The sequence below is a fragment of the Pleurodeles waltl genome, chromosome 7 (genome assembly GCF_031143425.1).
Source record: "Pleurodeles waltl isolate 20211129_DDA chromosome 7, aPleWal1.hap1.20221129, whole genome shotgun sequence".
NCBI classification, from domain to species: domain Eukaryota; kingdom Metazoa; phylum Chordata; class Amphibia; order Caudata; family Salamandridae; genus Pleurodeles; species Pleurodeles waltl.
In genome coordinates, this window is record NC_090446.1 from 81,908,283 (window position 1) to 82,014,479 (window position 106,197).

The 106,197-nt window shown below is 44.5% G+C and overlaps 1 protein-coding gene across 6 annotated transcripts; it reads left to right on the top strand.

The window, feature by feature from the left end:
- Nucleotides 1-6,487: 6,487 nt before the first annotated feature.
- PEX5 (peroxisomal biogenesis factor 5) lies at nucleotides 6,488-102,837 on the top strand. 6 transcript variants are annotated; one of them, XM_069243035.1, is made up of 16 exons: nucleotides 6,488-6,584; nucleotides 18,797-18,978; nucleotides 43,198-43,233; nucleotides 58,460-58,592; nucleotides 59,139-59,270; nucleotides 67,891-67,993; nucleotides 73,092-73,182; nucleotides 73,533-73,655; nucleotides 73,937-74,026; nucleotides 76,616-76,735; nucleotides 77,899-78,042; nucleotides 78,454-78,524; nucleotides 83,675-83,875; nucleotides 84,618-84,783; nucleotides 98,777-98,934; nucleotides 99,989-102,837. In XM_069243035.1, the coding sequence occupies exons 2-16, from the start codon at nucleotides 18,835-18,837 to the stop codon at nucleotides 100,188-100,190; spliced, it is 1,914 nt and encodes a 637-aa protein (XP_069099136.1). In that variant the 5' UTR covers nucleotides 6,488-6,584; nucleotides 18,797-18,834; the 3' UTR covers nucleotides 100,191-102,837. The 6 variants fall into 6 exon arrangements, with proteins under 6 accessions (XP_069099136.1, XP_069099139.1, XP_069099141.1 ...); XM_069243036.1 differs by having other exon boundaries at nucleotides 6,489-6,829; XM_069243037.1 differs by lacking the exon at nucleotides 6,488-6,584 and adding an exon at nucleotides 6,919-6,937 and having other exon boundaries at nucleotides 99,989-100,338.
- Nucleotides 102,838-106,197: the final 3,360 nt, after the last annotated feature.

A 106,197-nucleotide genomic window follows, 5' to 3' on the forward strand; every position in this document is an offset into this window, starting at 1 on the left:
AATGCAGATGAGCAGTGCAAAATCAAACTCACCATTTCCAGCCACAGCTGTGTGGTTTTGAAATCCCCTGTGATGTCAGCTTCAGAACCTGGGTCCTTGAGTGTGTTGCAGAAGATGTGGTCCCCAACCCAGCAGCTTCAGAAAGAAGTGACACCAAAATAAATGTTCAGCATGATTTAAAAGTGAACATGCAAAAATAACCAGATATTACTAGTTATGCTGGGAATGTATTACACACCAACTGCACATGCTAAAAAAGCGGCAACATCTGCTACTGCCCTTTCACAAGGAGTTTGTCATTGGGCACAATTTAAAAATTAAAAGTTTACAACACTATATGGCACACTTATCTGTCGGATGGATGATAGTGGGTCTGACTGCTGTAGCCAGGATGTCTCCCAAACCCCTGAATGGTGTTGTCTGGATCACAGAGTAGGTCCTGACAGCCGCTGTAACGTGCCATACATATCCATATTTCAATTCAAAGGATGATGGAAATCATTTTACCTGTATATATAATAGGTATAGACCAGTGATACTCAAAGTACAACGGGGGACCGCAAGCAGCCCTCCTGACATTTACATGTGGCCCCTGGTCAACAGCAACACTGGGCTGCTGTTAACTTATCATGGCACTAACATTAAAAAGATGTTAAATAACCAGGAAAACCTGTATTTGAAGGTACATTTAAGTTAAAGAATGGAAGTAACTGGGATGACTTGCATCACTTAACTTTTGAAATCCCTTCAATTGCAAAGACATCTTGCAGCATATGTGCAAAAGTATGACAAAGTATCTTCAATATTCTAACAGAGAATTTCATTAACATGCAGAACTGATTCATGTTAGTACATCAGATTATGTCTGTGCATTACAGGGTGGTTTTTAAAAGGAATGGTTTTCAGAGATGAATTTGGTAACATTCATTGTTCAACTCCCACTCGCCCTAACAACAATGACAACAAGAGGTAAATCAGTTGTAATGTGCACTCTTTGGGTGGCAGGTGTTCTCATTATACATAAACAATATAATAGTTTATTATATTGAACACTGGAGAAAGTTTTGTACAGCACACATCCTGAAGCCATGTATGTCAGTATGTAAGTATAATGACAGAGTAGGGAAAGTGAAATAAAACAATTGCCTAGGATCACATAATTTTGTTAAGTGGAGAAAGTGGGATGAATCACAGATTTTCAGGTTTCATGTTGTGCAGTTCGGCCACCAGATGCATATGCTTCACTTCACCTACACCCACCTTACTGCCAACCTCCTCGACCCCTCAAAAACCAATCACCACCCTGCTGGCATCAGTGTGGGCCTCGGCCACATCACTGACCATACATTTTTGTCCCTGGAAAAAAGTTTGTGAGTATCCATGGTATAGACTTTCAACCCAGTTGTGGCTACTCCTTTTTAGAAGTGACAATATAGGCAGTTTGGTACATACTGTATTAATTTAACATAAATGTAGAGCCACCCTTTCATTAGCCAACATGTTATGAAGTAGTGTACTCTTATGAGCCATATCTGAGCTTTTAGAGTTTATTGACAACTGAGAAATTAGACACGCACCACATCCTGTTGACATTTCATCAGTTTATCAGCATGAAATTTATGGGAAGTCACTAATAATTGTACTTACCAGGGTCTACCACCCACTCAGTGTGTGGTGCCTGACCAGATGTCACACAGGTCCGTGGAGTAGAGATTGCTGTGGGCTGTGTTTTTCTGGCCAACGTCACGGGGCCTAAAACAATTTGAGTGTATTTAGCTTACATTCAAGTTGACACATGCAATGTACCACATTTCCTATTTCAGTTCACATGTTTGGGACTATTGATGTATTCTATGTAAAATATCTATGGACTGTCTGATCACAATGCAGTAGATGGAACCCTCTCCAGGCCAAGTTTACATACCAGTTGGTGGTGGTGGAATGTGTTGATGTGCCCCATGATGATGCCTCCCTGCAAACGCAGGGGGACCTCTGCTTCAGTGTGTGATCCTACTCTGGCTGTGTGTAGCAATGAAAATTAGACGTCAACAGACAATACCAGCAAATGATGATTATGTACAATTCATATATTTACATTTTCAAGACAACAGTGATGGTCACTAACTCAGGCACATTTTCTAGTGCCATTTGCCAGTGTAAAATGAAATCACCAACAGTTATTGGCCACTGTTAGTGAATGAGAAGTTGGATGTTACCATTTCCTTCACAAAGGATTCTGGGGCTTATAGTGCAATAGACAAAATGAGACACGAGAGTCTAACTCTAAAGTCGGTTGCAGTTTGGGCGGCCTGCCCCAATGCAGTAACTGCAGTTGCCAACTGCTGCTATAGGGCTGCCTTCTGTATTACACTAGTGAGGTAGAGTGGAAGGCCATGCAACTTCATGTAGTTTCCCACTACAAATTTGACAATCATTATTGCCTTCTTCTCTTTGTAGTTCCTCTCCCTCTTCAAAGGTAGCATGGTGATAGTTTTCAAGGCACAGAGCAGGCAGGCAGAGTGTCAGTGTGGAAAGACCAGAGCTTTGAATGTGTGTTGCTTTTTTGTAGTTTGTAGTTCAGCGTTGCAGGATGTATTAATTGTCTGCAGGTGTAGGTGTTTGAAAATACAATTACTCTGGCCCAAGAGCGGAGTCTCACTCTCCAAGTGTGGCGATTCCACCGCAAGCACGGAGATTCTGCCCTGAGTGCAAAAACTCTGCCCGAGCATAGACGTAAAGATACTACTCATAACTTACCTTTGTGAATACCATTAAAAGTCCTAAACTTAGACTTTTGGTATAAGTTTACCACTGTGAATTGGACCCATGGTTTTTAGAATACCAGGGCGGAGGAGGCTTGGGCTTGCCTTGCTGCAAATTTTATCCCTGCACCTAAAGCTACACTTCCCATTCACCTGAGACCCCCTGGAAGAGCAGGAATGATAAGCTTGATGATCCACAAGCAACACAGTTCATGCCCGTCGCACTGAGCCTTGACAGACATCCTCAGCCTATTTGGTGGGCATGAAGTAGCCCAACGTAGTGCCTGTTTTTCTTTCACTTGTTCTCCTCTTGCAAGAAATCGGCTGCTCTTTTCTGTACTAGCTTATCCTCAGAGGCTACAAACAGTAAGACTAATATGTACCAACATGGTTAGTAAATCCTGGTTGTATGTTTTTTGCTGTGCAGCTGATTACATGTACTCACACATTCTAATTGTGATTGCTGACTATGTCATGGTATTGGGAGTGTTCCATTTTGGAATGTAATTTGCTTGGAGGAGCACACTTGCTGGTTGCTGGGGTGGGGGGCTCTGGCTAAGCTGGGGGATTGTTTGATGTTGTACTCCTGTTGACTGCTAAAGACTTCTACACCGTGGCGCTGTGGCGCCTGCCATTTGATACACCTAAATATCTTGGAGGATGCAACACTTTTCTATATCTTGTGGAGAGCAAACTTTGACTATTCGACCCCCCAACACATCAAAGTCAAAGCATAACAAGCATTTGCGATGCAATAGGTCTCGCATTTGCTTGAGTTACAGCTATTGGCGTTGTAAATGCATACCTGGACTTTACTTGCCAGTGGTCCTTTCTGCCACATAATTCCAGTAGCCCTGTATCAACTTCAGAAGTATAAACAAGCCCAGAAAGTCGCCATGCCCTGCCCTCCCTCCCCGATGCTGCTGAATACGCTCTCCCTAAGGTACACGTGTGGGTTAAAAAAAAAAAAACTGAACAAATAAAAGGGAAGAGTGTGCAAACTCTTCTGCTTTAGTGAGTCATAGAAAGATAGATTTACAGCCCACCAGCACGTCATGAAAGCAGAACAAACAGTGAGATATTATTTACGCTACCATTTTAAAAAATGTTATTACGATATATTCAACTATGCAAATATAAAGCAAGAGGTAAAGAGTATCCTTAGATCAGCTCACATCATTGTGAGCACTGCACACACTACTGTTGAAGCTTTCTTGCGGTTCAAACAAAAAAACTGAAAAATAGGTGAAACTGACTTTTGTGCATTTATTTTTAAGGAACCCTGCCCCTTTATATACAACAAAGGAATGTGAAGAGCAATTTGACAGTTTGAAATTTCTGTTGCACGGAAAACTAAAGATGACTTTGTTCCGTTTTATTTCTTTGAAATGCTGTGTTTTATTAAAAAAATAGTAAAACCTGCATCTTTGAGAAAGAAATGACGTCACACAGGCACGGCACATGTTATATTAATCATCGACCAACTTTTAAGTAGATGAAAAAAATCGGTTACGTGTAATTTTTTTAAAAGCATGTTTCCTTGAGTTCTGCGCAATATGTAGAAATATTTGACCCATTGATGACCTCGGCTGTACTTGATTTGAATACAAAAGATAAAATGACGTGGAATGAAAGCAAGTCGATATGCCCGAATTTTAACGACCCTGCAGACCTCTGCATTAGCGTCTTGTGGGTGATGTCTAAATTAGATGGCAGTCTGGTAGGTGTGCACATGGGTGGTCTTAAGAGTGACCAGATGTGCTCTGCTAATGGCTGACAGCGAAGACTGCTGGAGGAGGCATGTGCGCCGGGTAAAAATGAGCTAGAATGAGGCACTGGAAAGAGCCATGGAGCATGAAGGAGAGAAACAAAAGAAAACAAATAATTAAATAAAAAATGGAGGTGGGCGAGCCGTGCGGTACGAAAGAAAGGCATGGCCGCCATGTGTAAATATAAAGTGCAGCGTGCCGTGCCGTCACAATGAAAGGAACTGGAATGCCTCAGAAACCTGGGAGAAAGAGTGGTGTAACAACTAGAGCTGATGACTTTGGAACTGAGGACCCGGGTTTGTATCATGGCGTCTGTTCAACATCACTTAATCTCCTGTGCCGCCAAAAAATGAATATGTCCTTGTGTAATGCAGCTGGTACTTACGTAAGGCCTGCAATACCTTCGGGTTGGGCTACCTTTGGTAAATAAACAAGTAATTAAATAAACAAGCGGGCCTCTGCCCTCCCTCTCACCAATGGGACTGGAGGCAGGCACATTCTGTAAAGAAAACCAAGCCAAGGAAGGGTGGGAGCCCACAAAGACCAAATGTGACCAAGATAGCCTGATTTACAGCCTTGTTTCTAGCTAAACTGAGAGCAAGAATGCTCTGCAAATGAAAAGAGAAGCTTAGCTGAAGACGAGCAGGAAACTAAGAAAGAAAAAGTCACCTAAAGACCAGATACAGAAGACAAAGCGTAATTATACAGTTGTTGGTTCCTGCTCCCAAACACAAAAAGGAGGAATTAACAGGCATGACTGACCAATAGCAAAGAAGGTTTTAAATAACACTGAAACGAGCAAATGAAACGGCTTTAAGCCCACATTAGGTATACTAAAGTACAAAAGATATACAAGAGGCCGTACGCTGGACCTAAAAACGAAGCCCTAGACATTTCATCAAACTCACAATAGTTTATGAGCTCTGCATGTCTGAAGGAAGAACCAATTATTGTTACAAAGATTGTAAATCTGTCCTTGAGTTGCAGAGATCCTAAAAATGGAGTTGGCCTACTTCAGTAGTCCATAAACACAACCATGATATACCCCACCAGGAACAACGATCCCAAGATTCTCAGGTTCTAAGAAATTGTCCCAACCAGTTCTAAGGCAAGATCAGAACATAAACAACTTTAGATATCATAGGGAACCTTCAACATGAGCCCGACACAGGCTGCGAGGCCACTCTCTTCTTCGCAAAGACAGCAAAACCACATACCCACGGCAAGGAATAAAAACATAAGAAAACACAATAAGCTGTCTGAGAGGGAATTTGGACGAGGGACAACTGTAGGAGGGAAGGACACAACATTATCAGGAGGTGTGACATGGAGACTGAAAACATTTCAAGCTGCTTTAAATTAGCCTGTTTACTAAGTAACCAAATGTCGCAGCAGCTCGCGGCGGATGAAGTTAATAATCGCAAGAAAGAAACGAGCTGTGAAATAGAAAAGGGACAAGTGTCCCCAACCTTTCCGTCGGAAATAAATAATAGCCATCTTGAAATTATGTTTTCACAACTTCTCACTAGAGATTCCCAACAACTTGGAGCCTGCAGAGATGCTCGCCGATCTTCTACAACAAGTGGAACTCTAGCAACATCCATATGTATATATTTAATTGGCAAATATAATTTGTCATTTGTGTTTCAAATAAAACACTTTATTAAAAAAATCGCATTGTTGGAAAATCGACAGTAAGAGGATGCTAGTATAATTTCAGCAAGTTGAAGTCTGTCCTTTTACAAATCTAGCTCTGATGCAAAAAAAATTATTACATTACAAAGCCATGTACGTGAAGTAATTAGATCAGTGTCATTTTCCATCCTCGCGCTTCCGGGTCAGCTTCACGAACAGAGAAGAAGGACGATCACGACTGGTCCAGTGGGCCGAAGCAATAGATACGTCCGCTCTGGCCACATTTTGTATCACTCTTTGTCGTTACGTTTCTTTCGGCCTTGTTTTCAGGGCGGGTTGCGCGTACTTTCACATCCCCAACTGGCAGTGCAGCAGCGGGGCTGCAGCGCCGAAGGAGGGAGCCGCACGCCCGGGGCAGGTATGGATCGGTACCCGTGACCCTGACCGTCCCGGCAGGGGCTGCAACGCTTGGCATATCCCAACTCCTCGCCTTTACTGCACGTTAAAACCCAGGGCAGAGGGGGCAGAGCCCTCAATAGGCCCAGAGGGTCAGCTGGACGGAGGGTCCAGAGTGCAGATTACGAAACACCGTTAGTCTGCGGGTGATGTGTCAGGGAGACCTGCCTGGACTTAGATCTCACACCACCCTGCACCACCGAGAGGGTACAGCGCTCTTGTAATTTTTCATTTTTCATTTTTATGTATTCTTAAAAATGTACTGGTGTCAGCAGGCAAGCTCGCTCTATAGTGCCTGGAAACTCTGCCAGGGAGGTAAGTGCATGTGGGTGAATCAGTGCATGTGACAACCGGCCTATTTTAAGCACTGCAAAAACAGATGTATGACGGAATGCAGAACAAATCAAACATTCACCGCCAGTCACAGATCTGGGTTTACTCCGTCAGTTCTTTTGCTACCCAGGCCATTCCAGTTTGAATCCGGCCACATGCCACTCAGACTTGACACTGCTCTCCTTGGGAACAGTCTAGCCCGAACTGCCAGGCCAGGTCCTCCCTAGTCCGGAAACAAGCATCCTGGAACAGGTTTCGGGGTGTCACCCTTCATCAGCCAGGCTAGCTTGAATCTGGTGGCAGAACAAGCATGGGACCCACATCTGAGCATACCCTTCACACTTACAGCGACAAATGCAAAAACAGCAGATGATGCACTTTAAAACACTGGGCTGAACCTATGACCCTTCCTGGCGCCTGTGCTACTTCTCTCCAGGGGTGCTCACTGAAGGACCTGAATGTGCGAGGGCCAGAGCATTAAGATGTCAACTTAAAAGGGCATATTAGTGCAATTCCTGTAGTGATGTCACTGTCTGGGCTCAGGCTTTTTGCACCGACATTACCATTTGACAGATCGTTGAAGCAGTGAGGTCACAGCCTGCTGCCAAGTATTTTCATGGAGGACTGTCTGACATCACCTCTCTGCAGTATGGTTTGTGGTCCATAGAGTGATGTTACTGTCTGACATCAAGTCTTTGATGCTATCATAGTCTGGTGTCGGGTCTCTGGAGTGATGTCACAACGTGACATCAGGTCTCTGGAGTGATGTCAACATGTGACACGAGGTTGCTGGAGTGATCCCACAGTCTAGTGTGAAGAAATCACACACTGAACACGTTTAATTGGGTAAGGCATGTTATACAGCGGTTTTGTGTTTCTGTATATCTATTACCCGTAGTGATGTGGAGAATAAACGTGATTCAAAGTGATTTAAGCCAAGATTAGAATTCATTGAGCAGTTATTAGTTTTAGAATTGTACAGCAATCAAACGAAAAGAAGAGTTCAAAGACAACTTAGAGTTATTATGGTAGTAAAGTATCATTACTTAATAATAAAGAGAGGACTAAGGCCCGATTTACAGTTTGCTCCATCGCTTCCGACTACTGTCTCTGCCAAATTGAAGGTCTTCCTGCCTCATTCAGAGTTGGGCGGACCTTCAGTATGTTAGCGACTGACATTACTCTGTCTCCTCTCTCGACATATGCATTCAACGGCCTGAAAGAGTAATAGCAGAGGTTTTGCCATTAGTCTTCCTGCCCTATGTAGAGTGGGCGGACAAATGGCAAGTAATCACTTTTTGTCACCGCCAGGGATAACTTGGTGGTAAGAGACAACAAAAACAGTTTAAAAAAGAAAATCTCATTTGGGGATTTTCTTTTTTACAATAAAAAATGTGAAAGTTTGCTGGGTGGTGCCATCATGTTGACGTAACCGCGTCAGTCTTTAAAGCATTTAAAGGAAGTGCTGTGATAGCGGTCCATGTAGATGCAAGAGATGTCTGCCTGGCTGACTGGGCTGGCAGACATCTCAAAACTACACAGGGGAGGGTACTCCCTGGTGACAATGGAGTACTTTAGTGCAGCGCCCTGATGAAGTAAATTCTCTTCAGCCAAACTCTATATCTGACCTTTTAACTGATAGGAGCAGAATGTAAAACATTAATTTGTAATTGTGTTTGATTTAGACTCATTATGAATTTCATTATTGTTTGAAAATTATAAGAGAGAGTAGAATAGTTGAAACCCCACATGAAATAGAAATGGTATATACTACACCAGAATGTTTTTTTTGTCATGTGTTAAACTTTAATGAAACTCTGATTTTGAATATTACAGCAAACAATATGAGGGGAACGTTTTCATGGAAAATAAGAAATTAAAGAATTTTACTTGAGAGATAACACAAATGAAGACCTGTAAAATAGACTATTCATGATTGTTGTTTAGTTACGAAGGGTTTTTATGTTACAAATATGAAGTGTCATTGGATCTGCTGCAAAAATCAAGTTCATGTTTGTTTGGTGGTTGATAAGAGTGGGGCATCGATGGTGGTATACAAATGAATTCAGAAATTAGGTTATTCATTTGGAACAGAGGACACCCTCACCACTTCAATAATCCAACTTTGGTAAGGTCAAAACATAGTGTTATGTTATACTTGTAGAGTGCACTAATCACCTTTTGGGGGCATTCCAGTGGTTTAACCGGTGAGTGGGTGAATGATATCAGTGGAGGTATTCAAAGAGCTAGGTCTTCAGCGTCTTGCTGACTCAAGAAGTGAGGAGGGGGCTCTGATGTGCTGGGGAGGTTGTTCCATGTTTTGGGTGTGATGTAGGGGAAGGAGCAACCTGATTTGTTTTGTGAATGCTGGGCGATGCAAGTGTAAATGGAGTAGAGCGTAGATGTCTGGTTGATTGGTGAAAGTGTATGGGATTGTTGAAGTATGTTGGTCCAGTGTTGTGTAGGACTTTGTATGTGTGAATAAGTAGTTTGAATTGGTGTTTGTGAATAGGGAGCAAGTGGAGTTCCTTGAGGTGTGGTGCAATGTGGTTGCGGCGTGGAGGTCCTAAATGAGTCTGGAATCTTTGTAGGAGTTGCTTGGATATTCTGGCTTAGAGTGCATTGCCGTTGTCAAGCCTGCTTGTGATGAGTGCTTGGGTGATGGTCGCTCTGGTGTTCTGTGGACGCCACTTGAAGCTCTTACATAGCATGCATAGGTCATAAAAGCAGGAAGTGCTCACTGCGTTGATTTGTGGTGTCATGCAGAGCTTGCCATATAGACTACTTTCCCGGTTTTTAGCATGGTCGGTGGATGCTGGAGTTGGTCCTAGCCCTGACGGCCACCAAGTCGAGTCCCAGGGTGAGGTCTTGTTACCTATTATCAGAAGTTTCGTCTTGTCAGAATTAAGCTTCAGGCAGTTTGTTCTCATCTGGTCTGCAGCCATGGTCACGTAGTTGGTGAAGTTGGTTCTGGAGTGTCCTCTGTCAGAGAGAGGATGAGTTGGATGTCATCGGCAAATGAGATGACGGATTTGCCTTGAGATCGGTTGATGTTTGCTCCCAGTTCACAGCTAATCCCTTTTAAACCCTTGTACACATGGCAGAAGGAGCAGCTACCCCTCAGAAATGTGCTTGGTAAGTTTAAGCAGTACCAATAACTCAGCACAATAAAATTCCTAAACCACTTTAGATAAATAGAGAACAATGTAATAAACAAAAAGACACTACAGTCATCAAATTAGGTTAAGGGTCACCAGAACTATGTAGTGCTAACTATTTAAGGCAAAAAAACATCTTGCAAACAGTTTGCAGTAGACCGGGATCTAGGCACTTCAGGCCCACCGCAGTGGAGCAGAGGTCAGATAAACCAAGCAAGTTGCCGCTGTCAAAGGTTTACCTGTCAGACTTAGGGCCTGATTACGAGTTTGGCAGTGGCGTTCTGACTGCCACATTACAATTCTTGTGGTCAGACTCCCAGGAGACCACCAGGATTAGTGATCCCGATGGGCTGGCGGCAGTGCAAGTCGTGGTCAGCCACAGAGGTGCCGAGTTCGGCTCCGTTGTGCTGATCACCACTCTCCTTTCTTCCAGTGTTTTCATGACAGGGTCCCCGCCGTGAAAATGATGGCAGAAAGGCAGAGTTGGGGGTCACAGCGGAGCCCCTGCAGTGCAGCCCCCCGTCAACACCCTCAGAATGCGACCTGTCTGCTGTGGCAGACAGTGCGCATTCCAAGGGTGCTGTGTACAGTGGCATTGGCCTCGGCTCTCTCTGAGAGCCGAGGCCAACTCCATCACACTGTTTCTACCAGTCAGCGTGACAGAAACGTCGTAAAATGACAGTGATAACACCGGCGGCTGCCTTCCCACTGCCGTTTTGGAGTTCAGGTGGTTCAACCGCAGAACTTGTAATCAGCCCCTTAGTCTCCAACTATTTGGAAAGCTTATTCTGGTCTGCCTTGCAGTCCCTTGCAGCTCAGGGCAGGATCTTGGGTCCCAGGTCTCTCCAGACCTGCTTCCAACAAGGTTTAATCTTCTTTAGTCAACTAGGCCCTCTTGAAGTCAGGAGTCCTTTTGTTTTACTGAAGCAAGTAAACAGGATGCTAACCACTTGCCCCCTTGAAGAGCATTTCCATTCCCTTGAATCCTTATGTGAGTCCTCCTCTTCCAGTAGGTGCCAAGAATTAAGATTCTTTTTCCAGCAGGGTCTTCTTTTTCAGATGTAGTCTTCCTAGGACCAGGAACGTTTGGAGGATGTTGTGGTGGTGGTGCCAGATGTATTGTGTACTAGCAAGTGATTTGCAGAATTCTACCATCCAGTCCTAATAATCCTCTACCTCATTTTAAAGCACTTCCTTTTTGCCTTTTCTGTAAAATTATCTAGGACCAGCTGCCAGCAGGCAGGCCTGACTTCTTTTTCTTGGTCGCCCCCATACCTGACAGGATCAAAACTGTTTTTCCCCTTCTACTGTAGCTAGAGCTCAGCTGTCTAGGAGGGGTCCTAAGATGAATCCAAGAGGCACTCCTTAGTATCTCCAAGTCAAAAGGGATAGTTCTAAAGCTGTCCTTTAGTGGTGTGCCAGTTATTTTGCCCACTGTCAGATAGCTTATCCCTGCAAATTTTCACCAGTTAACATATATTGTCCTTTACTAGGCCCAGGTGCAAGCCATTGTCCTCTGAGCCAGAGTTGGTACCTCTTCCAGATGTGTATTCTAGCTCTGGAAGTGTGATATATGGCAGGACTGGTTTTCCCTCCTACTGTGGCTGTCTAGGAGCGTCCTGGAAAATTGACCAGTAGAAGCACTCCCTGTCCACCCCCAAGTTGAAACAGAGTGTGCCAAAGCAGTCCTTTACTCTGCTAACTGTACATGTCCATTTGCTGATGGTCAATTCCTGCTAAGTGGTCATCAGTCAACACCCACTGGCTTTTCTTGGGTCCAAAGGGAAGCCATTATTCTCTCAATCAGTCGTCAGCTCTCCCAGCCAAAGATATATATTCCAGTTCTGGAGGTGTTATGAGTGGCAGAACCGGAAAGTTACTTTTCTCCTTAAATTAGCAAAATTCTGACTTTACCATCAAGTCAGTTTTAATAGCTAAACGGGAAATAACTTTGAAGCATTTTTCTAGCCTTTTTTTTTTTTAAATGGAGGCGTAAAATATAGATTTTAATCTCATCTAGGTGTTATAAAGTCTTGCCTGGCCTACTTAGTGAAAGTGGGGTTCAGTTACCTTTTGATAGAACACTAATTTCAATATGTAGTGTGCCCTATTCTAATATATTATCAACCTGCCTTGTGGGCCTACATGGCACACTGTAGGGGACAGTTTATGACTATATAACAAAAAGCTTTTCCTACATGGCAAATGTATTTTTCCCTGCCATCTGACTCTTCTGTGCATGTAAACTTCAGCCCAGCCAGAGAACAGTGGTGCTTCGGGCAGAAATCATTTTGTCATATATGTGGGCTGTATAAATAGACCCTGCAGCCCACATATAACCTTTATTGTCAATCCGAAAGAGTTTAAGCTGCTTTGGGGCTTTTAAGGAAGTTGAATAAGCCAAACAAGGAGTTGCATTATCAAGATTAGGGTTTGATGACGCAGTCTAATGACGGTTTTCGATTGATTGTAAGTGTAACAGGAGGTTTTTGATTAATGACAATTTTACGTTAGCTTTCTGAAGTGATCTTACTCTCAAGGCTCTCCAGGAACTTATCTTTCTCTCATGGCTTTATGAATACCTGAGAGGCTGTAGTTCAGAGTGTGAGTGAAACATTTGATTTATTGTATAATTGATTTTTCTAAAATCACAACGTCTGTGCTCTTTTTTAAAATACATTATGAAATGTTGAATGGATTTTGGCTTCAAATATTGCTTTGTATGTTTATGTTAATATGGAAACTGATTTTGATTGAGAAGCTCTCTCTTCTTGTAAGGAGATTTTACAGACCAAAACAGGCTGTACAAACTTTGGTCAGGTCACAGAGCGTTGAATATGGGACTCTGCTCCTCTCGCTGGACTGAGTAAACATGACTTGCACCCCCACCCCCCCTCCACGCACACTTTAAAGTTGTCTTTCATTCTGGGTGGATCATTTCTATCACCACAGCACAAAGGTTGTAAAATTATGAATTTCCTACTTCACACAGTAAACAATCCATATTAGTGAGGAATACATTACCCCCAGCTTTGGCAGCTCCGTTTTGGCATGTTGATTTGTAGTGAAAAAACATAATAGAATCAACAAGCATTTAGGGTGAGCCAGATTTGAGTGCGAGAGCTACTAAATAAAGCGTCGTCTGCAGTTTATAAGTTTGCAATAGAGTGAGATTGTTATTATAGTAGAAGGGTTATTTTGGCTAACATTATCATGGCCTGCTGGCCTTTGATCTGTTGTGGGATTAGAGAAAGCTATGTTTAGTGTGGTGATACAGAGAGCCTACGGTACACTGACTCGGGTTTGTGGCAACAGGATGGGTAGACTGATGCAAGTTTTGGGAACCTACTATCCGCGCATAATTTACTTAGTGAATTGTGTAAAATTAGTTATCAGAGTGGATCGTTGTCCCCGTTAGGTAGGTCATATGTGGGCAATTGAGGAGGTTAATTGTGCTATGAGATATATTGGGTTAAGTGTCAGCTGTGTTACCCGTTCAGTGTGAACGTTCAATGGAAAGTAGCCTTTCCAGTGGCTGTGAGCCGGTACGATATTTCTGGTACATAGTCAGCAGGAATGAGGTTCTTCTGGTTCAAGCAATTACAATATAGAGTTCATTGTTCAAACACAGGACCGTGCTAGGTTTAGGAGCAGTTTCACTGCGTGATACATGAGCAGTAATTACAGAATGAGATCAAGTTGTGTATCAAGTAGCATGTAATAGACCATTACAAGTTTTCTAGTAATTATTTCTAAATGTGTGTGGCAAGAATTCTTGAGCACATTGACGTGAGGTGGGATATGTGAGAGAGGCAGTAGCAGAAGTTATTGAAAGACCTTTGCTATTAGAAGAGGACCTAATACGGAAAGGGAGTAATCGCTTTTCAGCTTTTAATATGACAAGTTGATGTAAAAATTGAGTTTGTTAGAAAATTATGGGGAACGTGAGAGCCTTTCCTGAAGATAGACGGTCAGAGCAGGAACTTTCGATAGCCTTATGTGATCAACAAAAAAAAGTTTTCAGATTGCTACTGAGAGAGGTCCTTGGGCCACACAGTCAGTAGCACACACGTTGATTTATCTGAGTACATGATTTGATTGCGCCAAAGTTGTGTGATTCCACTGAAAGGAGGGCTCGTATTGCCCTTTTAGGCTTATGGAAACGTTTATACTCCATACAGCAGGACTGAGTTGGTTATTGTGGCTAGCCAGTGTCATGCCATGATCTTATAATAAAGGGAAAAACATTTTGTGTGTGTCACACACATGTACATTCACTGAAGAAACCAAAGGTTATATTTGGGTGAATTTGTCAGTGATAACATTAACATTTTGAACAAAAAAAAAAACACACACACACAATTTCACCAGTTATGGTTATGGTTAGCAGCGCTGACTATAATTTGCACCCCTGCCATGCACTGCTTATGACCTCACATATGACATCACTGATAACATGTTCATTGATATAACTGATTACATCATCCAAGTTTCTTTTTTGCGTATAGCTCTGTAAACGGGTATAGTATTAAAGCTATGAAACTAAGTACAAGCTACCTCAGAAGAATATGAGGCATTAATGCCATCACATAAACTACCTTCAGTGTAGAAAGAATGGGCTATCTGCCTCATTGACTCAATACCATGCACTTCATGGGTAGCCTAGTTCAGATAACGATCAACCACAGATATATAGGAAACCTTCATTGCATACAGTGTTCAGTGTGTATACAACTTTTCAGAGAAAGCCAAGTTCCTAAATATACTGGACGTCTGTTCCAAAATGAATGCCCTACTACAGACAGCTTTTATCTGTATCGAATCTCTGACAGTCACCGAACAGAAAGTTGGTACTCTAGACCGCAGTAACTCTGTGGAGAGAGCTCATGCTGTACCACACTGTTTGCATACAGTAAAACTCTCATGAGAAATACCTTACAGAGTATTAAAATGTGTCTGCTCAGGACAGTGTACACCCTATGCAATGCTTGGCAAGAAAGACACTGTTTGCTTAAAATAAGCAACGTCTACGGTGCTAAAGTTTATATTACATGCAGCCTTCATACTCTAGGGAAAACTTTACAGATACAAAGATGTAAAGATATGCCATCTTCAGAATGCAAAGCTTAATAACTGATGCACAACTTTTTCTGTGTTACATGGAAATTGTCATACTGAGACGATTCTTTCTAATAACTCAGCGCTGCTTACAACACTTAGTATGTTGCATGTAGAATTTTTGCCCTGTTGCAAACTTTTTCTGCCGAATCTAAAACTTTGTGTGGAACATGCTGAACACAAGTTGTCAACCCTCACCTGTAAGCATTTATAACGTGTTCAATACTTGTATACTGCTATGATGTATTAGGAGCACATGTGTTTTCTAAGCACACCCATTAGCTGGACACAGGCTGTACAAAATTAGGTAAAGAAGTACTATGGTAGTTACGCGCCACTATGTAAACCATACACAATGTCATAGGACATGTCAAATGATGTAAAATGCAAGATCATAAGCAGTGTGTTCTGGGGGCGACAGTTATAGTTAGTGCTGCTAACTGTAACAAGTGAATTTCTGTGGGTTTTTTTAACTTTAAAACTTTAATGTTATCACTGTCACATTCCCCTCTGGCTATGTGCGGGGGGGGACACGGCTGTTAGCTGCAAGGCCTGGCCAAACCCCCATATGCAGCCACCCCACGCTGCTTATGGCCTCTTGCACTGGGTCTCGTGAGCTCAACTGTGCAGATATACATTTCGTTTTTACCCTAAAGCACAATCTGCAGAGAAAGATCTAGTTTCTTGGTGAATTTGGTGTAATTCCGTTCAGCAGTTTTTGCTGTAGCCTTGTCTAAAGAAGTCTAAGCAAAATGCACGAGGATTCTGCATTTTGGGAACCCCGTTTTTTTTCTGCCCTTTTTGCCATGCAAACTAGTCAAAACGTAGCACCTTTTTGGAAAGTTTTGTGGAGATTCGTCAAACTGTGCCAAAGTTATTAGCTACACAAAAACGCTTTTCCTAGCGATCCTAACTATTACCGACCGTTACTAGGTAATGTATAAAATATTATATTACCCAGTAGTGGTTGCCACAGAATAGTTATAGTTAGGACCACATTCTCATTGGAAATTGTTTTTTTTCAGTTTGCTAATAACTTTGGTCCCTTTTGACATATCTTCACAAAACCTTGCCAAAAAAAACTTCATACACCCCAGCTCCTTCCTGAAATGTACTGGGGTAATCTATCAAGGCGGGGAGGGGGATAGGAGAGTGCAAAAAAGGGGTTTTCCCAAATTTTATTTTCCCCATGCAATTTGCTTAGGGAATTTTAGACAGGGCAACAGCCAAAACTGCTGAATGGACTTACACCAAAGTTGGCAGATAGCTATAGCTTTATCCCAAAAGTGTGCTTTTGTCATTTGGTGTGAATCTGTACAGTAGATTTTGAGTAATTAAGGTTTAAAATGTACAGATATCTGGACAGTTCGGTACGCAAGAGTCTCGTGAGATTGCTGTGAGCATGCTACTTCAAATAATGGAACCATCTGATTGACCACAAGAACCTTTTTTTCACTAAGCCATCTCATGAGCGCACTTGCTTTGATTGGTTGGCCTCAACACAAACAGCCATGTTGTGGCAGTCATTACAAGACTAAGGGGCTCGGTCCGCATGTCCTAAAAGTAAAAAAATAATAAAGGTATAAGGATGTAGGTTTGGAATAACCTGACCTTTGTGGGCGAGGCCTTGAGGGTCCCCCCGCCCAAGGGGTGCTCTTTGATAAAAATGTGTTTTAGGGGACCGGGAGCCATTTAAAGTCTCTCTGGAGCCAGCGTGACTCACTGTGTTCCTGACAGACACTTGCAGGAGCACAAGTGAATGCTCTGGCTCCCAAGAGACTCCTGCGAGAATTCCACAGGATCAAGAAAAAAAAAAAAGGCTGTGAGCAGCGGACTTTTGGCTACCCATTGCGGGTTATACGCATGCACAAGCGAAGACCGTGCACGACAAAAAGTTGGCCACCCTGAGGGGATTGTCCACAGGGCCTGTCCACAGACCAGTTACATTGGCAAACCCCATGTCCGGTACGGGCAAATGCTGTGTGCAGCGGCGGTGTGATATAGGTACATATGATAATAAAATTTTACCTAATGTTCAAAAAAGCCTTAGAAACGCACTGAAAAAAATCACAGGTTAAAGTGATGTTATAGTTGGGGATAGTAGTAATATCTTACTTTACATAAAAAAAAAAAAAAAACTATAGAAATTCACTGCACCAAAGCTTACGCTTAACAACAGTAGGATGCTTGATATAGTAAGTCTGAGGGGGTTATGGTGATAAGCAAATGATAAAGGCCTTATTCATGTATATGATAAGTATGACAAAGGCAGTAGGCATGATGTATTTATATCAAACATTTTTGTTACTCCCAGTAGGTCTTTAGGAATGGATTGTTTATGCACTGTTTTAAAGCTGCAGGTAGTTATGTTACTTGAAATCTCAGAGATTACCTTTGTAGGCAAGTATTTTGGTGTTGATTACCCCTTTGACATGTACTAGGGGTAGAACCAATAGTTCTTGCTAAAATGTCTTCAATAGGCCTGCATCCTATAACTAAAAACATTTGAAAATACATAACTATTTTTTTTTTTTTACAAAGGGCTGTTTTGTGGGCGTCTTCTGTCATTGGTACGTAATGACTGTCATCTACACTCTGCTTCGTTCTGTTATATTGCACAGCATGGGGTAGTGGGTCCGTGTAAGCAGTGGCATTTGCTTGATCACTTGTGCACATCCACCTGAAAATGAGTACTCTCCATGGCCAAGCCTGGTGGACCAGTCTTTTAGAATTCCATTTTCTCCTCTTAAAGGTCCCTGTTTTATTTCCTTTTCCTGTTGTGTAATTTTTTGAGAGTATTACAGCTCCCATGACAGTGCTAATGGGCCATTTACTCTGCAGCACGCTACATCCTGCACAGCCATGCCGCTAAAGAAGGTGACTATCATGGAATGGGACTGTCTGTAGTGTATGATAGTTATACCATTCCAAGATGGCGAATTTGTTAGTTCTAAATGTGACAGGAATGCTGACATTCAAAATCATTTGTACACTATGTACAATATCATTACAAGACGACCGTCCACTGCTTTGTTTAATTTAATTTGTTAATGCAGACAGACATCCACCATAGTAAGCTTGCAGCATTTCTTTTTTTTTCTACATTTTCATTTTTTAAATATATCTTTCATATGTTGAATTTGTGCCTGCTTGTTTTATTGTGGTTATGTAAGTGTTAGGCGAGAATGATGCACTGGGATTGATAAGAGAAGTGAAGATGCATGTGTAAACGCATTGAATGCATGAACTCTTCACTGGCAGAAGATGCACTTTCATTCTTAAACCAGACCTAGTGGCATTGCCAGTGTGTGGTTTTTGGGAATGTCTGTTTGGTATCTGGTACATGGACAAGAGGGTAAGTCTTCTTAACCTTCTTTAGAGAAGATCGATCGAGATGTAAAATTTATCATCATACATGAAGCGTCATAGAAACTCCAGGTCTCCATCTTTACCTTTGCTTGCTCAGCATTGCATTCCCATCATGATGGGCATGATTTGTTTTTTATTCTGACTTTGAGTCTGTGGTTTATCTGAATTACCACCACCATCTCTATTCCCTTTACAGTGCTGGAGACCCTGCTGTGATTTTCTGTGGCCGCTGCCATGGCAATGCGGGACCTGGTGGAGGGCGAGTGTGGTGGAACCAACCCGCTTATGAGGCTAACCAACCACTTCACGCAGGACAAGGCTCTGCGGCAGGAGGGGATCAGGCAGCCAGTCTGGCCCCCAGGCACAGGGGCAGAAGCAGTAAGTACTACAAGCTATTGATGTTTTCTGTTGGTCTTGATCAAACAGTTATGTTCTCCTCATGTTGGGGCTTGTCGTTAGGATTGTAGGTCAGTGTGACATAATGGTAATGCTGGGTGCTACTATTATTCCCACCCTGTTGATCAGCTTGCCTGCTTCAATTATTTAACAAACGAGCTGTGTGGTGCACATCTGTAGCTGACTCGTCCCTTTAATGTGTGCCAGTCTTAACGTGAAACATCAGTTGGGAACAGTTTTGCATTCCCTCTAGCTTATTCTCTCTAACATTACCCCCATCTGTCAGGACCAAGTGAGTTAACTTCTGGCAAAATGCAGTCTCTCCCCATTATAACCTCATCAGCAGTAACTTGCCATTTATTTTAAAAAAATGTAATTTTATGATTTCATGTAGGAAGGGCTTAGCTTCAAAGAGTAACTCAGTGTTTTACACAGTACATTCTCATAGCCGGAGCATCTGAATCCTAAAGTTCACTACGGGGACATTGTGGTGTGCGCACCCCGTTGAAGGCGGATTTCAGAAACCAGGATGTGATGGGAGGGAGGATGGAAACATAATTGTGACGTTGCTTTATAGCCCACGGTTAAGTTTGTTTTCGTTTCACTACAAACATTTACGTTGCAGTGTACATACATCACAGTTTCAGCCCAGGAGACTGTGCCGTGCATTACAATTTTTTAAGTACAGATATCCAGATTAAAACCTAGATGTTCCAAGTCCAAGATCACGACCTTCGTTCCTACATCAATAAACTGAATAATAGTGACTCAGTTTTATACACAGCTTTACAAAAATACAAAAACTAAAGTTCGAAGACCTAATGGGCACAATACCAATGCTTAGAGTGGGCTTTGGGTCCGCCCATTGCTTATTACGTTTTTGCTTTCTTGTCTGTCCCATGTGCTCACTTTTTGTTCTCTGGCTTTCCTTTCTCTTCTTGAGTATATCCCGCCCTTAGAGCACAGCGTCTTTACCATCTTATTGGTTGGATGACTTGTATCCTTCCACAGCTCACAGCAGGGAACTGTGTTCTGAGCAGTCGGTGGGAGTGCATGTTTTTCATTGCTTTCTTCTCAATGTGCTGCTTCTACCTCACGTCCCAGCCAACCTGGAGTCTGCAACCCCCCCCCCCCCACCAGTTGGTAAACCACAGCTTCTGATGGATACAACTACCTGTGGATTCCTCACCTGATGAATACTCCCATGGCGCCAGCATTTGACGGAAATCTTCTTACTAGTCTCTGCACGTCGACGAGGACGTCACTCTAGCCCACGCGACGCCGTCTGACGTCATACAGGCAATAAGAAGTCCTCGCCGACGTGCCGATGACAGTTCCCTTTTTTCCGTGCATTCGAAACGGTTATCTTCGAGGGAGTTACTGTTACCTTCGTGGTTACAGTGTATTGTCTGCTGCGTAGTCTTCTCTGCGGTAACAATGTCTCAGAGGAAGTCGGGTTTCAAGCCCTGTCGAGAGTGTGGGGGCAAGATGTCAGTTACAGATCCTCACTCCGACTGTCTATGGTGTTTGAGCTCCGACCACGACGTCTCGACTTGCGATTCATGTCAACACATGAATCCGAAGGCCCTCAAAGAGCGCGAGGCCAAGTTATTCATGGCAAAGTCAAAGAAGAAGGAGAAACATCATAAGAAGTCTTCTTCGCCAAGGTCTCACCGGCGTCATCGAGACTCCCGGCGCCGTAGAGACTCACGACGTCACTCCAGCAAGGAGTCTCATTCGAGGTCACCTTCGGCTCGGCGTCGGAGGACTTGGGAGGTCAGCCCCACGGTCACGCCGCATCCATCGACGCCGTTGCCCTCTCCGGCGTCACCGACTTCACCTGGTCAGGCGTCAGTGATTGAGGTGGTGCAGCCTCTTGTGTTTTCTCCGGCGTCGCAGACGTCGAGGCCGGCGTCGGGGTCGCCTTCGATCCAGGCACCCCAGTATCCGGCTTTTCCCACTCCTGGAGCCGATAGTACCGCGTTTCTTAATGCGATGTATACCATCTTTCAGCAGATGGCTCCAGGAGCTGCTCCGGCTGGTCCTTCGGGGCCCTTGGCCTTTTCGTTGGGTGATCCTGCGCCTCTTCGGCCGGCACCCTTTATGCCCTTTCTCCCTTTTGGGAATGTGGGCTCGGCGCCGGTGCCGGCGTCGGTGGCCGCTCCGGTGGCTTCGGATGTTTCGGCCCCGGAGGTTGCCCCTCCGTCGAAGTCAGGATTTTGCCCTGTGACTCCGGTTGGTCCATCGGCTCCAAGACCTCGTCCTCCGGCTCCTGCCTCGGCGCCGAAGCTGCCTGTGGCGCCGGACGCGGCGTCAGATGCTTCTGGAGATCGGCGCCGTTCTTCGACGTCGGCGGAGGCCATGTCGACTCCGCGTATCGAGGAGAGACTTCATTCGAGGAGGCGTGCTCTCCGTCTTTTAGAAGAGCAAGAGTACCAGCGAGTCCTAGAGGAGGGAGAGATTGAGGACTCTGGAGACGGACTGCATGGTCTGGATACAGCCAGTGGGCTGGACACTTCCCCTGAGTGGGACCTTTCATCTCCAGGGGAATATACGGAGGAGGCTGCTTCCTTTCATGCTGTGGTGAGGAAGGCAGCGAGCTTTTTGGACCTGCCTTTGCCGGTGGCAGAGGCAAAGCAGAATTTGCTGACAGAGGTATTGCATCCGGCCTCTGCTGCAGCTGAGCCTCTCTTGCCATTTAATGAGGCTTTGCTGGATCCGGTGTTGGAGGTGTGGAAGAAGCCGGTGTCTTCCTCGGCCGTTCATAGGGCTGTGGCCAGGAGGTATCGAGCTGCACCATCTGACCCTGGCTTTCTCTCTAGACACCCTACGCCGGAGAGCTTGGTGGTGCAAGCCTCCTGTTCCTCAAAGTCAGCGCCTGGTTCCTTCCCGACGGTGCCTGGAGACAGAGACTCCAAGAAACTGGATGCGCAGTCCAAGAAAATATTTTCGTCATGCAGTTTGGCGTTGAAGGCCACCAACGCCACGTGCATTCTGGGGAGGTACATCCATGCGCTGATGGATGATATTTCGTCTTCATTCACGGAGCTTCCCCAGGGTCTTTTGGATGTGGTCTCGGACGCCCAGGCTGCCGCGACCCAGATTATCCAGTCTGGGCTGGACACGACCGACTCGGTGGCCAGGGCGATGGGCACGGCTGTGGTGGCAAGAAGACAGGCCTGGCTCCGAAACTCAGGGTTCTCTGCGGATGTGCAGTCGACCCTGCTGGACCTCCCGTTTGATGGGGACAGACTGTTTGGAGCCAAGGCAGATTCGGCCTTGGAACGATTTAAGGAGAGCAGAGCCACAGCCAAATCGTTAGGACTGCAAGCTCCTTCTTCCTCTGCCTCTTCTAGAATTTTCAGGAGGTTTCGGGGATTTGGGCGTGGCTCTTATTCCTCTTCCTTTCGGGGGAGGTTCCAGCAACCCGCCTCTTCCCTCCCCTATAGGTCATTTAGAGGGAGGGGGAGGGGTGGGGTCCGTACCAGAGGAGCCTCTCAACAGCACTCTGCCTCTTCCTCGTCCTCTGGAGGGGTGCAGCAGGGGAAGCAGCCTTAGGCTTCCACCGTTTCCCACTCACTCCTCTCCTGTAGGGGGAAGATTACAGCGTTTTCTCCACAAGTGGAGGTCTATCACAACGGACACTTGGGTTCTCGGCATTGTGGGAAAAGGCTACGCCCTTCCCTTTCGGGAGTTCCCGCCCCTCATCCCGCCCCGCCCATCTTATTGTTCAGAAGAACACCTCCTGTTGCTAGAACAGGAGGTTCAAGTCCTCCTTTCAAAGGGCGCGGTAGAGTTGGTCCCAGAGCAGGAAAAGGGTCGAGGTTGTTACTCAAGATACTTCCTGATTCCCAAAAAGGATGGTCAGTTGAGACCAATCCTGGATCTGAGGATCTTGAATTGGTTCCTCAAACAGGAAAAGTTCAAGATGCTGACCCTAGCACAGGTGCTTTTGGCGTTGAACAAGGAAGATTGGATGGTGTCTGTCGACTTGCAGGATGCTTACTTTCATATCCCGATACTCAAGTCGCACAGGAAGTATCTCCGGTTTGTGGTAGGGTCGCAGCACTATCAGTTTGCGGTCCTCCCGTTTGGTCTTACTTCAGCACCTCGAGTCTTCACAAAGGTGATGTCAGTGGTTGCGGCGGAGCTCAGAAGGAAGGGGATAGCAGTATTCCCTTACTTGGACGACTGGTTGATCAAAGCCAAGTCCCCGGAGCTTGTGTCGCATCATCTGCAGTCAACAACCCAGTTGTTGTTCGACCTGGGCTTTTCGGTGAACGTGCCCAAATCTCACCTGGAGCCCTCTCAGCGCCTCCTGTTCATAGGGGCAGTACTGGATACAACATTGAGTCGAGCCTTTCCTCCGCCTCAGCGGATTCAAGATATTCAGGAATTGGTTCCAATGTTTCGAAATGGAGCGGTAGTTCCAGTCCTCAAGGTCCTTCGTCTGCTCGGTCTGTTCGCCTCCTGCATTCTGTTGGTCACGCATGCTCGCTGGCACATGAGGGCTCTTCAGTGGTGCCTCCGAAGGCAGTGGTCTCAACACAAGGGAGATTTAGAAGGTACTGTCAAGATCTCCAGAGATGCTGCTGTGGAATTGAAGTGGTGGATTGCGGGCAACAATCTTTCACAGGGGAAGCCGTTCGCGCAGTCGCCACCAGTGGCCACGGTAATAACGGATGCCTCCACCCTAGGATGGGGAGCTCATCTGGGGGATCTGGAGATCAAAGGGCTTTGGTCTCCAGAGGAACAGGTGTTTCATATCAATCTGTTGGAGTTACGGGCTGTACGTTTGGCTCTCAAGGCCTTCCTCCCATCCCTTCGTGGTCAGTCGGTACAGGTCCTGACGGACAATACTACCACGATGTGGTACATAAACAAACAGGGAGGAGTAGGGTCGTACCTTCTCTGCAGAGAAGCTCTTCGGCTATGGTCCTGGGCAAAGGACCATCAGATTTGCTTGGTGGCAAATCATCTGGCCGGGGTCTTGAATGTACGTGCGGACAGTCTCAGTCGCCAATTCTCGGCAGACCACGAGTGGCGTCTCCATCCAGATCAAGTCTGTTTAATCTTCCAGATGTGGGGGTTTCCTCGGATAGATCTGTTTGCCACTCGGGAGAACGCGCATTGCCCGTTATTCTGCAGCCTCCAGTATCCGATGCAGGGAGCGTTGGGGGACGCGTTTCAGATAACCTGGTGCGACCAGTTGCTTTACGCGTTTCCCCCCATACCCTTGATTCCTCGAGTGTTGAGGAAAATTCGCCAAGACCGGGCCCAAGTCATCTTAATAGCTCCGGATTGGCCAAGGAGGGTATGGTACTCCGACCTTCTCCAACTCTCACTGTGCCCTCCGCTCCGTCTCCCTCTCAGGGCAGACCTCCTCTCGCAGTCGCAGGGGCAGGTTTTACACCCCAACCTCCAGAGTCTGCACCTACATGCTTGGAGATTGAACGGGGCAACCTGAGTTCCTTCTCTCTCCCGCCTGATGTAGTGGATGTTATCTTAGCGGCCAGGCGACACTCCACTAAATCTATCTACGCTAATAGGTGGTCTAAATTTGTTATGTGGTGTGGAGAGAGACAGATTGATCCCTTACATGCTCATCTGTCACATGTTTTGTCTTTTGCACTGTCTCTAGCGCAGAAAGGTTGTGCAGTAGCTACCATTAAGGGTTATTTGTCGGCCTTGTCAGCCTTCATTTGTCTTCCAGACCAACCATCGTTATTTAAATCCCCTATTGTTCTCAGATTCTTGAAAGGTCTTCTGAATCAATATCCTCCAAAACCATTCGTTATGCCTCAATGGGATTTGTCCTTGGTCCTGACTTTCCTTATGGGGTCCCCTTTTGAGCCTATGCATTCTTGCCCCTTAAGGTATTTGGTTATTAAAACAGTATTCCTGGTAGCTATAACATCTGCAAGGAGAGTGAGTGAGTTGCAGGCCTTATCGGTTAAACCCCCTTATATAACGTTTTATGGGGATAAGGTGGTGTTGAGGACCAAGGCTGCTTTCCTTCCGAAGGTTGTTTCACCCTTCCATTTGGCTCAGACAATCACTTTGTCCACGTTTTATCCTCCGCCTCATCCTTCAAAGGAGGAAGAAAGACTACATCGCCTGGACCCAAAAAGGGCGTTGAGCTTCTATATCGACAGAATGAAGGATATCAGGCTGGAGGATCAGCTGTTTGTCGGATACGTGGGCAAGAGGAGAGGAAAGGCAGTCCACAAGAGAACACTCTCCAGGTGGGTTGTTCTTTGCATTAAAATCTGTTACTCTTTGGCAAAGAAGGATCCGCCTGAGGGCATTAGAGCTCACTCCACCAGAGCTAAGTCGGCCTCTTCGGCCTTGGCCAGGGGTGTTCCTGTGGTTGACATCTGCAAGGCCGCAACTTGGTCGTCCCTTCACACTTTTGTGAAACATTACTGTTTGGACTCTGAGGTCAGAAGGGACGGTCATTTTGCACGGTCAGTGCTGCAGGATTTCTTGGTTTGACCATTTAGGCACCCACCGCCGGGCGTGGTACTGCTTTGGGACTCTATTCATCAGGTGAGGAATCCACAGGTAGTTGTATCCATCAGAAGAACGAGTTACTTACCTTCGGTAACGACTTTTCTGGTGGATACATTAGCTACCTGTGGATTCCTCACGGTCCCACCCGCCTCCCCGTTGCCTTTTTGGTCTCTCCAAGCAATCCTTGAGTGTGCTCCTTTTGGTCTTCAAAGTTGCAATACATTTTGCATGTATGATATTTGTATATATGTGTATATGTATATATAAATCTATATATATATTGGGTATATACATGATTCGTATGTATAAATATATTTATTTGTTTAAAAAAAAAAAAAAAAAAAAAAAAAGGTTATATTAAATCTACAGCTATTTTATTGCAATGTTGTGTGATTTACAATATTAAGAGATGTTGCTTTGCTCTTTCATTGCATTGGGTTATTATTATTATTCTCATGCACGTAAAAAATGTTGGTACTGTCATCGGCACGTCGGCGAGGACTTCTTATTGCCTGTATGACGTCAGACGGCGTCGCGTGGGCTAGAGTGACGTCCTCGTCGACGTGCAGAGACTAGTAAGAAGATTTCCGTCAAATGCTGGCGCCATGGGAGTATTCATCAGGTGAGGAATCCACAGGTAGCTAATGTATCCACCAGAAAAGTCGTTACCGAAGGTAAGTAACTCGTTCAACTGGTATATTTAAGTATGTTTGACTGGAGAGCTTGTTTTCTTTCATTTCCCGCCTTCCACATGTTGTGTGAAAAGCCAAGGCGTTTGGACCCAAATGCAGCTTTTACGACGGTGCTGGGAGGGGGTAGGCTGCTGCACTCGCTCAACCTGCGTTTGAGACAAAGACTGATTAGAAAGATGCCTCTGTTCCCAGAAGCCAAAAAATCCTCTCCCATCTTACACATTTGTTCCATTTTGAAGTCCTCTGGGAAGAGTTAGCCTTTAAATCCTGACACTCCCTGGAACAACTGTTCTTTTAAGTACTTACAGCCATTCCTCTGTGTTAATTTTAAACAGTATAACGCGCAGTAAGTTTGTTGAATTTGTACAGAATTCTGTGTGTGAAATTTAAAAAAATAAACCATTTATAAAGTTTTTTAAAATATGAAATATTTTGTTTTTCGTCCAAGTTACCTTCAGATGTGTTTGGTTTTCCTCCAGTCTTTTGATTTGTTTCCCTTTATTTTAACAATGATTTACAAACAATGGTTAAACATTATAAAGGCAAAGAGCGTTTGAAATTGCCAGTGCTTGTTTTTTCATATGCTTCCTTTTGAACTCGAGGCAAATCCTTGATAGTACCCATCACCAATTCCTGTGCTAAGTAAAAAGAATTACAGTATAAGCTTTACCCAGCAAGGAGCTACTCGTCAGGATTCTGTAACAGGATGAAGGCAAAGCAATAGGAAGCCGTAGAAAGAAAGAAAGAAGAAACCAATAGAGAAAGGGACCAGTCAGTAGAGAGTAAGAAGCCAAATATGCAGAAGGAACCAAATGTGCACCAGCTGCTTCTGTATCATTCGACTATCAGTTTCTGTAGTTTCCTCTCCACTCCTGTGCTTGCGATGAACCCTCCTTCCTTTGTAGGGACTGCACAATGGACTGAGATCTGCTCCTCATTTCATTACATTTGTGGTCCCGTCCCTTCACACCCGGCCTTGTATTGTACATGTCAGTACTCCAGATGTGATGGGATACTTTGACTTTTTTTAAGCTGAGGGTCTTGTTTTAGCTTCTTTCTGCTTGAACATTCCAGTATAATAACTCGTGAAATGCACACAATTTAGGTCCCACGATTTTTTTAATTTTACTTGTTGTTTATTGGTAGATATCCCTTTTAGGTAGTAAAAAAGATAGGTGATATTAAATGGTGGCCTATTTGCTGTTTCTGCTATTAGCACCTTTCATATATTGCGTAGCATTCCTTTTCATTCTGTTCCTTGGTTCCTGTCACCTGGGACGCACCTTTTTTACTTTTTTATTTCAGATTCAAGCGGTTATTTTTATGTTTGATGTATAATGGTTAGATTGAACATAACCACGACAAACGTATTGTATACTTTTCATACCCCTAGGTCTTTTAGTTCAGCTTCCTTCAGCTATTGGCTTGATTTAGTTTAGCTACCCTCACCATTGACTTGTGACATTGCCAATCTCCTCTTTGGTTATGTCGCAATGGCCTTCTTGTTTGTCTCAGTTCCCTGATTTATATTTGATGGCTTTTCTTTCTATTCTTGTCTTATCGTGCCCGAGAGGAGCATTTCTTTCTCGCTCTATTGTGGTTGTAGGAGTTGTGTCCTTCCACTATGGATGACAGGACTTCATATTGCAGTACCTAAGACTATTTTCTATCCCTCTCGCTTTCTCCTTACTCTTTAACTCCCCTTTTTGCACCCCTGCTCTATTTAAAATCTTGCTTTGCCCGTGCACTTCACTCCCTGCCAATATAGCGGCATGCCACCATCTTCAAAGGCAGCCATTCCATTATGGCCGCCTGTGGTTGCACAACTTTGCACAGTTTGGGCCATCTTGAAATGCTTTCTCTTATGGCCTGGTATATCTCTTTCATTTCAAGCCCCTTTGTGGCCCGTTTTCTGTCTGCTTCCTGTGCCAATTGTGTAGTATTCCAGCCACTTTGCACTGTGACACCAGGATCCTGCATAAAAGTTACTACTCTCACTCCTAGAGATGGGATTATAACGCAGTCCCATCTGTCTGGGTTGACTGGATTTGGACTCTGGACCGAATAAAACCATAATCAGTGGACCAGAGTACTATGGGTTCAGTGTTTTAAACTAGAATACATTATCTTTTCTTATCCCCTTATTGACAGTGCAGGGCTCGAAAAAATCATAAAAATATTACTAGACCTGCAGGTCGAGTAATTTAAATAATCTACTCGACCTAACTGTAACGGGTCACCAATTGTGTGATCCTAGGCAAATAGTTTACAGAGTCATCTTTTTCTTAATTCTCACATATGATTGCACCTTCAAATAATTGAGCTCAACATTTCTGCAGTACAAAAAAAAACCTTTTGTTTGATTAAGTAGACTAAAGTTTGCTGCATGCATCACAGGAATCTAGCCCACATACCCATGAGGTCTAGCCACTTAACCTAGGACTTCTTTTAGTTTACTAAAAACATTGCCATCAGGGCAGGAGTGTTTCTCGGTTTGTTTAAATACTCAATTTTAATAAATATATTACTATTACTAAACCATGGTGTGGTAACATATTGTCATCTACTCACAGTAACTTTCCAAGAAATGTCCAAAAACAACCTCTCTAACTTGCAGCTTTACTAATAAAACTTTTTAGTGTATTAACAATCTGTGAAAATTGGCTATCATTAAACCATATCCTTTGCACATCAACATGTAAAGTATTCTGATTTGTCTTCATCCTATTTAAATATTATTTTCAACACACAGAAATATAAAAACGTGCTTTCACAAATGCTGAAATATATTTTGAAATGTTTGCACAGTTGACTTAGTCATTTAAATGTTGTGTGTTAGGAAAAACCTGACACCCTATGTCCTTTCATTTTACATTCTAAGCAGCAGGCCTCACAGTTCACCTCACAAAGTCCTGGAACTCTGCAGTCAGAAGGAAAATTAATTGTAAGAAAAAACTGATGTTTGATCTCGGTCTGTGAACATAGAGAAAATGTGACATAAGAACAAGATTTAAAAGCATCTTTTTTTGCCCCTCTACTTTTCAACTGAACAGAACACCTGTTCAGTGTCCACTCGCCAGAAGGGATGAATAAGTATTAAAAATAGCTCGACCTGATCAAATAAGACTCGCCAATGCGAGTGATCGAGTGGATTTTTTGGGCCGTGCAGTGCCTCGGTAGCGTGCTGAGATTTTTTGTGTTGATAAGACAAATGGCTTACCTAAAGAAATGAACTTTTGCTGTGAGATATAGCGGCAGCTAGATCAGGAGCACAAGTCTCATTATTTACACAAGTATCTTAAATCCTGATGGTCTTCTTGAATTATTTAGTTAATAACCTTTCCCTGCCTTGTACTAAAATGTAATCTTCCCCAATGACATTGTCTCAATCCGGCCATAAACACAAAGAAGGGATTACCTAAGACTCTATCTATATTCTTGTTTTATTGCAAGGATTTAGCGTATGCCTTCATGGCCTCAAGATTCTAGCAATGTTTCTGGTGCACGTAAACTCCTCAGACTCCAAGCCCCTTACAACCTGCAGAAAACAATTCCAAAATATGTGCCATGAGTCTGTGATACAGTTGCCTGCAAGATTCACGGAAGCTTTCCCTGCACTTGACATACATCTCCTAATAGGTAATGATCACCCAGATTAGTTTTCCACAAAATAAACAAATGGAGAAATCCTCTTCTGCCTCGAAGAAACTGCCCCACACTTCACAAGAATGACTTTTTCTTGCTCCTTTCCTGTTGGGAATCAGCAGACGTCTAAATCCTCTCAGACTTTTAGGGCTGCGTTATCAAAAGTGCCTGGGTTTACAGAGGCATTTTGCTTCCATTGTTTTCACCTCTGGGCATTTGATAGCCTCTTAAGAAATGTTTGTTGATGTTCTTGGGCCTTTCAGTTTAGTTCCACCTTCTATGGCATGTCCATGGTCATCTTCCCTATACCCAAGAAAACACTCAAGGGATATTTACAATGTACAATTCATGCCTTGTGTAAATAATGGCTTTATGTTCTTAGCTACGAAAGACCAACAATGCTTGGAAAAATAATTTTTGAGAAATGGATCTAATGCCTAATATACTTTCCCCATGTAGATTAATCATGTTGAAAATGGACAGCATTTTCCTGTAATTTGTTGGGTGAAAATATGTTTGCACCTTTTAAAACCAAATAAGGTGTAATTACATTTTGCTAAGTTTAAGCACTGGTAATCACTTCCATGTGAACCCTTGTTCGAGTTTAATGGTGAAGTTCAGAGACTGTGCACACACTCCACCACAAAAACTGTCCCAGCTTGTATAGAAGAAGCTCTGACTAAACAAAAAAGTACAGTGCAGAGAGGTAAACAGGCCTGGTATTAAGATGCAGCAGGCAGCACCCTGCAGTTCAGGGAGGTTCTCAATCTAGATCAGGACTGGCTGGTTCTGGGCGGACCAGGTGTGGCGTTGTGATGTTGAATGCTGTCCCCTCTAGCACTGTGCTGACCCAGGTTCTTAACATCACTCGTAAGCTGTAAAATGCTGGAAGTTAGACAAATAAGCATTCACTAATAATTGATCTAATTGATCCTACCTTGTTTCAAATTAGTTTTCAAGTCACTTGAAATCTCTGCAAAAGGTAACCGGTACATAAGGATGGAGAAATGTAATTGTTCTGAGAATTACTATGTCATAACAATAAAATACACACACACTCTTTAAACCTGTTTGACTAAGTATATTTACCCATGGTTCTAATTATGTATTGTTTGCAAATATGTGTGTGCATTCATGTGTGTGTGTATGAGTGTGTGTATATGTGTGTGTGTATATATATATATATATGTATATGTTTCTGTGCTTGGCATGTTTGTGGGTCATTGCATGGCTCCTGGGTGGGTGGTTATACTAGATATCTATGAATCCCTGCTCTCATCTTATCACACTTATCTACCCATCATCATATGTACTGTCTCTATCAAACTATCCACCATTCCCACTCTGACTCATCCCAAATCCTTTCTACTACTTTCATCTCCTAAATAACTCTGCCTAAGCTCTTCCCTCCGCTTCCACATCTAACTCACCAAACCTCACTCTAATACCATGACCTCCCACACAACCCTACTTAATTCTCCCTCATTTATCTCACCCTGCTACTATGCTCTCCCTAACCCTTCCACAGACTCTTCCCTCCTCCATCCCCCCTTTACTCATCCCAAGTCTTTGGATTGAGTAAATGAGGGATATACTCCCAATTAACACTTCTGGATTTCTTTCCTCCTCCACCTCTCCATTACTCCAGTCAATCTAACTAACAAACTCTCATATCCGCGGCTCAAATTAACTCATAATAATACTAAAACTGTACTCATATTTCCCGATACTAATCCATCACTAATTCTTGTTGGGTTCCAGAGTAGCGTTCTACTCACCGAAAAGCGCTTTGACGCCTTGTCAGGGGTAGTAAGCGCTATATAAATACTATTACAATACAATACAATACAATACAAGGCAATGTATGTGCTGCCTGGTACTTGTCCCCCTTGCGGCCCCTCAGTTTTCTCCACTGCTGCCAATACTCTACCAATATTCTCAGTTATAAGCTCAGCTCCATAGATAGTATTCCCAGTTCAGCACATCCTCTTCGGCACCTCTCCAAATAATCTGTATTAATAGCATGTAATGAGTAAGACCCCATATAAGTGGACTCTTATTCCTTCTTTTTTTCCTTTTATGCGAGTGATACTCCTGTGTGAATTCTTCATGATAATTTCCTGTTGAGTCATCTGTGAAGGTTTGCGGTAATTCTTTTTCCCACACAGGTTGAAACCACTCACAGCACCTTCTTTAATCACCAGATCAGTGGTGTGGAATTCCTATAGCCCAACGCCCAGAACATATTGTTTGGGGCCAAGGGCAAGTTTTCCTGTTTATTTTGTCCTTGGGACAAGTAGGCCTAACCCCCTGCACCACCAACCCTTTGGCTCCAAGTTTACAGTACCACATTATGGATCAGGGAAGGGCATTGACTGCAGTTAAGGTAATGTTTGTGTCCATAAGTTATAGCTGTTCAAACTTGTCTTTATGGTTTATTAATGCAAAGCCTTTAGTATCAGAGTGAGCACTCTAAGAAAATGTTCGAAGCTTGGACTGCGCTACTGACAGTGGTTTAAGCATAAAAATGTGTAGACACGTTTGTAAAGTTTAAAAATCATAGGCAACGTATAATGCTCCCAGAATGCTCTCTGGGTAGATGCAAATATTTGCAGAAGCTTGAAAGCAAGAGTTATTTTGTTGCTTTAAAAATAAAGTGCTCATTAAATGCAACTAGGACGTGTTTTTTTTTTTTTTTTTTGCTAAACTATTGTGAAATTTTAGGTACCATTCTTTTGAAGCATCATTAAGTAAAATATGTTGATACATGCTAGTATTTTCCCAAAAAATATTCTTAATGGAAAAAAACAGTGTAACCAATTTCAACAAGATTATGGGAAGCATAAAAATAAACAAGTAGTGACAAAGCCAATAGGTCTGACATTGGTGGTCAGCCTTTTGGTTTTGTCAATGCGTGTCTTGTTTTGACAGGGCTTTTGTAAAGCGTTATTGGTGTTGGAGTTGCTGGGCCCTCACCATCACCTCACCATTGGCAAAAAGCAGAAATATGTTTTGGTCTTAAAAAGCACACATTGCCACAGTAATTCCTGGCACTGAATAAAACTGTTATGTGCCAAAAGTTCTCCTTGGGAAACAGGAAAATGCAGTCACTCACAGTGAAGCCAGCTGACAAACAGAGAGTGATAGAATATAAATAAAAACAAAAGGTCTTCAATAACAATTAGGTGCCCATTTCTTAAAGAAAATAACAAAAGTGAACCAATGCATGTCCTTGCATTAATGCAGATTTACGACTTTAAGAATTCACAAGAATTTACAGACGTAAGCTAGGATGTCGTACTCCTAGAAAATATTTGTTCACAAGCAAATACGCAAGTGTAGATTTGCTCATGCAAAAATCTGTTGAACGTTTACATGTTCACTTTCCCTCAAACACTTTTTCCCAACCCTAGAAGTTTTACTTCTGCCCACATCAGGAGTAAATTTCCAACCTTTCTCAGTATGAGAAAAGAGAAGAGCTAAAGAAAACCTCTAAAACATACAAGTTACTAGGTATGTACAGACTCAAAAGGGCACTCCAACCCTGGACCTATTTCTTACCCTTTTCTCCAGCCCCGATATGTAGGTCTGCTGAAATGTGCAAAATAAAGGAACTGCTAGTACTCAAACCCTACAGTATGAACCCTGGCTTAATTGGAGAGGCTGTTATTCAAGCTCCTATATAATGAGATTGTTGCCACAATTTGTCACCGCACTACATGGCATCGATGGGAAAAGCAGATTTATGAAGTAGATATTTGATAAAATTCCACACCCCTGCTAGGTTCATATCCCAGTACATTACTTGCACACATTGATAAATCTCTTCTTCCCCAGCCTAAATCTTGCTATCAGTTGCTCAAGTGTTTGTATTTTTCCCTTCGCAAACATATCACTAATCTTGGTGAACTTCACTTTTTGCCACCTGTGACAGACCTCTGTCTAGAGATAGGTTAACAACTGGGTTAACCAGTATCATCATATTGCAAGGGAAGCTTGTAAGCCCCACTTTGTCCCTTATTGTTGGGGTAGCTTGTATTATTGGAGGCTAGTACATTTTTAGATCACCATCGTTCACAAGGAAACCATCAACTGCACCACCTCGATTGACAATGGCTTCCCAACATTAGGATATCTCGGTTTCAAACTCCAAACCAACGGCAAATCCACCATCAGAGGCACCCTCACCTACTGACCACCTGGACCACACCCCTGTTTCTGCAACTTCATCGCCCCCTCACCGTTGACTCGAACAACTACATCTTTCTTGGTGACCTAAACTTCCACCTTAATGACACCAGCAACCACAACACCACCAGCCTCCTCGAAATCATGAACAACATTAGCCTCACCCAACTCATCAACAACCCCGCAGGACACACACTGGACCCCATCTTCACCTTCAGCAAACGAGTCAAATACAGCCACGTCAACGAACTCACCTGGACTGACCACTCCATAATCACTTCAACATCTGCAGCCCACACACCTCCACCACCATGCCATCATACCCCACATCAGCTGGAGCGAAGTTACACAGACCCAATAGACCGATGCTCTCAACACATCCAACCCAGACACCGCTGCAAACCTGGCCCTATGTCAAGAACGTCAACACCTGGATAACCAACAGCGTCAACCTGCGTCGCCCCCATCAATACTAACATGCACATTAGACCCAGCAAGCAAGATGGTACAAGGAAGAACTGAGAACAGCAAACCGCCTCTGCAAAATCCTGGAGAGAAGCTGACACGAAAGTAGGAACACCCTCGACAGGACTGCCTTCAAGTCCTCCCTAAGCCATTACCACAGACTGATGAGAGGAAGAAGTGTGTCCTAGCCGATCAGATCAACGTCCGCTCCAACTACAGCAAATAACTTTTCAAGATTGTCCGGGAGTTCTCTAATCCCATGGCCACAAAAAACAGCATAACCACTTCTCAAGAACTGTGACAGCCTCGCCGTCTTTTTGTCCTAACAAAATCAGCACCATCTACAGAAATTCTGAGCCCACGCAGACAGATTCCAACCCCGCCACCCCCCACCTCCATATCACCACCTGCTCCATACAGCTGTGGAACCAGCTCACTTCCTGGGCACTGCCACCCACATAAGCACGTCCACTCAGGAGCTATTGCGGACCCGTGCCCACACCACATATTCAATCTCTGAAACCACAGGAACCGTCACAAACTAACCTCTGTTAAACACCTCTCTTACAACAGCCACTTTCCCTAAAGACTGGAAACATGCTGAGATCAAACCTCTATTCAAGAAACCATCAGCTGTCCCGACAAACTCAGAAACTACTGACCTATCCCCCTCCCTCCTTACCAGCCAAGGTCCTGGAGAAGGCCATCAAGGGGCTGCTCACAAGACACCAGGAACAGAACCACCACCTCAACACCTCTTAGTCTGGATTCTGTAGCAACCACAGTACTGAGACCGCTCGGATAGCCACTGCCAATGATATACAAACCATCCTCGACCCAGGTGAGACTGTTCACTCATCCTCTTAGACCTCTTCAACTCTGTATCTCATACATTATTATCACAAAACTACACTATATCGGAATACAAGGAGACACTCAAATGGATCACCTTCTTTCTCACCGTAGGAACTCAAAATGTCTGTCTTCACATGCTCATCTCCAAACCCAAAGATAACATTTGTGACGTACCCCAAGGATCATCCCTCAGCCCCATTCTTTTCAATATGTACATGACTCGCTGGCCGATATTGTCAGATCCCACAAACTAAACATAAGTTCCTATGCAGAAGACACCCAACTCATCCTCTTCCTCTCCGTAGAACCCCCACCACCAGAACCAACTCCCTTAGGTGCATGACGAGCATTGCAACGTGGATGAAAAAGAACTGTCTGAAGCTCAACTCTGACAAAACGGAAAGTCTAATCTTCGGCAATCTTCAATCTAGGACCTTCACCCACTCCAGCGGAACAAGCCCGACACCTCAACATCATCCTAGACAGTGAACTGACCATGAGATCAAAGATCATCAGTCTCCTTTGCCTGTTTGTTTATCCTATGAATATTCTGAAGAATCTTCACTCCAGGCACTCAGGCCCTCATCACCAGCCGACTCGACTACGGAAGCACACTCTACACAGAGATCTCCACCAACCTCCTACAGAGACTTCAGACCATACAGGGCGCTGCCGCCAGACTCATCCTTCACCACCCACGTGGAACACACATCACCCCTACCTCAGAAGACTCCACTGTCTCCCCATATAGAAAAGATGTAAATTCAAGCTACTTATGCATGCATACAAAGCTCTACACAACCAGGGACCTGCCTACATCAACCAAGGCTTCAGCTTCTACCACACCTCAAGACAGTTACGCTCTGCTTCCCTCTTCCTCCCTTACACACCCCACATCCACTGCAGCGGAAGAGAAGGATGCTGCTTCTCCTAACTGGCAACCAAGACCTGGAACAAGCTTTCACTTAAACTATGAACGTCCTCCTCTTTACTGGAATTCCGAAGGACACTGAAGACCTGGTTTGCGACTGAACCCTTCAGCCCCAGTGTCTCGGTACTCCACCCCCCGGTGATCAGCCGCACCCATACAAATCCACTGATTGATTGATTGATATAGCAAATCTGGGGCAAGGGAAGATGAGGAATAAAGTGCTACAATGTACACATTTTTTGAACCAGGTGCACAAATCTCTTTAAAAATGTATATATTATATAATCTATCTAAGGAGAGGAAGGATGAAAGATAAAATGCAACAATTCATCATGATTTCTCAAGTTAAAATTCACTATTAATGGATATATAAAACTGTTGCTTATATCACTTAAAGGAGGACAAAGATGGAATACATCCTGGGAGCCTTCGTTACATAAATTGCATATCCTTGAAGTCTGTTGGTCATCTTTCCATCTGTCTTTCAAAGTATTAAGGGAAAGAGTACTGCTCTCCAAAAGCAGAATTACCCGCTTCACATTCTGAGACATTAGTTAGCAACAATAAGGTACAGATCGAAAACTGCTACCAGCAATAAATATTCCAAACAGTTTCAAGTTATTGCAATGACTACTATCTCGACTAAGGCTAAAAAAAAAAAAATCCTTTGAATCTTAAGGAAATTACTTAACTGACCTGGTGACCATTTTTTTTTTTTTTTTTTTAAAACAAATCCTTACTACAATAAAAAATTTCAGAAATATTATTAAATTAATTCTAGGTCTGATTCAAAATAAGGGACCAGCAAAGCCGTTAATGAGGCAACTGGCATCTGCAAGAATGTATGGCCTCATCTCCTTACGTTTGCTGAAGCTTAATCAAAAATGCTCGAGATGCCCAATTCTAATCTGGGGCCTGGACTGGGAATGAAGAGCACAGACTAAAAAAAGTCTGTAAAATTTTGCCTTCATATAGATCGACCAATATGATGCTGAAATATATTCAAGTGCGTAACAGAGTGTAGCAGGGGTTTTGATTATAAATATTTAGTAAATAATTAAAATGTCTTTTCCCCATTAAACCATAAACTTTTTGTAAACCCTGACAGTGGGCAAGTGCCCAGTCCCGTCACTTTGATGAGACTTTGGTCAGTCGCTCTGAGACCTTTCTGGATTCAGCAGCCCTCTTCTCCACAGTGCTTGACATCAGTGATGGTGCACATTCATGCACTTTCTGGTCACTGTGGCAGTAGCCTGATTAATGCAGTCTTCGGCGTCACAGCTACTAGTTGCTATTGATAGACCTCGGATCTTCTGAGTAGGGCTCTCCTTCAGGCACTTCTGGGAGTAGTGCTGGGTTCTCTAGTCGCAGAGGGGTACCCGGGTACCCAGGTGGGCATGACTGGGTTGCAGTCTTTACTTCCTTTGGCTGGTCTGCATTGTACATCATGAACTGACAGTGCTGCAGTCACACCAGCGCATTCAGCGGTGCCACTGACAGATACACATCCCTGGACTAGCCAATCTGGGACACAGCTCCAGTACCTTGGAGCCGATGGTCATGGTACACTGAGCCCACCCTGCACACTTCAGCAGGGCAATGGTTTCTCCAGTGAAGCAGCTCAGATCAGTCAGTGCTCTTGACCGCATCGGTCATTCAGGTTATGAGCCTCTATTGCACAGACCCTTGCACAAGGACCCGCTGCTCCAGCGCTTTCCAGCTGTCCACTCCTGCAGGGTTGACTCTTTCATGCCCTCTCACTCAGGCAGGGCTTTTTGGGTTCCAGGACAGATCGGCAGTTTTCTCCAGTACGGACCCCCGGTGATGTGCCTCACCTCTGTACAACTGGTTATCTGGCAGATCCAGCCCATTGGTTGGGCAGTGGTCTTCTGATTACTCCTCAAAGTACACCCTTCCTCAGATGACGAGAACTTTGAACTGAAAGAAGTGGGTCATCTGCTCCCACTCTATACAGAATTGGCAGACAATGTGAGAGCAGTCAGTACCCTGACTATCAATGGCTACATCTGAGAGTAATGAGGTTGAGAGACAAAAGGCTTCTCGTCCTTCCAAAGACCCTTCACATCCAGACAACAGATACTGCACTCCCATCCTTCACCCCGCGATCCACCGAGTGGTAGCTCCCGAAAGGCTAATCATCAGCCCTCTGTATCGGAAAGGACCTAATCGATTTTCTAAGAGGAGCCTGTTTCCTCTTTTGCCTTTTCTGTGGAGATGCCTGCTTCCTCTTCCGCAATTTCAGTTTCTGGATTACCTCCCTCCTGTCTCAAGTATGTCCGTAATACACCTCCACTGGCTGCGAAAGCAACCTCACCTCTATCTTGTGCACATGAACAGGCTAAAGGCTTTCAAGAAAGAACACACAGATCTGCCTTATTCTGGTTCAGTCATTCTCCCATGTAGGGCTTATCACTCTACTAGCATGCATGCACATGCGCCGGCCTACAGGATCTTGGCGCTAGGATTCCAGGGTCACTGCCACCAGCCGAACTTTTGAATGAGAGGGTAAGTAGGCTGTCACACACAATACAGGTGAAAAGACTTGGTTAGTCTATAACAACTACAAAACAGAGTATACTGCCACATCCATACTACACATGTAAAACCTGTGACCGAGACAGTAGTCCAGCTGTGAAGTGCATGAAAAGTCTAGAACTTCTTGTAAGTTAAGGGTAGGCTTAGAGCTCTTTGCACACACTCAATTAGTGTGAGTCTGGGGCCACGATCCAAAAACAAGAATAACACACTATTATAGTTCGGCATGCAGGGCAGGGAGATGACTGTGCACCATACATGGAACATTTCTGTCCCAACAACAACGTTTAAGAGTAAAGTGCCAGCAATGACACCCTGTGGCACAGAAATGCTGTCCTGTGGCCGTTGTGAACTAAAAGAAGGGCATTGTTGGAAATGTATAATCAACCTTCCACCAAATACGATAATGCAATGTGAACTGGGTCCTCCGTTTTGGCGTGTAACATCGGGTAACACACTTATGATTTATGCAGGATTTCTCTACGAGAGTACAAGAGAAAATATCATCCAGTTGTTGGAAGGCAATCCATAAATTCCAGTAGAAGTAGGGCGACTCTAATCTGCAGCCAGATAAGTGGTTCAGCAAATTTCATTAGAGAAAGACAAAAGTACTTGGAAAACAAATGTCAGTAGCCCTCACCTGATCAACACTTGGTGATTGAGAAATGTTATTGTATGTGAGTAAATTTCCTGGTCACAGAATCCGGCTGAGATACTGAACATAAAATTAGGATTGAAGACTTTTTTTTTTTTTTTTGTGGCTTTCCCCAAACATGGCTGTCTGCTCGAGATTAAATGAAGGGATTGTATATGCACCTTATATGTTACATGTACGGTAGCCTGTGAGTTTCTCGATTGTTTACTGTTTTTATTTCTTCACCGTTTATATTTAAAACATTTTTTTTTTTTTTTTTAGTATGGAATTTTTTCTTCTTGCCAAGTTGCAATCATCATTTTGCTGCAGTGCTATTAGGTTTATGCAGCTGGGCTTATGAAATATCTTTCATCAGTTAGTAGGTTTCTTAAGAAATGTGTTAGCTGGTATATTGTATCTATGCGTAGTTTGTCTAATAAAATCAATTTGTTTGTAAAACATAAATATTACTAAACAGGAGTGTGGAATTTATTTAAATATCTACTTGTCCTTGGGACAAGTTGTTTCATAAATCTACGTGTCCTGTAAAATAAATAAATAACAAAAATGCATTTATCCCTATGGTTCCATTTTAGTGCGGTGACATATTTTGGCAATAATTTCATTATGTAAGAGTTCTGATAATAGCCTCTCAGATTATGCCAGGACTTTGAATACTAGCAATTCTGTTATTTTGCCACCGTTCCACAGATCTACATACTGGGGCTAGAGGTAGCGGAAAGCAATAGTACCAGGGTTGGAATGTCCTTTTCAGTCTGTGCAAAACCTAACTTGCAAGTTTTAGGGGTTTTCACCAGCTGTTCTCTAATCTTTTCCTATACTGAGACAGGCTGGAAATTAACTCCTGATAAGGGCAGAAATAAAACTTCTTCCAAGGTTGGGGAAAAGTGCGGTTGAAGGGAAAGTGAACTTGTAAACTCTCAACAGATTTTCACATGAGCAAACCTACACATGTATATTTGCTTGTGCTAAAATGCAGTTCATAAATATTTTCTAGGAATACAATTTCCTGGCCTACTTCTGGTAATCCATGAAAAGGCGTTAATCTGCGCTAACACAAATACATATACTGAGAAATGAAGAAAACCACGGCACATCTCAAGGTCAAAGTATAAGCCATTTATTCCTTGGTACTGTAACAGGAGAGTTGGTAGCCTGATCCAATGAAGTACACTAGGTAAGTGATTAATAGGCCAATACAATTTCTTGTAGTTGAAAGAAAACAGCCGACACGTGTTTCGTCCCACTGGACTTTTTCAAGGCTTTAACAATATGGAGGTATTGTGTATAATATGAGATTCCAGTTATCACGGATATGGAACAAATAAGCAAAGTATGGCATGAGTCAAAAGGGAGTCCAGAGACCATGATACGTCTGCTGCCGGTCTCCCGTCATTTATGTTCACGGATCGCGTCTCATCTGAAGTGAAGTGCAAATTTCGACCTTCCAAAATAAACCTTAAGCTGGCATAAACCTTTTTTTAATTCCTAAACGTGATCTGTTAGGGTAGGCCCTAAGCAAAATTTGGATATGTACTTTTAAGGTTTAACTGTCCTGGTAACAAAAAACTCCAGATTTTTCACCTCTTCCAGGGGATAATATATGGGTTGTCTTTTATGCCCTTAGACAAGCTGGGGTCATGGCAGGGGAGGACTCTAGAAGCTTTTCCAACTTCAAAGTGGGGCACCAGGTAGAGGTTGTGGACCCACAGACTCAATACTTCAGATCACATCTGCCAGGAAGATGGACTGCCCATCTAAATACTGGACTGCTGCCCTGCTTGCTGACCAAGGACTGCTTGCTGCTCAAGGCCTGCGGTTGCTGCATCTTGACTATTCCACTGCTCTAACCCCCCTAATTAATCCAGCCTGCCTGTGTGAACACAGGACTCCAAGGAATCTCAAAGGGTCAGTTGGCTGGCTCCATGTTCAACACACAGGGACATAACAGGCTTCTACGTCGATGCATCTCTGCGCAACCTGCCATTGAATCCGGCCCAGCACTACACACCTCAGCGCAAGTCCTCACAGGCCCTGGCGGCTTCTTCTATGCAGCCCTATGCCAACACTGCGCCAGCGCAACACATCTCATCTCCTGTGCCATCACAGCTCAAGTCTCCACAAGCCCCACCGGTTTCCTCAACAACGAAGCAGGACCTTGCATCGCAGCTATTCGTGGACAGTCTTGGACTTGGCTGCTGCGCAACGTATCTTGACGCTGAACCTTGCATCACAGCTCCACATCAAAGGATCTTCAATACCAGCCCGTGTGGCTCGATTCAAGAACTTTGCATCTCAACACCCATGTCCACAAGGTACTTTTCAGCATACTGAACTCAGGCATTTTGGTGTCAATTCATTTATTTTTATTTTACTCTGTTTTTCTAAATTGGTATGGGATGTTTTTTGTGTTGTGTTTTCACTTTATTACTCTTTGTGTGCTGCATAAATCCTTAACAGATTGCCTCTAAGTTAAGCCTGACTGCTTTTATGCCAACCTAGCTGAGGGTTAAGCATAGGTTAATTTGGGTTATGCTTGTGTTTCACCCTGACAAGAATTGTTGTTGTTGCTTGAGTAGGGTTTCACCTCTCACAACCAGTAATTCTATTTCTCACACAAGTGATGCAGTATTGTGTTGGCGTTTGATTAGAATATAAAAGGTGCATGCTTTCTGTCTTTGCCCAATAATAGTACTATTTTGGTATGTTATGACCTCAAGATCGCAGCCACATAGGTTTTGGTGGACAAGAGGAGGGTTGGGTGAGTTACTGATGAGAGAGTTAGTGATGGGCTGGAATACTTTGCTGACTGTCACTAGGATTATATGGCAGTTTGAACAAAACAAAGTAAGGCTTTGTTAGATTTTCCTAGGAGAGAGATGAAGCAAGTCCCCACTCTGCTACGGATTATCTTCATCCCTACCCATAGTTTGAAATAAAGTCTGATTAGGTGCCTCTCGATAACAAATTTTACTGTAATCTAGCTTTGTTCTGTTTTGTGGGGGGAGGGAAGAGAGAGATCCGTGAAAGTGTGATAAGCCTTTACTCCACCTAATCCAACCTCTAAGCTCTGAGACGTTGATTATCGTAACATTGGGTGCTGCTTCATAGTTCCAGTATCACAAGAAATGTATTTTTTCCAGTGAACAAGTAAAGCTTATTCTAAAGAATAGAATTACTTTATATTCTTTGCTAAGTGAGCTTCAGTTGGAACCCTAAATGGTAGTGCAGGAGCAGAAAATATGGTGCAAGGCCATACAAATCTCAGAGAAAAGAGTGATTAATAAAATCTTAATGTTTCTGCTGGCTGTAAGGGATGGCCAGGAAGGGGCAGAAGCATGGATGCAAGAGATAAAGGAACTGTAGAATAAGGAAGGGGAGCGAGAACCTGATAAATGAAATCTTTGGGGTGGCATGGTGCTCAAAAGGTCGATGTATTAAACTCAGATCTGTGACTGGGGGTGAGTGTTTGAAAAGTTTCAGCTCTCCGTCCATCATCCTTTTGTGTTGCTAAAATAAAATCTTTGTCCAAATTAATCTAAATAGATTGGTTCACCATTGTTAAATCCGAAGCTGCAAGTTGTACATGGATTGAAGGAGCCATGTAGGAGGTTATGTTCTAGTGGAGTTGCATGATAGCTGCTTGTGCCTGTATTTTATGAAGGTATGTCATGTATGCCTTTCTTTTCTGTGGTCTTTAGGTGCTGAGGCCTCTAGGAACTGCATCTGAAGAGGAGGTAAGTCCATTGTGGGACTGCTTCAGGGGGGGGGGACTGTGTATTCCCATGTTGGTGCGCTCTGCTTCTTGGCACTTTTTTACCTTCCTAGTTGATCTTCACACTCATTTCATTGCATGCTTGTTATGTGTTCTTGAACTCCCTCCTGCTATATGCTCTGCATTGTACACATTATCATGCTGGGCTATGCCACCTGACACAGGGGTAAATCTCTGTTATAGAGCGCCTTGCCCAGAACCACCAGTCCTGGCTCTAGTGCCTCAGGCTTCTTCTGTTTGTGTGCATCTTCCACATAAAGCCCTTCAATCTCAAATGTTTTAATCCTCTTGCTCTACCATTGCTTCTCTGTGTAGTACCTATAGTGGAGAATATACATCTCTTCTTCCTAACCTCATCCTGCAAATGTCTTCCAACATTGTTCTTTCCCGCTTTCTTGAGTCCTCGTCTTGATTCCTGTACGTGGGTGTATAGTCATTACATATTCAAATAATTAGTCTTTAGATGGCAAGGGGGATTGTGAATGGCACAGGATGATGTATAGCACAAGGTGATGTAAGCTCCAGTGATCAGTCACTCCACGTCATTAGTCCTCTGCTTCCTCCGCAGCTTGCTAAATGTTATCCTGGAGGAGATACAACTGTTGTGACTTCCGTTTTGCAGGCAGTCTGTGACTTGCTATATGCTGTCTCCCTTATCTGTCATAGTCTATTTTTCTCTTAACACATTTGTTTGCTACTCCCCTTTTTATGTTATTGCTTTGGTGTCATGTTGGCAGTCAGAGGCTATCTTTTCAGTGCCATAGCTCCCTCACCTTTCCTGAATACCCAGCAGCATTGTTATTTGTGGTTGTGGCTTGTTTTTTAGCTCGGGTTCATACCATGCCCATTCTGTCCTCCCAAGGAACACAGCACCCTCCGCAGCCCCTTATATTCATTCCTTCATTTGTCTTGGGGGCTGCATCTTTTGACACCTTTCTGCTGACATCCTGGCAGTGATCCAGGGTGGGATCCAGGGTAACATCTGGGCGTATGTGCTCTTGTTACTGAGTTTTTCTTGTTCCATTAGGAAGCAGCTACAACAGTAGCAAAATGATGATTGACACTGTTCAGGGTTTCATGCAGTAGGCAGTTGCTCCTGGACCTCAGCTGTCGGGAGATGATGTTGTTACTCATGGATAAGTCTTACTATGGCTCCGCAAGTGAACAACCCCTTCAGCACTCGACTGTCAGTGGTAGCGAAGGCGAGCAGTTGCAGGCTTCTCTGGGAGGTAGTGTGAGGGCGCTCAAATTTAGGATTAGGGCAAAGTCTGATTACAGCTCTCTTCCCTCAAGGTATTTTGCACTGAAGACTTTAAAAGTTTGGTAGTTTTAGTCCCCCCCCCCCCCCCCCCACTCCCCCCCCTTAGTTCAGATGACAAGTTTTTTACCATCCACATTGGAACAGTCCTTTCGGGCAGCTGCCCAGCCTTTTCTCAACATGCCCTCTGCTTCCCACGTCTGAGTGGAGGCCTGCCACCTTGCAGCTCTGTCTGGGGCCTCCTCAGTAGTTGCAGGTGACAGTCCAGCCAATGCAGCCTCAGCCATCCTTCTGCTGCACATCTTGTTACCCGCTGTCACTGGTTGAACAGGCAGGGACGGCGAGCCCCTCAGGAGGCGTAATCTCTTCACGGAACAGGTGGCTTCTGCCTGGGTAAGTTCTCTGGGATTGGTGGAGCTACACACAGGCCACAGTTCTTCCTGCAGTACCGCAGTGCACCTGCTGATATCCTTCTGGCGGTGTAGCCATTGAGAGGCTGATCTCCTTCTCAGCAGTGAAACCATGTGCAAGCCAATTTTTCTGGGCATTAGTCGATACAGACGATCTTCGGACTAATAAGGCCATGAACAGGCCAATCATCATCTTGGCAGTACAGCAATGCACACAACGGTTTGGACTCATATGACAGCCCCTACCGGGCTTCAAAGATCTCACGGTGATTCATTGTTACTTCCTTGAAGTACTGCTGGAGAGACTGCATGCTAGCTGGTACTAGGGTATACATATCAGTTTTTGCAGTCCTGCTCCTCCACTGGGACTGGGGACATGGTGCACTACACTCCTCCCAAACTGTTACTCCTCCTGTGGTGTTGGCAGACTCAGTCCCCTTCTCAGCATACAGGGTTGCTTCTAGGTACTTCAGGACACATACACAGCTCTTTCAGCAAAATGTCTAACTCAAGTGATATCTCTTCACTGCTGGAATACAGTCAGCTTGACACTAGGCCTGGTTGCACATATGCTATCTAAGTTCTCTGAGGAGCATCCCTACCATGGCCATATAGAACTTGGAACGGATACAGAAATCAGACAGAAGATGTGTACCCACTGCTTTCACTGGCGTGATTCACATTTCAAGTCTCTTTTCAGGCTACTTTCCAGACAAAGCCTTTGTGTAGAGTGACGCTTCTCACAGCAAGGTAAAAATATTCAACCTGGAGCACGCACAACAGATGCACAAGGAGATGTGAGGTTTTCACATCTTGCAGTCATAATCCCGCTGAAAGAACAACCAGGGAAAGATAAAAGGGCAGGCCTCGCCTTGCACAACACTAAATGACAGTTTAGTAATAGTAACCAGCAACTCTTTGTTCAGCAAAAGGACTACTTAAATTTCTAAAAGAGTAATTTCTGATGGATATGTCAAACCTTCGACTCCTCACCCTGTGACTATCCCCCTGCACCAGAGTGGATCTGGAAACTCTAAAAGCAGTGCTCTTGCACACCAGTATGTGGTGGTGTGGTGTGGTGTGGTGTGGTGTTGTGTTGCTTTGCAATGACTTTGTTTACTCCAAAAGGGATGAACGAAGAAACATATAAGCAGCATCCATGCATGCTGACATCAGTTCCTCTGTTTCTGCACCTTCTGGTGCAGATCTGGGGCTCCTACCTTTTTCTTCTTACCATGAAGATATTTTTCTCAACTATTTTTCTCAATTCTACCTCTGCTCAGCGGATTGCGTCGCTGCCTAAGTCTACATGGTTTAAACCTTGTAGGGATTGCCACAAACCGATGTCTGTGACACATCCCCATGTGGTGTGCCTCTGGGGTCTGGCATGTAGCTCCATGGCCTGTGACAAGTGTGCCCGGATTAAACAGAAAGGCCACCGAGAGCGCGAGTCAAAGCTGTATGTGGCAAAACACAGTAAGACTCCACGCAGGTCCTGCTCCTGGCCAAAGTTGAGTACAGATCAGCTCCCTTCTCACTAAGGTGCTTCCTTGACAGATCCTCTTTGTGGTCAAAGCCTTCGAGCAACTCTGAAAAGAAGCTTATGAAGTCCAAGCGGGACTCTGCCCCTTTCCACTACTATTGGTCTCTGCGCCTCTAGGTCCTGCTCCTATTCCACAGAGGTGCTGATTCCAACTGTATTCTTGAAGCATCTCGAATTCCCGTGTCCGGAGGTGATGTCCCAGCAGATTGAAGCCTTTAAAGAAGCCATGCTGCACATCTTCAACATGCATCAGACTTTCTTTGGCGCACTTTTGGGCTCCAAGGATCTGCAGAGGCCTCCAGTCTGGTTACTGCCAGTGGATCTATTCTCTGCGCCATCTGTGCCCCCTTTAAACCACCTTTGTGTTCCACACTGGCATTGACTAGGACTTTAGTTCCAATGGCAAAATCTGTGCTTGTCCCCTGGACGTCGACACCAGTGCTAGTGCCACCAGAGAAGGATCTACAACATATTGTGGTGTCCGACTGAGCAGAATTCACTTTGACCGGGGTAATCATTCTGACATGTGAACAATACCACTGTTGCGCACAAACACTGCACCAACTTTTTGGCTCGTACTCTGGCCATAGCCATCCATATAGCGACGATTCTGGCAGTGAATGGGATCAGTTTACCCCACCCTATTATGAGGAAAACTAGAATGTTGTCCTACAAGGTGCCATTGGACTGGATACCTCGGGAATACTGAGTTAGTTTCCTCCCAAATCCCACTAGAGCAGCAACTGAGGAAAGTACATCTTTTGCCACGATCATCAGGGAAGCTGTTGAAGTCCTTGACCTCCATTTCTCCACTATGGAGGTAAAGACTAATGTCCTCACTGAGGTCCTACAGCCTGTCCAGGTGCTGACCAAACCTCTCATGTCTTTCAACGAGGGTCTCATTGACACACTGTTGGGCACTTGGGCTAAGCAATGTTGCGGCCTTCTGGTCAATAGTCCAGTCGCACATTGACATAGACCAGGCAGGTGACAATAATTTTCTGACCGAGCACACAACCCCTGAAAGTTTTGAGGTCAGACGTCCATCTGCCAAGTGAACCCTAAGGCCTTTCAGACTACTCTTGTAGACAGAGAATCCAAATATCTGGCAAAAGAAAGTTTTCAACGGCTAACTTCGCCTTGAGGTCTCTTAACGCCAGCTGCCTCTGGGATGCTTTACCCATGCACTCTGGTACATGGTTGTAGAAATTTTACAAGCAGTCCCAGAAGACTGTAAGACTTACTTGTTTTAAACTGTTCAGTATGACCAGGATGCAGGTACGTTTATTGTCTGATCAGGCCTACGCATGCCTGATTGTCTGGGATGGGCAGTTGGAACATGTGTGGTTCTTCAATGCTTTTCCAAGGATGTTCAGAAGTCCTATTGGCCAGGCCTTTCAACAGATCCCGCATGCCTGGCAAAAAGGAGGACATGACCCTGGAGCATTCTAAAGAGAAGTGAGCCATGGCTTGTGAGTTAGGGTTTACGTCACCAGTTTGCCAATGCGCCCAATATTTTTGCCTTTATGGGGATATTCCTACAGCTTGGCATATCAGCATGGCCAGACTCCGCCACCTGCACAACAGACCTCCCAGTCTTTTCAAGGTCAAGCTGTGGCTTCAACAAACAATGTCCAGGACATCAAGGACTGAAATTGTTGCTGGAGGTGGGGGTCTGAAACATATGCAAACATTCTCCAGTGCACTGTTAGTAGGGCACAACCACCCAGGGTCTGCTGCTTCCTCCAGGAGTGGCAAAGAAGCTCATCCCACAGGTAGTTCCTTCAAATCATCAACAGAGCTATGCCATGCCCTTCGTTTATGACCTGGCGCACCTGCCGACTGCTTCTGAGCAACTTCTAATAGGACCATCTGTCCATTTTACGTGACCCGATGCAGGCTTTTTTTTAGCCAAAGGAGCCATAGAGAGACAAGGAGACTGGATGTTCTTCCCTCTACTTCCTCCTTCCTAAAAGATCTGCAGTGCTGGATGCTCGACCACATTTGGACCCGAGGTAAACCCATCCCGTGCCCCAGCCACAGTTTATGGTGGTGACTGGTGGGTCACTACTGTGTTTGGAAGGTTATCTGGGATAGATGGAGATCAGAGGACTTTGGTATCTGGCAGATACCCGTGTCCGCATCAGTTTGCTAGAGTTGTGGACGATTTAGTTGGTGTTGAAGTTGTTCCTGCCAACCGCCAAATGGAAGCTGGTGCAGATTCTCACTGACAGCACCACCACCATGTAGTACTGCAGCAGGCAAGGAAGGGGGTAGGGTCTTTGGTTCTGTTTGCACCTCTGGAAGTTGCTGAGTCATCTGGGCATCTTCCTGGTCATCCCTGACCTGGCGGGATCTTTGAATACCATGACGGACAAACTCGGCCAATGACAACGAAAGGCAGCTGCACCCGGAGGTGCTGCATGGCATCTTCAAGCAATGGGCAGAATCATAGCTTGATTTCTTCGCCCCCACCAAGAACGTACATTGTCAACACTTTTGTGTGTTGGAGTTCCTAAAAAGGCTGTCTTTTGGAGACAGCCCATCTACGGTGGAGCATATGATTCTTTATACCTACTCACCACTGCCTCTCCTGTCCAAAGTTCTGAAGATGATCTGGAATGGCTGGGCCCAATTCATCTTAGTACCTCAGAAATTTGTCAAGGAGAAAGTGGTACCAAGAACGTCTGGGTTTTAGCATATGTCCTTCATTCAGGCTGCTGATTCAGCATGGCCTTGGGTCGCAGCAGTAGGGCAGGGTCTTGCCCATGGGTTTGCACAACTTGCACTTCCATGTGTGGAGACTGAGCATCAGCAGTTGGTCTTCTTTGATCTCTCGTCCCTAGTCATTGATGTGAACTTGACAGCCGGGCATCCTTCCATGAAATCAGTGTACTCCGGGCTCTGGGTTTGTGGACTGGTGCTGCACCCACCTGACAGACACATTGCAAGCCAAGCTGTTGAATGTCTTATTTATCTTTGGGGGCATCAAGGACTTCCAGTGGGCACTTTTAAATGTTAGTTGTCGGCCCTTTTGACCTTTTTACCTTTTTTGCACCAGCTGTCCTTTTTTTAATTTACCTATTGTGATCCGATATCTTAAAGGTTTACAGCATATGCTTCTGTCAAATCCCTTTGTGATGCAGTAGTGGGATTTAAATTTGGTTCTTACTTTCCTAATGCATTCTCCATTCGAGTCAATGCACAGTTGTCTATTACGCCTGATGACCTTTGAAACTGACTTTCTGGTCGCAGTTATATCAGTGCATCACGTGAGTGAGCTTCAGACTCTCTAGGTGCACCCACCATTTTTGAAGCCCTGCAGCTGTTTGACTTCTTCTCACTCCTCCGTTAAAGTCACGACCACTGTGGCCCCAGGTAAGGGTTCACTAGAGATCTCAAGGTCAGGAGTATAAAGGAGTGAGATGTGATGGTTTCTCTGGTGCACCGCTCTGTTAAAGTCAAGGAGAGCACACAGATACTGGCCAATGAGGAGACTGCTTTCCAAGAAGCGCGACTCACACTAAGCCAGTGAGACCATACACTCTGGAAGTGATATAGAATTAGTGTGATAAACATTTCAGGCTCTGACAATGAGTTAGTGTGTGTCCCAAGAGAGGAACCTCATCGTACGTTAGTGAGACTACTCTTCAAGGCATTAGACTTGGATTGAACAGGAGAGAAAGGACCAAGGCGCAAGACCCTCGCTCATTGAGGAACACTGGGTGGAGTGGTGTGCGACATGTACCCAATGGGCTGATGACCAAATTGTACCATGAGACTCGCAACCAGTTAGTGAGAATCTATTTGTTCACCTCTAATACCTTTCTGATCTTGTGTTCCTCTTGCCACCTATCCTTTTGGCTTGTGCGTTCTTCTTTGGTGCCCACTGATTCTCTGTGCTCACGTGTATATCAGCTCTGGTCTTTGAGCTTCTTTTCTCTTGGAACGTGTGTATTCTCCCTCTGGTAGAGCTCTGCTTCTGAATGCAGGGCCCCAGGACACCAGAAAAAAGATTTAGTAGGTCATGCTTTATAACATAATAGAGTTTAGACGTATTTCTGTTGAGAGTTTCCGTTTGAGCAGGACATTTGCTAATTCCAGTACATCAATGGGAAGCTTGTGACTGTTGTTATCTAATCAGGGTCTTGTGGTGTGCCTTTTACCCCTGATAACTGTAACAAAACTAAATTCTGAATGCTCTTTTGTACTATTGTGCTTTGTCTCTTGAGAATGTCAACGTTGGTGCATTTGCTACGTTATGTAAATATTCGAAATCTTTATTAAAATATATAGTACATTAGGCTCCTTTGGGCACTATATATATGTGTATATATATATATATTTTTTATTATGAAGTATGTGTTATTCTGTTTTGGAGATACAGGTATGTTCTAGAGTTGCTAAAAGCCTTTTTAGGCATCCAGACACCCCTTATTAAGATATTGTACCCCTTTACTCATTCATGGCATGGATAGCTGTTTTTGTTTTCTCTGTTTGCCTCACAGTGCTGCATGCATGCAGAGCTAGTCCACACCAATAATTTTCTGTACCATATTCTTTAAGTTGCCTTTGACTTTAGTCTGATGGAGCAGTTAACTATTCCGGGTTTTAGGAGAGGAGTTATGCTGAGACTGACCAAAATGTTCATATATCACTTCAATAATCTCTTTCATTTCTGTAACACGAATGAGCTCTTAAAGAGTGCAGGAACATGGCAGAAATTGAAGTATTTTCTAGTATTCAGCCTTGCGTATCTGCTTAAGCAGATATACAGGAAATATTGATCAGATGTCCTGGGGTCCGTTGATGAGATTGAAAAACAATATACTCTCTTCCCAGACGTATTTAGCCATGTGTAGGAAAGTGCCTCTTTTTGACATGGATACCCCCCACATTTTGCCTGGTATCTTTGAAATGCAAATCTGGCTCCCCTCACAGGAGAGGAAGCCACCCCTCTTGTTCAGGACCCACTAGGCACCTGGACTGCCATAAAAATTAGCTAGTCAGGTAGGTGTGTCACCTCCAGACTAGAACCACCCTTACGATGGGCTACTGCGAGGTGGGCATGATTTTTCAGAAATCTTTGTGATGGCATACTTAGGAATTCTGGGGCAGGGTTATGCCACTTCCCACAGGAAGTGGTCATATAGGGGACGTAGTGTCCGTAAGGGTCAGTTGCCCATTGGCAACTACCCTACACTCTCTTAACACTGCTAAATTCAGTATTTAGGACAGCCCAAGGCACCAGAGAAGCCGATCCTGACGACCTAAGAAGACCAAGGACACAGAAGAGTCATGAAAGCAGAAGAGGATAAAAGAAACGGTTGACATGGTACCAACCAGCCAGCCTGTCCTCATCCCTTGTCCAAATCTGCACCAAAGTCAACTCATCCTGCAGCCGTGACTCCAGAAACCTGGGAGCACTGTTGGCCTTCAATAAAGTCTCAAGACCTCCTGTGAACAGCGGACTTGCTCTCTAGCAAACTCCAGTAAAGGGACTCTGAAGCCTCTGGAACCAACAAAACCCAACACCTGAAGTCAACATCTCACCTGTCGTCTTCAGCCCGAGTTGAAGTGGACCACCGATGCCAACAAGGTTCCCCAGCCCTCCAGAGTCCAAGTACATCATGGTTTCACCCCTCCTGGATTCTTCGATGACACCTACAGCCTCTGTACGCAGTTCCCCTCTACTGCAACCACTAAAGTAAAGATAATCCGACTCCTAAGGACACCCCTGAGCCATGCGGAAGAACATCAAAGGTGCATACCTGTGCCTTAGCATCGTGAAGCCTGAGCCTCGCTGCTGGTTCAGCCCGGCTCGCCTCCTCGCCAGAGCCTTCAGCCTCTTCTCGCAGTGACCGATCTCCATTGAAAAGCATTTGGCACCCAATGCGGTTTTGCAACCAGCCACCCTGGTGCCACTGGTGGTGTACTGCTGGTGCTGCCTTGAACCTTGTCCTCTACTCACCTTAATTCTTGAATATTGGCCTTGTAAGTCGCTGTACTCTACCTGTTTGCAGAACTTGTTCTTTTCTCCTGTAGGATAACATGGGAGAACTCAGAAATTGCACTGTGTCCACTTTTTAAAGTGAAAAGAATTCCTATGTAAAAACGTACTTTCCCAAACAATTTGTCTCTGATGCCTAAACATCTACAAGGATACTTGCTGTTTTTATACATTGGTGTGGATCTAATTTGAGTCGTTTGTCTCATTTATAGACTGTTGTGTGTATTTGTAGATGTCCTGCACTCCTCTGTGTTAAGCGTAAGGCTGTTCGACCACACTACCCCTAAATAGAGCCCTTTAAGATTGAATAGCAAGCCTTGTCCACTCACTGGGGAACCACTGGACCCTTTACACGGTATTTACATACCACATAAAGGGCCAGATTCCTACATCATGCCAAACCATTGGTTGGGGATGTACACAATTTTCAGAAGCACATGCAAGAGTAGGGTCAGTGTGTGATTGCTTCTGATCAGGGTATGATTAATATTTTTTATATAATTAAATTATGAAAACACATTTAGAGGGAGAAAATCTGACTATTCTTAAAAGGCAATAGCAATGCATAACTGGCAAAAAAGAAAACAATTAAGCATATCTGGTATGAAAAAAACATTTGCATAGTTTTTAAAGTTGCAGTTAAGATTAAAAATATCCTGTTCAAATAGGCTCTTTCCTATCCTGCCTAAGCGTACTTTACAGAAAAACTAATCCGGATTACTAATCAGGTATAGTCATTGTGTTAAATTTTTTAAATTATAAATATCTGATCTTTTCTAATGAAGACTAACCCCGTTTACATTTCTTCTTAAACACTTGAATAATTCCATCTAAAAATCATACAGATCTAACTTCCAGTAAGTGACACCTGGGACAGTTTACAAAACTGTATTAACTTTTTTTTTTTTTCCCAACATTGTCCTAGAAAAGCATTCCACAGTGTGTGCCCCATAATTGAAAATCTTCTCGTGCCCTTAGCACGACCTTGCAACAGTTAATTACCATAACATAAGCCACCATAGATTTTAAATTCCTTTGGATGGAAGATAGTGCCCGACTTCATCTGACAGGTGTTCAGAGTTCAGTCTGTTAAGACTCGTGCAGACTGAACAAAATCATGGTAGCCACCTTTGCAGTTCGCCAGTTGTGGGATCTTAAAAAGTCATCTGCAGGGTGTCGCTTCTGTAGACCATATTTAAGTGTGTCAACCAGATTATAGCCCTTTTGTGTTCTTGCTGTTTTTGTTAGTTAGTATCATCCAGTGAATTGGCATAATTAAGTGCAAGTTTGTCACAACTGTACATTTTACCTCATCAGTAAACCTCAAATTTTCCTGCAGAAGTTTTGTCTGCGACTAGAGGTCTTTATCACACAACTAGCATGTCTTGATTGCTTGTAATGTAATTGTGAACTTGGGTCTTGCACAGTGCAGGTTTCTCAACATCTTGGCACTTTCAGTACTCTAAAAGGCTAATGTTGGAGATTGTGGGATTTCCCATTGAGAAAACTCTTTCAATTACCTTCCATAGCCTCCCAGTATTCTTGATGTGGTTTGTTGGCCAATGGTAATGCCTACTTTTGAAGCTGCTCGACTCTTTATCCGGTTCCTATGAGGGATGCTTAAAATAAGTAGCTCTCTGCTTTAACTGGGCAACAGGAGGATGTGTGCTAATGGCATGGTCCATACCAGTATTTTGAATGCACATGTATTAAACCAAGATATTTTTTTGTAATTCATTATGAGGCAACCTATGTTGGGTTCACAAATTGTCTAGTGAGCACAGATCGTCCTTGTAAACCTGTATTTGATTTTTATTCATTGCATGCTATCCGTTTCTGCTTTGATTGTGTAGTTTTGAAAGTTAGCATTTACCAAGAATCGTTGAGAAAGAAACCATGTAATGGCTGCTGTTGGGATAAGAAAAGCTAACAAAGTACCTGTGGAATTGTTGGGCTAAGAAAACAAAGGGACAGCTCCCTTTCAAATTCAGTGCTCCGCCTTTTAAAGAGGTCAATAACATTTTGGTTTTGATCTGCACATATGAGAATGAATATTAAAAACACCTATAAAATCCTGAAGCAACACGATTTAGTTGTTTTTATTTTTAGGCCATATCTCGTTTCCCCACTGTTGCAGTTGTTGTGCCACCTGAGGGCGGCAACCAGTGTTGCCATTTACTGCCTAAAACTCCCAAATACCAGAGTACTCTGTCTTTTTACGTTCGTTGTAGCTTTCCATCCTAAAGATTTTCTGCTTCCCAACCAATTCTTATCATGCAGTCTTTCTCCACGCAGCTCATCGTTATCCTGGAATCCTTCTCCTTAACGACTCAACCTTATTCTTCGAGCGTCTTTCTCCTTACCAATGTAACATTATTGTAGTCTTACTTCTTCCCAACCATCCATGTGCTGGAGCCGTTCGCTTTCCCAAACCGTAATAATCCTGAAGTGTTTCTCCTTCCCATCCTAACCCTTCCTTTTGCTGCAGTCTTTCTCCTTCACAACCCACTCTTACCTTGAAGTCTTTCGCCATCCTAACCTTTCCACATGCTGGGGCCTCTAACTCACAGTTAACCTAGAGTCTTTCTGCCTAATCCTGGAGTCTTCTCCTTCGCAACTTTCACCTTCTCATTAAAGTGGAGTTTTCCCTCACAACTCATACCTGTCATTCGGCTTTCCTCCTTTTCTGCCTAACCATTTACCATTTTCTGTAATATACAACAACATGCGACAGCACGTCAAATCATTCCATGACCGAAAGTGCACAAAGTAGGATAGTACATCTCTGACTGTAACCGTGGTCCATTGGCTCACATACATCCAGTCCTTCTCCTCCGGCATTACTGCAAATCGTGACATGCGTGGAACCCTCCGAGACGTGTCCGGGTGGTTTCATTTATACACTACGATCAAAAGCGGTCCTATAACAAGCGTTAGGGGAGACATCCCTTATGTTTAAATGCCCAATATACGTCTGCTAGCTCTCACCCTCGGGCTCTCCCGTTTCTTTACCAATTAAATATGTTTGATGTGGTCCCCAGTAGTTCTTTGGGCAGTTCTGTGGTGGGGTTAATTTGTTATATATGTCTGGGTATTGCAATATATCATATCAGCATGCCATTCTTTTACGGTAGGTAATGGGCTCTAATTCCAGCTAATCTAATTCCTCTAATTTGGCTACTCTATGCTTTGCTAATGGGAGGCCCATGGCTACCAGTCTCCTAAACTCCTTGTCCATGTCTCTATTATAGCTGAGGAATGCCAGGAGAGCCAGCTGGACTCCCCTGATATTGGTGAATTCTACAAACACACGTACCCAAGACAGTTGTATCCTGGGACAGTTACATGCCATGTGTAGAATCCCGCCTCCCTCTTGCCACATCTTGGACAGTCTGCTGTATGGCGTAGACCATATTTGAACAGCCCACTGGGTGTATAGTATATCCGTTTTATGTGTTTAAAGTTAATTAATCTGTGCTTCCTGTTAAGAGAGATGGAGCGGGTCGTGGAGCAACAGTATTGCCACTGAGTGTCTGCTAAAGCGATATCGAGGTCCCTTCGCAAATCTATCCTAACGTTTATTAATCCTGGTCTGCGCGCCTCCTGAGCACAGGCATATAGCCTGGATAGCAGTTTCCTATGTGAGCAAACTCTATGACCATGGAGAGCGCCTGCATGTGTGGCGGCTCTAGTAACTCGCCCCCAGGAGGTCATGCGTTGTGTACCATGCTCTGTAGTGTTGGTAATGCAGAAGCGGGTACCTCTATTTGTTCTGTGATCGATTCTCAGGATCACATCACACCCTTGTGAAAAAAATCCCCAAATTTCTCAATGACCATTTCCCGCAGTGCTGTGATTGCTCTCTTGTACCCACACAGGGGAAACTAGACACACCTCTTGAGTTTTATCTGGGGCGAGTATAGGAAAGGGAGTGCCTATCTGGTCATAAGACTGTGCCATGTATGTGTGGAAACGCTCCGTTCCGTCACCAAGGGGGCAAAAATATTAGATAAGGTAGAGAATGGGGTGCTGACTGGGGTGCTGACATGTCTTGCTCTATATGTAACTGTGGCAGGCCTGTGGAGCAATGGATTCATGTGTTTGTAAACATGGAATGGGCTGCCCTAGAGAAAGTCTCCAACTCCAGGACATTAAGTCCCCCCATGTGGTATGACAATGTCAAAACGTGCCACTAAACTCTTGGTTGTTTTCCCACCCAAGTCAATCTGATCAGGAGTGACGATATTGTGGAGAATACATGCATCGGCATTTGTATGGGAATATTCTGAAAAGTGAATAAAAACCTTGGAAGTACCACCATTTTAATAATGGCAATGCGTCCTGCTAATGCGAGCGGTAGTTTGATCCAACGTTCCAGTGCTTCAGTTTTTGTATAGCTCTCCCATAGTTATCTGTCATGACAACCGCAGGGTTCGTGTGAATCTGTATTCCCAAATAACATACCGAATCTGTCTCCCATTTGAGGGGGAAGTCTTATGGTATTGAGGCTGTGACTGGGTTAAGGGGGAACACAATAGATTTATTCCAGTTAATTTTCAAACCGAGGGACCACCAAAACACACAACCTCCCGGAGCACAGGTGTGAGGTTGAGAGCTGCATCTTGGATATGTAACAACGTGTCATCTGCGTAAGTGGATAAGATTAAGTTGTAGCCTGGGAAGCGAATGCCCCTGTGGCTGTGGTATTCACATAATGCACACACCAAGGGCTCTGCCACTAGTGCATACAGCAAGGGCAAAAGCGTCCAGCCCTTTCTTGTGTCTCTGGAGATCGATATTGGGTTGGAGATTCCGTCATCGATTCTCACTCAGTGCGGCATAGACAGTCTGTACCAGCTGTAGGAACACCTCACCAACCCCCATGTGGCACAGCACCTCGAATATGAAGACCCACTTGATGAAGTCAAATGCCTTTTCGGCATCTAAGGAGACCACCACCGCTTGTACCATAGGGTCTATGTGTTGTATGGTGTCAAACAGAGTTCTAAGATTCAGGTGGTCACAGGGGGGGGATAGGAGAACGCTACAGCGCTCCCACAAGTCAACAAGGTACCTCTGGTAGATTCCCTGTGAGCCCGCAGCTCCAGGCGGCTCATGTATTCAGCGTACGGCCTCCGCTGCTGCTCCTCGGCCCAGCGCAGCGCCATAGGGCTCAAAGGATCACGTCCCACCCAGGCCCTAATGCCGGGCTCACAAATGAACCACATATCCCAAAGAGGGCCTGGTGACAAGTTCACCCTCGGGCAGGCACCTCCTACAAGCCAGCCAAGCCCAGCCAGCGGCCCCACCATGCCCGGCTCATGTTGCTGACCTCCAGGCACTCGAAGGCCGCAGCAGACTCACTTGCAGGCCTGCACCTAGCCTCTCCGCCCGCTTCCTAAGCCTGGCAATCTGGCTCATCTGACCCCCACCGTGGCCCCTCAATCCTGGTTCTGCAGCCATCAGAAAGGGTTCGGAAGCAGCAGCAAAGTCTTACAAGCTCCCAGGGGCTGCAGGATCATTGCGGATTGTTGGCAGCTCACGGAGCTCAATCAGCTTGCGGCCATCTTGTGGCCTGGAAAAGTCCGACCCCCAACCATGCCCCAGAGTCTTACTCCAAATCTCTCAATTTCTCATTTCCATAATTATAATAGAGGATTGCTCCTTCCCAGCCCATTGTCTTGTTTTTCTGCCTCCCCTTAATTTTACACCCCAGACTATTTATCTTTCCATCAAAAATAATTTCTGACTTGGAATCTTTTCATCTGTGTTCCTAAGCCTCATATTCCCGTGGGTGTTTTAACTTAGGGCAGAGGTTCATGTGTCCTTTCAATGGCTAGGGTGATTAATGCTGCTACGTGGAGTAGTCATTGGATCCTCAGGCCTTTATGTAGTTATGTTCATGATTTCAGTTTAGACAGATGTTAATAGTTCTTTTGAGAAGTTTCCTCTCTTCTTCATCATAAGTTGGTGGCCGAGTTTCTGCAGGACCAGAATGCCCCACTGTTGGGTCGAGCTCCCCAGACCTTCAAGATGGATGACCTGCTGGCTGAGATGCAGGAGATTGAGCAGGCTAGCTTCCGTCAGGCACCCCAACGAGGTAAGGAAACTAGAGCATGCGGTTGCCATTGGCTGGTGGGGACTGGGTGACTAAGCTGCCACCAGAAAGACAGTAATGGGCCAGCTCAGCGTTCAGGGTGGACAGGAGAATGGTTATTACCATGGTTAGGCTGGGACGAATCAAGATGGACTGAACTGGTGTTTCGATCAGATTTGGAAGTGATGAGTGACCCTTACCATTTAGCAGAGGGTCAGTGGGATCGAGTGAGATTATACCGTGATGAGTGGTTGGCAAGGATGGACTGATCTTATTCTCTGACCAGGTTGAGCAGACATTGAGTGAACCTTACCCAGAGGGATGGAGTGAACTTTTCGCCTGTCTGAGCAAAGATGATTTGGTCTTTTACTCTTACCAAAGAGCTTACCCTAGAACATGGTGATCTGGGTTCAAGAGTAAGGGATCTCTGAGCAGAGATTGCAGCGATGGTGAGCGTGGCTGAAAGCCGCATGGCCAGTCAGTTAACTGCAGCTTCTCGTATCTCTCTCCCCACAACCCTCCATACCCTTCTCTTTCTGTCAATCACAGCTCCTGGGATCGCAGACCTGGCCCGCTCTGAGAACTGGGCGCAGGAGTTTCTTTCAGTGGCTGGTCCCGTAGAAGCCTCACAGGACTACAATGAAGCCGACTGGTCCCGGGAGTTCATTGCTGAAGCAGCAGGTGAGAACCCCAAGGTTTGCTAAACAGAGAATGTGCCTTGCCAGTGCCCTCCAAGATATGCTAATATGGGTACCCAGTTCACTCCTGGAAACTTTTTGGAATGTCCGGTTTATTGTGCTAAGTCATATTAAAGTTCTGGATTTTTTTAAACAATTTCTTCTATTTCTTTAAAAGAAAATTAGCAAAGTGCTATAGGCAAAAATGACGGGTCAAGCACATTTTCAGACATCATTTGGAATAGGTGGCCTGTGATTAGTTGGTGCCCATAATAATTCTCTATGTTCAGTTAGAGCATCATGATTAGTTTGCGCCATGACCAGCTGGGGCCCAGTAGATAAGTTGATGTTAATGGCCACTTCCTTTTGTGCCCACTTACCACACAGTTGCTACTTTACACTATATCCAGCTAATACAATAGTAACAATGGACATCTTGGAAAGATAGCTATTAGTGGTGAGCCTGCATTACAACCATACAGAGCATTATAACTTTGTTGCCATTTTCCCCATGGCAAAGCTGTGTTCTGAACACTCAAAATGGACGATCTGGAAGGGGCCTGTGGATTTGTCAATGGATACTTTTTGCAAATATTATCTCACTGCCTTTGTTTTTTTTTTTTTTTTGGAGCACTCACAACCCAATAATCTGAGCAAGTGCAGGATCATGATACAGACACACAGGGCTGATCTGCGAATACCTAGCTTTGGTGACAGTGTAGGACACCCTCAGGGTTGCCCACATGCCGTTCTGATGCACAACTAAGCAAAGTCCCAGGTCTTGCACATTATAATCTTGGAAACCACACACCCACCAGGGGTGTCTGCATACACAACCCAGGTATCACTGCATTTATAAATAGCTGTGCAGGATTCATAGCTTGAAATGAATAACAAAAAAAAGAAAAACGCTGTGTAAATCATACAAAACTATCCCCATAATCTACCCTCTCCAACAATAGCGCAAGAAAACCAAAACGTAACAAAATCATGGAAGTCCTACAATATATTAAAGTACTAGTATCCCCTCCACTCCCTTCAAATTACAGTACGGTGATACAAAAAATGCATAACACCTAAATTCCTCGTGTCCTATAGGACGGCATGGGACCATTCACCATCCAGTTTAGGTATTGTACCCTGAAGGCTGAGTCTAAAACTCTTAAATAACAGTTTGTTACTCCTCTTCAAACCACATGAGGCAATGGTAATTAGGCTCAAGTGACCAAAAGCTAATTTATGAATTTCTACCTACCTGCTAGAAATAAAATAGCTCCCCACTAGGAAGAACCTTATTTTTTTACTCTCAAAAAAGCGACTGTTAGTGTCACCTTTCAAAAATAAATATTCTAGATACGTTACTGTACTGTACTTTGTAGGGTGTGGAGGGGATATTAGTATTTCAGTTCCCATCTTTGCTGAAATAAAAATCTATTGTTAGATCACCATCTGTGCATATATAGAAATGTTATTACTAGAGGGATAAATATACTAAAATGGAAACTAATATTATGGGCAAGCAATGCGTAAATAGAAATTTAATATTGGAAGGCAGCAATGCAAAACGATTTTCATTTTTAAACCCATATAGAAAACACCCAATTTATATTTAGATTGAGTGGCCATCCCATAGATGATTTCTCTCTCCATGGTTGCGTCGCAGAAGTGAGAACATGGATGGACCTCCGCTCGCTTAAACATAACACTGTCAAGACGAAGAGCCCACTTATTGGTGGAAATTGCATCCTCATGCACCCATCTTTATGGCCTCAAGATTTGGGACCATGCTTACAACAAACCCTCAGAATTGGTGGAAGGGGCGGGGATAGGGTGGTTAAAAATAGATTGCCAAGTAGACTCGTTGCTTTTTCTGCTCATTCTGCTTGAGGAGGGTTCGACCGGTCCTTCCCTACCTCTCTGTAGAGGGTCAGCGAGCTATGATCATGGCATTGATAGGCTCAAGACTGGATTATTTTAACACAGCCTACCTCAGCATTAAACTTACTCTGATTAAGTGTGTTTAATCCATACAAAAACGTGCTGCTCGGCATGTCTTGGTGCTGCATTAGTTCTGAAGTACTTATATTTGGCTACCAGTACAGCTGTATATCTCATTCAGAATGCCATGTATTGCACATCAATCTTTTTTTTTTCCTTAAAAAAAAACATTTTGGCAACGCCAATTTTTTTATCTAATTGACCATTATGAAGTAAATTTTCAGCAACTGCTGGCTTCTTTGAAGGAAGACGCTCGAAATAGGTCTCCGCTCTACTTGTCATGGCTGTGGAGAACCAACACTATTAAAATGAATGAGTAGCCAAGGGCTCTGTACTGATATCAAGCTCTTCCAATCCAGGTGCTCCAGCTATCTCAAATTCTTCTTACTTCGTTTCTTGTACCTTGAGGCGCTTCCAGATTTCCATCTGTTATGTAAGGTGGCCCAGCTTAGAGTCAAAGCGCGTTGGTCACTGCTTGCTACTAACCAGCATTACGTTCATATGGATCGGGCAGTTGTAGATAGAACAATGTAGGATGTGATTTGGATGGCCAAAATAGGCACGCAAATGTCTTTACAAGTACATCCACATTGGCATGTGACTCTCTTGCTTAATAGGGGCCTTCTATTCTACACATCTAACCCTGCCTTTAAAGTTCAGATCCGAAGAGTGAGTGCTTTAGATGTACGCATCTCATACACTAGGTTATGCAGTCACAAACAGTCGCGGCAGGCAGCCTCTCTGGATCTCACCTTCATAAAACATTTGTCAAGCCTCCTGGTCAAACAAGAGGGAGGTTAACTTCCCTGTACAGTATGATACTGCAGTCCATCCCATCAAGTACTCGTGCTTACAAGACACAATGGGCAAGGAATTTAGGATATTAGTGAGAGACAGTGGAGTTCTTCTCTGGTAAGATATAACTAAACAATCTCACACCATAGATGGTAGAGAAGCTCATTTAAAGGTTATGTAAAATTGGGTTATGCATGTCTCCAAATTAAGCAAATGTTTCCCGCAAGCAAGCGCAATATGCTGGAGAGATAGAGGGTTTCAGTCCTATCTGGTGGGAGTGTTCACTGATTAAACCACTTTGGTCTTAGACATTGGAGGTAATGTTTATATCAGCTGACCGGTCCACTGTAATTTTAGCTCATGCTCTTACGAGGGCTGACATACTAAACAAAATCTGTTAAGATGGTGATGTGGAGATGCTTAGCGGTGGTGAAAACAACTCTGGCAACTCATTGTGAAAAAAGCCCTGCCCGTAGCTTTGTGGTATCTTTGTTTCTGAAACTTGTCGGAGCTGAAAAAGACTGAGCAGTGCTCTCATGGAGAAGTATAAAGACTGAGGCGATCTGGGGTCCTTAGCTGGATTTTCATTAGCAGTATATCCGTAGAACCTTATCCCCCGCCCATCTGAGAAACTTGAGTCTATTCTTTATTGATAAGGGGAGATGGGCATGAAACATGCTGGCGACCTATATCAACACTGCCTCCCAACCAGATGTTGACAACAAGAGATGAACGCTCCCTGGACCTTCTTTAAACTAACGTGATGAGATCATGCTGATACGAGCTGAGGTGACATTAAATCGATAAATTAGATGGTTATTCCCTTCTGTGTTTTTGGTTGTTTACAGAGGGGGAAGTGGAGGGATAAAATAATAAGAAAATTGCTGCAGTGTGTCATACTGTTTGTCACAACCTTGAGGCAGCAAGGATGCTACTGAATGTAAACTACTGTGACTTGTACAAACACTGTTCTAATAAAGATGTAATGGTTAAAATAAAAATATAACAAATTGTAATTGCTAGTGCACTTACTGGGTGGCCTCAGTAAGCATCTACCGGCTGCATTGCTGTTTGCCAAATAGAAAAGAAACCATCCAGCCATTCCTTCCATAAAGTGTAAGTTTCCTCTTCCATCTGTTTGAAATTATGCATCGCTTATGCTATGAACAGTGTAGGAAAGTGCCCTTTTTGACATGGTCACCCCTATTTGTGCCTGGTTTTTGTTGCAATTTTACCCAAAAGTGCACTAGTAAATGGTACCCCGGTTTCCTAGGGCATGGGTACTACAGAGGATCCATAAGAGCTGCAGCATGTATTGTGCCACCCTCAGGGACCCCTCAACACACTCCTGCAAACTGCCATTGCAGGCTGCGTGACATTGTGCAGAGACAAGTGAAAACAGGACATCCCTCCCCGTGTGCCAGGCATACATACACTGCATGCAGTGTAGGTAAATCACCCCATACGGCAGCCCTTGAAGCCCTACGGCAGGGTGCACTATTCTACATGTGTTGACATATTAGCATGAGCAGATAAGTTGATTGTTAGATATTGCAAGTGATAAGGGAAGCCATTATAAGTTCATGTGATGGGCACTGGTCAGTACTATTTCCCCAGCTACATGATGGCTTGACTGAACCCGGAGATGTCTGATATCAAACATCTTGCATTAATAAGCCCACACTGATTCCAGTGATGGATGTATTGATACATGCACCCAGAGGGCACCTTAGAGGTGCCTCCTGAAAACCTACCAACAAGTAGTCTACTGGCTGACTGGCCTTGACCAGCCTGCCACCACAGATAAGTTTTTGAGCCCCCCCCAACATACCCCTCTCTCCTTCCCCAGAGGTGAGAGCCCACGCTGCCTGAGGTCAGAAACGAAGCCTGCTCTGGGTGGAGGTTTTGCCACCTCCTCCAAGCAGGAAGGCTAGTTATCAGCATATCAAGGCGAGAGACTTCAAATGCCTGTGCCTCCTTTGTTATGCGGCCCCTGGCTTCCCCAGTCAGTGAAGATGCCACCCACCTGCCCCGGGCCCATTTGACACCGGGAAAGGTGGGAAAATTAGCTAGTCAGTAGGCGTGTTCCCTGCTAGGCTAGTTCCACCCCTAAGGTGGACTGCCTCATGTGAACACAAAACCTAGAAGTCCACCATCTTGGTTTTTGGTGGAATTAGGCTCACTGAGTCAGGGTTATGCCCACTCCCCACAGGGAGTGGTCATATAGAGGGTGTAGACACCCTAAGGGTAAGCATCCCATTGGCTCCTAGCGGTCATTCCATTGCCGGGACACTCGGATTCGGCGGATCCAGGAGGCACGGATAAAGAAGAGCCGCACAAAAGCCTGCCTGCCCACACCAGTTTAGACAGTCGAGACAAAGTGAATTGTCAAAAATCTGAGCATCTTCCAAGAAGGCCAATAGACTTCCTGCGCTTCGAAAAGTGCCAGCAATCTCCCTTGGAGTTGAAGAGCTACTCAACTGCAGTCAGCAGGCACCGGAACAGAAGAATCCGGTCCGCTGACTTGACGTTCACTGACAAGCCCGAAGAGGTACCTGTGCCCCAGAAGGTCAGACCTGTCGACTCACCAAGTGTGAAGACACGAAGATCAACCGGAGCCGACAGCACCAATACCCGAGGTACCAGACCCCCAACATCAAGCCAAGGCTGTATGAGTTCAGTCGGGTCTCCTGCTGCACCGAGCAGCCATTGAGGGGCATCGACACCAGAGAGACCAGCCTCCAGAGTGGCCCTGCTATCCTGCTTTTGCCCCCTCAACCAGCGAGGCCGACAACCATGAGGACGGTTGATGCACCCAACCGACCTATCTATGCTGCACTCGAGCGCTCCAGCCCTGGTACTGGAAAACAGACTGTACCTTTGTGTCCCTAGGACCCTTGCGACCTGAGCTCCCGTACTTGTCTTCCAGTCCACCTGTGCATCCTGTCTCTAAGTGGGCCCCCCCCTTCTCTCCACCAGCGTAACGCGCAGACTTACCAACGTGACCAGCACCTCTGCACCCGGACGTCCCAGGGCAGCTAACGAGTAACTGCAGGTGGTATTTTGGACCTTTGCCCCCTATTACCATAAGTTCCAAAGGAGGCCCCCAGCAAATGACCATAAATAACTGTATGCAACATATACCTTTTCCCAATAGGAAAGCATTGCTGCGCAAAGACGCATTTAAGTGAACATTTTACTTACCTGTGCAAATCGATATTTAAAAAAGTACTTCCGTGATAACAAAGTTCTTGGTATCAAAATTTACATAAAAATACATACAATGTTTCTAAATTGGTCTCAGATTTTTTATTTGAATGTATGTCTCATTTTTTGCCTCTGTGGGTCCAACAAATGCTTATCACTATCCTCTGACACGCCTTGACTGCTCACCCACACAACCACAAAATAGAGCATTTAGTGTCTTCATTTGTGCCTCTGTAAACACATTGGGGTTTGCCCAGACTCTGTACACAATATACTGCGTTTTGGTCCACGATATAAAGAGGCAGCTTCCTGCAAACAGCATTTCATATACTTACTTGCTTTTTTAATACTTTCATATTAGAAAAAAAGAATAAATACAAATGCAGTTATGGTTTAACTCTTTTTATTAACATACTGGAAACAACATGTGCATCTCAAATTCAGCACATGTTCTAAACTTGAACAAATACAAAAAACAAATGCTTCATATGATTTAACACTAGTGGGGTGGCATAGCACAGAAAGATCTAAACATCAGAACTCTGGTGAGTAAACCAGACTCCTCCAAAGGCACTTACTCATGTGGGATTAAAAACATAAGTAGAAAGAGGAAGCCTCTCAGCACACCATCCAGAGGGTCTGTACTATAATTGCCCAGGAAGCGTCCTACATTTTGTACATTCTTTACAGTGACGTCCAGCTATTCCACCATGGACTTATAAGCAGTCGTTGTTGTCCTCTAGATAGGAGACTCCTCTCTCCCTTGAACATTTCCTCTGTACTTCCTCCTTCATAAGGAGAACCTTTTGCTGCGTTCAGGTTTTCTTTTAAAGAAATTCTCGGTGGGGGCCGGGGTGGCTGGAGTCAGGGGTGTCCTGCCCGGATGGTTTTGAATAGCCTTACCGGCCTCTAGAGGCTTCCTTCTGCATCTTCCCCATTGTTTGAAGGCAGTTTCTAGCACCATGATCTCTATCGCTGTAACCCGATTTTCCTCTGAGGCAGTGAGGATCCAAGGGTTCAGAGGGGAAATGATTTCGAAGGTTAGGCCAAGCATCCTCAGATGCCTTGTGGCAAATGTCTCTCAGTACGCCTAGAGTGGAGTGGAGTAGGGCAGAAGAATATGTCCCGGCTGTGGTTCTCTCATGATCTCTCTGATTTCAATGAAGTCTCATTGCCTCCTCAGTCAGCAGGATTCTCTGACCTGAAAGGACCAGAGGCAAGCTGTGCCGCTCACTAGACTCCAAGAACTGTGACTATCCTGCAGCCCACGTGGCCATGTCACTAAATAAATAAATGTAATCATCTCATGAAGACAGGGAAAGCGATTGTGAAAGTCTGTCGTAGTTTTGACTCCTGCTATAGGCAAGACTGCTGGTTTAAGGATGACAGTACTTTTTTTGTAGGCGACTGTGCCAATCCTACAAAAAGTTGCAACTGTCGTCCCAACCCTCCCGGCTCACAAACCGTACCTCACCAAAAACCCCATCAGTAAAAGATAATTTGTGGCAGCCTGTACGCATGGACTCAAGAGTGCGACATCTCAGGGAGTGTCACGGTTAAACAGAGATGACCTCTTTCTCACATAAACAACATGTCTCAGTCAAACACAGGCAATGTAGGATGCAGTGAAGTTTTCAAAAGGTTTTATTAACAAGACTGCAATCTACTGTAAATTGCATGGGCTGCAATGATTAGGATAATTGATAACACAAGAAACAGAATGGTAAAAACGATAGTCATGAATACAAAGACCCCCACCATTTTGCAATACAATGAAATGTAGCATAGATGTGAAATAGACCGTAATACCATAGCACGATGAACCTAATATCTAACCTAAAAGAGAGTTAGGTGTGTTAAACCTAATCTGCCAGTACCATGTCCATGAGAAGAGCCCCCCAACCCTTGTTACCTTGGAATGAGGTCTCTAGATCAGACTCCGTGGGGACACGAAGGCTGGGTCAGCAACAAGGCGACGTGTAGCATAGATTGCGTCAATGGCATCTGGTAGGAATACCTCTGACTCTCTGTCTATGTGAGATGTATTTATACAGATCTGATCGGACCCCAGACGTAGGACTGTTCCCAAACAATAGTTAACAACACATGCTTAGGGCGGCAATTATATAAACAATTCCTCGAAAGCACAAAGTGGGAAAGTACTTAATGTGAATACCTACATCTTATCTATCTTCTGGTGCGGATAGTGACTCCTTAGCAGAGTGGCACTGATAGCAGGAAACTAAAACATTGTCCTAACTAAAACCAATGCAGCCATCTTGGAAAGATATAACTAAATAATTGCGCTAAAACAGAGCAAGCTAAGTAGGGTAAAAGTCACTGGGTGACGGGGGCACAGGCCTGCAAGCCAGAAGGCTAAGCTGACTCCTGCTGGCCAGTAAAACAATATAGGATTCTCTACAAGTCTGTGTAATAAATTTGCTGCTCCCTGGTGTAGCAGGGACCTCAAAGACAAGTGACCATCGACCACTGGTTGAGGTCTTGAACATGTTTCTTTCTTATTCTTTGTCTCGTTCCGCTTTGCAAATTTGCTTATTAGCCACTGGTTCTAGTCTTTCTTCCAAGTGTGCACCTACTGACTCCTGCTGGTCTCTCTTCTCCAGATCCGCTCTCTGTGTCCCCTGCACAGTGGGCTGAGGAATACCTGGAGCAATCTGAGGAGAAGCTCTGGCTGGGGGAGGCTGAAGACCAGGCCGCTCATAAGTGGTAAGTCTGCATCATTCGCATTCCTTTCTCAGCCCTTCCACAAACAAATGTTCTGTTTATTTAGGCAGGCATTCCTTGTTTCTGCTCCTTTTTGTGTTATTTTGAATGCTTTATTAATAAAAGCCGTGACCATTTATTTCACGCAAGGATGTGGATTAAACGCCTCTAGTCAGGATCTGTCCTTCTGTTGTTCAGAAGGTGTTCAGTTCTTCTCTCCGATTATTGAGAATTTGATAGATAGTGCCTATTTAAAATCACCTCTCTGAATATAAGCACGTGGACCTCTATGTAGGTGCTGGTTGTGGGTCAGGTCATAGTCTTTATTGTATTTATTTATTTAGTGTTTGTTAGAGAGCGGAGCCGTAGGGCACTGCGGTGCCAACTTTAGCAACCAGATGAAGGTGAATGAGTGGTTGAGAGATATTAAACAAAAAACAGGTTATCAGAAGAGAAAGCCATGAGGAGCCTGATCTGCATTTAACAACACGGGTCCAGCACCAAGAAGGACCAGCTCCTTCTTCTCACTTTTCAGAGCAAGGAAGAACGGCTGAAATACTGAGAGAGGAAGCGGCGTGGGGACATAGCTGGGGGCATCGGTGACTTGTCTCAAGGGTCCGTGGCGTGGTCCGCTTGACTGGCAATGCACTTATGGTATTAAAGTACCTCTGGCCTTGACTGGTCTCAGTGCAAGTGCCTGGTTAAGGGAGTTGTTGGAGAGTGTTTCAGGGCGGTAAGTAGAAATCCAGCTGCAGCCTTCTGCGTGTCCTTAGTGTCTGTTTAGATACCTTTAGTTTGAACAACACATAGCTCCTTGCCATGTGCCAGGCTGGAGCAAATCAGTGCTGTAACTGGGGACGAGAAGCTTTCCTCGGTGGTCAGGTGGGTAGAATTATTTTCATTTTTGGAGTTGTAGCTAAAAGTAAACAGTCACTTGCAGTTTGCTGGCACCAGGAAGGTTGGCATTCTGTCTTGAGCGCTGGTGGCACACGCCTTGTGCTGGCATGGGCATGCCCCCAGTAGTTTAAACCCAGCAAGGTGTGGCGAAGGATTCTCCTTTTTATTTACACCGACCGGAGTCTTCAAACACTGGCATTCTGTTTTTTCTGCGTCTTGTAACTGTTGGTATTTTTTCAAAAGAACTTCTGTAGTTTAGAGAATTGCACTATCTCACAGATGAAAACCCACTTTCCAATTGTCACAATTTGCAGGAGGGACCCTATTAAGCGATTTGTATTTTTTTAAACCTGCGCCACTCCCAATCTCTTTTACTCCTCCCAGACCTACAGGAAAGTGTCATTTGTTCAGGTGTCTGGAGGTGGTTAGCACCAGCATTTATTTTTGGGGACAGCGATGAAAAGGAACCTGCAAAAGGTTAAAAAAAAAAAAAAAAAAAATAAAAAAAAAAGAGCTGAAGTGTAGTGTGGTGGAAGACCTGAGGTGGAATCACAACTAGGCATCCCTTTGAATTCAACAATCCTGGCATTTGTCAGCACTTGGTTCCTAAGGAAAAACTGAAAGTTTAGGCCTCTGCATTTATGTATTTATTTTTTTGTATCTTTAAGCAAATGAGGCACTATCACCCTAATCTTACAACTCTACTGCATTGCTTGAACAAGGGTGCAGGAATTGAAAATTGGTTCCTGCCATTCCACTTCTGAAAACACTAACTCTTGATATGGTAGAAGCAGGCCAAAAGCCAACCTCCCACTGACAGCAAAATACTTGGAAAACTTATGAGCTCGCACCCACACACTTTAGAATCAAAGAATATCTGTGCCTTCATTTATTTAAAGGTTTCCAGCTTTTTTCCCTTTGTAGATGAAAGGCTTTTCACTGCCTGCTTCCACCTATAGCTTTAGTCAGCTGTTCATAATATTTGGATTTATTACAGCTGTAAGCATTTTAGCATTAACTAAGCACGCGGAAGCTTGGATAACCCGTGGTAGCTGCAGTTCCAGCGAAGGGAGGTAGGGAGAAGCAAGTAATGTCACTGATGACCGCGGCCCCTGTTCCAAGCTTGGCCTATAAAGCTCCCGGCTAAAGTTAAAGGGTTCCACTTCTCTCCAAATATAATTAAATACCCAAGTAAACCATATGGTGGGTTCAAAACCTTGTAATGCTCTCATTTTTAATAAGTAGAGTGCAGGGAAAGGATTCCGGTAGGCAACAGCCTCATTACAAAAACGAACTTCCACTGTCACATGAGAACAAGAAGCTGCATTATTTTCCCTTAATTAGTGCAGCAATTTAATTATTTAATATTCCAGTCGTTGAAGAAAGCATCCTGAACACTGCACACTCTCATCTATTTTTTTTCAGTAAAAGTAAGAGCTGGTGGAATTTATTTGGCGTCTCATCATGTGCCATACATTCTTAGCTTCAGTGAAAGGGTCATGTTCTGTCTGCTGTATTATGTATTGTCCCCATAGTAGTCATCACATCTCTTTTTGACAGGGTTTTATTGGGGGCAGTGCAGAACACACAGGGTAAAAAGTAGTCTGTTGGGTGGTTGCATTGTTGGTTCACACAAAGGGATTTTCGGTTCCATTGGTTATTGATGGTTTTTCCCTGCTACCGACAGCAAGTCTCTGAGCAATATGCACTCATTTCCCCTCAAAATGTTGATGCATCCTTGGTCTCAAAGCATCCTAGACATCAACAGTACCTCTGTATCGATATAACCCCGAAGTCGAGGTTTCCTCATTATCAAGAAAGTGGCCATTAATGCCACAGTTCCATTTGCATCGTTGAGCCTGGTAATGAAAGCAGGGCTCGTCCTCCAAGAGTCCATGCTCGAAGTTTCCTACAGTTCTGTTTTCAGACTGTGAAAGAGCCTCACCATCAAGGCTGAACCTAACATTATATGAGGATTGGGAGCCAGGTCCCGTGTACTGGGGGCCAAGATGCCCTCCTTTGTACTTGTGTGAATTTACGCACAAATTACTCCCATTGATAGTGGATGAACATATTGAATTCTGTAACATCCAAGACCTTGAAATGGAAAGTATTGGGCACCGACTTCTGTGCTATGACTTTAATTTGTTAATCGTTTTTGTATGACTCGAAGTGATTTCAGTACCTTTAATTCACAAATATGGTAGCGTCCATGTGGCTCACAGACCCTAAATCAAATAGAAGTCTACATACTGTTTTGTATACCTTGTAATTGCACAGTGGGCTTGACTCTTCTATGGACATTCTTGTAGACTTCACAAACCACTCAAACCTTTCTTCATTAAGTAAGAGAAGGACTTCATCTGAGGCCCCCAACATCTGTGCTGCAGCAGTGAATCTTGGTGGAGGTGGTTCAGCCTAGCAGTAGGTTGTCTGCTGGTGGAGATGCATTCCCACAAATGCAACAAAACTAAAGCTTTGTCCAGTGAAGAACAGTGGCTGAGGTTGGGAGGCATCATAAAGACATAGCTGCAGTTGTGGCAACAACCACTTCACCAACACGTTGCAAGCCCAGAAAGCAGCAATTTGGCCTAATGTCTAAGGGCGCCTAACAACTGTTATTGAGAAATGAGCTAGCAGCTGCTGTTTGCTTCAGAGAAACAATCACTTTTCTAAGGTTTTGACTTGTATTTTTGTAGTCCTAGTGGCAATCCAATACTTCCTTTACAACAAACAAAACTACAATAGAATACTTTTTGAAGGATGGCTTCGGCTGGTAGCCCTATGTCAGGTGAACAGAAAGAGGCAGTGCTTAGAAGGCACAAACTGCATACAAAACAGAAGTTAGCTAGCCTGCAATGAGGAGTTAGAGAGCCCGTGCAGAGCAAAAATGAAACATTTTTAGAACTCCTTATGGTAATGTAGGTGTCATTTCAAATTCTGCCACCGGACAATAAACACTTTCAACTTCCCAAATGTCTGCACACTTAACAAACATCACCTGTTTTTGCAGGAGATTTCACCTTTACCCAGATGTGGCATCCCCATGTGCTCCTCTGGTGCCCAAGCTTTGGTGCTTTTTGCCACCGAGCAAAACTTAACATTCCTTGCTGAATCAGAGGTCAGACTGTTTAGCTTTTCTCAGTCTTTTCTACTACTTTCTACTGATTGGAGGGACCAATGAAAGGGCTGGGGACCTTGGTCTGACAGTGACCATAGAAATAAGTAAGCTAACCTCTCAATGGTTGTCTTGTCTGCCTTCTTGTCCACCCCCTGAAGTGGTGGCAGGCTGAAAGGGAAGCAAAATAGATTGCATGTCTTTCAACTAGCTTAGCAGCGAAACCTTAGGGAAGGACTTTAGTGATAAAGATGAATACCCGAAGAAGCCCTGCATGTGTACACTATCTTCTAATTCTGCCCTTTGTGTGTGCACTCAGGTGCTTGACACTAATGGGCGAATGGGAATCCGAGGCATGAATTAAGACTTTCATTTGTATGATAAATAGGAGCTGGTTACCGTTTGCCTGACGTACTCTTGCAAACTCGTATAATCTCAAGAAAAAGCAATATCCACCTTTCACACTACGGGGACAATTTAGTAGCTAGTCTAAGCGTAAATAGGATAAGTCATGCTAACTAGCTTTAGCATTCACTCATTTATGGGCATTGCTATAGCAATCTTGAATCATTTTTGCCAGTTTTTTTTTTTTGTTTTTTTTTTGGATTCTCACTTCCTGTCTCCCTTGCTTCTGGAAGCAGTCTGCACTCTTCTCTTTTCAATTACCTGTTCAGTAGCTTTCTATCCCTGGTTCCCCCTTAGGTCATGTGATTTTCCATTGATGTCCTTATTTTAGTTGTGCTGCACATGCATCAGTTTCTAGGACACGACCCCCCTGGATCATACAATTCTACTAGTGACAGCTGAGGGTAGTTGTGATGGACGTGAGGCTAGCTAGATGTACCACTAGTCTTTTCCTCAAATATTTGTAAAAGTTTGTAAACTTTTTTACAATGTAAACGTATAAGAACAGTGAAGCAGTACAATTGAAGGAGCTTTTATCAACCTGATTAGGAGATTCCGCAAAGGCCAGTATTGCATGGGGGAATGGAAGGAATATTTCTGGGTGGGGAGGGTATATTCTGACTTCTCATGTCTATTGACTGACATGTCAGTCTTTTTTCATGTCTTTTGCGGGAACTTTAGGTATGAGGAATATCAGCCCGAGGAGGACCTCAGGAGAACAGCCAACGAGTTCTTGTCCAAGGTGGAGGATCCCAAGCTCTCAGGTTCAGAGGTGAGGAGGGTTGGGTGGTTTCTGCTGAGCCTGCTAGTGTCTGAAGCTTCCTTTTAAGATATCTGGATAAGACATTTGTGGTTTAGTGCCAGTAATGACAAGTCCTAGTGCTGTATTAAGAGAATTAAACTCTAAAATACTAAGATATATTTGAGTAAAGCACCCATTAACAAATATTTTTTAAATGGCATTTTGTAGACATCTGGAGATGAAACTTTGAACATCTCTTTACTGAATATTACCCATCTTTCCCTCTCTCCTTTTCTTTCTCTCTCTCTCTCTGTTCTGTGTTTTGTGCTTTCCACCCCTTTTGTTTCATTTTTGCCTCATTCTCACCCCCCTGGTGACAGTTCATGAAGTTTGTCAAACAGATAGGAGACGGTCAGGTCACCATTGACCAAAACCAAGTGACGGTGACCCCCAGCCCCCCAGGGCAGGCAGAGCAGTGGGCTGATGAATTTTTACAGCAGCAGGTAGGAAGGGACCTCTCAGAATTCCAATCAGGTATCACTTCCTTTGTAGAAGAGAAGATTTCACGTTGTCAAAAAGCGTTAGTGCAACAAGTGGCAGTGTTGGTCTTTGAGCCTCTATCACAGTTGTTCTGGGATTTATATGCGAGTAGGATTTCACAGCCGTGGGCCTGCAATTGTAAAGACGGGCAGAGAGAGAAGAGGTTTTTCACTCCCAGCTATTTATTTCATTTTCCTTTCAGGGGGTTCCATATTGTATTGTTTTTTTTTATCTCCGATGGTAGGCTGCCTCGGATGCCTGGGTCGACCAGTTTGCAATCAGTGGGAACCTGGCAGCAGACACGGATTTTGAGAAGGCTAAAGTAGCTGTTGAGGTAAGAGCGCTAACTGATGAGGGTGACCGTGGGTGCGTAAAACAGGATAACTTTCATCCCCCGAGTACCACTGTGGGGGAAGTAAAAATGAGAGCTGGAGCTATAATTCTCCAGAAAATGCAAACCTGACTGGCATAGGACAGGACAGGACCCTTCCCAACATTATAATAAATGAGGGGGGACATCTGCACTGGATACACACAAGATAATGTCTCTGCAACATTTTTTAAAGGATGGGCCAAAAAGGGAAGTGATGAAAATCGTTAATTAATATTGTGAGGGATGTTTGCAGAGAATACGCCCAAGAGGTAGATAAATCATGACAACCTCCATACAATTATTAAGGGAAGGCACAGAGCGTACACAAGTGTAGGAGGGCAGTGCAAGGCAACAACATCTCTTATGGCTTATGACTGTCTCTCATTTGTTGAAGTTGATCTCTCTTCTCTGATCACAGACCATTCCCCTCCCCACCCGGGTCTTTCAGGCTTTTACTTCAGCCTACGGTGACGCCTACAGTGAGGCAACTCTTGTGTAGGGTCTTTTTAAGCCGAATCCTTAAGCTGTCTACCCCATTTGAGTGGTGAGTGAGAGATAAGGTAGCTTCTCTTGAGGAGCTGGTGGGGTTTTTCAAGATCAAGCATAGTTAGGAGAGACGTATTGATCTACCATAAAGTGATTTCACTATAGAGATGAACGTTTAGATTTGTAGGAATCAAATTGAAAGGAAAAAGTTTTATATATTTGTAGCCAAATTTCCAGCCTTTTTCACATGTAAAAATCATGAGCTTCCAATCATCGAGTGTCCCAGATCATTTTTTACACACCCAGGAGTGTCAACAGAGATTAAACAAGATGAGCTCTTGAAGGTAGAAATCCGTAGGTGCTGTTTAACATTTCAGGGTATCTAATTCTGTGAACCAAACTTGATACAATATGACTTTGTGAAGAACAAGTTCCTAATTGTTGGTGTCAAGTGATTTCCCTGATAAAGTTTTGAAACACTAAATGCCCTTTTAACTTCCTTCACAATCTGATTACCAGTAAATGACTGACTGTCAGTTTCAGGATTCCAGATCCCTCCCCCCCACAACCCAGCACTAACAGGCGCTTCAAAACTAAAATGTACCACTGTGGTTTATTCTTATAACTCTTACTGCCTTTTTTAAAAGAAAAAAACTCCTAACAAAAAATTAAAGAGTAGAAGATTTGTGAACTGCTTACCTCTTTCTTGCACCATCAATGCCACCCTCTGTTCACTCATGCAGCACACGGAGGCCAGAACTCCATAAGGCCGCGCGTTATACATGCTTGATCTGAAGAGGGCCTTTTGAGTAAAAATACATCTGCCTGTGGGACTGACTAGCCACAAAATTTGGACAGGAACGAAAATATAGATTTTAAGATGGAAATATATTTTGTTTTCCTAATACTTAATAATTTACTGTCTAGGAATGAAAGTTGCTATTTTCAATAATTTATTTTGGAAAAACAAGGAAAGAAAGACCATGCACTGTAACATGGGGTTCTGTCAGGTGTGTGTGTTTGTACGTCTAGTTCATACCAGCCAGCCCCTCTGCACTGCAAGAGGCTCTTAAGTCAACTTCTCTGGGTGGGATCATGAGTTGTTAGATCCTTCTGTTAGCAGAACAGGCTGCTTCTAGGACATTGAGGAACAGGGATGGTGGGCAGATGGCAGCAGCCATCGGTTTGCATTGGAGATGCACCCAGTTTTCCAGTAGGTAACTTGTGTGACAGGTCTAGGCCTCGTCATCGTAGCAGGGCTTCGTTTCACGGCCCCGAAGCATGCTAACTGAGGAAAATGAGGGAATACCAGAACAAGGACTGTGCAGGACCAGAAAACTGAGAATCTTTCTAGAGTGAGGCTGAGATGACAGGAATCATCTTTACCACTAATGACATGCTCACTGTCTACCATTCTGTTCCCTCCCTTCACTTTCGCCTCACTGCTCCTTGTATCACTCCTTTTGTTACCTTCTCTTAATGGCACCCTCCTCTGCTTGCATCACTTCTCTCCATCTTTTATGTCTTAACTATGTGTTCTGTCCCCATTCCCTCTTCTTTCACTGCCTTTCCTCTCCCGTTATCCACTTCACCCTCATCCGTCAAATCCTCTCCTCTGCTTCTCTCTCTTCTCTGCCTTCCCTGTCCTTCCCCTCTTTCATTTCTTCATGCCTCTTTATAATTTACCCTGCTTGGCTTTTAAATCTCTAACTCCCATTTACTCTTCTCCCCTTCCTCTGCTTTCCATTATTCCCTCCTTTCTTTTGTCTCACTTTTCCTCTACCCTCTCATGCTTTCTCCTAATCCTGTCCTCATTTGTATCCTTCCATATTTTGTTTTCCTTTCCTCATATTCCCCCTTCGAATATATCCTTTTCCACGTCTTTTCCATTTTTCAATACCTTTGCTTTCTCCACTCATTTCTCTTCTACTTATTTATTTTATCCATACCTTTTACTTTCCCCTTTTGTGTTGTTCACTTGTTTGCCTGGTTGCTCATTTCCTTCCCCATCTCCTCTTTCAACCTCCTACCTCCTGCAACTCCCAAACTCATCTTCCTTCGCAGTCCGATGTTGATTTCTGGGACAAGCTGCAGGCAGAGTGGGAGGAGATGGCGAAGCGCGACGCTGAGGTGCACCCCTGGCTGACGGATTATGACGACCTGACCTCCTCCTCGTATGACAAGGTAACAATCGGCTGAATCTGTTTGTGTCAGGGCCTTGATAGGAGGAAGTTCCCACTGACCAGAACATGTTGGTAGGATCCCCAAATGTGTTAGCAGGTGAGCTTTCACTGAAGCACACACTAAATAGGAGGAGCTAGGCCAGTGGTTCCCAATCTGTGGTCCTGGGACCCCCTGGCGGTCCGCGAAGCCTCCTATGGGGGGGGGGGGCGGGGCAGGAGGAGTTGGGGACTGCAACTGCTTAGAAAATTAAATAATATTACCATATTAGGTCCCCAGCTTTCAATAATGACTCAGTGGGGGGGAGATCCCCAAATCCAATAAAAATTCAGTGGGGGTCCCTGGGCTCCAGAAATGATGAAGTGTGGGTCCACAGAAGTCAAAAGTTTGGGAACCACTGAGGAAGCTCACACGGACCCGTTCATTCTTGGGGAGAAAACCACAATGATGAACATCAAACAGATGCCCTGGATTTCTGGGGCATCTCATGGATGTATGTCACCTTATTTACTGGTAAGCAAATACAGCACTGTTGAAAGGTCTCTCTCACTCTCATTGCCAGTGTGGGCAAGAACACAGTGATTCTCCATCAAAAGAGATGCTTTGCTGCCTCCTACACTCTTAGAAGTGCCTGAATAGGATGCACAACAGGTCAGGTGCTCTTTGGTTCCTGGGCTGGCTTCAGAGAGGTCGATAAGTCTGCCTCACACCTGTAAATAATGATCCTTTAGCAATTTGTTTTACAGGTGATACCGTGTCACATTTGCATTTAATGTGATCTGTTATAACACAAAAGGCCTTCTTGTGACCATAGTTTCTAGCAGTAGTCCTTTTTTTATGTTGGTGCGCACTATCATTGATATTCTTCTGCGAGTCAGTGGTCAGAGTCCAGCTAGTAGAGTGGAAGTGCGCACCACCTCTCTCCCACACTCATTGATGTGGCTGTACTCTGTAGAATCCCTTATTATCTGGGGCAGTTCACACAGGGAGAAACCAAGAAGCATGCATATGGAACTGGGGGCGTTGTGTAGCACTGACAGATATGGCGCAGATTGGGGCAGATGATGCTCCTGGGTACAACGCGCACTGCAAGAGCCAATGGGCGCGGACATGGGCCTGCTGGTGGATGCTCGTGAGAGTGATTCACATTGTCTCTTTCTCCCCAGGGATACAAGTTTGAAGAGGAGAACCCAATGAGGGACCACCCTCAGGCCTTCGAGGAAGGCCTGCGGAGGCTGCAGGAAGGGGACCTCCCCAACGCCGTGCTGCTGTTCGAGGCCGCCGTGCAACAAAAGCCCGACCACATGGAGGTGAGAAACGTGCCTGGTCGATGCACCTACTCCAGGTGGAAGTGGACTGATCCCAGGGCGGAGTGGTCTGTCCGAATATTTTTTTTTTAACAGCAAACTAAAATTAAAAGGAAGGCTCTTGAATATTTGTGAGAATGTTGTCCGGTGGCTGTCTGTATTGCGGGATGCCTGTTGTGTGAAGGAGGAGAAAAAAGTGACTGTGGGCCTTTCGGCAGGATTGATGAATGTATGATCCAGGGTGGAGTGGTGAGGTGGCCCTGACAGCATGGGCTGTGATTTAATTGATTTTAATAGGGATTCTCACTGCGATGCTTGCAAATCAGATCGCGCCTAGACGTAGGTAATATGGGCGCAGTACGTTCTTTAGTAAGTGTAAGGTAAGACTACTTTTCCTTGTTTATTTCTGAACAGGCCTGGCAGTATCTGGGCACCACCCAGGCTGAGAACGAGCAGGAGCTGTCTGCAATCAGTGCCTTGCGCCGGTGAGTGCCAAGACCTGTGATCTCTAGAGTAAGAGACAGGACAGACTGACCCACATTAATCTGTCTCTGTTTTACACTTCTTCTCAATGTTTTTAGTTTTCATTTGTTGTACCAGCATGCCCCCCACCCCCTCCTTGCTTGAGTGTGGCAGTATTTATTTCCAGAAAAGAACCAGGAAATTGATCTTAAAATCGTGCTTGTTGGTCATGATAATAGTGCCGGAAAGTAAATGTACTTGCTTATGACTGACTGACCGCTGCATCTCCACTTAACATTATCATAAGGTTGAGCATATTGTAATGTAAGATCTGGAGACAGTCACTGGAAATAATCCTGCAGTGCAGGTGTTCGATCCCGGGGTGGGGAGTAGGTGTATGTCACACAAGCGAGTGTCTATTATTAGTGCAGAGCCTGTGTAGCTGAACGGATGCTTCCCAAGGCCACCAGCATAGGTCATTCTTCAGAGTCAAATGCTGTTGAAATACACTTGAGCATCACACAGTGAATGTGTAAACAGTTTTCCAAGTCTCATTTTCTGTTGTGTTTATCTCATTAGTAAGAGTTATTTCACTCTTATGCCACAGTGGATGTGTGAACATTTGTGCAAGTCTCCTTACCCTATTGTGTTTATCTCATTATCATGAGTGATTTTACTTTTTTGCCTCTTATAATGCAGAGCAGCTCCTATGATGTTTTTGCTCCAGCTGTCACCTTTTATGGCTGTTACGTGAGGTTTATTTATGGATTTTTCCTTCATTTTTTGCATCATTCACTTTATTCCTTCCAGTCCACCAGTGTTGTTTTCTGGTATCGCTTTTCAAAGCCCTACGTGTGACACCGAATGGAGTGGCTTTTTAGTGGATTCGTATTTCCTTTTTTATCTGAATTGGGGATTTAGGAAAGGGTTTGAAATATTAGCATAACTGGTCAGGATAGCTTCCATTCGGATGAGCATGATGAGGGCATGTCTGATCTCCTGACTTCCCTACAGTCCCAAATGTGTGAGTTTTAATTTTCAAACCCTAGAGAAGTGTTGTACATTAGACAATTATTCCACAGCAACTACTAACCTTCACCACTTGTGTCCTATCCAGTTATGGACACTAGTTTCAATTAATAATCTGCACACATCCTGCTTGAATAGTCTGTGTTGTTGGTCTGTCTGTTTAGAGAGACGTTTTATTGCAGAACAGTCTTATGTGTTCAGCCTGATTTTCAGTACTATGGCTGACTATTTTGAATGAGTGCAGGAGTAAGATATTGAAGGGGGTAGGGAATACGTACTAGTGCCTGGCCTCAGAATTTGATGCCAATGGCATTAAGTCAGTCACTGATAATGGAGAACAATTTCACTTGGTGCTGCTGAGGTCAATCACCATATTTTACTTAAAACTCCCTGTTCACCCATGGACACCACCAGTACGATGCTAACGTGGTTCACATCCCACCTCTGGCAGAAAGATGTTTGTTTAGATGGAATCCTTTATCAGTTTCTGTCTCTTGTGCATTTCTAGAGTGATCTGTTCCTGCTCCCATGATGTTCATCTTGTACATGGAGTTACTGAGAATATCACTCGACCATCAAGTCGCAGCTATCAGCTAATATACCAGTGACACCCAGCATCAGCCTAAAGTGTTGTCAGCAAATTATTTATTGCCTGGATATCATTCAGACCTAAAAGTTTGCTCTGCATCTTAATCACACTATAAAAACATTGGTTGAGCTTGTTCTGAAAATGTAGGAGCACTTAAACCCCTCATCAGAAGGTTGCTCAAAAATTAGCTTTGATGACACCTTCCTTCATCTTTCACACTCTGATAGATCCCTGGGCGTTGCTCTTGGCCTCTCTGTCCTTCGCTGACCGTATCAACAGAAAGGCACACACAGCGTAGGTTCAGCTTAAATTACTCAAGCTGTTTCTTTCCCTAGAAACACCTGTCTCACACCTAAGGCCTTCATCTTGGTATTTATCTAAATTTCGAAATAAGTGAAAACATCAACATTTTGAAGGTAAAAATTAAAATAACACCTGTTTTAGAAAGCCAAGCTATAGAAAAAAAAGCAGGGAGTCGGTAAACAAAATTGAAAATGTAAAGCATCCCTTTAAATGGGAAGGAGGGAGGTTTGGAGTTAGGTTTAAGGTACTAATAAGGGAAGGGGTGTGTAGTGAGGTGTGGGATTACTTTTGGCTGTGATAGAATTAAGGTTAGAGTTTAGGTAAGATTAAGAAGTAGGATTAGGGTTATCGTAAGGATAGTGTTAGAGATTCAATTGGGGTTCAGTATAATGTTAGAGAAGGGTAGATAATGAGACTAGTATCAGGGATTGTGGGTTAAGATTAGAGTTTATAACAGTTTAGGATTAGGGGTGAGGGGGCCTCACTACAAGTGTACGAGAAAAAAAGAAACATCTTTAAACTTTTGCCTACAAAATTAATTGGCACAATACATATACTTCTCCTGAAACATTGTTCTTCGCGCTGTGCAATTTTAGAAGCCTAGATTGCTCATTTTAGCGCACATTGTTGGAGGCCACACATTACATGTCTACCAGAGACCCCAATGTTATCAATTAAACCTGTTCTTCATGACTAATTGACATTCAGATAAAGTTCAATCGCATCTCCCTTACCTTTAAACATTGAGTTTATTTTCCTGTTGAATCAATTTTAAAGCCTGTTGTGTGGGCTACAAGGCATTACACTTGAGCAAACATGTTGCCTGTAAACTGGATGTGTTAAGTGGTGATGTATGTTTTGGAGCACATACGTGGACATGTGTAAAAGTCGAGAGGCTCTAAGAACACACAACAACATATACAACTAAATTGAGCCTCTGCTACAACCCCCCTTTCCTCTTCAGACTTACTCCATCATGGTACAATTCGTCAAAATCTCAAAACCCACCTCTTTAGTCTTCTACCTTTCTAATGTAGACCTTATCACCTTCCTCACAAGCTTCACCCCTCTGTGATGGGACAATTACATCTTGCAGGCCTAGGATTTCGGTACCTACCTACCCTGGCTCCAGAATCGGTCCACTTCAGGATATGTTGAGTACCTAATGAAGTTGCCATTCTTATTAAACATTGACATTGCTTTGCACCAGGGACCTACCTCAGCCATTTATGAAACACTCCAACTGAAAACATCTGCAGACCCCGTGGTTCCATTTGGTTCAGACCTCCTTGAGACCATGAAGAAGGTTGGAGCTAAAACAATAAAGTGAACATAAGAGGTTCAGAGAAGCCGATCATGACTCCTCTTTCTGAAGGAACACTCTCCTTTTGATGTACAGGTACCTTCATCAGTAAGTAAGAGGTTTAATTCTTCACCCACCTTTTCAAGGTATTGAGAGGAAGCACAGACGCCTGGCGTCATTGTGGTAGAAAGTCTGCCAGTAAACTCTAAAGCTCGTCTGGTTTAGTCAGTAGTTTTCAGAAACCAAAAGAAGACTTAAAAGAAAGTTTTTAAATTAAGCTTACAGACTGAAGACCAGACTATCATCCCAGCAAGACCCAAAGTGAACTTTTTGGCTAATGGGTATTGCGCTGGGGTCACAAGGAGATACTTCTACCTGCACATAACTAACCTAAACTACAGCACAGGAGAAGACCCTACTCTTGCCATTTTCTGGGACTCCATCTCTGAGTGTCTTGTGGGTGAAGATGTGTGGAAAGCGAAGACTAGGGCTGAAATTGTGAAGATGCTAGTCCTAGAGAAAAGAAAGGGGCTTTTTCAGAATCTGTTCCGTGTGCTCCAGGAGTAGACTTCTACCATCAGATAGTTTATACAACATGATGCCAGAAGCAGCAGTTGCACTAAAGAACTTTAATAAAACATCTGAAAATACAAGCAGAGAACAACAAAGTCCAAAGAAAACAGCCTTCGGCAAGAGTACTGTGGGCAGCTTCCGTGGTAGAGAAGTGACAACCCCCCCCCCCACGCTGCCACACTTCCCAGGGACAGGAAATTCCTTAAACCATTGTGCACCTTGGAAAAGTTTACCAAAAGGCACATAAGTGTCAGGCCACTCATAGGCAACAATATTCTAATGTCTGATGTCAAATAAGCTTCCGATAATGGAGAAGCATGCTTACATCTGCATCATTTTGCTTTTCTTGATATCACACACCATCCGTTGATCGGCCCTCATCCAATATGATGCAGCTCTAGAGCGGCAGCGAGTGCAGCCACCCGTGTTTGGAGCACAGACCCATGCCTGAGTGTTTCCAGTTTTCATGCTGGAAAGCATTAGGCACAAAGTGTGCGCGCGCACACTCGCGCTCGCTCACTCTCTCACTCACTCACTCTTAAGGCTGTACAGCTTTATATAACAACTTTTTTTTGCATGGCATCTAGTACCGTGCTCCTGCGGCGTCTGTGCTTTAAATGGCAGCTGTTACTATTGGGAAGTTTAATGACCCTCCACTCACCATCCTCCCCAGGGGCCTAAGTTGGCCTCTGGGGACTTCAACGCTTAACCTACCGATATCCGAGACACAATTTAAATTGCTGAGCCGTCTTGATAATTCTCCACTCCGCAAACAAGGCGTACCATGTATGCTATTTCCACAGTCTGGAGACCCAGACAGCGGATCCTGGCATTCCTGAAAGCTGCACACTGGAGAGACAAATAGGGGGAGGTTCCTCAAAATGTACACATCACGTAACACAATGACTCCTTGTCCTTGTAATCTGCACACACCCAAGGGTGGGCGTGTAGTTTCACACTTCCCTCAAAGTTGGAACGATATTAGAAGATGCTAATGCCTCATCTGCACTCCCACGAGAGGGCAAATACATTCCTGCTTCTGCGATTCATGCTTCTTCGCTTTCAGTAACTGTTGCTTTGGAAAAGCATTATCTGACTCATTCCTTGACAAAAACAGCAGATGTGACTTTGTCCCTCTCTTATTTAAAATGTTCCTCCTAACCCAGCGACCTCCAGCTCCCTTTCCCACTGTTCCCTTTCTAGATAATAATTGTATTAATGCTTTGTTTTGTTTTTAACCTTATTCTCTACTAGTATCCTTTCCTTTTCTCTACACGTATATTTTTTCTATTTCGATATCTCTGACTTCCTTCCCACCACAGCCCTCCTTTTGCTCCACGTCCTTAAATGTCTCCTTTTCCCCTGTTTTTGGGAAGGTGCCTGGAGCTGAAGCCGGATAACCTGACCGCTCTGATGGCCTTGGCCGTGAGTTTTACCAATGAATCCCTGCAGAAGCAGGCGTGTGAGACCCTGCGGGACTGGCTGAGGTACAACCCCAAGTACTCCAGCCTGGTAAAGGAGGAGGCGGAGAGCGGCCTAGGCCTTCCCAAGAGAGCCATGGGTTCCCTGTTGGCTGAGTGAGTACTTGTTTTTGTTCTCGTCTCTCATTGGGATATGCTCCCCCACAGTCCTAGCAGGGCCCCCGGAAACTCTTACAGAATATAACCCAGTTAGTGTTTCCAGCACTGCTGAGAGGTTTCACAGTCTTCCACTGGAAATGCGTGGTAGACATCTTTGCAGATGCTGGAAGTATTCGGTTGTGCTGTCCTGTGTCCCCTACGCATAACTTCCTTATTTCATTCCCTCTTTCTCACTCTATTTTCCTTTATTCTTTCCATTCCCATACACCACATTCATTCCACTCATCTTCACGTCTTTGTGGTTTCAATCTCCACTCCTGTTTTTTTCATTGTTCACTTGTCTTCTTCTGTCTCGAACTCTTTGTCTCTCCACTTCTCTTGTGATTATTTACCTGCTGCCCTATTTTACTCCTGCCTTTTCATTTCTTTCCCTCTTTTCCACCTCTCGTTGTCTCATTTTCCTTTTTCCTATAACTCAGGTAACTTTCTCCTTTTACTTAATCTTTCTTTGACTCGTGTTCTTTTTTCATTTTTTATTTTCTCCCCTCTTCTGCTTCCCTTACATGTCCTCATTCCACTTCTCAATGCTATTTCTCATAATGTTCCTCTTCACTACTTAATTCCATGTTACTCATCATCTTCTGACACCTTCCCCTATCTATGCTCTTTTCTGCCACTTCCCTTGTAACTCACTACCACACTCCTCTCCCCCTTGACCCTGCTTTTCGTTTCCCTACAGCTCTCTTTTTGCGGATGTGAAGGAGATGTTCCTTGAAGCCGTGCGCTTGGATGTGTCTAACCTTGATCCTGATGTACAATGTGGCTTGGGTGTCCTCTTCAACCTCAGCGGCGAATATGAAAAGGCGGTGGACTGCTTCAATGCAGCACTGAGCATGCGGCCAAACGTAAGTGTGTGGAAGATGGTGATACCAGAAGGGACTGGAAATGGTGTGGGTGGGACGCCGAAGGGCGACAGTCCGCTATCCCCTTCCCGCAGCAGAAAAGCCTGCATGGGTTGAATTAAATAGTCACCAATCGATCCAAAACTAAGCTTGGCAACGAGGTTAATACCTATTCTTGGGCGCTTCACATACCTCTTCTGCCTCTCCTTTAAGAGAGTCCATGCAGGATGAAATAAATCATGAGCTTACGACATTATAGCACCTACAAGAAGTGGGGCTTCTACTTATTCTCACCAGTAAAGCTCTAACACCAGGGGCGCCGCACACAGTTTGGGAACCACTGGCTGTAGTTTTATTGTGTCCGAACTGGAAATAGCTCAGTGGTTCCCAAACTGTGTGCGGCGCCCCTGGCTAGTTTTGATGACGCACCAGGGATCCGCGGCTCCCAGTTTGGGAACCACTGTAGGGAAAAGTAATTAACACAAGAGCCAAAGAGACCATTAAGGAGCCCACCTAATTCTGTCGACCGTGAAAGAAGAGCAGATTTGAAAAATAAAATTATCCTTGGACGCGCTTCAAATAAGCAAATGTTTTCAGTTGCAATTTCAAGTGATTGTAGGATTTCCCATAAACAGATCATACCATAGTTTGTTTTTTGGAAATTCTAACTTGAAACGTTCCCTCTTGAAACTCTGGTAGCATATCATTAATCATTCTCAGCAACTGGTGTTTATTTTACGCAACGTGATAAACCACAAGGCTGAAGACAAAGTGCTTTGTGAAAGTCACCTGACCCCCAAGATGGCATTGTTTGAAAATAGTGCAAAGCATTTTTAAACAACGGAATTTTGTAGTTCAAGGCAAAATACGTTTTTTTTCAATATACTGTCACCATGCAACAATCATTTTGTTATTTGTTCAAAGTAGTTTTAGAGCTATTCCAAAAGTTGTTTTTTTTGTAAGTATTTGCACATATAGTTATACTCCCACAAACATGCTCTCCTGAATTTAAAACGTGGATACTGCTAAATTATTCCAGGCTATGAGGTTATTGGCAGTGTGGTAACATTTAGTATCACAGGGGCTCATTCTTTTTTTTACTTGCATGCCTGAAGGTGTTGCTGCCTTGTCCTCATTTAGGCATGTTTAATGGTAATACAGAATGTTGTCCATTGGAAGGCTCCCTACCCCCTTTCTTTGTTGAGTGTAGCAGGTTTCCATTGCTAGAGTGAAAATCCCTGCTCCAGTATTGCTAGCTCTTGCCTAGCAGTCATACGCTGTTTCGGGTGCTGTCTGTCTCCAATCAACAAAACCCCCTAGCAAGTTCAGACTGTTCTGCCCTTGGACTCCCGGCTCCAACAACTGAAAACTGGACACGGAGAAGGCAGTTATACTTTTCCTTTTTGGGAGAGTCTTTGAACTTTTAATAGAGCAGACTTTCAGTTGGTTTTGGTACCAAAAGAGTATCAAAACTCAACCGTCGAAAGAGTATCAAAACTTGCCTCATTGAGCTACTAACATCATCTGGATGTCTAGGCAACCCTTCAGATCAGAGCCGGGCAGACACATTGTCAGGTGCTAGTCGATTGCTGGGCTGCGGCCAACCTGGATTTTTGAAGACCCTTTTACTCGGAAAGTTGGAGTGGGGATGCCCTGTGAGACGAGGAGCTGCTTGATCACCATAAGTTGACAGATGGACTTGCCTAAAGTATACTTCAAGGATCCCTGCAGCTCAGCTTTCAAAGATGCGAGACCAGTAGCACACCCTGATCCTCCGGCTGCGGACAACTTTTCCTTCGAAAGTCACTGGTACTCTTGCACTGCTGTCAATCCTCTCTTCAGCTTTCAGGTGGTTGTATGTCCGTGTCAGAGACGACTAGAGGTTTGCTTCCCAGATCATGGTCACCACTGAATTGACACCCAAACTTTTGGTACCCTGAAAACACTACCCTTGGCTTTTTGTTTGGTTAGGACCCTGGTTGTTTGGGACGCAGGCTTTGAGAAACAATGAATTTTATATATTTAATCTGAAAACTCAGATGCTGTGGCTTCCACCCACTGTGTTGCCAAGTGTTGAGCACCGTGGTCATTATTACTAATCGCCAGTTCCTACATTGCTTTTCTTTTGCCTTTCACATCCGTCTTTGTGTTTGTGTTACTAAATATTGTAGAAAAACTGAAAAGCCCTGATGGCCCACAACACAGTCTGGGTGCAGTCCAAAGGGATAAGGATAACATCAGCTAGGGAGTAGGTGTTTTAGAAAATCTATCACCCTAAAGTGTAAAATCTATTAAATAAAAGAACATTTAGGGATCATACCGTGCGCCTACAAGTTTCCAATGTTTATCACGTTTTAGCTGTTCTTTTTTTGTGCCAATAAATTAATCATATTCTGCTTTGAGTACTGGGTGGACTTTGATCTTAAGTTTTACCTATTTTGCCCTACAGTAACCCATGGTTAACAACAAAAGACACACAGCATAATGTTCAGAAACCACAGAATGCCCGTGGACCATGTAAGTCAAATCCATGTGAAACCAAAAGAATCACTATATTTCAGACTTCAAAGGCCTCTTAGTACCACTAAACGAAGTCCAATACATTTACAGCAAGAGACCTACGAAGGTGGTTGACAACAGTGTGTGGGAGGAGTATGGTCTGGCGTGAACCCTAAGGCAGAAGGAATAAAATAGATTTGTAGAGCCACAGGTCAACCATCATGGCCCAAATAAAGATTTGTTTATGGCTGCTGCTCTGGCTTCTAGGCCCTTTGGTGATGAGACCTTTGAGATTTCTGAGCAACAACTAGCCATTGTTTGGAGGATTAGGTTTGCAGTCCAGTTCCCCTGCGCAGGATCCCCTGTAACATTCTTCCAATGTTTCCAGGCCATGGTTGTCCCGAGATCTTCCTAGCTTTTAAAATATTTGTGTTCAAAAGGTTGGGTGGCTGTAACTGAGACAAAGACCAGAAAGGATAAGAAAGGCACCAGGGAGTAGGACATTGAGAATGAATACCTTGCAAAGGAGTAGAATAGGCTAGTAAGGAGAGGCGTCATAACATCTCAAAGCTACAGGAATTAGTGTTGAGGAGATCCAGTGGATGAAGCATTCAAGATTGAAAGAAACTATGGAGACATTTGACTACAGCCTGTACCACAAGCATTTGTAAAGATGCGGTAAGAATGAAGCAGTCCTTTTTGAGCCCTGCATCCATGGTGCCAAGAGAAAAGTGAATGCAGAGTTAAGAGGGTGAAGGCAATAGATTGATTCCTTATTCAACTTTTCTTTTTTGGTTGAATGATTCATGGAGGAGGGTTAGTTGGAGCTCAGACAGTAGCTTAATAACTTTATTGAGATTGATCTCAAGTTGCTGGCAGTATCAGCAGTAGGGTAGACCAGATGTAGAAAAGTCTGCATTGAGTCAAGCCGGGAGAGGTCAGGGCTCTACAGGATCAATACATGCAAGGCTAAAATAAATGGAAATGCTGTTTTTGATTTCTCCTGGTCCTTCGGGTTCCTCTCCTAGCTTGTACTTTGTGGTTGCATAAGTGTAATGGGGTTGTAAAACTGTTAGTCAACCATGTGACTCTGCTAAGGAAACTGCAATCCTGGACTCATCAAAAATCCACACAGATGCTGAAAACACGCATCCAGAGTTGTCCGAATTGTGTGGTTCTGCAGCTTGACTTTAAATGGTGCATGTACACGTAGGAGCTATCATAAGAATTGTCAGGTGTAATGTAGTCGCTACTGCACTGCCCAGGGTGTGGGACTTGGGATAATTTTGGATTTAGGCTGGACTACACACCCCAGGACTACCATGGACCTCCATGAACTCCTTGAACCACATTGCCTCCTCCAGCCCACGGCTACATAGTTGCCCAGAATGTTTTAGGAGATGAATGGAAAGATGAAGAAAAAGTCTCTCTCTTGCTCTCTCTCCATCTCTCTCCTTACTGATACATGGCTCTAAGACATCACTGATTCTGACCTTACTAATGCTATCTCTAATGGCTTCAGAATACTGTATTGAAACAGCAAAGCATCTTGAGAGGGAGTGGTGGGTATACTTAAAGCCATAACTGTAAATTAATTCATAACTGGGGCTTCTGCTTCCTTGATTGACTCTTATGCAACTTCGAGTTGTCATTGGATGTTGTTACCACATTCTTGGTCATCTACAAGTTTCAGGGATAGTGATGGCCACCATAACTGCTCTGCTTGACATCTCCTATCTAAGCCACTATGGGAAACAAGAAGACATTGGCTTTGGGAGTCTTTAATATTAAATGATGATAACCTTGATGACACTGCTACTAAAGACAGTTTGGAAACCTTTGCTACAAATAGTTTCTAGTCCACACAAGAAAGATCTGGTCCCAGTCGCTAATAATGGTTTGGCTTTTCAAGAAGTCTTGCCACTTGCTTGGACAGATGACTTCCTGGTTAAATTAAGCATTACCATCCCTGTTAGTAGTTTGGCGTGTTGGCATCTTGTAACTCTGCCCATTCTCATGCAGGGAAAGAAGAAATTGGAGTGTGTTAGTGATGGCCTTTACCTTGCAGTTGAAGACTAGGCTGGATGTTAGTGAGCCTAAGAGCCATCTGGACGATATCAGAGACAGCATGAAGGATGTATTCATACAGGAAGTGTCCACTGAGCATTCAGGCCAAAAAACAAGTTGCTATAATAACGTGAAACTGTGCACAAGGCAGTTCACATTTAAGTGGCGGAAGTCGTGCACTGAATCGGACAGACTTATATATATATATATATATATATATATATATATATATATATATATATATATATATATATATATATATATATATATATATATAAAAAGCCACTATTTATAAACCGACTTCAGCAGGTCTTTGGGTGCTCTGGGATGGCTCCCCTCCTCCTAGGGCCCAACCTCCAAAAATCAATCCAGCAAAGGAATCCAGGCCTCACCCCAGACTGAAAAACAGAAGCCACCAGCAGCTGTTCTGCTGCTGACAAGTTCCGTCCAGCGGTGATGTGCAGGTCCCTCTCAGTTTGTGTCCAGAGGACGTAGAAGGTTCATGGCACCAGGATCCATTATTTACCTCACATCTTTGGCACAGGGTAAAGCTTTGGCCAACCAAAGTGCTGCCTTTTTCAAAATGCAGTTGCATTCTCCCTATCTAGAGGAAATACCTCTAGCTAATATTTCCCTCTGTTTTTTGCTCCCATCCGGGGCTAGGAGTCCAGGTGTGAACTGGTCCGGTTGTCAATGGTAATTATTCCCAGGCAGTGCCCAGTGGTACTCGTTGCCAGGCAGCAGAAGAGTAGAAGAAGTTTTACTGTAGCAGTGAAACTGTGCTCCAAACAAAGGAGGCAGGGTGGGTTCCTACAAAGGATGTCTAGAGAAGTGAGACATACAGGCCCTCCTCTCCACTGTGGACAAAGGGTCGTCTCCAGGGAGACCAGCATCTTCTTGCCCAAAAATGACATTCATTCACCTTTACACAGTTTAGCACACACGTACCCATACAGGCCAGGCAAGCCTGACCCTTGAATACAGACGAGGGACCCCAGTTGTGGGAAAGGAACAATAAGTAATCTCCCCACTAGGAGGCAAGTACAAACCCCTGGGCAGTGATATCAGTAACACCACCACCAAGTATCTCGCAGTCCGGGTGGAGAGCTTAGTGGCCTCCTTCACTCGGATGGGGCAGAACCTAGGTCAGACGACGAACAGCACAGTACAAATATAGATTGCTTCCTGCTGGCCCAGATTCTTAAGCTCGCCGGAGGAAGAGCATATGCAGAATGCAGACTCTAAAACCCCGAGACGGGCTGAACAGCTTTTCCATGCTTTGCAGAAAGGGTTCCTCAGACAGTAATCCAGAACTGTGATGGGACAACCACCTTCAGTATTCTGATCAGTGCATGGTAGTGACATGGACACCAGAAAAGACGCCATGATCCCTTTCAAGTCTGCAGAAAAATACAGCTGGGATTTAAATACCCGAACATGGGAAAAGTGGGAGACGTGCCCATTTTACCAAGAGTACCTGTGCTAGGGGCAAGTCCTCCATAAAGTACTGACTGACTGACCCGAAGGTGTGCGGGGACCAAGTGTGCCTTGGACTATCTACAGTTTGTGCAAGTGCTTTGCTGGGGCCTTGTCTCTGTTTAATCTTTATCAGACAGTGAGGGGACCCTGGGGTGGGAGGAGTAGCGGACAAAGGTGTAGGAATAAAGAAAACGAGCAGGACGGTAGGAAAGGTAAAGTTTGGAAGGATGGAGAAGGGATGGGAGAGGCAATGAGAAATGATCGGACGATCAAAAATTATGGAAGAAAGGGGTCAGGAGACATGGAGGAACAAGAGAAATAGAGAAATGGAAAGGCAAGATTGAGTGTAGAGAGCAGGGGAGGGCAGAAAGACAAGAAGAACAGAATATCAGCTTTCGAGAAGGAGTGAAGGCGAAATGGAGTCCAGTGGTTGGGAGAATAAGAACATCAAAGCAAGTAGGGAAAGAGCACACATGTACCCATGCAGCCCAGGCATGCCTGAAGGTGAGATAAAGGCGAAGGACAGACAAGAGAGAGAAACGAGGCAAAACAAGCATAAGCAGAAAGAGAGGAGAAAGGAAGGGGGAAGAAATTAGGGTGTTGGAGGGAACAGAAGGAAGATGAATGAGAAGAAAGGATGTGATAAAGATTTAAAAGGAGGTAGAGAGTGGAAGCTGGGAGAAAGTAGAGTAGGATTTAGGTGGAAGAGGATAGAGAGAAGTGGGGAATGAGAGGAAAAGAAAAGTGAGATATGGAGTAAGGAGAGTAGGACGAGCGAGAGGATGAGAAAGACAGAAGTAGTGAAGAGAGCGGCTGAACGGGGAAAAGAGATGAAGGAGGAGACTGGTGAAGATAGTGAGGAGAAAGGAAAGGAGGACGAAGAAGAAGGAACCAGGAGACTCCCAAGCAGGGGCATCGCTGTAAGTGGAACAGCACCAGTGTTCAGGCGTGCAAGGTCTCCCATGGCCCCAGTATGGCTCTCTTTTAATATGGGCCTGTAAAGTGAGGGACATTTTCCCTGCTTGCATTAGTCCCTAGAAGACCCCTGCTACGCTACTTCTACCACAGTCCGTCACGGGGAAATGACCAATCTCTAAGTGTATAATCCGAAGGATGAGGGAGGTGGTAGGCCTTGATTGGACTAATGCCCCAGCTGTAGAAGTTAGTGTGCACCCTATAGATGTTTCAATGCTCCTCGAGTAGATGGGGGAGGTGCTGCCTCATGTAATGTTAATATTAATAATTACAGTAGGACTGATTGATCCCCAGTAAGGTTAATTGGTTGATGCGCCTGCTTGCAAATTGTGTATAACTTGCGTGTCCATCTTACAATCCCATTCCATTAATACCTGAATGTGTTAACCCTTCTTACCCTGCATTTAATCGTCCTGATCCAGCAGGGTAGTGTAGTAGGTTGATACACCTATGGAAGAGATCTGTGTGCACCTCAAGGACAGCAGCAGCTCCTTATCAGGGGCTTCAGGGCACAGCCCCCCTCCCCCCCCTCAATCCCCCCTGACTCCTGTGATGCCCCGGCACGTTTCAGTTTAGCAGTGATCATGGAAACATACGTTTTGTGTTTATATGAACCCTGCCTGTGCACACTTGAGCCCTCCCTGCCTCTTTTCCAGGCTCCTGATGACAGGATGAAGAGGAGGAGGAGGGGTCTGACGCATGACGCAGATACATAGTGCTGTTAAAACACAACACTCTGTAGCTGGGTGTCTGGAGTGTTCAGGTCTAAGGGCGTAGTTCAACTACGATCCCTCACACAGGCACAATCCATTTTATTTAGCAGGCATACGTTGCGTGCCTGAGGCATCACTGCACATCTGCAAAGATGTGGCTGCCGGAGCGCACATCAGTGCATCCCTGGAGCCAATGAAAAGGCACACAGAGGAACATGGGCAGGAACCCCACCACTCGCCCAGCTTCTTACAGGGCTGTGCTTTCAGACCCGTCAAGAAGCTGCGAGAGGGCCTGAGGCGCGTCTTCCCTTTTCCAACCTACCCAGGCTGCTGCGTCTGGCTCCTCGTTGGGAATCCTGGGTCGCTGGTTCCAGTGCCGAGCAGCAGCGTCTTCCGCTGCTGCTGCCATGGAGTTGCCAGCTAAGTAAGCAAGGGAATAAAAAAAAAAAAGTTATTTCCCTATCCATTTGTGTATGTATGTATGTGTTTGTGATTGAGAGTCAATGGGATTGAGTGAAGACAATCCTTAGAGCCATTCTCGTCTTTCTATGTGTGCTGCAGAATGCGACACACAAGGACAGAGGAAATAAGGAGAAGAAATAGAGATAGTTCTCCTGGTTACGCCTCACTGACAAATGTGTCACACTTTGTCACATTCCAGAGTTTATTAGCTCTAGTAAATCTAGGAATGCGCCAGGATCCATCGTGGTTGCAAGGGAACCCCCCTGCTCCACCCATGGAATGCCCCCCAGCTTGAAATGTAATGTAACGCAGCGCAGGCACCTGCATCGTGGTATATTTCTGTACAAAGCACGCAAGGTGGCGCAAATCCTTGCTTGCGTGGCTTTGTACAATTACTAAAGCCTTTGTGTTGTCCTTGTCATCTTGTGCGGTGTAAGGACAAAGGCTTAATAAATCTGGGCTTGAAAGGGAGGGAGTATGAGTGAGGCAATTTGTTTTTTAAACAATGGTGCGAACTCCTGGGTGGTATCACCCCACACCACTTTCAAAGATCCCCAGCTACCACAGCTCCAGGACAAAGATTTTTATTGTAATAAGATGACTAAACGAGCAAATGTGCTTGCTGTAGGTGTGTCTGTGTATACTGTCGGTTGCCAGATACAATCAACGTAAGGTGATGAACCGGCTGCAGATAAACTGGTCATCTCTAAGTCATGGGTGCACATCCCTCCTGGGCAGATGTAGAACAGGCATGCTCCTGAGGCTGATTAATTGAGTAGCATCGAGTTGGAGATGCTATTAACATTTAATATAAAGAGAAAATGTAATTCTGATTGCTGCTGCTAACTTTAGATTCCTCACCTTAGAATACCACCGAGCGCCCACTTGGATCGGGCAAACGTTTCTCCAAGTAGTGGTCCTGCGCACTGCTAACTGGCACCATGGAGCTCCATGCTGACTCAACACCCCTGGAGTAGCAGACAGAAACACAAATAACTGGTACCACTGCACACTGACATGAATTACTTTCTTTCCCCATCTTCTGGCACGGATCCAGACCTCTGCTCCCCGCGGTTTCTGTTCTCCCCATGACATATTATTTCAGCAGAGTGCTAGGGAATGATCTCCCCACCCAAAATGACAGGTTTGTAGCCATGCTGCTATTGCAGGAAGCGGGTATCAATCACAGACCCATACAAGATGTCTTTAATGTCTAAGCTCAACCAGGACTCCAGGTTGTGCCATGGGTGCGGCCTCATGCACCCGAAGGCGATCTGAGATCAGGAAGTGTAGTTGAATGACAAGAAGAAGTTGAAGCCTTAATGAAAGTTCTGCTCCTTAACCATGTCAAGGGTGTATTCCTGGGCCCTAGGCCGTTCCTATGAATGTTTTATTTCATGCACTAAGTCCTCTGTTAAGGCCAAGTTCAAGCATAAGAAAGCGAAGTAGGACTTTGACCGCATCTGCCACCCTTGACTCCAAAGAGAAGGCAAGAGGGCTTTGCGATGTTAGTTGCACCCCTTCAAGGTCTACAGCTATCCAACAGATTCCTCAGTTGGTCCCAATCCCCACTGAATTTTCCAGGATGTCGTAGACATCACAGAAGATAAAGACCTACAAGGAGGCCATGCTGCAAATTTTCAGTGCGCTTCCGGTTCACCTTTGCCCCAGGTAATCGCATGGGTCCACAGTGTGATTACCATCAGTGGGTCCATTCCTGGCCCCTGTTACTTGGCCAGTGCCAACACCAGTCTCGAAATCTGCACCGTTCCCTGCTACACTGATGCTGGTGTCAACACCACCGCTGGCTGTAGCGGACCCATTGCCAACGTCCGTGTCAAACCCCAAAACTACTGCTGCTTGAGCTGGACCAGTGTTGTGCTACGAAATTACAAAAGAGCAACTGGTTGTCATGCAGTCAGATTCTAACCCAGCATCTCTTCCACATTGCACCTATCACTAGAGGCTCCGTTATCTTTTTAGCTCTGACTGATCGTATCTCGATGATGATGGCTTGCTCCCCACTCACTATAATAATGATGCCCTATACTCTGATTTACAGAATGACAGTGGGCTTCTTGGGCCACCACAGGAACAGAGTGCCTCCATTGTTGTGGTGGTCCAGACGGTAGAAGATGCACTAGAATTACAGCAACCCTCCGTTGAGACCAAAACAATTGTCCTTATAGAGATCTTGCAGCCTAGGCCAGCTACATCTGAGCCCTTGCTTCCCTTCGACAATGCTTTCACTTATACTTTGATGGCTACTTGTTTAAACCTTCTTCTTGCGGACCTGTGAATACGCAGGTGGCCAGAAGTCACAGACCGGCGCTTGGTGACCTGGATTTTCTCACCAAGCATCAGAGAGCCTTATCATGCTGGCCTCGGCCAGCAAGGTACATCTTACCTCATTTCCAAACTCTCCACCTCCGGACAGTGAATCTGATGGACTGAGCCTTTTAGCAAGTGCCTATTTTCTTCCACCAGACTAGCATTGCAATCTGTAAATGCAGTTTGTTTGCTAGGTTGCTACATACACGCCTTGTGGCACATGCCAGTGAGATCTTGATGGCAGTCCGAATGATTCATGATGGACAGGATGAAGTTAAATATGTTAACTGTGCAGGTCTGGATACTACGGATTTCCTTGGAAGGGCAGTGGCTACTAGTGTTGTATTTCATCAACACACGTGGATGTGTTCCCCAGAATTCTCTGGCGATGTACAAGCCTTCCCTCATGGAATATCCTTTGATAGGTCTTGCCTTTTTGGTCAGAAGGCAGATTCTGCTCTAGGGCACTTTATGGACTGTATAGCTGTAGCTCACTTTTTGGGGTTGTGACCAAAAATGTTCCTGCATCAATTCCGAAAGCTTAGTGGCTATTCCAGAGGACATGTACGTAGTCAAAGATAGTCTTCCCAATTAGACACGTACATGAGTCTGTTAGCATATGGGCCACCAGGGGCATCTTTTCTTTCTCTGCGGCAACGGCCACTAAACCATTTTAGTTTGCCCTTAATGATGCATACCCAACTGGTGGGAGGCAAAATTCAACATTTCCTGTCAGGTTTTCGATCTGAGAAGGACTTGGAATGTGGAGGGGTTTATTCCTCTCACTATTTCCTTATTAGGAAGGATGCAGAAAGACAAATTCAGAATGCTAATGCTACCCTAGATCCTATCTGCTCTGGACCCGGGCAACTGGAATGTGTCTTTGGATTTGCAGGACATGTATTTTCATGTACCTATCCTGGAATCCCATAGAAGTTATCAGTGGTTCAGTTTAGGCCTCTAGTATTATCAGTTTGTTGTTCTCCCTTTCAACCTCATTACTGCCTTTTGGGTGTTCACAAAAGTGCTGGTGGTGGTCGTGACCCGTCTTCAGGGTTCGGCGATATCGGTATTCTTGTGCAGCGAGGACTGGCTGTTGAACATGGACTGGCTGCACTTAGTCCTATACCACTTCTAGCCGATGTCAAACCTCTTAACTTCATTGGGGTTCACTATCAACAAGCCAAAATCCCACCTTACTCATTCGCAGATGCTTCTTCTAATTGGAGCAAGCAGGTTCTGAGCTTTCCCTCCGCCACAATGACTTCAGGACATTTGGGTTATATAACCGATGTTTCAGGCGTAAACCTGGATCACAGCTCTGAGCCTTCTTAGCCTCTTGAATGCTCCTCACCAGCTATACCAGATGACATGTGCGGGCTCTATAATGGAATTTCAAGTTTCAGTAGCTTTGCATTCTGGATTCTGGTGGTGGCTGGGAACATCCTGATTATGAACTTCCTGGCAGGGTCCCTGAATGCCAGAGCAATAAAACTGAGCAGGCTGTGTCTGGTGGATTACAGGTTATCCTGAGGTGGTGCATGACATCTTCCTACAGCGGGGAGAACCCTGGCTTAATCTTTTTGCCACAGTCAAGAAGATGCACTGTTGAAAGTTTTGTGCGTTGGAGATTCTGACAGAACACTTACTTGGAGGTGAATTCTTGCTGCAGTCGAGCACAGGATTCCTGTACACTTTCCTGTCTCCTGCCTAGAGCTTTGAAAAGTATCAGGAATGGCCATACCCATGTCATCTTAGTGGCTTCAGAGAGGGTTAGGAGATTTTGGTCCCCCGACTTGTCCGTCCTCCTCCAAGAGTTTGGACTCAGCAGTGACCTTCTACGTATGAGGATTTTTCCTCTGTTCTGGCTACCACTTTAACAAATACCTGGTCACTCAGCAATAGGGCAGGGCCCTTCACAGGAATCTGCAGTTTACTCCTACACGTATGTAGATTGAGTGGCAGCACCTGTGTTTGATCTGCTGCCTGAAGAGGTGAATGTCCTTGCTAACTGGGTACCCTTCCACAAAATCCATTTATGCCAGGCAGTGGGAACATTTTGTGGCCTGGCGGGTCATTTGCAAGACTAACTCCTTACAAGCAAAGCTGTCCGATGTCCTTTTGTGTTTATTATCTTTAGCTCAGCAAGGTTTTGCGATAGACACTGTTGAGGTTTATTTGTTGGCCCTTTCTACATTTTCTGCACCAACCGTCCTTGCTTATGTCATCTGTTCTGCTGAGATTTATTAAAGGTTTGACTTGTGTTTCCTCCCAAACGGTTTGTGATTCCACAGTGGGACCTTTACTTAGTCTTGACATTTCTCATGTGTGTGTGCCCATTGAGCCAATGTGCAGCTGCCTGCTGCGTCCTGACTTTCTCTTTGCAATTACATCAGCTCAAGTGAGTGAACTTCAGGCAATTTCAGTGCATCTGCCCTATATCATCTTTTTCCCAAACAAGTTGATGCCAAGGACTCTCTTCCACATTGGGGAATCCACCAATAACATTCTTTAGTCCCCTTCAGCCCCAGAAAAAGGAGGAGAGGCTCCATCGGCTGGACCCCAAAAACAGCTTTAAGCTTTTACAAAGACTATATCAACCATCATCAAGTGTAGGACCAACTCTTTTTGTATCTTTCCATAGCATAAAAGGCTGTGCAGAAGAGGACCCTGCTGAGGTGGGTAGTTCTCAGCATTAAGATCTGCAATGCACTGTCCAAGAAGAAGCCTCGGATGTTCTGAGAGCCCACTCCACCCGGGATAAGGCTGCTACCACTATGTTAGCATGCAGAGTGCCTTTCCTGGACATCTGCCAAGACCTCACTGGTATCCGTGCACACGTTCACAAAGTACTACTGCTTAGACTGCAAGATCCGGCGGGAACGGCATTTTGCCCGCTTGTTACTGCAAGATGTTTTGGTCTGGGCCTACTCCATCCCTTGGTAGGTACTGCTTCGGAATCTATTCTAAAGTAAAGAGTCTGCAATTAGAAGTTTCAATCCGAAGAACAAGTTGTCAGTAACACTTTTGTTTTTGCTGGATACTTTGTCTAACCTCAGATTCTAAACCACCTTTCCACCTCCCCTTTCTCACAGATGGCTTCTTTTTAACATAGCACCACCACACTGGTACCAACAGTTGTTCATGCTCTGTTTCGGGGGCTGTAGAACGGGAAGTGACAAGTAAGTGATGTCACGCAGGCGTGGCGCTTATATGCAGCTCCATTCAGTCACTTTTGGGGCAGTGTGGAGCCAGGACAAAGCCACATGGCACTGTGAGGAAGCTCCGCTTAAGAAAAAATTTCCATATCTAGTCCGGCAACTAGGGAGTACTCAAAAGTAAGGAATCTCCGATTAGTGTTTTCACAAGAAAACCAGCATTGCCAAAGGTAAATTAATTTGTTCTTCACACCCATTCTACACTTTTTGACGTACACTCTAATTCTTGCCTGTGTCCCACTTTCATTGCAGGATTATCTGCTTTGGAACAAGCTGGGTGCCACCCTGGCCAACGGGAACCAGAGTGAAGAGGCGGTGGAGGCCTACCGGCACGCGCTGGAGCTACAGCCTGGGTACATCCGCTCCCGATATAATCTGGGAATCAGCTGCATCAACCTTGGGGCACACAGGTAACATGGAACCAGAAGTATCCAGGCGCTGGGTGAATTGGACCGTGGTAGTGGGAAGTGTGGCTATAGAGTGCATGGGCAATGTTGTGGGTTTCGGTAAATAAGATAGAGTAGAGGAGATTTGAAAGGTCTTATATGTAGCTGAAGTAAGACTAGAGGGAAAGGTACGGTTGACTGATGCATGGGACATTGGAGGAATAAAGTTATCATTGTCTTGTGCTTAAATGCTGAGACCCTTATTCGGTCATGTGCTTCATGTAGAGCGAGCCATACACCCAAGTATGAAAACAGGCTTGTTTTAAAGGCCTTCCCATCTGTAATAAGATGGTATTGTGGACAATAGTCAGGCAAACTGAAGAGCAACATAACAGCAAGACCTGCCCCCAGCGCCAAGTGTAGCGGGGTGTTGTTGTTTTTGTGTTTGGGTCACAAAAATGCAGCCTTATCCTTCTTCTGTTATTCTGTAAACACAGCATAAATTATGTTATATTCACTTTGCAGATGGATCTGCCTCAGCCTGTTGCAAAAGATCCATTAATACCCATGCAAAATAGTCCCGTGTATAAACTAACTCTGTGCGCTACCTACAAAAAAATACAACCTACTGAAGCCCCAAGAATATGTATATTATCATCTTACATGTGTTTGGACACAAGTCTGAGGATGATTGCCACCCTAGAGGGCCCTATCGCTATTGAAGGGCGGCAAGAATCAATGGACCAGCAGTCTCCCATGGGACAACATTGTTCCGGGGGGGTTTGTGCAACTGCAGGCATCAGGAAACTGGTCTCACCCTCTCACTGGTCCCTTGGCCATCATCATCTGATACATGGATGTACAATTGTGTCATAAGAGCAGCACTTACCTAATCTATATTGTGTCTGCCTTACCACAGGTTTGCTTAACCTACAATCTGCACTTTCCATGAAGACACTTTAGAGATTGGCAAGGTCTACGCTGGCCTTTCTTTTTAACTAAACATATGTTTTGCTTGAATGTTGGCACTGATCTAGATTCTCAAATTTCTCCCCTTTTCTGGGTTTTTTTTCCCTAGGGAGGCTGTGGAACATTTCCTTGAAGCACTTAACATGCAGCGCAAGAGTCGGGGTCCACAGGGTGAGCGGGGTGCTATGTCAGAGAATATCTGGAGCACGCTGCGCATGGCCCTTTCCATGCTGGGCCAGAGTGACCTTTATACTGCGGCTGATGCCCGCGACTTGCCCGTCCTCCTCCAGGCGTTCGGACTCCAGCAGTGACATCCGAGTGGGATACTGTGCGAGTGCTTCATCACCAGCTGAACAAGTGGGAGAGTCTCAAGAGAGTTCTTTCCAGTCCTCTCAGCCCCAGCATCCTCAGGCTCCACAGTGGCACACCCACACTTCACCATATTCCCAAAATGCTCCCAGAAAGTTGCAGGTGGGAATTTGATATGTGGTAGATTGTGTTGAGTCTATGAAAGATAGAGTGGAGAGAATAACTGTACTGAAGGGGACAATACCCATAATGCTATTTGTACGCGCCATGCCACTTCCATGTTGAAGGATTTCCGCATTCAGACCATTGCATCTACGGAGTGTGTGACTTACTTTCAGTTTAATGGACAGTAGACTTTTTCAAGTCCTCCATATCAACAAATTCATCTATTTCAACAGTGGTGGTAGCCTCTGGTATGTAGGTTTGGGGAAGAAGTGACTGACAGGACAGGGTACCATCAAAAAACTGCCAAAACTCCAAGCTGGTGGACACTCCCCTGACTCTCCTTAAAATGTCTTATCTTGAGGGATTTCAAAGGAACTGTCTTGCATAACCTAACTCTACAATGTTGAGGCTGTTGCACACTATTACTCAAGAAGGCATGGATCTACATCCCATCTAGATGACAGAATTGGTAAGAAACTGGATCCAGGATGAGATGATGAAAACCTTCCAAGTATCAAAACATGTTGATTGCCTCTGCTGCTCTGTACTTCCTGGATCTTCCTTTGTAAAATACCTCCACATTCAAACCCATCTGCTCTGCACCTTAGAATTTGAGAGATGGCTTGTACACACACTTATGGCATCCTCCAAATATGGTACGATCAAACAGAGATTTTTAAGGAGCACACGGCACACATGACGGTTGGGGTAGGCTTATTATTTATTCAAGTTGTGTTGCAAGACTTGCCAAGTCTCAGAGGAGAAATCCTTGCCTGGTCTGGTTGCATTTAAAAGTTTACATCCAGACTGTGCTAACCAAATTTGATTTGAGCAATTTATGGTTTACACCTATCTATAATTTAGTTCTCGGACTATAACTTTATAAGTTGCGGCCGCTAAAGAAATGTATACTCTTTTTGGATTCTGGATTTTTCTGCAAAACAAATTGTCTGTTGTTCATTTACTTCAAATGTTCATTATATTTTGTTACAGGCCTGCAATAGTGGTTTTTCTTTTTAATTCAGTTCTTGGGTGACCCCAGATTCCTCACAGAGCTTTCTCACCCCTTCTTTCTGTCCACATTGAGGTACACACCCCTCTCCATTGAGAACCATCCCCCCTGTGGTCTTCGATTCCTTGTGAAATACTTGACTACTGCTGGGATATTCTTCCACCCCTCCCCCCCCCCCCCCCCCCCCTATTTACGCAATAGTGGATCCATGCACTGGATCACATCCCTGCGTCTGTAGAGAAGTACAGTGTGGTCCTGGACACTAGACAGCTAATTTTAAAGACTGGTCTTTCTTCAATGATTGACCTTAGCGCCTAAGCCTCCCTAGCTCTCCCTTCTTCCCCTGTGCATGATGCCAGGGAGTCAGCGGACCGAAGGGCTCTTCCTAGCCACCTGCGGAAGGGGGGATGTGGCAGCAGGCAGGCTCCGAATCAGGCCTGGGCCGCTGCGAGTATGTTTGAGAAACATGGCTTCCTGTTGGGGGTCAGGGTAACAGGAGTGCAGTGTTTCTGACAAATAGAGTTAGCAGTTCTCTGTTTCGGGCAGTTGCAGTCCAGTATGAAGGGTGAGGGTGAAAGGCCCGCCGACTCCCCCTTTCCCCACCCACAGGAGTAATATTGGAGATCACTGGCCACCCTACACCCCTGGTGTTGAACCTATATTCCTGAATGGGCGTTGCACGGGGGACGAGGGAAAGCTCCTACCCCGATGTCCTTAGGACCACTTTCCCGTAACTGATGCATCAGTGAAAGACCATGATCTAGGTTTATCATTTGTTGAGAACCTGTAGCTCTGGGCTACGACACAGACGTATCTGTGACAGCAGTGTGTGGAAGTGCCACTGTTGTACCAAGGCTGTCTGTGAATTGTTTGGCCAGCGTTTCATGAAAACCCATGATGCCAACATGGTGCGCGCTGAATAGGTTGCTTGCACTGACAGCAGGTGTAGAGCGCTATCTGAAATTCTGTCTCCAGCTTAGAGGGTACTCGCTGCAGGCAACACACTCTCCAGCTTGGGGAGCATTTACAGCAGGAGGTGCAAGGCCTGTCTGGGGATGAGCAAGGGCAATCGCACTGAAGTCTGTGTTGTAAAAATCACAGACCCACCATGATATTTGAGGTCATTTATCCCATAATCCAATCAATGCGATTTTCAGCTTTTCTTTTATGATAAATGGTTGACGGGCAAAGGTAATCCGGTTTGGCGAAATGCAAGGTGTGATGTAGGTAGGATACCTTTCCTTTTTGTAAAAACTTTGGTTACAAAACAATTACCAAAATCATTCAGATCAATGTCTTATCTGTCTTTTTATACTTGTATAGGTCTATCTTGCGCGTTTCCAGTAAACAAAATATGTAAAAATGTGTAAAATATCTGTAGAAGGAAACTCCTTGGATGTATCTTTGAGCTTTCCTGATCCTATCAAATGAAATAAAACTGTAAATAAACAGAAAACCGAAATTGTTATTAATGCCAGTGCCGGGAGTGTTGAAGGAGGATCTGTCATCAATGTATTGCCTGATTAATGTAAGTGCTGGACACACTGCTGTGATGAAATGACTGTCAGCCAGCCCTGCCACGTGCACTTTTGGGATTTGTATTGTTTTTGCCAATCTTGTGTATGTGTCCTGGTAAGAGACACCTAAGAGAATACAATGTATTCCAAGTTCAGTTCTACAGCATGAATCCTTAATCCTTTATAGATGGACAAGTTGTGCATATTGCTAACACATATTTGCCATGTGGGTGGGTTTATTGTTTTTAATGAGATTTTATTTATGCTCAAATGGGTATTGATAAGGAACACATTTTAAGTGAGTTGCGTTTCATGTTGATGTGAAGCTTCACCTGGCAATCCACTCTGACCTTTCATCAGATTTTCAACAATCCGTTCCAATTGCAGACCTCAGAGCCAAGATATTTACTGAAGGAAAATTAGGAAATGCTTAATGTTGATTCTGGATTTCTAAGACTTAAGTGCTCTGTCCCATGGAAAACTTGCAGTTCAAGAATTGGACTTGTGACCGAAGGTTCCCATTGAAAGACAACCACAAACACTGTATTCAATATCTACCAAGGAATGGCCCTCAGGAGAAGTGCAAACTTGCAGTAAGTTCTGGCAACAACACTTCAGGCCCAGAGACAGAAGAGTTGGATGTGGTCACAAGGTCTTGAGAGTGGAGATCTTGGCTTGCTCAGAGGTTGCTCCACTTGCCAAGCTGGAGATCCATTCTTTCACAGGAAGAGGCACAGGGCTCTGATGATGATGTTTTGAGTAACTCCCCAAACCAGGATAGATACTTCAGTGGGAATGGCATCAAAGATCCATGATTGTAAACCACAGTGAGGATAATAATCCCTATTAGGTTGAGCTTCCAAAAATGTTCCTATAGAACCATATCCAAGTGGCATATCCTAATGCAAATCAACACCACCATGAGTGGACACTTGTCCACTAAATAGACCCAGGATTCTTTATATGAAGGCCAAATCTCAAGGATCGGAAAACCAGAGATAAAGGATACTGAAACTGCCTACAGCCCCAGTCTCAAGCGCCACTCTGACGCCTTCAGACCTGAAAATCCCTAATGTTGTAATGTATGGGTTGCATTGATCTCTGGGAGTCTTGGCCATATTTTTAAAGAATTACTGATTGGATTCTGGAATGTGGTGGTGAAGTCACGAGGACAATAAATGCCAGGGGTGATGACTGGTCTAATTATCAGCAATAAACTTTCATTTAAATATATTTCTATGTCGAGATCAGTTTACAACACATACATTGTTGTTAACAGAAATACTACTGTGTGGACTGAGATTGGCATCCAGAAAATAATCCAGAAAAATGCTCTTGTGCAGTGTTGAAACCTCAAAGAAAAATTACCTTTGAAGATGTTCTCAGGAGTGCCTCAAGCGATTTGGAACCAGGTACCACCAATGGCTGAAGAGCAGATTGATTCCCATTACTGGGAAGGAAACAGACAAGTATCGCCCATCTGCATAGAAAATGACATCTTTGGTTTCACACCAAAACTATTCTTTAAATAAGAGGCCAAGCAAGAGGACTTAATTTCCCATCCTCTATCTGCACAGGCAGTGACATTACTAGATCTCCCATCATTCATCTGCATAAACAGCAACATCACTTCATGGCTTCTCCCCTCGCAGTCAAATCTTCAGGGCATCCCATTACCCAGGTTCCCCAAGCTCTAAGACGGAGATGAGGGCTTTGCCTATTTGACCCAGAACCTCAGTTCTACTGAAACGTAAAGTAAAATATAAGTATGTGCTTCACCCAACACCTCTTACTGCCAATCCCCACAATAGGACCTAGATGACCCAGACTTCTATATCAGTCATGCAACACACAACCCCAAACTCAACCACATCCCACTACTACAAACCCTCAAACTACAGAACTCACATTCAAACCAATGCCCAGTAACACTAACCCTGTAGCACTCCACACACTGCAGACCTTATCATCTATCACAAGCTTGAAATCTTCTTTATTACAGATGCAAAAACAATAAAGTGATGAATGGCATGCTCGAATTTATCTCAACCACTGACAATAGCTCAGGCTGCATCCCAATCCATTGTTTTTCACCCACCATAACACCTCAGTTTGGACCCAGCCATATGCAAATCAGTTTTGACCCTTCTCCTCATTGGAGCTCTCCAGCCTGAACTGCCAGGCCAGGTTGTCCCTGAACCAGAACACAAGCAATCCAGGACCAGTTTTGCCCTTGTTGTGGGCTCTTCAGCCAGATACAGCTTGGTTCCAGTAGCACAATGAGCCCGGGTCCCACATCTGGGCATAGCTGGCACAGTAACGGCATCAAATACAAAAACAACAAGTTAAAAGATAGAATGCTTGAATTAATCTCAGCCACTGGCAGTCACTTGGGCCACATCCTAACCTATCATGTCTCACCCACCATGCCTCATCAGTTTGGAACCAGCCATATTCAAATTAGTCTTGACCCTGCTCCTCATGGGAACAGCCAAGCACGAACTGCCAGGCCAAGTCCTCCCTGAACCGGAACACAAGCAACCCAGGACGGGTTTCACCCTTTTTATCGGCTCTTCAGCCAGATGCAGCTTGGTTCCAGTGGCACATTGAGTCCAGGTCCCACATCTGGGCATAGCCAGCACACTTAAGGCATCACATACAAAAACAACAAGGTGATTGATGGAATGCTTGAATTAATCTCAGCCATTGGCACTCACTCGGGCTGTATCTCAATCCATTGTGTTTTGCCCACGATGCCACCTCATTTTGGACCCAGCCACATGCAAATCAGTGTTGAAGCCTGCTCTTCATGTGAACAGTCCAGCCCAAACTGCCAAGTAAGGTTCTCTCTGAACTGGAACACAAGCAACTAGGGAGTGGATTCGCCCTTGGTATCAAGACAGGCCAAATTCCCCAACTCCTAAAGAACCTACACTATACCCTGATGACCTCACCAACTATTGCCCCCGCCTACCATTCAACAGCAGTGTCCTAATCCAAGATCACTTAAGTGCTAACCAACTCCTGCATGACAAGCAGTCAAACTTCAGATCACGCTGCCGCATGGAGACTTCACAGCGATGCTCCCTTGACCTCCGATTAAGATGACCTCTCCGTTGTGGCATTGCTCGACCTCTCAGCTGCCTTTGACACAGTCAGTCCATCCCACCCTCATACACAGCCTGGAGTCGTGAATGGGATTCAATAGCAATTTCTTTCACTGGTCCTCCTTCCACCTTTCCAACTGACACCTGTTTGTTCACATGGGCACCTCCAGCTTACAAACCATTCAAGTCACCTGCAGTACTTAGTCCC

Excerpts from the sequence above, each read along its gene's own strand:
- PEX5 (XM_069243035.1), top strand. The coding sequence starts at position 18,835 with ATGGCAATGCGGGACCTGGTGGAGGGCGAGTGTGGTGGAACCAACCCG. Across the intron at positions 67,994-73,091 it reads GACCAGGCCGCTCATAAGTG|GTATGAGGAATATCAGCCCG; the intron begins GTAAGTCTGCAT and ends CGGGAACTTTAG. Across the intron at positions 74,027-76,615 it reads AGGCTAAAGTAGCTGTTGAG|TCCGATGTTGATTTCTGGGA; the intron begins GTAAGAGCGCTA and ends CTTCCTTCGCAG.